The 144179-nt window shown below is 44.9% G+C and overlaps 1 protein-coding gene across 1 annotated transcript; it reads left to right on the top strand.

Annotated features, from left to right (window-relative positions):
- Positions 1–37898: 37898 nt before the first annotated feature.
- Positions 37899–116636, top strand: LOC143800632 (vomeronasal type-2 receptor 26-like). The gene is made up of 7 exons (XM_077281200.1): positions 37899–37921; positions 38027–38318; positions 75912–76727; positions 76833–76835; positions 79675–79815; positions 104154–104277; positions 115711–116636. Exons 1-7 carry the CDS (start codon positions 37899–37901, stop codon positions 116634–116636), a joined length of 2325 nt encoding a protein of 774 aa, XP_077137315.1.
- The last annotated feature ends 27543 nt before the right edge of the window (positions 116637–144179 follow it).

The following is a 144179-nucleotide window of genomic DNA, read 5'->3' as shown; positions in this document are numbered from 1 at the left end:
ATAATTGCAAATTATTTTTGTCTCTGAAATCTCGCTCTGCCGGAGACCCTGCACAGCAGGTCAGGATTGTGATTTCCTTGCTCCGGGGCGACCCTCAAGACTGGGCTTTTTCATTGACACCAGGGGATCCTGCCTTGCTCAATGTGGATGCGTTTTTTCTGGCCTTGGGGTTGCTTTATGACGAACCTCATTTGGAGCTTCAGGCAGAAAAAACTTTGATGTCCCTATCTCAGGGGCAAGATGAAGCGGAAATTTACTGCCAAAGATTCCGTAAATGGTCTGTGCTTACTCAGTGGAATGAGTGCGCCCTGGCGGCGACTTTCAGAGAGGGTCTCTCTGATGCCATTAAGGATGTTATGGTGGGGTTCCCTGTGCCTGCGGGTCTGAATGAGTCCATGACAATGGCTATTCAGATCGATAGGCGTTTGCGGGAGCGCAAACCAGTGCACCATCTGGCGGTGTCCACTGAGAAGTCGCCAGAGAGTATGCAGTGTGATAGAATTCTGTCCCGAAGCGAGCGGCAGAATTTTAGACGGAAAAATGGGTTGTGTTTCTATTGTGGTGATTCTACTCATGTTATATCAGCATGCTCTAAGCGCACTAAAAAGCTTGGTAAATCTGTTTCCATTTGCACCTTACCATCTAAATTTATTCTATCTGTGACCCTGATTTGCTCTTTGTCATCTATTACCACGGACGCCTATGTCGACTCTGGCGCCGCTTTGAGTCTTATGGATTGGTCCTTGGCCAAACGCTGTGGGTATGATTTAGAGCCTTTGGAGACTCCTATTCCTTTGAAGGGGATTGACTCCACCCCATTGGCTAATAATAAACCACAATACTGGACACAAGTAACTATGCGTATTAATCCGGATCACCAGGAGATTATTCGCTTTCTGGTGCTGTATAATCTACATGATGATTTGGTGCTAGGATTGCCTTGGCTGCAATCTCACAACCCAGTCCTCGACTGGAGAGCTATGTCTGTGTTGAGCTGGGGATGTAAGGGGGCTCATGGGGATGTACCTGTGGTTTCCATTTCATCATCCATTCCCTCTGAAATTCCTGAGTTCCTGTCTGACTATCGTGACGTCTTTGAAGAATCCAAGCTTGGTTCGTTACCTCCGCACCGAGAGTGCGATTGTGCCATAGATTTAATCCCGGGTAGTAAATACCCAAAGGGTCGTTTATTTAATCTGTCTGTGCCTGAACATGCTGCTATGCGAGAATATATAAAGGAGTCCTTGGAAAAGGGACATATTCGTCCATCGTCATCTCCCTTAGGAGCCGGTTTTTTCTTTGTGTCAAAAAAAGACGGCTCTTTGAGACCATGTATTGATTATCGGCTTTTGAATAAAATCACTGTTAAATATCAATACCCATTGCCGTTGCTGACTGATTTGTTTGCTCGCATAAAGGGGGCCAAGTGGTTCTCTAAGATTGACCTTCGTGGGGCGTATAATTTGGTGCGAATCAGGCAGGGGGATGAGTGGAAAACCGCATTTAATACGCCCGAGGGCCACTTTGAGTATTTAGTGATGCCTTTTGGTCTTTCTAATGCTCCGTCAGTTTTCCAGTCCTTTATGCATGATATTTTTCGCGATTATTTGGATAAATTTATGATTGTGTATCTGGATGATATTCTGATTTTTTCGGATGACTGGGACTCTCATGTCCAGCAAGTCAGGAGGGTTTTTCAGGTTTTGCGGTCTAATTCTTTGTGTGTGAAGGGTTCTAAGTGTGTTTTTGGGGTACAGAGGATTTCCTTTTTGGGATATATTTTTTCCCCCTCTTCCATTGAAATGGATCCTGTCAAGGTTCAAGCCATTTGTGATTGGACGCAGCCCTCTTCTCTTAAGAGTCTTCAGAAATTTTTGGGCTTTGCTAACTTTTATCGTCGATTTATTGCTGGTTTTTCGGATATTGCTAAGCCATTGACCGATTTGACTAAGAAGGGTGCTGATGTTGCTGATTGGTCCCCTGATGCTGTGGAGGCCTTTCGGGAGCTTAAGCGCCGTTTTTCCTCTGCCCCTGTGTTGCGTCAGCCTGATGTTGCTCTACCTTTTCAGGTTGAGGTCGACGCTTCTGAGATCGGAGCTGGGGCAGTGTTGTCGCAGAAAAGTTCTGACTGCTCCGTGATGAGGCCTTGTGCCTTCTTTTCCCGTAAATTTTCGCCCGCTGAGCGGAATTATGATGTTGGGAATCGGGAGCTTTTGGCCATGAAGTGGGCTTTTGAGGAGTGGCGCCATTGGCTTGAGGGGGCCAGACATCAGGTGGTGGTATTGACTGACCACAAAAATTTGATTTATCTTGAGACCGCCAGGCGCCTGAATCCTAGACAGGCGCGCTGGTCATTATTTTTCTCTCGGTTTAATTTTGTGGTGTCATACCTACCGGGTTCTAAGAATGTTAAGGCGGATGCCCTTTCTAGGAGTTTTGAGCCTGACTCGCCTGGTAACTCTGAGCCCACAGGTATCCTTAAGGATGGAGTGGTATTGTCAGCCGTTTCTCCAGACCTGCGGCGGGCCTTGCATGAGTTTCAGGCGGAGAGACCTGATCGTTGCCCACCTGATAAACTGTTTGTTCCTGATGATTGGACCAGTAGAGTCATCTCTGAGGTTCATTCTTCTGCGTTGGCAGGTCATCCTGGCATTTTTGGTACCAGGGATTTGGTGGCAAGGTCCTTCTGGTGGCCTTCCCTGTCACGAGATGTGCGAGGCTTTGTGCAGTCTTGTGACGTTTGTGCTCGGGCCAAGCCTTGTTGTTCTCGGGCTAGTGGATTATTGTTGCCCTTGCCTATTCCTAAGAGGCCTTGGACGCACATCTCGATGGATTTTATTTCAGATCTGCCTGTTTCTCAGAAGATGTCTGTCATCTGGGTGGTGTGTGACCGTTTTTCTAAGATGGTCCATTTGGTTCCTCTGCCCAAGTTACCTTCTTCTTCCGAGTTGGTTCCTCTGTTTTTTCAAAATGTTGTTCGTTTGCATGGTATTCCTGAGAATATCGTTTCTGACAGAGGGACCCAATTCGTGTCTAGATTTTGGCGGGCATTCTGTGCTAGGATGGGCATAGATTTATCTTTTTCGTCCGCTTTCCATCCTCAGACGAATGGCCAGACCGAGCGGATTAATCAGACCCTGGAGACATATCTGAGGTGTTTTGTGTCTGCTGACCAGGATGATTGGGTTGCTTTTTTGCCATTGGCGGAGTTCGCTCTCAATAATCGGGCCAGCTCTGCCACTTTGGTGTCCCCGTTTTTCTGTAATTCGGGGTTTCATCCTCGATTTTCCTCTGGTCAGGTGGAATCTTCGGATTGTCCTGGAGTGGATGCTGTGGTGGAGAGATTGCATCAGATCTGGGGGCAGGTGGTGGACAATTTGAGGTTGTCCCAGGAGAAGACTCAGCTTTTTGCCAACCGCCACCGTCGTGTTGGTCCTCGGCTTTCTGTTGGGGATTTGGTGTGGTTGTCTTCTCGTTTTGTCCCTATGAGGGTCTCTTCTCCTAAGTTTAAGCCTCGGTTTATCGGTCCGTATAAGATATTGGAGATTCTTAACCCTGTTTCCTTCCGTTTGGACCTCCCTGCATCCTTTTCTATTCATAACGTTTTTCATCGGTCATTATTGCGCAGGTATGAGGTACCGGTTGTGCCTTCCGTTGAGCCTCCTGCTCCGGTGTTGGTTGAGGGTGAGTTGGAGTACGTTGTGGAGAAAATCTTGGACTCTCGTGTTTCCAGACGGAGACTCCAGTATCTGGTCAAGTGGAAGGGATACGGCCAGGAGGATAATTCTTGGGTGAATGCATCTGATGTTCATGCCTCCGATCTGGTTCGTGCCTTTCATAGGGCCCATCCTGATCGCCCTGGTGGTTCTGGTGAGGGTTCGGTGCCCCCTCCTTGAGGGGGGGGTACTGTTGTGAATTTGGATTCTGGGCTCCCCCGGTGGCTACTGGTGGAATTGAACTGGTGTCTTCATCTTCTCTGTTCACCTGTTCCCATCAAGATGTGGGAGTCGCTATATAACCTTGCTGCTCTGTTAGTTGCTTGCCGGTCAACAATGTTATCAGAAGCCTCTCTGTGCTTGTTCCTGCTCCTAGACAACTACTAGATAAGTTGGACTCTTGTCCATGTTTGTTTTTGCATTTTGTTCCAGTTCACAGCTGTAGTTTCGTTACTGTGTCTGAAAAGCTCTTGTGAACGGGAATTGCCACTCTGGTGTTATGAGTTAATGCCAGAGTTTTAAAGTAATTTCTGGATGGTGTTTTTTGATAGGGTTTTCAGCTGACCATGAAAGTGTCCTTTCTGTCTTCTGCTATGTAGTAAGTGGACCTCAAATTTGCTAAACCTATTTTCATACTACGTTTGTTATTTCATCTCAACTCACCGCCAATACATGTGGGGGGCCTCTGTCTCCTTTCGGGGTATTTCTCTAGAGGTGAGCTAGGACTAATATTTTCCTCTGCTAGCTTTATTTAGTCCTCCGGCTGGGCTGGGCATCTAGAATCAACGTAGGCATGCTACCCGGCCACTGCTAGTTGTGCGTTAGGTTTAGTTCATGGTCAGCTCAGTTCCCATCTTCCAAGAGCTAGTTCCTATATATGCTTATGCTATGTTCTCTTGCCATTGAGATCATGACATAAAACCAATGTTCTCTCCATGTCATTAAATCCATTAGTAGCCTTCTCGTTGAGACAACAATTTGCGCTGAACTGGAACTGTACCAAGATTACCTATTTAGGTATCCTCTTAACAAAAAACATAAATAAAATTTCTCTAGTCAACGCGGACTGGCTTCTTGGCGATTTAGAGCAAAAAATGAAAAGAGCTACGACATTGGCACCCTCATGGCTTGGGAGAATTATACTCTATAAGATGTTGTACTTACCCAAGGTCTTATATTTCTACCGTTGCATCCCGGTCCCTCTTGCTCCTCACATCCTGACCAGATTCTCCCAACAGTTAAATCGATTTGTGTGGAATGGAAAGAGACCTAGGGTCAAAAAAAATACACTTGTAAAGGCAAGAGAAAAAGGTGGTGTGGCCCTTCCGGATCTGTCGGCTTACTACCACGCAACCCTTCTAGATCAAACTAAGAAATGGTTCAACATCAGTGATAGTCCAGACTGGGCAAAAATGGAGAGACAACAGATGCCGAATGGTGAACCTCTTTTGCTTTTAAGAAGCCTCCTCTCCAATCCGAGAGATTTAAGTCTTATTTCAGACCCCATTCTACAAGCTTCACTAAAAAGTTGGTTACACCTCTGTTCTAAAAAACACAGCTCTTTCCCCCACTCGATAGCAGAGCTGAAGACACCCTTCTTGCTTCCAGTGAGACCTTCTTTGAGACATTTATTTATAAACTGGTCGACTCAAAAAATAAAATACGTGGAGGATCTGTTTGAGAATAATAAATTGGCCCCATTTAATATAATTAGAGAAAGATTTAAACTACCACACTCAGATTTTATGCTTTTCCACCTTCTCAAGGAGGAATATAGGAAGATGGCTTGGACTTCGTCTAAACCAATACTAATAAATCAATCCATTTTGAATTTCCTCAATAATCCCTCTCCCAACAACAAAAGTTGCCTAGCCTCTTTTTATAATATGTTGACAAAAAAATTGATATTTAACGATACAGGTTGTTTCGAAAAGTGGGAGACTAGTTTAAATACCCTAATTACCCCATCCCAATGGGAGATAGCCCTCAGGCTCCCAAACAGATCCTCTAAATGTACCAACATCATTGAGTCTCATTTTAAACTGATACATAGGTATTATATGACACCCTCTAGGCTCAAACACTTCTACAAAGGAGAATCAGGCGTTTGCTGGAGGGATTGTAACCTACAAGCCAACATTCTACATGTTTTCTGGTCCTGTCCTAAGCTTTCACTCTTCTGGAGAGATATCTTTAAAATAATCTCACTAATCCATGATAATGCTGTTGCCCCTGACCCGTCCTTGGCGCTGCTCTTCCTCAATATGTCACAATTTAAAACTAACAAATTTTTGATATGCAATATCTTGATGTCTGCGGCTTTTCACATAGCGAAGGGTTGGAAGAGTAAGCTTGTTCCTGACATCAAGATCTTGATCATGTTTGTAGATAACCAACAAACGTATGAAAAAATTCATTACACCCTTCATTCAACAGAGGAGCGGTTCCAGGCAAGATGGGGTAAATGGTCTCTCATTAAGCCGACTTTGGATGATCTCTTTTTTAATTAAATCCTGCAAGTTTTAATTCACAGTTTCTAAAGTTTATGTTGTGTTGATATTATTTTGATTCTCGTTCTACCATTAATACACAGACATGTAATCCACTATATTCTTATTATATTTGATGTGGACTTTTCTCTGTATCTTCAACATGCAATCACATGTAATATTTGTTATAATCCAATAAAATCATTGTTTAAAAAAAACTTATTACAATATTTTAGTCAAATGTTTGTTGTCAAAATTTTGAAACTAAAAGCTTGCAGGTCATTAAAAAACAAGATAAAGGTGACTATTCATCAAGTAGATTTTGTACTTTTTATGGTGTAAAAATGTAGCAAAAGTTTTGTGCAAAAATTTTGGACGCAATGTTCTCGCCAGCAACACTTCTTTTGAAAAGTGGATGAAATGTTTAAATTAACAAAGTTTTTTACCTTGTTGTCTAAAAATTATCCATGTATTCAGGGAGCAGGAACAGATTCATTGCTTTCAAAGTAAAGACGTAATAGCTTGTCAACAAGTCATGAAAAATACTCCTACTTGCAAAGAAATGTCTGGCAGAGTAGGGTCAGTAATCACAGCCATAGCAGCAGAATCAAAGCACTTATAAACCTAGATGACTACCAGGAGATGTGAGGCTGGCATGGATGTGCAGTTCTAGGAGACACATATGAAAATGTGTTAGGGCATGCAGGAAATGTCTGTGAGTGTAGGGCCAGCAACAGAAATTCGCAGTAGCAGTACAGCATAATTTACATGTCCAGGTAAGCATGGGCCATCGACATTGACAGCAGCAGAACTGTGCCAAAGTCAGACAGGGAGGCAGGCAGATGGTATAAATAATAATTGACATGAGAAGCAGGTGAATGAAATTTGGCCTGAAACATATCTGGTTCATTTTGATAAATGTAAGATTTTCCACATTTGCAGAGCAGTATCTAGTCTGTTAGGGTTTTACAAAGCCACTGGCCATGCTGAATACCCTCTCTAACAGTATACTAGAGACTGGGCATGAGAGTACACCCGTAGCAAATTAAGTTAGATCTTGCCACTGGTCCAATGCATGTTCCCAATCACGAAACTTCAGCTCGCTAATAGAGATTTGACTAATCACCTGTAGTGCTTACTTGAGCATAACTTGAGGAAGTATGCAGATAATAGTTGAGTAATCATCATTAAAGATGAGCAAACCTTTTAAGAGTTGATTCAATTTGCCAAACATTTAGACATTCGCTGAGCAATTTGATGAATGTGCCAGAATGCCATTGAATTTAATGGGAGAAACAGGTAAAATTAGGTGCAGACACCATGAAAATGGCATTAATTGACCCACGGTAGGAATTTGCAACTGGCACAGCAGCAGTCAGCCAAGGGCCATGCATTAAGTATCAAGGTCTGGGCCAGCACTTACATGTTTGAATTGAAGTTTCAATGAGGACCTGGTTGTTAAGGGAGCAGTGTAAGCCTTTTCAGCAAGGAGCCATGATACATTATGCAACTCCTGAATTTTTTTTTCCAGCCACACTCAAGACAGCACAAACATCAGTTTCATACATTTCTAATGGGAGAAAAATGTAAGAAAAGTAGCATGTAGTTGAGTGAAAGTAAGTGCAGGTCTTCCTGATGAGGAAACCTACTTACTGGCAACCCACCAGATGGAGACCCAACTTGGATTCTCTACATTTCAAAAAATTATTGTCAAACATGACTAAAGTAGCATCAATTGACACAGAGTAAAATAGTATAATAAGTAGTGTTGAGCATTCCGATACCGCAAGTATCGGGTATCGGCCGATACTTGCGGTATCGGAATTCCGATACCGAGTTCCAATATTTTTGTGATATCGGAAATCGGAATCGGAAGTTCCCAGTGTATGGTTCCCAGGGTCTGGAGGAGAGGAGACTCTCCTTCAGGCCCTGGGATCCATATTCATGTAAAAAATAAAGAATTAAAATAAAAAATATGGATATACTCACCTCTCCGGCGGCCCCTGGACCTTACCGATGTAACCGGCAGCCTCCGTTCCTAAGAATGAGGAGTTTAGGACCTGCGATGACATCGTGGCTTGTGATTGGTCGCATGAGCAGTCACATGAGCGGTCACATGACCAATCACAAGCCGCGACGTCATCGCAGGTCCTAAACTCCTCATTCTTAGGAACGGAGGCTGCCGGTTACAGCGGTTACTACCAGGGCGCGTCAGTGGGTGGGTATATCTCTATTTTTTATTTTTATTCTTTATTTTACACATGAATATGGATCCCAGGGCCTGAAGGAGAGTTTCCTCTCCTTCAGACCCTGGGAACCATCCAGGATACCTTCCGATACTTGTGTCCCATTGACTTGCATTGGTATCGGGTATCGGTATCGGCGATATCCGATATTTTTCGGATATCAGCCGATACCATCCGATACCGACACCTTTGAGTATCGGAAGGTATCGCTCAACACTAATAATAAGCCTCTGACACACCTTCTACTACAGGCAACCCACCAGATAGAGACCCAACTTCAAGTCTCCACATTTCAAAAATTTTTTGCAGCATCAGCAGCACTAGCCACAACAAGTGCTGAAGCCACCACAAAGGTGTAACAGACTGCAATAATGCAAGATCAATGCATGACACTAAAAACGACTCCATGGTCCACTCTGCCCAGTCTGCAACTGGGGTGCGAAAGTCAGTGGAGATCCATGACTTGTTCATTCTGATGAAAGTTAGGCAGTTAACACTTTGAGGGGACAACCGGATGCCCTTATCCATCAGGACACCATCAGCAGCGCTGAAGACATGTTCTGAGAGAACACTGGCTGCTAGGCATGACACATCCTCCAGGGCGTGAGAGGCGAGCTTAGGCCACTCTTCAATTTTTGAAGACCAACATGCAAAATGGTCTGAATCTACCCTAATGGCATTGATGTTGAGCTCCTGTATCATCCTCTCTAGTCATTCACAATGTGTCAGACTTGTACCTTGTTTTGCTGGTGCATGGGCTGGTGCAAAAAATGTGTGAAACGGCTCAGAAATTGCTTATGTTACTTACACTGCTGCTGCTTCTGCTAATGTTTTTGTGAATACGACTTGACATTCCCGGAGTTGGACTTGTACAATATTGATGCACACTGTGTGCCTCACTGCTGTCTTGGGGAAAACCACTTTTAAGCTTGGCTACAAGCATATTTCAAGACTCCAACATGCAAATTCCTTTCTGAGGGGGGTATCTGGATAAATTTACTATTGTACCGTGGATCTAACAGAATGGCAACCCAGTAGTCATCACTATTTCTAACCCTAAGAACACGGGCATCATGTTGAAGTTAATGCAGCAAGAAGACACTGGCAGACGCTTCCATGAGGTATAGGTCCATGGTGTGTTGGTGGCATGGTAACACTCAAAATTTTCTTCCCCCGTCCCATCCTGACAACCACAGACAACAGAGAGGGTATCATTATCCTCTTCATCACCTGACTGTTGCGTGTCCATCACCTTTTCCTCCTCATCCTCCTCCGTTGGTTCATCGGCTCCTACACCTTCACTAACAGTTTGTATGGTACCATGAGCCCCCTTCTATCACTGAAAACCATCCTCCCATTGCCCCCACCTGTTTGACGACAGTCCGGAAAATTGAAATATTGTTATTCTTTATGCATCCTCATCTGCTTCCACCTCTTCCTCTGGGACCACCACCTCCTCACGCAGACAATTCAAGGTGTGCTCCAGCATGTAGGTGAACAGAATAGAGATGTTGATGATGGCATTGTCAACACTAACCATCTTAACAGCCATTTCAAAATTGCGCAGAAGACTGCAGAGGTCCTTCATCTATGCCCACTCAGCAAGAGTGATTTGCATCACTTCTGGATTGTGTTAGCCCAGGCTATGCAAAAAGACATTCTATACCAGGGATCATCGCTGCTGCCACAATTGCTGCAACATGTGCAGAGGGAAATTCCACTTTATTGGAACACTGTAATTTAAAAAGTTAACCAGCAGGCTGAAAGACTTCTGTAGCGATGCAAGTCAATGACCTATTGCTATTGTTTATTGTTATTTTTATTTATAGTTATTGTTATTGCACATGACCTTCCCTGCCTCCAGTTTTAATGGAGACAGCAATTGCTTTAACTCAGCCTGAATAGCTGTCTGCAACTCTTGAGCTGTGTGAGTGTGATCTCTAAAGCATGTAAATTTGAACAATGCCTGATTGCGGTGATCAATGGCTGAGCAGTTCGTAGGTCGGGGGATTCTATCTGCACTGTTGGAACACGTGCCTGATTAAGCGAGAGGTTGAGGGCTCAGGTGGAGGCCCTAGAGAAAGTGGAGGAGCCAGAAGCAGTGGAGGAAGTGTTAGGTACTGGCGGTTTTCCAGCAAACCTTGGAGAATCAAAGACTTGTGGAGCAGCCCCATGACCACCTATCCCCACAGCCAACAGAGTCTGCCCCTGCCCATGTTTGCTCATCCAGGAGTCAGTGGTGAACTGCACCCTTGCAGACATATATTTTTTCATGGAACGGGTGCTGTTGTCTGCGACATGGTAGGCTAGCGCAGTCACAGTTCTTAGAAAAGTAATGGTGACTGGGCAACTGATACTGGGGGACAGCAATTGCCATCAACTTTCAGAAACCATCTGCAGCCACCTGGTGGAAAGGCAGCATTTTCGTGGCCAACAGATTGAAGATGGTGGAGCTGGGACCGATGTCTCTGCTGAGCAGGCTCCACTGCGGCTGATGCAGAATGAGAGACCGCAGCAGACATGGCTCGAGATTCCCCCTGTGCAGCAGCAGGAACTCGACCCCTAACACCTACTACCAACCTTTAGAACACATTTTCTTCAAGTAGTGGTAAGGAAAAAAATGTATCTATCAAGAAAACCATGATTTTTATGGAGGACAATGCCCCAATATCATGCATTGAAGTCTCCACAGCTCGGCTGCCAGTAATGGCCTTAAACATGAAATAATAATCATATGGTTCCTTCCATACTAAACCTATACCCTTGTGAGAACTTGTCGGCTCTTCTTAAGTGGCAAAGTTATGGTGAAGGAGAACAGTCCCCTCTCTGATCAGTGTCTGGTAGGCTGTGGTTGGTGCTCTCAAGAAGATAATAATCAACAGAGTAAGAAACAAACTCCATGGATATATGGCTATTCAGTATTGGCCACTGATATTTATTATAGAAATGTCAGAGATGTATTTTTGTACATTTTGAGAGGTTTGATTATTTCTCTGCATACACAAATATTCTAAGGAAGACAAAACCTCATTAGAACTTTTTGAAATATGAAGGTTTACTAATCCTTTGGGTTGACCAACAGCACTGTAGATGTTGTAGAATAAAATGAATCATCAAAAATACATATTGCCTAATAACTTTGCACACTGTGTATAAAAGATAAATGCAATAAATGGTAAGATGATAAGCTCATGTGTACTTAATAATAACAAATACATTTGAAACCAGAAGTTTACATACACTATATAACAAGACACATCTGCATGTTTTACTGAATATCAGAAGCAAAATCAGAAAAAAAACCTTTCCCGTTTAAGCTTAATTAGGATTACCATAATTATTAATATTTGCCAAATTCCAGAATAAAGGGAGAGAATATTTTAAGGCATTTGTATTACTTACTGCAAAGTCTAAAGTTTATATGCACTAAGAATACTATGCTTTTAAACAATTTTGAACTGCCCATATTATGATATCATATGTTTGGAAGGGTTTTTTTGGCAACATTTGAGTTAATTAGAGACACACCTGTGGATATATTTTAATGCACACCTGAAACACAGTGCTTGTTTGTGTAGAATAATGGGGAAGTCTAAAGAAATCAGCCAAGATATCAAGAAGAGAATTGTGGACTTGCACAAGTCTGGCTCATCCTTGGGTACAATTTCAAAATACTTGAAGGTGCCTCGCTCATCTGTACAAACAATTATACGCAGGTACCAACAAGATGGTAATGTCCATTTATCATACTGCTCAGGAAGGTAACAGGTTCTGTGTCCCAGAGATTAATGTGCTTTGGTCCGACATGGGCTTATCATCCCAAGGACAAAAGGAAAAGACCATGGGAAGATGATGGCGCAAGCTGTAAGATTGCATCAATATCCACAGTGAAACGAGTACTGTATCAACATGGGCTGAAAAGCCATTCTGCCAGAAAGAAGCCATTGCTCCAAAAGAAATGTTTGCAAATGAACAAACACCTTAATTTTTTGAGATATGTCCTGTAGTCTCATGAAACAAAAAATTGAACTTTTTGGGCATAATGACCATCGTTACATTTGGAGGAAAAAGGGAGAAGCTTGAAAGCCTAAGGACACAATCCCAAATGTGAAATACGGGTGGCAGCATCATGCTGTGGGGTTGTTTTGCTGCAGGAGGGACTTGTGCACTTCACTAAATAGATGGTATCATGAGAAAAGAAGATTGTGTGGCAATAATGAAGCAACATCTCAAGACATCAGCCAGGATGCTAAAGCTTGTGTGGAAATCAGCCTTCCAAATGAACAATGACCCGAAGCATACTGCCAAAATGGTAACATAGCTTGGAATGGGCCCAAATTCCAACCAACTATTGTGAGAAATGGTGGGAGGTTATCAAAAACGTTTGACCAAATACTAATGAAATGTATGTAAACTTTTGACTTTGCAGTAAGTAATAAAAAGGAATTAAACATTCTCTCTCTCATTATTCTGGCATTTGACAAATATATATTATTATATTATAATGGAAATCCTAATGACCTAAAATGGGAAAGGTTTATTCTGATTTCACGTTAGATATTGAGAAAAACATGTATATGTGTCTTTTTTATAGTGTATGTAAACTTCTGGTTTCAACTTTTTGTATTCAAACAAAATAGTATTAGAATTTCGAACTACGGGTTCAAATGCTCAGCATTATTAGTGCACAATGGGGCTTTAGTGGTCATTGACATTCCATAAAAATCTGGAGCCAATTTCCTAAAAGCAGTCTTGGGACATGTATGTACTTTATACTTCCTATAAATGACGAGTAGGAACAAAGGAGAGACTGGTAAATCTCACTTATAGCTACTTTTCTAAATCCTGTAGATTCTCATTTCAAGGCTAATTTCCACGTGAACTAAGGCTGCTGGATATGCCCTAAGGCTGCTGGATATGCCTGCTTCTCCATCAATTATTATGGAAATTTCACAAGTGATTTCAGTAGAAAAATAAATTGAGTTAAAATAAGAGTTACAATTAAAAAGGGATAGATAAGTCAAAATGAGTCAAACCCCTGAGTCAATACTTTGTAGGACACCTATTGCTGAAAATAATGCTGCAAGTCTTATAGGGTTTGTCTCAGCGCAGTCACAGATGGAGATCACAGTGGTCATTTTCCTGAAGCCGGGATCTCAATCTGTGAACTTGGCTTCAGGAAAATGGCCCCCGTTCAGCTACAGCAACCAGCATTAGTCAGCGGCGAGCAGACACTCGTGGGAAGAAGTCCTGCTTTTCTCAAACTGAGGATGCCCGTTAAATGACCGCTCATTGGTGGTCAGAGGTCACATGCTCTGGTCCTCAAGCAGCTCTGATTGGGCCATCAGCAAGGTCCCGGAAGGCTGTGGCTATAAAAGGATTGCACAGCCACATGGTCGTGCACTAGTATATCCTATAATCGTGGTGTGTGTGCAAGCATGTCTAAGGTGAAAGCTCCTAATGATCCCCTTCCCTCTGGTTGTGTATGTGAACTGAGTGATTGGAGTCGGAGACAACGCCAAGTATTGGCTTTGCCTGTAGGCCACTGTGCATTCAGTCTGCACTCCACAGTAGTTAGCATCAGTTTGGCGTTCGCCTGTGCGACGTTGTGTGCACTCAGTGCGCCAAATCTCTTTATTTTGCGTTGTTAGTGGCATTTGCCAGTACGGCGTCGCACACACTCTGTGCGCTAAATATAATTAGCGGCTCTGTGAAGTAACAGTAGCTGCAGTACACACCAGGTGATGGTTGACCCGTGTGTGTTCGGTACTGTACCCCCATATAGTGTCTGCCATTACCGAGCAGCAGTTTACATCTCTGCACCGTGGACTCCGGGCTGCAACGCACCTTATTACTATCTTTATATTTATTTGGTGCATTCCCAGGCCTAACAACCTGCCTGTAAAACGTTCCCACTAGTTAACTGCTTCAGTGAACAGCGTGAAAAAAATACATAAAAAACAGTGCAAAAATTAATGCCTTTCATCATATTACCGAAATTACCGAAAGATGATTGTAAATAACAATAGTATCATTATAAATGTCATCTTGTCCTGCAAAAAACAGTCTGCTATACAGCTCTGTCAGAGGAAAAAAAAAAAAAGTTATAGCTCTCAGAATGGTGCGATGCAAAAATAATAATTTTTTCTGTGAAAAAGTTTTTATTGTGTATAAGTGCCAAAATATAAAAAAAATATATAGATGTTTTATCGCTGTAATCGTACTGACCTAAAGAATTAAGCTGCCTTATCAATTTTACCACACGCAGAATGGAATTAAAACAAAAATCCTGAATTGCTTGTTTTTCTATACTCTGCCTCCTAAAAATCAGAATAGAAATCGATAAAAAAAGTTATGTGACCAAAAGTGGTACCAATTAAAAGCATCAACTTGTCCCACAAAAAACAAGCTCTCACATGAATATGTTGGCAGAAATATGGAAAAATTATAGCACTTAAAATATGGCAATGTAAAGCCTTTTTTTAGTGTGTTACAGCAGCCAAGCATAAAAACCTGATATACAGCTGTTATGGAAAGTATTAAGACCCCTTTACATTTTTCACTCTTTGTTTAACTGCAGCTATTTGGTAAATTCAAAAAAGTTAATTTTTCACCCCATCTTGACTGAAAAACCCCCAGAAATGTAGTAATTTTTGAAAATGGAATAAAAAAGAAAAACTGAGGTATCACATGGTCTTACATATTCAGAACCTTTGCTCAGACACTCATATGTAAGTCCCATGCTGTCCATTTCCTTGTGATCCTCCTTGAGATGGTTCTACTCCTTCATTGGAGTCCAGCTGTGTTTACTTAAACTGATAGGACGTCATTTGGAAAGGCACACACCTGTCTATAAAACCTCACAGCTCACAGTGCATGTCAGACCAAATGAGAATCATGAGGTCAAAGGAACTGGCCAAGGAGCTCAGAGACAGAATTGTGGCAAGGCACAGATCTGGCCAAGATTACAACAGAATTTCTGCAGTACTCAAGGCTCCTAAGAGCACAGTGGCCTCCATAATCCTTAAATGGAAGAAGTTTGGGACCACCAGAAGTCTTCCTAGACCTGGCCATCCAGTCAAACTGAGCAATCATCAGAAGAGCCTTGGTGAGAGAGTTATAGAAGAACCCCAAGATCTTTGTGGCTGAGCTCCAGAGATGCAGTAGGGAGATGGGAGAAAGTTCCACAGAGTCAACTATCACTGCAGCTCTCCACCAGTCAGGCCTTTATGGCAGAGTGGCCCAACGGAAGACTCTCCTCAGTGCAAGACATATGAAAGCCACATAGATTTTGCTAAAAAACACATGAAGGACTCCCAGACTATGAGAAATAAGATTCTCTGGTCTGATGAGATGAAAATAGATATTTTTGGTGATAATTCTAAGTGGTATGGGTGGAGAAAACCAGGCACTGCTCATCACCTGCCCAATACAATCCCAACAGTGAAACATGGCTGTGGCAGCATCATGCTATGGGGGTGTTTTTCAGCTGCAGGGACAGGACGACTGGTTGTCATTGAAGGAAACATGAATGCGGCCAAGTACAGAGATATCCTCGATGAAAACCTCTTCCAGAGTGCTCTGGACCTCAGACTTGGCCGAAGGTTCACCTTCCATCAAAACAATGACCCTCAGCACACAGCTAAAATAATAAAGGAGTGGCTTCAAAACAACTCTGTGACCATTCACTGTCGATCCAGAGCCCTGACCTAAAACCCAATTGAGCACCTCTGCAGAGACCTGAAAATGGCTGTCCACCAAAGTTCACCATCCAACCTGATGGAACTGGAGAGGATCTGCAAGGAAGAATGGCAGAGGATCCCCAAATCCAGGTGTGAAAAACTTGTTGCATCATTCCCAAGAAGACGCACGGCTGTACTAGCTCAAAAGGTGCTTCTGCCTCTCAGTTTTTCTTTTTTATTAAATTTGCAAAAATTACTACATTTCTGTTTTTTTCAAGATGGGGTGCAGAGTGTACATTAATGAGAAAAAATGAACTTTTTTGAATTTGCCAAATAACTGTAATGAAACAGAGTGAAAAATTTAAAGGAGCATGAATACTTACTGAACCCACTGTAAATCTGGTATTCCTGTAATTGCACCAATCCATAAAAGAAAGTCATCAAATTACTTATACTACACAAGAAACTATATATAAAATAGATAAAATCAATTATTCACCTGCTATTGATTTTTTATTCTGTCTCTCAAAGATCAAAGTAAGACTCGGTGCACATTTATCCTTCTCTCTGCGCTGAGCGCTTGCACTAGGGTTTCCGTGTAAATCTCTGAAATACATGATTCAGATGGAACTAACTGCAAAAGATTCCCTATAATGAGGCACATGGAGTCACTGTGGACGCTGTCTGCCATGAGATCCACCTCTGTCCGTCTTTTTAGGCATGCATAAATGTGCCGTTGGCCACAGTTTTGTGCACTTCTGAAAAGAAGTAAACTGCTGAACAGAGGCCAGATGGATTCCAGAGTAACTCTGCTGCCTCCTTATAGTGAATGGATCCCTTATGGGTTGATTTTGAATCACATCACTCAGAGATTTAGATGGAAACCACAAAATAAGTGCTCAGCGTAGAACACTGGATAAATGTGATAACACATATTATGTAAAATGTTCACAATAAAAGCTTCAACTCAATCCACAAGAATAGCAAGTCTATACTCAGATATGTCACCTGTCAAAGGAAATATAAGGGCTTCCACATTACTGGTACTATCAAGATTTTACAAAAGCTCTATAGCTTCTCACACCTCAAAAGAAATCCAGCAAATTCTGCACTTCCAAATCCAAATGATCCTCTCACTTCTGAGCCTCAGTGTGCCTAAACCACATTTGGCATTCACATATTTGGCAATTCTGTAGTGATGAGAGACTGCCTAATTTATGGGTGCATGCCTCCAGAAGAATGAACTGGACATAAAATACTGGTCACTGCAACTTACTGGGCACTACAATGGCAGTTTTTAATTTACTTAGTAACATCCACTGCTACTTGTTTCTGGAATCCAAGAAGTATCATTTCTCCTTGCAGAGATCGACATGCTAAGCATGCCGAGATGAGGAGACTTAAAGCCACAATGCTCCTCTGGGTAATGTGCTAATTATGCAAATTGTCTCTTCAGAGAGGAAGCAAGCTAGAACTCTAGTGCCAACTATTGGAAGGTAGCAATCCTTCAAGTCAATATTGACCATTTAACGAGCCTTGTCACATGACTTAGGATAATAGCCAAACCAGAATCTCAAATTGCAGACACTGTGTTTCGGGTTACTGCCCCTCGTCAGTGCAAAGCGGAGATCTGGTTTGGCTGTGTGAGAGGCGTCAGACCGTTATCCAAGAAGTATCGTTTCTCCTTGCGGAGATCGACATGCTAAGCATGCCAAGATGACCAGGGGCAGTACCCCGGAACACAGTGTCTGCAAATTGAGATTGCAGTTGTTGACTACCAGTGTTGAGGAGAGCCATAAGATCAAATACTTAATTAACCTCAACACATAAGGTAATTGAGAGGAGCAACCCATAACATGTATTGTTTAACCTTACATAAGTTTTCCTCAGACAAAGTGAGACACTAAAGATGGCCGCCATTTCCTGTATCAGCATGCCGTGTGCTCTGGTATCCAAGATGACGCCCACCCTGATGACCTCATGGATCCACCCACAGTGACGCCCACCCTGATGACCTCACGGACCAACCCACCCTGATGACCTCATGGATCCGCCCATGGACTTGCTCATGCCCAACCCACTAACCAATGGAATATATCCGATCACTCCCATTTTAGAGCTAACCGAGCCCCCTTACAGGAGATATATAAACTTGTGTTTGACTAATAAACTTCCCTTCTTGGAGCTGAGCCACACATTGATCAAGGAGAGTTACAGCTGACTGTGTCTGGTGTATTTCTTTAGTGCACATGATCAATATCCATTAGGCCAGGAGTAGGCAACTAGAGAATTGAACATTTTATTACTTGTTCAACCCTAATACCAGCATCAACAAGGCTATCGGTATTCAGTTCAGACTCCACACATAAGACCTCAGGAGTGGACATGGATGTCAGACATTAAGTACCATTAACCAAAACTTTGAGGACTCCACCAAGATGGTGAGTGGTTATGATGCCGTAATAAGCATCACCATCCCACTTCTCTGTGGTTCTGAAATGCACTCTGCTCACAATCAAAGGGGATGCATTGCAGGAGGAGCACGATAAGATGGAGCTAGGAACCATACAGGGTGATTACACAAATCCCAGCCTCATCTCATCTCAACGTTGATTAGGTGACAATGAGGAGGAGGAGTAGGAGGAAGAACAGGAGCTAGTTTCATGCACAACTCTCATACCATCTGTTCAGCATGGATGACCTGAGAACAATGAGGAGGAGGAAGAGAGCATGGTCAGTCATCCTATTGGTGAGGACACAGATGTCTTGCCTGTTTGCAGTCTGCACCCATGGCTGAGTTTATGTTACGCTGCATTTTCCGCGACCCTTGCGTTTTCAAAATTTTGGGTTACAGTCATTATGTCAGGACTCTGAACATTTTTTATTACTTTTTTGTGCATTACTGCCCTTTTCCAAGATGGCGTCTTTGGTCTCATGTGCACTGGGTCTTCCTGCTATAAAACTCCACTCCAGCCTTCAGTCTGTGCTAGAGTATTCTGCCTTGCATCCAGCTCCTGACCTCTGGTGACTTCCTGGTTATATACCTGCTCCTGTGAACCTGTGGGGTTATCCTGCTACTCTGCTCTGAGTTCCTGCTGCATATACCAGTTCCAGTAATCCTCCTTCATCTGCTGCTCGTGTTTGCTTCCATCTGCATTTGCTGGACATGTAAGCTGTTGGTGCTCTGCAAGAACCTGAGACTATTACCCAGACCTCCCTGGTTGAGCTAAGATATTATTTGAAGTGCCTTATAGCACATCTATCTGTGATTTGGACAAAGCAAGGACTTATTTGTGTCAAGTATCCTCAAGAATAACTGTGCTTCATAGACTTTCTGCTTGATTGCATTTTCCTCTGAAGTTTCCTATATATTGCTAAGCTGCGTTTAATATTTACTCCAAGTGTTGTGGACTTGAGTTTCTCTCTGCACCTGTTTGAATCACCGTGTGATAATATAGACTTTACCACTTATAAAACTGTGTCCTGTAGTTGTCTTGTTCCATGCAAAGAGTCTCCTGAGTTATCCCCTATAATTATTACAGGATACTCTAGCCTAAAAAAAAAATGGAGACTGCTGGAACAATGACTGCAGAAAGCAGACTACAGCAGGTGTTTTCTATAATTAGATCACTGCAGAAAGATGTGGAAGGTCTGCAAAAGAAGTTTGGAAGCTTTGAACACAATCAACAAGTGTTTGGACAGACTTTGCAGGACTTAAGCACCCGCATGGCAGCCCAGGAAAACAAACTTGCTGACATAGAGTCCCAGTATGGACGGGCTTTTCAGGACATAAGCACGCAAATAGCTGCACAAGCGACTTTTGCCTCTGGGCAACCGCCACCAGCTGGCCCACCTAAGTTGCTCCATTCAGATTTAAATGTATGCTATATTTTTATGTGCATGCTGACCGTTTTCCTAATGATAGATCCAAATTATTGTGTGTAATAATGCTGCTGACCCCACGAGCGCTCGCCTGGGCGAATCCGATGATTGAGTCTCGTGACCCACGGTTAAATAACTTGGATGATTTCTTGGCCGCTATGGCATTAATTTTTGATGATCCGAATTGCCATGCAACCGCTGAGTCTGCTTTATTGTCTTTACACCAGGCAAAACGTTCTGTTATTGAGTATGCTACTGAATTCAGGAGATTAGCGGTAGATACCTATTGGGACAGTTATGCACAATTGCCTATTTTTAAAAGGGGTCTGTCTAGTATTGTAAAAGATGAACTAGCTCGCTCTGAGTCACCACAAGAGCTAGAGACATTCATACAGCATTGTGTGCACATTGACATTCGCCTTACTGAGCGTAGGCAGGAGAAGTTTGCTGCATATAATCGTATTTCTAACTTTTCCCTTCCTTCCAAAGAGCCTGCAGGTAAAACATCTCGGGAGGTGGAGGAGGTGCCCATGCAAATTGATTCCGTTCAGAAGGGCGAGATCAATGAAGCATCACCTTCGTGAAAGTCTATGTTTCTACTGCGGCCAGTCTGACCACTTCTTGATCAATTGTCCTAAGTGTCCTAGACGGTCTAAAAAGGTGCTAGCAGCAGTAGGAGAGTGTGACAACTTTGATTATGAATCTGACATCTCTGAATGTAGCCTGCCTTTAAACGCTGTATTCCATTCACTTTCTATGACTTCACCCCCAAGGAGATTAAGGAATAGAACTCTCACTGTTCTCTCCCTACTAAGATCCTGTGTTCAGGACAGTGGATTTCCAGTGCAGCTATGATTGACTCTGGTGCAGGTGGCAATTTCATGGATATCGCATTTGCCAAGGAACATGGTATTGAAATTCAGCAAAGAGCCTCTCCAATTACCATAGAAACAGTGGATGGGTCACCTTTAATCTCTGGGCCTGTAGATCAGGAGACCATACCCCTTGAAATTTTGTTGGAGCCTAATCATCAGGAGCAACTTTCTTTCTTGCTAATTTCTTCTCCTCATTACCCTGTGATTTTAGGCATTCCTTCGTTGCGTTCTCAGAACCAAATTATCAACTGGGAAATCAAGGAGATTATCTTTCCAACAAGGAGCAACTCAGCGTTAACAGAAGCTATCCCTGTGAACCTGTGGGGTTATCCAGCTACTCTGCTCTGAGTTCCTGCTGCATGCACCAGTTCCAGTAATCCTCTGTTAGGGCTAGCGGAACGCACCGAGAAAATATAGTTTTTCTTTGTTATTGATGCGTTCGCAGCCCAGGGACCACCGCGCAGGAAAACCTGCTGCTAGCAAATGGCAGCACTATATAGCGGTATTGGCTAGCTCTGTTAACTCACAGAGCAGCCATGAAAGCAAAGCTCTGCGAACTGTTAGACTTCACAGGAGCACAGGCTAACTGCCCAACAGAGAGCAGTCAGTGGTCATGCATGCACACAAAACTCCTCGCTGGAGGTGCCAGCATTCTAGGGGCTTATTTCAGCTAGGTCCCTGAATACACACACACACACAAACTCCTCACCGGAGGTGCCAGCATTCTAGGGGCTTATTTCAGCCGGGTCCCTGAACACAATCTTACATGACCACACTGGCGCAAAGCACATAACTTAGAAAGATACTAGCGCATGGCCGTGCAGCCATGCGAGCCTTTTATAGCTGCAGCCAGAACAAGACCTTCCTAGAAGGACCAATGAGAAGCTGCCACAAAGCCTGAGCACCTTCAGGACCTTCCTGGAGGACCAATGGGCTTTGCTGCAGTATCCAAGCATGTGACCCCGGATCTCCAATGAGAGATCTTACCCTGGGCATGCTCAGAAGGAGAAAAGCAGGACTTAGTCCCAAAAGCATCTGCTCCCCACTGCCCAGCACTGACTTCAATGGCAGAAGCTGGAAAAGCAGCAGTAATCCTCCTCACAGAGTCAGATTGAGCAAGACGCTGGGACCAACGTCTCCGCTGAGCAGCCTCCACTGTGGCAGGAGAAGAATGGGAGACCGCAGCGGAGATGGCCCAAGATTCCCCCTGTGCAGAGGTGGGAACTCGACCCCTAACATCCTCCTTCATCTGCTGCTCGTGTTTACTTCCATCTGCATTTGCTGGACATGTAAGCTGTTGGTGCTCTACAAGAGCCTGAGACTATTACCCAGACCTCCCTGGTTGAGCTAAGATATTATTTGAACTGCCTTATAGCATATCTGTCTGTGTTTTGGACTAAGCAAGGACTTATTCATGTCAAGTATCCTCAAGAATAATTGCGCTTCATAGACTTTCTGCGTGATTGCATTTTTCTCTGAAGTTTCCTATAGACTGCTGAGCTGCATTTGATATTTGCACCAAGTGTTGTGGACTTGAGTTTCTCTCTGCACCTGTTTGAATCACCGTGTGATAATATAGACTTTACCACTTATAAAACTGTGTCCTGTATTTGTCTTGTTCCACGCAAAGAGTCTCCTGAGTTATCCCCTATAATTATTACACCATTACTGGTTGGTGACACATCTAGACCCACGCTACAAGGAGAACTTTCCATCTTGTGTTCCCAAAACGGACAGGTCTACTAAAATGGGGCAATACCAGAGGCCTCTTTTTGTGGAATTATTAAAAAAATTCCCATCTGAAAACGCTGGCGGCAGAGGTCCCAGTTTGTTGGACAACCAAGGAGTACAGGCGAGAGAGACACAACTCCAATCCAACAGAGGCAGGGGAGCACTGTCAAAGTTCTCAGAGAGTTTTCTCAGACCCCAGGCCCTGAGGTATGGGGTACACTCACAAGGAGTGCAAAGTTTAGGAAGACACTGAGAGAGCACCTTGCTGACCGTACCAACATCCTCTGTGGTTCCTCTGTGCCTTATAATTATTCTGTATCTAAGCTGGACGCGTGACTTGTACTGGCTTTATATACCTTGGAGGTCCTGGCCTGCCCTGCACTTTGTCAGAATGGGTTTTTGTGCCGCTAGTGTAATTATAACTGATAAGTGCATCCGCCTGTCAACTGAAAATGCTGACAGGCTGACTCATAAAAATGAACAAGGGTTTGATTGGGCCAGACTTCTCAATACCACCGAAAGATAGCAGCAAAACATAAACTAATATAAAAGTACTAGATGGTGGCCCGATTCTAACGCATCGGATATTCTAGAATATGTATGTCCACGTAGTATATTGCCGAGCCACGTAGTATGTTTCCCAGTCACGTAGTATATTGCCCAGCCACGTAGTATATTGCCCAGCCATGTAGTATATTGCCCAGCCACGTACTATATTGCCCAGCCACATAGTATATTGCCCAGTCACGTAGTATATTGCTCAGCCACGTAGTATATTGCCCAGCCACATAGTATATTGCCCAGCCACGTAGTATATTGCCCAGTCACGTAGTATATTGCCCAGCCCACGTAGTATACAGCACAGAGCCACATAGTATATTGCCCAGCCACGTAGTATATTGCCCAGCCCACGTAGTATACAGCAAAGAGCCACGTAGTATATTGCCTAGTGACGTAGTATATTGCCCAGTTCCATTGTATATTGCCCAGTGACGTAGTATACAGCACAGAGCCACATAGTATATTGCCCAGTTATGTAGTATATTTGCCAGCCACGTAGTAAATTGCCCAGTCACGTAGTATATTGCCCAGCCCATGTAGTATACAGCACAGAGCCACATAGTATATTGCCCTGCCACGTAGTATATTGCCCAGCCCACGTAGTATACAGCACAGAGCCACGTAGTATATTGCCTAGTGACATAGTATATTGCCCAGTTCCATTGTATATTGCCCAGTGATGTAGTATACAGCACAGAGCCACGTAGTATATTGCCCAGTTACGTAGTATATTGGCCAGCCACATAGTATATTGCTCAGTGACGTAGTATAATGCCCAGTAATGTAGTATACAGCACAGAGCCACGTAGTATATTGCACAGCCCATGTAGTATATTGCACAGCTATGTAGTATATTGCCCAGCCACGTATGACACAGGTTAAAAAAATAAAAAATAAACATACTCACCTTCCGCTGTCGCGTTGTAGCTGTGTTGCCTGTGTCGGGTGCAGCCGGCAACTTCCGGTCCCAGGCTGTGATGACGTCGCGGTCACGTGATGGTGTCGCGCTCACATGACCATGACGTCACGGCAGGTCCTTTCAGCGCAGGCGTGCAGGACTTGTGATGACGTCGCGGTCACATGACCGTGACGTCATGGCAGGTCCTTCTGCCAGACTATCCGTGCAGCGGAACGTGCCGGTTGCATCGCGAGGAGCGGGAAAGGCGGCGTAGGTGAGTATATAATCATTTTTTATTTTTTTATTATTTTTAACTATTGGCGCTGCATAGGCTGCGTCAATAGTAAAAAAGTTGGTCACACAGGGTTAATAGCGGCGGTAATGGAGTGCGTTACCCGCGGAATAACGCGGACCGTTACCGCCGGCATTAACCCTGTGTGAGCGGTGAGCGGAGGGGTGTATGCGGGCGCCGGGCAGTGAGTGCGGGGAGTAAGGAGCGGCCATTTTCTTCTAGACTGTGCGCGTCACTGATTGGTCGCGGCAGCCATGACAGGCATCTGCTGAGACCAATCAGCGAACAAATAAACGTTACAGACAGACAGAAGGACAGACGGAAGTGACCCTTAGACAATTATATAGTAGATATGCTTCCTGATTTTGGCTATTTGCTGTCCTCTTCCTCCTTCTCCTCATCCTCATCCTTCACATCATATCACCAGGGTGACCGTGGTCCGTGATGCAACACTCACAAAAGTTTTTTAAAGGGTGCTTATGATACCCATAAAAAAAATTGGTATACAGTATGTTCATGTATACCCCCCAGGGGTAAATGTTTGTCAGCCCATATACTTTGTGCATGGGCATTACAAGTCTAGGAGACTCACTCCTTTCTATTAGGAACTTTTTTTTATGAGGCCCTCCTCTACGTCTCTTCCAAGGGGCATTGTAGTAGGTCCAAATTTTTGGCAGCCCTTGCATTCACTGCATAGGAAAACACTATGGGAGACCCACTTCCTAATAATGAGAACATTGTTTTCGGAAGGCCCTCTGACCTCTACGTCTCTTCCAAGGGGCATTGGAGTTTCTCCAAATTTTTGGCAACTATTGTTTCACTGCATAGGCAAACATTATGAGAGACCCACTTCCTAATAATGGGAACATTTTTTTCATGAGGCCCTCCTCTACATCTCTTCAAAGAAGCATTTTAGTCCCTCCAAATTTTTGGCAGCCTTTGCATTCACTGCATAGGAAAACACTATGAGAGACCCACTTCGTAATAATGGGAACATTGTTTTCAGGAGGCACTCTGACATCTACATCTCTTCCATGGGGCATTGGAGTTTCACCAAATATTTGGCAGCCGTTGCTTCAATGCATAGGCAAACACAATGGGAGACCCACTTCCTAATAATGGGAACACTGTTTTCATGAGGCCCTGCTGTATGTCTCTTCAAAGAGGTATTGGGGTGTGTCCAAATTTTGGGCAGCCCTGCCACTCAATGCATATGCAATAACAGTATAGGAGACCCACTGTTTAATAATGGGAACAACAAAGCATAGCCATCTGATGGCTCTCTAAGAATAGTGAGGGCCGACTGCTTGCCCTTTAACGATAGTAAAGGCTGCCTGATGGCCCTATAAAAATAGGCCTTGTGACTTTCAGAGTCCCTCCCTCATAAATGAAATAGGATGTGTCTGATGATGTGTCACACATCACATGGCCAGATAAGGTTGTAAAATGTTAAAATGAAATTTCCTAGTAAATTCATTTGTCTTGGTTGAAAGCAATGCTAAAGTTGAAAAACGCATACAAAATGCTATGTGTGGACATAGCCCAAGGGGTGGAGGAGCATTTTTGTTTTTGGTTATTTATTTTGCCTTACATACAAATCATTACCCTGGAAAGGATGTTCCTTATCATATTTCCCAGGAAAATCCATTTTGGTTTTGTTTTTGTATGTTTTATTGTGAGTCTGTGAAAGTGGAGTAAGACTCTGACAACATTGTTCACAGCAGTGACCTTGGAGTCAGAAAAGCTTCCAGAGGTCTTCCCCATGATTTTTCCATGTCATGTGAGCACAGTTCTCATCGATTTCCACAATTTCTAGTCTTTCTGCAGACTGCCGGGGGTGCCTTTGCAAAAATTCTCAAATTTCCCATAGACTTACATTGGGCTCATTGCTCGGTTCGAGCACCCAAGCATTCCAATTTGCTCATCACGAGCAACAAGCACCCAAGCTTTTTGATTCTCTCTGTTGTGAATTCCGCTCTTGGGCTCCCTCCGGTGGTTGTAAGTAGCACTTTTGTGAATTCTGCTCTTGGGCTCCCTCCTGTGGTTTTAAGTGGTATAGCTGCTTCTTGGATTTAGCATCAGCAGCTGCTTCCACTGATCGTCTTTATGCTCGGCTATTTTAGTCTGGCTTTATTCCTCAATCAATGCCAGTTGTCAATTATTCCTGCTTGGAGTCACGGCTCTTTTGGATTTCCCTGACACTCTGACCCTTTCAGCAAAGATAAGTCCTTGCTTGTCCTTTTGCAGTCCACTTGTTGTGGTCTTATTGTTCAGCACATTCTATGTTTTGTTCATTTGTCCAGCTTATCAGTATGGATCTATTCAGCTAAGCTGGAAGCTCTGGGCTGCAGATTTTGCCCTCCACACCTTTAGTCAGGTGTGGAGATTTTTGCATATCTCTGCGGTGGACTTTTTCTAGTTTTTATTACTGACCGCACAGTGTTCTTTCCTGTACTATCTATCTAGCTAGAAGTGGTCTCCTTTGCTAAATCTTGTTTCATACTATGTATGTAATTTCCTTCTCCTCTCACAGTCATTATTTGTGGGGGGCTGTCCTATCCTTTGGGGATTTTCTCTGAGGCAAGACAGCTTTCCTATTTCTACCTTTAGGGGTAGCTAGTTCTCCGGCTGTGACGAGGTGTCCATGGAGTGACAGGAACATCCCACGGCTACTTCTAGTGTTGTGTTAAGATCAGGAACTGCGGTCTGTATAGTTACCACCTGCTCAGAGCTAGTCGCATGTCGCTCCTAAATCACCAGTCCATAACAGCTCTCCCATCACTACTGGTCAACTATTAACCCTTCTACCTTCCTAACAAAAAAAAGTTATCATATGTTTCAAAAATGGTGCTGATGTAATGTAGACATGTGGAAAATGTTATTTATTAGCTATTTTGCATTACATAACTCTCTGATTTAAAAGCATAAAAATTAAAATTTTAAAATTGCTAAATTTTCAAATTTTTCGCCAAATTTCTGAGTAAACACAAGTCATATCTAAGAAATTACAATCAGAAATCATTCCAAAGTTATTAACTCATAAAGTTACACAGGCCAGAATTGTAAAATATGGCCTGGTCATCAAGTTGCAAACAGTCTTGGGAGGGTAAAGGGGTTAATGATGTAAACTCAGTTCCCAACAGCCGGCAGGAGGAGCCAAGGCTAAACACCAGCATTGGTGCATCTAATGGATGTGCCATTTCTGGGGCAGCTGCAGTCTGGTCATCATAGGCTGGGAAGGGGCCAATTTCCATTGCCAGTTCCAGCATAATAAGACCAGCTGCCAACTATCTGTTTTCATTTGGCTGGTTATTAAAAAACAGGGGGGGGACATCACATCATGTTTTCATTTATGTATTTATTAATCTTTTGTATTTATTTATTTATTTGTAATATATATATATATAAAAGAAAAAAAAACGATGTGAGGTTAACCCTATTTTTGATAACCAGCCAAGGAAGATTCATGAATATTTAGCCCTACCCAGCCTAAAAATAGCAGCCCCCATTGGCCCTAGAAAAGGAACATCCATTATATGGGCCCACTCTGACACTTTGCCTGGCTCTTTTTCACTTGCCGTGGTGCGTTGGCAAGCAGAGTAATTTTGGGGGGTTGCTGTCAGCTTTCTAATGACAGCTGACATCAAGCCTACAGGTTAGTAATGAAAAGGTATCTATAAGAAACCACCATTACTAACCTCACATGTTTAAAGCAAAGAACACACACAGAAAAAAATCTTTTATTTGCACAAAGCACTCCTCAACCCTCTTTTACCCATTTATTAACTTTAAAAAATGAAATAATCCAAAGTGGTCCACCATCAATGCATCCCAAAACGATCCCAAAATCTGCTACATCCAGATGCAGTGTTAAGAGGTGACACCAGTACTATGACCACTCAGCAAGACAGCCTGCAGACACTGATAATAGTGTGCGAAATCAGCTGCTGTGACAAGCGCTGATATCAGCAAGGTTATCGCAGTTCATAGCCAATGAACTGCAGTAACCTTACCGACATCAGCGCTTGCAGAGTGAAAAATTTCTAATGCTGCAAGAACTGACGTCAGTAACGTTATCACAGTTCAAAGCCGATGAACTGCATTAATCTTACCTACGTTACCTCTCACAGCAGGATGAATTTCTCACTCTGCAAGCGGTGATGTCAGTAAGATTATCACAGTTCATTGGCTATGAACTGCTATAATATTGCTGATGTCATCACTATTTGCAGTAGCCGGATTGCTTGGCTACTCTCAGTGTGTTCCGGCTGGCGTGTTGAGTGGTTTCATTACTCATCTCACCGCTCAGCACACTGTCTTGATATAGCAAAATTGTGTATCTTCGTGAGACAAGGAATGGATTCACTGTGGATTATTTGATTTTTTAAAAGGTAAGAAATGGGTAACAGAGGATCGGGGAGTGCTTTGTACAAATAAAGAACTTTTCATTGTGTGTTTGTTACTTTTCAGTAAGGGGTTAGTAATGCCTGATAGACACCTCTCCATTATTAACCCCTGGGCTCAATGTCAGTAGACATTACACCGCTGACATCAACCACAAATCCATTATCCCACTTGCCAGCACACCAAGCAAGTGGGAAGAGCCGAGGCTAAGTGCTAAATACTGGCTCACATGTTGTCCTCTGTGACAGCGTTTGAATCGCAATACCCAGCAGCTGATACCGGCAGTAAGGTTTCCTGTTGGTCAGAGTCAGTGTTTCCCATGCTGTCACACAGATGACAGCATGAGAACTATCGCATGGTCGGACCCCCATCTATTTGAATGGGGTCCGGGATCAAATTTGGGTACAATTTTGGTACCCAAACCAAACTTTTTTATAATGTTATGCCAAATCCACCAAACCCTAACATCCACGGGTCCACTCTTCTCTATTATCCTATCTAAATAAAATTATGTGGGGACTGGAGAGTCCTCGGATTGTAATATTAGGATCTTACCAGCTATTAAATTCTTGCTAAATTAATTCAGTAGAAATTGAATTTTCTGGAAAAATTTGAATGAATCTGTGTAATCGAATTTCATCAGATTTGCTTATTTCTAATGCTGAAACATTCCTGAATACCCTAAGGTGATTGATTCTGTTCTATTTGGATCTGGTACCAACCATAGCTACAGTACAGACCAAAAGTTTGGACACACCTTCTCATTTAAAGATTTTCCTGTATTTGCATGACTATGAAAATTGTAAATTCACACTGAAGGCATCAAAAATATGAATTAACACATGTGGAATTATATACTTAACAAAAAAAAGTGTGAAACAACTGAAAATATGTCTTATATTCTAGGTTCTTCAAAGTAGCCACCATTTGCTTTGATGACTGCTTTGCACACTCTTGGAATTCTCTTGATGAGCTTCAAGAGGTAGTCACCAGGAATGGTTCTCACTTCACAGGTGTGCCCTGTCAGGTTTAATAAGTGGGATTTCTTGCCTTATAAATGGGGTTGGAACCATCAGTTGTATTGAGCAGACATCTGGTGGATATACAGCTGATAGTCCTACTGGATAGACTGTTAGAATTTGTATTATGGCAAGAAAAAACGACTGGCTATCATTACTTTTAGAAATGAAGGTCAGTCAGTTGGAAAAATTGGGAAAACTTTGAAAGTGTCCAAAAGTGCAGTTGCAAAAACCATCAAGCTCTACAAAGAAACTGGCTCACATGAGGACCGCCCCAGGAAAGGAAGACCAAGAGTCACCTCTGCTTCTGAGGATAAGTTTATCTGAGTCACCAGCCTCAGAAATCGCAGGTTAACAGCAGCTCAGATTAGAGACCAGGTCAATGCCACACAGAGTTCTAGCAGCAGACACATCTCTACAACAACTGTTAAGAGGAGACTTTGTGCAGCAGGCCTTCATGGTAAAATAGCTGCTATGAAACCACTTCTAAGGACAGGCAACAAGCAGAAGAGACTTGTTTGGGCTAAAGAACACAAGGAATGGACATTAGAGCAGTGGAAATCTATGCTTTGGTCTGATGAGTCCAAATTTGAGATCTTTGGATCCAACCTCCGTGTCTTTGTGCGACGCAGAAAAGGTCAATGGATGGACTCTACATGCCTGGTTCCCACCGTGAACATGGAGGAGAAGGTGTGATGGCGTGGGGGTGCTTTGCTGGTGACACTGTTGGGGATTTATTCAAAATTGAAGGCATACTGAACCAGCATGGCTACCACAGCATCTTACAGCAGCATGCTATTCCATCTGGTTTGCGTTTAGTTGGACCATCATTTATTTTTCAAAAGGACAATGACCCCAAACACACCTCCAGGCTGTGTAAGGGCTATTTGACCAAGAAGGAGAGTGATGGGTATGCCAGATGACCTGGCCTCTACATTCACCAGACCTGAACCCAATCGGGATGGTTTGGGGTGAGCTGGACCGCAGAGTGAAGGAAAAAGGGACAACAAGTGCTAAGAATCTCTGAGATCTCCTTCTAAATTGTTGGATGACCATTTCCGGTGACTACCTCTTTAATCTCATCAAGAGAATGCTAAGAGTGTGCAAAGTAGTCATCCTCAAGCAAAAGGTGGCTACTTTGAAGAACCTAGAATATAAGACATATTTTCAGTTGTTTCACACTTTTTTGTTAAGTATATAATTCCACATGTGTTAATTCATAGTTTTGATGCCTTCAGTGTGAATGTACAATTTTCATAGTCATGAAAATACAGAAAAATCTTTAAATGAGAAGGTGTGTCCAAACTTTTGGTCTGTACTGTATATATATATTTATAATCAACATGTGCACTGGATAGAAGTAGTTTTATCAATATTAGTCATTCTGATGAATAATTACTTTAATATTGATATCAAAATTCAATTTACATCTTAACTGTGAAGATATTTGATTTACCTGAAATTAAAAAGTAAAGGGACTGAACCATCAGAAAACAGAATATGGAACGTTTATTATATTTTATATGCTTCTGAAACAATGATTATAGCAAAATATTGTAGCTTAGTATAACAGATTGTAATAAGAAATCATTTGTAAGTCTTTAGTACAATTCTGCTTTTTGCTTGATTCCCATGTGACTGTATAGAGCAGATGATTTTATATTAATATTGTACTAATAATATTCCCTCCCCATCTCTCACAAGCACCATCCACACTATATAAGACGGCTCGTTCAGGAACCTACTGCTGTACACGACATTCAGAAAGCTGCAGCACAGATGTATCTGTTATGATTAGATTATATTCCAGGGAATATTCCATGGATGAGCCTCCTACCTGCAGAGATGTCGGGGAAGTCGCTATTAGTAATAGTTATTATTTTCATCATCTTTATTGTAACACAGAGCCAAATGCTAAGCTCAGGACCAAACTGTTTTATTAGAAAAGACTATCCTCTGTTAAATACAAATTATTTCCAGGACGGAGATATGATCATTGGAGGAATATTCACTGTGCATTATTATTATGACTGTCGCCATAAAAAGCCAATTGAGCAAGTCTGTAAACTGTAAGTATATTGGAATATACCGTATATACTCGTGTATAAGCCGAGATCTTCAGCCCATTTTTTAGGCTGAAATTGCCCTTCTCGGCTCATACTGGAGTCATCCTCATAGGAATGGAGCGCATATTCATTACTTTAATGAGCGGTACCAGTGACCGCTGAACATAGGAACAAGCTGCCGGTGCCGAAGAGACCATCGCATCGGAGAAGCTGCCAGGGACTGCGTTGGGAGGGTGAGTATGATGGGGAGGATGAGCATTGCAATATTCACCTGTCCCGGTTCCACCGCTGCGTGCCGCTCTGTCTTCCACATCCTCTTGCTGTGACATTCAGGTCAGAGGGTGCGATGACGTGTTTAGTGCGCACCGCCCTCTGCCTGAACAGTCACTGCAGAAAGCCGGAAGATGGAGTGGGACATGGCGATGGAACGGGGACAGGTGAATATTGCATGTGCCGGTGTCCCCGCCTGCTCAGGACAAAAGGTGAGTATGTAATTTTTTTTTTAAATCGCAGCAGAAGCATATGGGGCATAATATTCTATGTAGCATCCTATGGGGCCATAATCAACCTTTACCGAGCATTGCATGGGGCAAATGTTTCTATAGAGCATCTTATGGGGCCATAATCAACCTTTGTGCAGCATTGTATGGGGAAAATATTTCTATAGAGCATCTTATGGGGCCATAACCAGCCTTTGTGCAGCATTGTATGGGGCAAATGTTTCTATGGAGCATCTTATGGGCCCATAATCAACCTTTATGCAGCATTATATGGGGTAAATGTTTCTATGGAGCATCTTATGGGGCCATAATCAACCTTTATGCAGCATTATATGGGGTAAATGTTTCTATGGAGCATTTTATGGGGCTAATACGCTATGGGGCTAATACGCTAATTTTGACCAAAAACAGTATTACTAAGAGCCCTGAGTTATTTAAATGCACTTTTTCTTTTTACTTATTTAGTTGCAGCAGGGTTTTTGCTCATTTTGTTTCTTGTAGGTTTTGTGCAATAGACTGCAATATGTCTACATTAAGCCCATCAGTGAGATACTGACAGGCAGCCTAGTGAGCTCAAATGTAGGGTCTGAAGAGTTCCCATCCATAGCAGACCTGGAATGTTTGTTAAGCCTCCAGCTGCCCAAGCAGCCCATTAGCACCAGATGACCACATTGCAGGGCTCCGGTGGGAGACAGTAGAAGCCCCTACCCAACAATTAACCATATAGACTCTGCACCTAACATTGACTACAGCATCTAAATTGTCAGGATCAAACATATCTCTGATCCTATGTGTTAGAAAGGATGTTTACGAGCATTACCTTGTATTTTGGAGCTTGTCTTATGTCTTATAGAGGAGACTGGCATGAACCAACAAGTGATGATGAGTACACGTGATTTGTCATGACTTTCTATAGGGAACCTGCACTCCCTATATCCAGAGTGAACAGCTGCTTAAATTAGCACAAGAAAACATTGCTTACACTGGTGTTTAGGTTTAAGGGTGTTTTTTGAGAGACAGAAGAAAAAAAAAAGTAAAAATCCTGAAAATAACACATATGTAAAGTCCCAAATGTTCCAAATTCAACACGGTGCTGTGTGGCTGCCATTTTTGTTGTGTTATGCCAGTGGAACGGTGTAGTCTGGCATCAGGGGTGATCTTGCAGCAATGGTATTGCGAGGTACTAGGTCATCAACCCTGCTGGTGCTCTATTGCTGCAGTGGTGGTTGGCACATGGAACCTCATCTTTAAGACTATGAAATGTCAGGTGAGAGGTTCACCATGATGTGGCAGGGGGCATCATACAGTCTGACCAGAATGTTAAACTAAGAACTTTATATTCAGTTTTGTAAAATTTTGTCTAGCGGCATTAGATCAGTGTGTGATCTTTGTGTGCGGTCTATGTCTTTCTCTACAGCTATGAAATGTTTCACTTTCAGCGGAACACATGGGTTCATTTCCTGTTGTTCCAATCTTAGCTGAGGGACAGATGGGAATAGACAAAGAGTGGTGTCTGAAAGATTTGTCCATGCCTAGGTATTAATGACCTATTCACAGGATGTCATCAATAGCAGATCATTAAGAGTACGATGCCGGGAACTTATATTTCAGCAGTCGGACGTAAACCCTTTGAATGGAGTTGCGAAACGTTGGTATTATTGGCTGCTGCATGGTACACGTGAAAAATCACTCTTTTATTTTTCCAAGATAAAAATCATCCAAACAAGTAAGACTGAGAGCTTGGAAGATTGGCCATGAGTTAGAATTGGAGTGTTTGATATGCATTGGCTGTCCTGTATGTTCCTCTTCATAATTTTTTAACATCAAGAGAGAAGGAACATGCATTTATAACTTAACAGAAGTTTATGTTTCATGTCCTAACTGCCACTATTGACATCACGACACACACACACACACACGCACACACACACACACACACACACACACACACATATATACAGTATACATGTATAATATATATATATATATATATATATATATATATATATATATATATATATATACAGTACAGACCAAAAGTTTGGACACACCATCTCATTTAAAGATTTTTCTGTATTTTCATGACTATGAAAATTGTACATTCACACTGAAGGCATCAAAACTATGAATTAACACATGTGGAATTATATACTTAACAAAAAAGTGAGAAAAAACTGAAAGTATGTCTTATATTCTAGGTTCTTCAAAGTAGCCACCTTTTGCTTTGAAGACTGCTTTGCACACTCTTAGCATTCTCTTGATGAGCTTCAAGAGGTAGTCACCGGAAATGGTCTTCCAACAATCTTGAAGGAGTTCCCAGAGATGCTTAGCACTTGTTGGCCTTTTTGTATTCACTCTGCGGTCCAGCTCACCCCAAACCATCCCGATTGGGTTCAGGTCTGGTGACTGTGGAGGCCAGGTCATCTTGCGTAGCACCCCATCACTCTCCTTCTTGGTCAAATAGCCCTTACACAGCCTGGAGGTGTGTTTGGGTCATTGTCCTTTTGAAAAATAAATGATGGTCCAACTAAACGCAAACCGAATGGAATAGTATGCTGCTGCAATATGCTGTGGTAGCCATGCCGCTCCAGTATGCAATTTTTTAATAAATCCCCAACAGTGTCACCAGCAAAGCACCCCCACACCATCACACCTCCTCCTCCATGCTTCACGGTGGGAACCAGGCATGTAGAGTCCATCCGTTCACCTTTTCTGCATCGCACAAAGACACGGTGGTTGGAATCAAAGATCTCAAATTTGGACTCATCAGACCAAAGCACAGATTTCCACTGATCTAATGTCCATTCCTTGTGTTTTTTAGCCCAAACAAGTCTCTTCTGCTTGTTGCCTGTCCTAAGCAGTGGTTTCCTAGTGCTATTTTACCATGAAGGCCTGCTGCACAAAGACTCCTCTTAACAGATGTTGTAGAGATGTGTCTGCTGCTAGAACTCTGTGTGGTATTGACCTGGTCTCTAATCTGAGCTGCTGTTAACCTGAGATTTCTGAGGTTTGTGACTCGGATAAACTTATCCTCAGAAGCAGAAGTGACTCTTGGTCTTCCTTTCCTGGGGCGGTCCTCATGTGAGGCAGTTTCTTTGTAGCGCTTGATGGTTTACTAAGCATCTCTGGGAACTCCTTTAAGATTGTTGGAAGACCATTCCCGGTGACTACCTCTTGAAACTCATCAAGAGAATGCCAAGAGTGTGCAAAGCAGTCATCAAAGCACAAGATGGCTACTTTGAGGAACCTAGAATATAAGACATAATTTCATTTGTTTCACACTTTTTTGTTAAGTATATAATTCCACATGTGTTAATTCATAGTTTTGTTGCCTTGAGTGTGAATGTACAATATTCAAATACAGAAAAATCTTTAAATGAGAAGGTGTGTCCAAACTTTTGGTTTGTACTGTATATATATATATATAATTGTCTAAGGGTTTTTCTGTCTGTCTGTCTGTCATGGAAATCCTGCGAGTCTGATTGGTCGAGGCCGCCAGGCTTCGACCAATCAGCGACGGGCACAGCATGGTGATGATGATGTCATAAAGGTTGCCTTGACCAATCAGCGACGGGCACAGTCTGCCACAAATTCTGGAATCATCATTGTCCATATACTACGGGGACATGCATATTCTAGAATACCCGATGCATTAGAATCGGGCCACAATCTAGTTTACTATATAATTGTCTAAGGGGTACTTCTGTCTTTCTGTCTGTGTGTCTGTCTGTCATGGATATTCATTGGTCGCAGCCTCTCTCTGTCATGGAATCCAAGTCGCTGATTGGTCTTGCCAGCTGCCTGTCATGGCTGCCGCGACCAATCAGCGACAGCCACAGTCCGATTAGTCCCTCCCTACTCCCCTGCAGTCAGTCCCCGGCGCCTGCTCCATACTCCCCGCAGTCACCGCTCACAAAGGGTTAATGCCAGCGGTAACGGACCGCGTTATGCCGCGGGTAATTCACTCCGTTACCGCTGCTATTAACCCTGTGTGACCAAATTTTTACTATTGATGCTGCCTACGCAGCGTCAATAGTAAAAACATCTAATGTTAAAGATAATTTAAAAAAATAAAAAATCATTACAAACTCACCTTCCGCCGCCTTTCCCGCTCCTCGTGACGCTCCGGTGACTGCTCCATGCAAGCGGCAGGTTCCGGTGGCAAGTATGGTATGCGAGAAGGACCTGCCATGATGTCATGGTCATGTGACCGAAACGTCATCACACCCTGGGACCGGAAGCTGCCGCCTGCACCGCACACATGCGACAGAACAACAAGGGGCCCTCGGAAGGTGAGTATATGTTTATTTTTTATTTTTTAACCTGTGACATACATGGCTGGGCAATATACTACGTGACTGGGCAATATACTACGTGGCTGGGCAATATACTATGTGGCTGGGCAATATACTACGTGACTGGGCAATATACTACGTGGCTGGGCAATATACTATGTGGCTGGGCAATATACTACGTAGCTGGGCAATATGCTACGTGGCTGGGCAATATACTACGTAGCTGGGCAATATGCTACGTGGCTGGGCAATATACTACGTGGCTGGGCAATATACTACATCACTGGGCAATATACCACGTGACTGGGCAATATACTACGTGACTGGGCAATATACTACGTGGCTGGGCAATATACTATGTGGCTGGGCAATATACTACGTAGCTGGGCAATATGCTACGTGACTGGGCAATATACTACGTGACTGGGCAATATATTACGTGGCTGGGCAATATACTACGTGGCTGGGCAATATACTACATCACTGGGCAATATACCACGTGACTGGGCAATATACTACGTGACTGGGCAATATACTACGTGGCTGGGCAATATACTATGTGGCTGGGCAATATACTACGTAGCTGGGCAATATGCTACGTGACTGGGCAATATACTACGTGACTGGGCAATATATTACGTGGCTGGGCAATATACTACGTGGCTGGGCAATATACTACATCACTGGGCAATATACCACGTGACTGGGCAATATACTACGTGACTGGGCAATATACTACGTGGCTGGGCAATATACTATGTGGCTGGGCAATATACTACGTAGCTGGGCAATATGCTACGTGACTGGGCAATATACTACGTGACTGGGCAATATATTACGTGGCTGGGCAATATACTACGTGGCTGGGCAATATACTACATCACTGGGCAATATACCACGTGACTGGGCAATATACTACGTGACTGGGCAATATACTATGTGGCTGGGCAATATTCTACGTGGCTGGGCAATATACTACGTGACTGGGCAATATACTACGTGGCTGGGCAATATACTACGTGGGCTGTGCAATATACTACGTGGACATGCATATTCTAGAATACCCGATGCGTTAGAATCGGGCCACCATCTAGTATATATATATATATATATTTATATTTATTATATATATATATATATATATATATATATATATATATATATATATATATATATATATATATATACATATAAAGTACAAACTTGTAAAATATGGATTTTCTCAAAGGTAAAAATAGGAATATGCATACAGAGAATCAAGGAAAGTAAGTGCTATCATGTATTTTAAAGAATGCTTTATTTTTTATTTATTATTCTATCTCAATCTAGTCTTAAGTAATGTTTGCATTCTCTTTGTTATCCAATTGCAGTCCTGTACCGTCCTTCTATAAGTATGTTCTGGCCTTTATGTTTGCCATAGATGAAATTAACAAGAATCCATATATTTTACCCAATGTGACTCTTGGATACCATGTGACTGATTCCTGCAACAATAAAAATAAAGCCATAGAGAACGTACTACAGATCTTATCTGGTCCAGGAGACATAGTCCCCAACTATTCTTGTCTCAGTAATGGCAAACTGGTGGGTGTAGTTGGCGATCAGTCATCGAAGACGTCATTACAGATTATAGAACATTTAAATATTTATGGTTTCACCCAGGTAAATATATTTTATTCATAGGAATCATAACAAAATCAGAAACAAAATATTGGTCATCAATAGTGATTAGTGATGAGCAAATATACTCGTTACTCGAGATTTCTCGAGCACGCTCGGGTGTCCTCTGAGTATTTTTTAGTGCTCGGAGATTTAGTTTTCATCGCCGCAGCTGAATGATTTACATCTGTTAGCCAGCATAAGTACATGTGGGGGTTGTCTGGTTGCTAGGGAATCCCCACATGTAATCAAGCAGTTTAGTAGCTGTAAATCATTCAGCTGAGGTGAGGAAAACTAAATCTCAGAGTACTTTCAAATACTCGGAGGACACACGAGCGTGCTAGGGAAATCTCGAGTCACGAGTATATTCGCTCATCACTAATATTGATGATTAAGCACTAAAATGCTCCAGTGCTCGTTACTCGAATCAAGCAGGTCGGATGCTTGGATGGCCACGACATGAGCAACAACAATTATGGATGTCACTGAGAAACTCAAGCATTTTTTCAGAAGTTCCAAAGGACAGGCCTGGGGGGCAGGGAAAACTCTGGAATGGGTGGTAACTAGTGATGGGCAAATATACTCGTTACTCAAGATTTCCCGAGCATGCTCAGGGGTCCTCCGAGTATTTTTTAGTGCTCAGAGATTTAGTTTTTTTCTCTGCAGCTGGATGATTTACAGCTACTAGCCAGTTTGATTTCATGTGGGGATTCCCTAGCAACCAGGCAACCCCCACATTTACTTATGCTGGCTAACAGATGTAAATCATTCAGGTAAGGCAATGAAAACTAAATCTCCGAGCACTAAAAAATACTCGCAGGACACCCGAGCATGCTGGAAAGATCTCGAGTAACGAATATATTTGCTCATCACTAGTGATAACTGCTCAAATGGAATGGAAGCAGCACGGAGAAGACACCTGGACGCATCCCTGACTTACAGGTCGCTGCTAGGAACAATGTTGTTACTCCACTATAAAGGCCTAACAATAACACATACAAAACCAAAGATAAAATGAATTTTACAGGAAAAATTTTAGGACAATTTTTTTCTGTACAATGTCTTGCATATAAGTCAAACTTAAAAAGAAAAAAAAAATGCCTCCTCCACACCACCTTGCATTAGATGCAGTTAATCCACAGTAAAAAAAAAAAAAAGCACATACTTTGTAAATGCGTTTACTCAGCAGCTTTTGGTCTGGTTCTAATAAATAAATGATTTTTAAAAATCATGTGGGGTTATGGCCAGCAAAGGTAAAACACACAACTGTGAGCTGATATTATCAGGCTGGGAAGCTCTCTGGTTATTTGGCTTATTCTAACAATTAGAGATGAGTGAATATTTCAATATTCGATTCGGATTATGTTCGCCGAATTTGCAATACTCGACGATTAATTTGTTGAATATTCGCCAAACATAACCGAACACCATTATAGTCAATGGGAAGCAAAAACAAGCGCATGCACAACACCTTAGAACGGCCCCAAATGCTGCCAAAACATATCACATGAGGGACAGACACTAGAAAAGTGGCCTCAATTCATCCACAGTACAAATTGTAGCATGGAACTGCAGCCATCAGCCAGGCATGAGGTATCGGGGTCTGGGGCAGCATTTACAGCTTTCCAGTTAATGTCACAGTCAGACGAGGTGGGTGAGGGATCAGTGTAGGGCCACTTTGCTGGGAGCCCTGATAACACATGCAACACCTCTACCTGCTTTCATGCTGAGCCACACTCAGGTGACACAAATATCAATTTTCTAGACTACTATTGTCAGAAAAATTTAAGGATAGTAACACAGGTAGTTAAGTGCAAGGAAGTGGAGTCCTGATGTTCTCAGAGGCCTACTGCTACAGGAGGCAACACACATGGAAGAGACCTAACCAGGAGTGTTCACATTTCCAAAAATTATTGTCAGCACCACCAAAGTGGCATCAATTTCACCACAGTAGAAATTGTAGAATAGGGACCGACAGGTCTTTCACTACACCAAAATCAGCAGATGGACATTCAACAAGGAGTAGTCACAGTTTCAAAACTATTGGCATACACCACCAAAGTGGCATCAATTTCACCACTGTAGAAATAGTCTACTAGGGACCAACAGGTCTTTCACTACACCCAATCCAACAGGTGAACACCTTACAAGGTATGTGCACATTTAACCCCTTTACCCCCAAGGGTGGTTTGCATGTTAATGACCAGGCCAATTTTTACAATACTGACTACTGTCCCTTTATGAGGATATAACTCTGGAACGCTTCAACGGATCCTGGTGATTCTGACTTTTTTTTTCTCAAGACATATTTTACTTCATGATAAAAGAAAAATAGTGAAAAACCAGCTCACCCATTAGGCATTTGTTGTGGGGAAGCCCAGATATCGTGCAGTCATCACGTAAAACAATGGGGCAAACAGGAAAAGAAATCCAGCTTCCAAAAATATCAAAATTTATTGAGGATAAAATCCAAAGTCCAAAGACATGGTTCACAGGAGAATGTGTAGCAGCAAGCTACGCGTTTCGAACAACAAGTTCTTTTTCAAAGCTTTGAAAAAGAACTTGTTGTTCGAAACGCGTAGCCTGCTGCTACACATTCTCCTGTGAACCATGTCATTGGACTTTGGATTTTATCCTCAATAAATTTTGATATTTTTGGAAGCTGGATTTCTTTTCCTGTTTGCCCCATGTACTTCATGATAGTGGTAACATTATTATTATTATTATTTATTTATATAGCACCATTAATTCCATGGTGCTGTACATGAGAAAGGGGTTACATACAGAGTTATAGATATCATTTATAGTAAACAGGTTTACAGTGACACACTGGTACAAAGGGGAAGGACCCTGTCCTTGCGGACTTACATTCTATGGGATAGTGTGGAAGAGACAGAAGGTAGTGGTGAGGCGGCGGCGGCGGCTCTGGCGGTGGTGAGGCGGCGGCTCGGTTATTGTAGGCTGTAGGCTTTCCTGAAGAGATGGGTTTTCAGGTTCCATCTGAAGGATCCGAGGGTGGTGGTTAATCGGACGTGTTGAGGCATGGAATTCCAGAGGATGGGGGATATTCGGGAGAAATCTTGGAGGCGATTGTGTGAGGAACGAATAAGTGTGGAGGAGAGTAGGAGGTCTTGGGATGAACGAAGATTACGTGAGGGAAGATAGTGGGAGATTAGTTCAGAGATATAGGGAGGGGACAGGTTGTGGATGGCTTTGTAGATCAGTGTTAGTAGTTTGAACTGGATTCGTTGGGGGATTGGGAGCCAGTGGAGGGATTTGCAGAGGGGAGAAGCAGGGGAGTAGCGAGGAGAGAGGTGGATTAGGCGGGCAGCAGAGTTGAGGACAGACTGGAGTGGTGCAAGAGAGTTAGTGGGGAGGCCACAGAGGAGGGTGTTGCAGTAATCGAGGTGGGAGATGATGAGAGCATGCACAAGAGTTTTGGTAGATTGTGGACTGAGGAAGGAATGGATTCTGGCAATATTTTTGAGTTGGAGGCGACAGGAGGTGGCAAGAGCTTGGACGTGAGGTTTGAAGGATGGGGCAGAGTCAAGAGTTACTCCAAGGCAGCGGATTTCAGGAGCGGAAGAGAGCGTGATGCCGTTCACCATAATAGATAGATTGGGTAGGGGGGATACGTGAAGTGGGGGAAAAATGATGAATTCGGCTTTGTCTACATTGAGTTTTAGGAAGCGAGAGGTGAAGAAGGAGGATATGGCTGACAGACACTTCGGGATTCTTTGAGTATTTCACATTTATTTGAGTATGATGATGCCCCATGTGTGGGGGGAACCACTGTTTGGGCGCCTGGCAGAGCTCTGAAAGGAAGGAGCACCGTTTGACTTTTTCAACGCATAATTGGCTAGAATTGAGTTCAGACACCATGTCGCGTTTGGAGAGCCCCTCATGTGCCTAAACAGTGGAAACCCCAACAAATGACCCCATTTTGGAAATTAGACCACCAAAGGAATGTATCTAGATGTGTGGTGAGCACTTTGAGCCTCCAATTGTTTCACAGAAGTATATAATGTAGAGCCATGAAAATAAAAAAAATATTTTTTTTTTACACAAAAATGATCTTTAGCTCGCAATTGTTTATTTTCCCAAGGGTATCCAGGGAAATTGGATCCCAAAAGTTGTTGAGCAATTTGTCCTGAGTATGCTGATCCCCCATATGTGGGGGGAACCATTGTTTGGGCACATGGAAGAGCTCGGAAGGGAAGGAGCGCTGTTTTGGAAAGCAGCCTGTGATGGAATTGTCTGCGGGCATCAAGTTGCGTTTGCCGAGCCCCTGATGTACCTAAACAGTTGAAACCCCCCACAGGTGACCCCATATTGGAAACTAGACCCCCCAAGGAACTTATCTAGATGTGTTATGAGAAATTTGAACCCCAAAGTGTTTCACTAAAGTTTATAGCAATGCCGTGAGAATAAAAAGATCATTTTTTTTCTGCAAAAATGATTTTATAGCCCCAGTTTTGTATTTTCACAAGGTTAACAGGGAAATTGGATTCCAAAAGTTGTGCAATTTGTCCTGAGTACGGTGATACTCCATATGTGGGAGAAAACTACTGTTTGGGCGCACGGCAGAGCTTGGAAGGGAAGTAGTGACATTTTGGAATGCAGACTTTGATGGAAAGGTCTGCGGGTGTCATGTTGCGTTTGCAGAGCCACTGATGTGCCTAAACAGTAGAAACGCCCCACAAGTGATATCATTTTGGAAACTAGACCCGCCATTGAACTTATCTAGATGTGTTGTGAGAACTTTAAGCCCCCAAGTGTTTCACTTAAGTTTATAAGGCAGAGCCGTGAAAATAAAAAATTATTTTTTCCCCACAAAATGATTTTTTAGCCCCCAAATTTTTACTTTCACAAGGGTAACAGGAGACATTGGACCACAAAAGTTGTTGTCCAATTTATCCTGAGTACGTTGATACCCCATATGTGGGGGAAAACCACTTTTTGGGTGCATGGCAGAGCTTGGAAGGGAAGGAGCACTGTTTGACTTTTTCAACACAGAATTGGCTGGAATTGAGATCGGATGCCATGTCACGTTTGGAGAGCCCCTGATGTGCCTAAAGAGTGGAAACTTCCCAATTCTAACTCCAACCCTAACCCCACCACACCCCTAACCCTAATCCCAAACCTAACCATAACCCTAACCACACCTTTAACCCAAACACACCCCTAACCCTAATCACACCCCTAGCCACAACTCTAAGCCCAGCACATGCCTAACCCCACAACACACACCAAACCATAATCCCAACCCTAACCATAACCCTATCCACATCTTTAACCCTGACACACCACTAACCCTAATCCCAACCCTTACCTTAATCCGAACCGTAAACGTTATCCCAACCCTAACTCTAATCTAAACCCTAACCCTAAATTTAGCCCCAACCCTAACCCTAACTTCAGCCCCTACCCTAAACCTAACTTTAGTCCCAACCCTGTTAGGGCTAGCAGAATGCACCGAGTAAATAGAGATGTTTTTATTGACATTTGTGTGTTCGCAGCCCGGGGTCCACCGTGCAGGAGTACCTGCTGCTAGCAAACAGCGGCACTATATGGCGGTATGGACTAACTTAGTTAATTCACCGAGTAGCCGTGAAAGCAAAGCACTGTGCCCTGTTAGACTTCACAGAGGCACAGGCTAACTGCCCAAACAGAGAGCCGTCAGTGGTCACGTATGCACACAAAACTCCTCACCGGAGGTGCCAGCATTCTAGGGCCTTATTTCAGCCAGGTCCCTGAATACATACAAACACAAACTCCTCGCCGGAGGTGCCAGCATTCTAGGGGCTTTTTTCACATTTCTGAACACACTCTGACGTGACCACACTGGCGCTAAGCACATAACAAAGAACAATACTAGCGCATGGCCGTGCGGCCAAGCGAGCCTTAAATAGTTGCAGCACGTACAGGACCTTCCTAGAAGGACCAATGAAAGGCTGCCACAGAGCGTGAGCACCTACAGGACCTTCCTGAAGGACCAATGGCCTTAGCTGCAGTATCTGATCATGTGACCCTCGATCTCCACTGAGAGATCTTACTCTGGGCATGCTCAGAACGAGAAAAGCAGGACTTAGTCCCAGAAGTGTCTGCTCGCCACTGCCCAGCACTGACTTCAGTGGCAGAAGCATGAAAGGCAGCAGTAACTATTTGTACAGAGTCAGACTGAGCGAGACGCTGGGACCGATGTCTCCGCTGAGCAGGCTCCACTGCGGCAGGAGAAGCATGGGAGACCGCAGCGGAGATGGCCTGAGATTCCCCCTGTGCAGAGGCGGGAACTCGACCCCTAACTTTAGCCCTAACCCTAATGGGAAAATGGAGATAAACACATTTTTGGGGGTGATAAAGGGTGGTTTAATTTACCATTTATAGCGGTTTTTATATTGGAATTTTATGTTTGGCAGATGTCACACGCTAAAAGACGCTTTTTCTTGCAAAAAATAGTTTTTGCATCACCACATTTTGAGACCTATTTTGGCCCACAGAGTCATATGAGGTCTTGTTTTTTGCGGGACGAGCTGTCGTTTTAATTGGTACCATTTTCAGGCTCATGAGGTTTTTATCGCTTTTTATTCCGATTTTTGTGAGGCAGAATGAACAAAAATTCATGAATTTCTTTTAGGTGGGGTATTTATACCAATCCACGTGTCGTAAAATTGATAAGGCAGTTTTATTCTTTGGGGCAGTACGATGACAGCGATTCCTCATTTATATCATTTTTTATGCTTGGTGCTTTTATACAATAAGAACTATTTTATATAAAAAATAATTGTTTTTGCATCGCTTTATTCTGAGAGCTATAACTTTTAATTTTTTTTGCTGATGATGCTGTATGGCTGCTCATTTTTTGCGACATGACATTTTCAGGGGTACCATGTTTATTTATATCCATCTTTTTGATCGCGTGTTATTCCACTTTTTGTTCGGCGGTATGATGATAAAGCATTGTTTTTTGCCTTGTTTTTTATTTATTTTTTATGGTGTTCACTGAAGGGGTTAACTAGTGGGTCAGTTTTTTAGGTTGAGTCGTTGAGTGGCAATACTAAATATTTGTACTTTTATTGTTTTCTTTATTTGCATAAATAAATGTATTTATTGCAACAATATTTATTTATTTTTTTCTTTATTTGGGAATTTAAAAAAATATATTTTTACACAGTATAATTTTTTTTTTACTTTTTTACATTGTCCCAGGGTGGGACATCACTGTATAAAGTCAGATCACTGATCTGACAGTTTGCACAGCATTTTGTCAGATCAGCGATCTGACAGGCATTGAAGGAAGCTTTTCAGGTCCCTGCTCTCAGCAGGCACTGAGAAGCCAGCTCCCTGCAGGACCCAAAAGGACCCTGTGGCCATCTTGGATCCGGGGGCCTTGAGGGAGGAGACCCTTGGAACAATGTGATCACGTCGCGTTGTTCTAAGGGTTTCAGGGAAGCACGCAGGGAGCCCCCTCCCTGTGCGATGCTTCTCTATGCCATGGAATGCTGTGATCCTGTTTGATGTCAGTGTCCCGGGGGTTAACATGCCAGGAGCGGTGCATGACTGCTCCCGGCAATTAGTGCCGGGTGTCAGCTGTGAGAATCAGCTGACACCCGGCCCCGATCGGCCGCACACCATCCGTGTGCGCGGCCGATCCGCTTCAACGTACTATCCCTTCCATGGTCATACGGGCCCAGCCCACATGGACGGGATGGTACTTTGGATATCAATGAGGGCCTTACACCACAGAAGTGGCTTCAATTTTACCACAGTAGAAATAGTCTAATAGGAATCAACAGGTCTTTCTCTACACCCAATCCAGCAGATGAACACTCAACCAGGAGTGTTCACATGTCCAAAAAGTATTGGCATACAGCACAAAAGTGGCATCAATTTCACCACAGCAGAAATAGTAGAATAGGGGCCGATAGATGCCTAACTTGGGCCTGACACCATTAAAGTGGAATAACTTTCACGAGAATAGAAATAGTATAATTGGGACAGACATGTCTTCCACTACAGCTAACACAGCAGATGTAGACCAACCGTGACTGTTTACATTTTCACAAATTTGAGTTAACATCAGCAGCTGCAGCAGCCAGAGAAGCAACACTAAAGATATCACAGAGTGCAGTTACGTGACATTAATGTATCATACTGAAAAATACAATATCACCTAGTCTGTACAGTCTGCAATTGTGCTGCAAAAGTCCTTAGAGATCCATTACTTGTTCCTCTTAATGAAAGTTAGACGGTAAACACTTCAGGGGACAAATGCATGCACTTATCCTGCAGGACACCACCAGCAACGCTGAAGACACATTCTGAGAGAACACTGGCTGTCGGGCAGGATAAAACCTCCAAGGCATGTGAGGTGAGCTCATGCCACTCCTCCATTTTGTAAGATCAAAATGTGAAAGGGTCCAAACCCTCCCTGATGGTATTGATATTTAGTTCTGGATACTCCTGCACCATCCTGTCCATTTGTTTACCACTTGTAAGACTTGGACTCTGTTGTGCTTGTGCACGAGTTGGTCTAAAAAAGTGTCAAAGAACTCACAGAAATTGCTTCTTCCACTTCCTTCACTGCTGCTGCTAATGTTTTGGCATTGACGAATTGACGGGCCAGAGCTGGAAGTCTACAGCTACGATGCGAACTGTGTGCTTCACTGCTCTTTGGGGAAAAGCTCTCTTAAGGTTGTATAAAAGCATGTTTCAATATTCCAGCATTCTCAAGTCCTATTCTAGGACGGGAATCGTCGGGTAAAATTTGGTTTTATAACATGAGTCTAATAAAGTGGAAACCCAGTAGTCAGAATTATTCCTAATCATTACTATATGGGGATCATGTTGCAGATAATGCAGCAAGAAGCACTCATATGTCGGGCTCTACCATGAGGTCCGAGCCCATACTATTTTGGTGGCTGGGTAACAATGAAATTTGATTCCTCTGTTCCCTCCCACCAACCCCAACAACAGAGAGGGATGGATTATCCTCTTCATCCAACAGTTGCTCGCCCATCACCTCTTCCTCTTCCATTTGTTCCTCGGATCCTGCACCTTCGATAACAGTTTGCCTCTTATCTTCACCAGACCCCCTCGATCGAGTACTCCACCCTCCCTTGGCACCTGCCTGTGTGATGACAGTCTTGAACTTCGAGACAATGTTATCCCTTCCGCAGCCTCCTCTGTTTCCTACTTTTCTACTGGGACCACCATCTCCTTCCACAGCCTATTCAAAGTCTGCTCAAGGATATGAATGACCGGAATAGTGATGCTTATGACGACATCGTCAGCGCTAACCATCTTAGTAGCCATCTCAAAACTGTGCAGAAGGGTGCAGAGGTCGTTAATCTGTGCCCACTCTGTAACGTGATATGTGCCACCTCCGTACTGCATTGGCACAGGCTATGCGACATAACTTACTGCATCAGAGCTCGTTGCTGCAACACGTAAAGAGTGGAATTCCACTGTGTCACTGAGAAAAAGAGGTAGGCCATACAGGAAGAATCACTACACAAAATAACAAAAATACAAAAATTATTAGTTACAAATCCACACAAAAAACTCTTTAAAAACTTTAAAAAGTCACACATGTGACATTACTACAGTACACATTAGCTTATAATAAAGCTACAGCCCATACCCTGTCCCGTGTGTTAGCCAGAGACCCATGTTCCAGCATATATGTAAACAGCATACCATCAAATACTATTCCAAGAGTATAATGGAGAAGGGGAAAAGGGTAAATGCATCAATTTAAATGTACCAGTTAAATGCAAATAGCAACCTTCCAAGATATTACTCTGCCAAAAGATGTCAAGAAATGGAATAAACAGCCTTCCCAGAATAAACGTCATCTGCTGGGTGGTGGAAGCTGTAGCTGACTTTCTAAAATGGACACACAGGCGGTGTACTTTGACAAGCAGATCTGGCAGCTCTGGGTAGGTTTAGAGAAACCGCTGAACCATGAGGTTAAGCACATTGGCCTGGCATGGTACATGTGTGAGCTCGCCTCAACTCAGCGCTGCCACCAGGTTCCGGACATTGTCACATACAACCATGCCTGGCTGTAGGTTCAGCGGTGTCAGCCACAGATCTGCCTGCTCTTTCAGACCTGTCCACAACTCTTCAGCATTGTGCGGTTTGTCACCTAAGCATATTAGCTTCAGCACAGCCTGTTGCTGCTTGGCTGAGGCAGTGCTGCAGTTCTTCCAGCTTGTGACTGATATGGTCATTTCAGAGATGGAGGGTGAAGAGGAGGAGGTGGAGGTTCAGGAGCTGTACACTGTAGGGGCAACCCATATTGATGTAGGGCAAGGATGTGTACCATCCCAAGGTCCAACTGGGTCCTGGCTTCCTCTAGGTTAACCCAGTGTGCCATCATTGAGATGTATCATCATTGCCCACAAGCACTTGTCCATATGTCCATGGTTAGGTGGACTTTCCCAGTAACTGCATTGTTGAGGGCACGGCTAATTTTGTGGGACACGTGTTTGTGTAATGCGAGGATGGCACACCGGGAGATTAAGTGGTGGCTGGGGACATAGCACTGAGGGACTGCCACTGCCATCAGGTAGCAGAAAGCTTCCATCTCCAGAAGCATAAAAGGCAACATTTTGAGCACAAGCAGTTATGAAATGTAGGAATTTAGTACTATGGCCTGTGATGTGTTGGCTGCGTATTTGCACTTCCCTTCCAAGGACTGGGGTATGGACAACTAAAAGCTGCACTGGGACAAGGATTTGAACGTGCTTGCTGATGGTGCTAGCTGAGTGTGTGAAATAACAGGTGCAGGGCAGGAGGCATCTTTGCATGCAGAATAAAAAGGGGATTGGCTAGCACGCACAAACAGCGGAAGAAGCAGTAGTGTCACCCGCACACACTGTTCCTGGAGCCTGGGGTTCGGACCACAAAGTTGGGTGCTTTGCTGACTTGTGCCTGATCATGCTGGTGGTGGTCAGGCTGGTAGTTTTGCTACCCCTGCTGATGCTGGCCTGGCAGGTGGTGCAAATGGCCTTTTTGGGGTTATTAGCAGACTCTTTAAAAAGCAACCAGACTCGGGAAGAGCTAACAGTTGAACTGGCAATGTCCGTTGTGTTTTTGTTACTGGGAATGGTTGCCCGCCTTCTGTCTGCGGCCACCACACTGCTTGTTCCTGCCTGTTTGGGTGGTTTGGCACCCCCCTCTGTGTGCTGCTGTCCTGGCTCTGCATGTCCTCCTGCCAGATTGGGTCAGTTACTATATTATTCACCACCTTGTCTTCCATTTCTGCACCCTGGTCCTCCTCCTGACTTTCTGGCAATTGTGTCTCACCATCATGCACATCTTGTGACACTTTCCCACATTGCCTTCGTGTGACCGTGGCTGCTCAAATATTTGGGCATCGCTACATGCAATCTTCTCTTGCCCTGCTTCAAGTGGACCTGTGGAGAGGTGTTGTGAATTCTGTTTGTGGGCTCCCTCTGGTGGCTACTGGTGGTACTGGCTGACTTCTGTCCCTTATTTCCAGTTCACCTGTTCCCATCAGGAAATGGGAGTTTCCTATATAGTCTGGCTTCTCAGTCATTCTAGTGCCGGCTATCAATGTTACCAGAGCTCCTCTGTTGCTTGCTACCTGCTCCTAAATCTGCTGATTCAGCTAAGTTGGATCTTTTGTATTTTTTGTATGTTTTGTCCAGCGTGCATTTATCTGAATCTTGCTGCTGGAAGCTCTAGAGAACTGAAATGACCACTCCGGTGTCATGAGTTGATATCGGAGTTAAGGTAATTTCAGGATGGTATTTTGTAGGGTTTTGAGTTGACCGCGAAGTCCTCTTTTGTATTTTCTGCTATCTAGTTAGTGGGCCTCTCTTTGCTAAACCTGTATTCATACTGCGTACGTGTTTTCCTCTCAACTAACCGTCATTATATGTTGGGGGCTGCTATCACTTTTGGGGTTTCCCTGGAGGCAAGCCAGGTCTGTGTTTTCCTCTATTAGGGGTAGCTAGATCTTCGGCTGGTGCGCGACATCTAGGGATAAAACGCAGGTATGTTCCCCGGCTATTGTTAGTTGAGCGTTAGGTTCAGCATTGCGGTCAGCTTAGATTCCATCATCCTAGAGCTAGTCCTGTTATTTATTACTTCCCTGCCATTGGGAATCATGACAGAGAGGCCCGAATCAATAAATGGAAAAATGAACAGCTCTTCGGAGTGTCCAAGCGTGGGATCCGTTGTCTCCGGGCACTCGGCATGGTGGTAGGAAGGAGGATCTGGGTGAGGAATATGCAGTCCAGACTCACAGCTACTCAGACTTGCCCATGTGGAAGACAGGGTAGTAGTGGTGGTTGCAGCAAAGTTACTAGAATCATCTGCTATCCAACCAACAACCTTTTGACACTGCTCTGGGTTCAATAGTGTTGTGCTGCGGTCCCCTAGTATTTGGGGCAGGAAGGTCAAGTGAGAAGATGTGGGAGCTTGCTGTGGCACAATTTCAGCTTGCCCATGGCCTCGGCCTCTGCATGCACCATCACCATCATGTCCAGTTCCCCGCCCCTTGCCATGCGCTTTGCCCATTTTAAATTGAAGACAAAATTTTCCATGTTCATTACAAATGGCTGAATTTGGAGCACACTTATATGTGATCCGTGTGACGGACAAACCACAGTTTTAAATAGCTGGCCTGTAGGTCACTATTTTTAACAGCAAACTGGTGTCAATAATCTCACTAACACCCTGCCGCAAAATTTAAATGGAGGCCAGAAATGGCAGAATTTTGAGCGCACTATGTGATCTGTGTGACGGACAAACCAGTTTTAAATAGATGAATTTTTAGCACTATAATACGGAGAGGATCTGGCTTTATTCTGCAGGGCCAACAAGCAAATGGAGCTAAAAAATGGTGTTCTCTGGATTGCTTTTTAAGCAAATAATCAGGTTTAAGATCCAAAGAAAAATTATTTCTGGCCCCTGATACCTAGGGCTATGTCTAGAAATATTTGTAAAAGCAGCAGCAGCAGACAGAACTGGAATGGACTCTGTTGATATACTGTATGTTCTGCAGTCTGCCACATACACTGCCTAGCACTGATATCTATGCAACTGGATTAGTCCTCAGAAGGACTGTTAGTTGATATGGCTGTGGCATTACTCGGGAAGCTCCAAGCATCTCGAGCAGTGAGATGCTTGGGTGAGTACCGAGTATTGGTGAGCATGCACGCACATCACTAGTAAGGATCATTGCTGAGCTAGCCATCATACTTATGGCCTCTTAAAGGAGGCATATTAGCTTATCTTTAATTTGGGTCTATTTCTCTGGAACATGATTCTCCTGTCCTTTCACTCTAATGATTAGTGTTGACTTGCAGACTTGTTACACCTGAGTCCTTTACAAATCTACCTGTCATTTAAACATTACTATTTCTACTTATGAAAGATATTTTGTTAAATGTTGACGTTTTATGTAGTAATAAAGAATATTTAGCATTCATTCTAAAGACAGACTTGTGAATCCATCTTTTTCTACTTTCATGCATATCTATCGGAGTGTCCTGTCGCTTTATGGTAGCATTGAGGTGGCCACTCGGCCCTGTAATATATTTCATATATTACCAGGGTGCATTGGTGGAAGACAAGGTGGTGGATGATGAAGTCACCAACCCAATCTGGGAAGCTGGCATGCAGAGCAAGGCCAGCAGTGCAGAGTGGGAGAGATCAGCAGCAACGATAAGGAAGTTGGGGGTGGCGGTGGCATGGGGGGTGGGGTTAGAACAGTTATTAATTTAAGAAAGAATAGAGGTACAGAGAGTAACATCAAGTGCATGTATACTAATGCCAGAAGCCTCGCCAACAAAATGGACGAATTAGAACTAATGTTGTTGGAGCATAATTATGACATGGTGGGGATATCTGAGACGTGGCTGGATGAGAGCCATGACTGGGCTGTTAACTTGCAGGGCTATAGCCTGTTCAGAAATGACCGTACAGATAAGCGAGGGGGAGGGGTGTGTCTATATGTAAAATCTTCCTTAAAACCCATCCTGCGTGATAATATAGGTGAATTTAATGAAAATGTGGAGTCCCTGTGGGTGGAGATAAGGGGAGGGGGAAAAAATAATAAATTACTGATAGGGGTTTGTTATAAATCTCCAAAAATAATGGAAGCAATGGAGAATTTCCTCGTAAAGCAAATAGATGAAGCTGCGACTCAAGGAGAAGTCATTATTATGGGGGACTTCAACTACCCTGAAATAGATTGGGGAACAGAAACCTGCAGTTCCAGCAAAGGTAATCGGTTTTTGACAACTATGAGAGACAATTACCTTTCACAGCTGGTTCAGGACCCAACAAGGAGGGGGGCACTGCTAGATCTAATATTAACCAACAGGCCAGACCGCATATCAAATATAAGGGTTGGGGGTCACTTGGGGAATAGTGATCATAAAATAATAAGTTTTCATGTAACCTTTAATAAGATGGGTAGTAGGGGGGTGACAAGGACACTAAACTTCAGGAGGGCAAATTTCCAACGGATGAGAGAGGATCTTGGTGCAATTAACTGGGACGATATCCTGAGACACAAAAATACACAAAGAAAATGGGAGACGTTTATTAGCATCCTGGATAGGACCTGTGCACAGTATATACCGTATGGGAATAAACATACTAGAAATAGGAGGAAACCAATATGGCTAAATAGAGCTGTTAGGGGCGCAATAAGGAACAAAAAGAAAGCATTTAGAGAATTAAAGGAAGTAGGTAGTGATGAGGCATTAAATAAATACAGAAAATTAAATAAATTCTGTAAAAAGCAAATCAAGGCAGCAAAGATTGAGACAGAGAGACTCATTGCTAGAGAGAGCAAAAATAACCCCAAAATATTCTTTAACTACATAAATAGTAAGAAACTAAAAAATGACAGTGTTGGCCCCCTTAAAAATAGTCTGGGTGAAATGGTGGATGAGGATGAGGAAAAAGCCAATCTACTAAATGACTTTTTTTCATCAGTATTTACAAAAGAAAATCCCATGGCAGCCAATATGACTAGTGATAAAAATTCCCCATTAAATGTCACCTGCTTAACCCAGCAGGAAGTACAGCGGCGTCTAAAAATCACTAAAATTGACAAATCTCCGGGCCCGGATGGGATACACCCCCGAGTACTGCAGGAACTAAGTACAGTCATTGATAGACCATTATTTTTAATCTTTAAAGAGTCCATAATAACAGGGTCTGTACCACAGGACTGGCGTATAGCAAATGTGGTGCCAATATTCAAAAAAGGGGCAAAAACTGAACTCGGTAATTATAGGCCAGTAAGTTTAACCTCTACTGTGGGTAAAATCCTGGAGGGCATTCTAAGGGATGCTATACTGGAGTATCTGAAGAGGAATAACCTCATGACCCAGTATCAGCACGGGTTTACTAGGGACCGCTCATGTCAGACTAATTTGATCAGCTTCTATGAAGAGGTAAGTTCCGGACTGGACCAAGGGAACCCAGTGGACGTAGTGTATATGGACTTTTCCAAAGCTTTTGATACGGTGCCACACAAAAGGTTGATACATAAAATGAGAGTAATGGGGATAGGGGAAAATATGTGTAAGTGGGTTGAGAGCTGGCTCAGGGATAGGAAACAAAGGGTGGTTATTAATGGAGCACACTCGGACTGGGTCGCGGTTAGCAGTGGGGTACCACAGGGGTCAGTATTGGGCCCTCTTCTTTTTAACATATTTATTAATGACCTTGTAGGGGGCATTCAGAGTAGAATTTCAACATTTGCAGATGACACTAAACTCTGTAGGGTAATCAATACAGGGGAGGACAATTTTATATTACAGGATGATTTATGTAAACTAGAAGCTTGGGCTGATAAATGGCAAATGAGCTTTAATGGGGATAAATGTAAGGTCATGCACTTGGGTAGAAGTAATAAGACGTATAACTATGTGCTTAATTCTAAAACTCTGGGCAAAACCATCAATGAAAAAGACCTGGGTGTATGGGTGGATGACAGACTCATATTCAGTGGCCAGTGTCAGGCAGCTGCTACAAAGGCAAATAAAATAATGGGATGTATTAAAAGAGGCATAGATGCTCATGAGGAGAACATAATTTTACCTCTATACAAGTCACTAGTTCGACCACACTTAGAATACTGTGCACAGTTCTGGTCTCCGGTGTATAAGAAAGACATAGCTGAACTAGAGCGGGTGCAGAGAAGAGCGACCAAGGTTATTAGAGGACTTGGGGGTCTGCAATACCAAGATAGGTTATTACACTTGGGGCTATTTAGTTTGGAAAAACGAAGACTAAGGGGTGATCTTATTTTAATGTATAAATATATGAGGGGACAGTACAAAGACCTTTCTGATGATCTTTTTAATCATAGACCTGAGACAGGGACAAGGGGGCATCCTCTACGTCTGGAGGAAAGAAGGTTTAAGCATAATAACAGATGCGGATTCTTTACTGTAAGAGCAGTGAGACTATGGAACTCTCTGCCGTATGATGTTGTAATGAGTGATTCATTAATTAAATTTAAGAGGGGACTGGATACCTTTCTGGAAAAGTATAATATTACAGGGTATATACACTAGATTCCTTGATAAGGCGTTGATCCAGGGAACTAGTCTGATTGCCGTATGTGGAGTCGGGAAGGAATTTTTTTCCCCATGGTGGAGTTACTCTTTGCCACATGGGGTTTTTTTGCCTTCCTCTGGATCAACATGTTAGGGCATGTTAGGTTAGGCTATGGGTTGAACTAGATGGACTTAAAGTCTTCCTTCAACCTCAATAACTATGTAACTATGTAACTATGAAACAAACAGGTTGAATCAGTGGGGTTATCAGAGGGAGAAGACGGGCAACTGTTCCGCAGAGCACCGACAGTCCAGAATTTCTCCATCAAAGACTTAGGTGTCCCCCAGTCTGAGATGGTTGTCAAGGGAGTTATGAAACAAACAAAATGTCAATTTGCAACCTGTATTATGCAAAGATCAACAGGGGCCTGAACTCCAAGAAGATAACTACCACCAGCATGATCAGGCACATGTCATCTAAGAACCGGACTCAGGGGCAGAACACCTGGGTACACAATTGGTGCCATCAGGCGACACCACTGCCTCTTCCCCTGTGCTAGGTGCTTGACAATCCCCTGTCCAAAACACTGGCACAGATGACTTATTCCCTTCCCCTTACCTTGCACATTCTGACTACCATCATCAGGCAAATCCTTGTCCCAGCCCAACGTTCAACTTTCCCTATGCCAGGTCTTGGAATGAAAAATGTATTCCCAGCCACCCACCTACAGGCCCAAATACTAAATGGGCACATTTCCAGGCTGCTTGCCATGGAAATTCTGCCATTTAGGCTGGTAGACACAGAGGCAGCAGCCACCACTTTTTCTTCCAGCGTGGAGTCCTCGCCTTGCACCAGCACTTGTCCAGGAACATCATCCATGCCTTTACCAATGCACCTACTAGCATTGTCCATTTAACAACCAACAAATATATATCTGATAGTTTTTGGCACAAAATACTAATTTTCCTAAATCAATGATTAAATTATCCTATCAAAAAAACTTGGAGAACTTCTTAATAAAATCAACAATTCTTTATTAAACACAATAATTAATAAAACACATAGATTGTAAGTAGTACATGATTAGACATTACATGATACCTTCAAGTAAGAAGTGGTAAAAATATTAGATAGTTCTTTAAAAAAATATGATTATTCTCACAAAAACACCATACCTCATTATATTGGACTGTGGAAGTATATTCACCATAACCTTCTCAAGAATTGCAGTCACAAATCTCCACAGTTTTATTCATACAAAATCAATACAGAAATTTTATATATATATATATATATATATATATATATATATATATATATATATATATATATATATATATATATATATATTACATATATATGATGATTTTTCATATTCTTTTATTATTACACTGCCCTCTACTGAGATAGACAGAGTTACATCCTATTGGTGATTTAAATCATATATCCGGCTGCAATCATTTCTATAGGTCCTTATATGCCTTTTTGCAAATTATCCCAAGCACCATCCAATACCCATATTTTTCTCTTTTAAATCTATTTCATAATCACTGCAAAAGTGTATAAACAAAGAGAAAAGTTAATTAAAGTGCAAAGTGCAATAAAACAGCATTATATTGGTGCAAGGCAATCCACATAGCAAAAAGATGCATATAACCCTTAGGGTGACATACCACTGAGTCAAACTGAAGGACCATGTGAGCGAACCCCCTAACGCATGTTTTGCTTTCTTGCTTCTTCCGAAGAGATGTCACCAAGCAAAAAGGCATATAAGGAACTATAATAATCATGTATTTTTAAAGAACTATCTAATATTTCTTACTTGAAGGTATCATGTAATGTCTAATCATGTACTACTTACAATCTATGTGTTTTATTAATTATTGTGTTTAATAACAAATTGTTGATTTTATTAAAAAGTTCTCCAAGCTTTTTTGATAGGATAATTTAACGACCAACAAGTAGAGAGATGCTTGTGGCAAGGGATGCTACATTTCCCTGACGACGCTGAATGAACATTGTGGAGGCTGGGGCCGAGTCACACCCTGGCAAGTCAGCATGTACTCTCTACACCAAAGATTGCTGGACCTACTGCTATAAGGGTTTCGCCCACCTCCTACAGCAGTTCCTGCACCCCCTCCTGCTCCATCTCTGATATGGTATTTCAGAGCATGTCATCCACATCAGCTGGAAGCTCTGCAGCACTGCCTCAGTGCAGTGGCAACAGGTCCTGCTGAAACCAATTTGTCTAGGAGACAAACTGCATTCAGCGGCAGAGTTACTTAAAGGAATACAAACCAGACAGATCTATGTTTTTTGCCACTGAACCTCCAACCAAGAATGGTCATGTTTGATAATGGTTATAACCTGGTGGCGACTGTGCCATGCTTGGCACATGTGCTCAACTTGATAGTTCAACGGTTTCTGAAAACATTCCCAGATTTGCCAGAGCTTCTGGTCAAGGTACGGCATGTTAATGCCCATTTCCGCAAGTCGACTACAGCTGCTGTTGCTCTGGTAGTGCTGCAGCAGCGCATGCAAGTGCCAGCTCACCGACTGGTGTGCAATATCACCAGGAGCAGGAACTCCACACTGCATATGCTTGCAAAGTTTTGTAAGCAGAAGAGGCTAGTGGTTGAGTACCAGCTCTAACACGCCTATCGGTATTCTGGTAAGCCTTCAGACATTTCAAATAAGGAGTGGGCATGGATGGCCGACATTTTTGGACTCCATAAAGATAGTGACTGGCAATGGTTCCATAGTCAGCAGAACCATTCTATTTCTATGACTACTAAAACAGTTGCTGCTCACAATTAAACATGAAGCTTTGCAAGCCGACCAGGTGCGGATGGAGGAAAACATAACACAAAGATTGTAGCGAGCAAAGCCTCATCTTATCTGCTCAATGTGGATTGGGTAACAATAAGGAGGTGGAAGCTAAGGAGGAGGATGAGCAAGAACAGGAGCTGGTGGATAGTATAACAGAGGCTAGTAGCCACACAACCTTGGTACCGTCTATGTGGATGGGCTGAAATTGGGAATGAGGAGACAGAGAGGAAGGAGGAAGAGAAGGATATAGAGAGATGTCATCATGGTGGAAACAGGGAAGTGTTGGTGGCATGAAGCTTGGCACATATTGCTGACTTTATATACCGCTACCTTTCTTGTGACCCTGGCTTTTCATCTTGCTAGACCCACGCTACAAGGAGAACTTTGCATCTCTTCTTTCTGAGGTGGAGAGGTCTTCTAAAATGTGCTATATCAGAAGGCCATTGTGAAAAATATGTAGAAAAAATTCCCATCAGACTCTAGAGGCAAGTTGCAAGCTTTCTTTCTCAACCAAGGAGAGGCCAGGGTGACACACTGCAGAGGCAGGGCTACACTATCATAGGCCTATTTGAAGACACCAGCCAAGCTCCCAGGTCCTGATGACGGGGTATTTTTGACAAGGAGAGAAAAGTTTTTAAAGACGTTCAAGCAATATCTGACTGACCAAACCAACGTACTCCATAATTCTGCTGTGGCTTTCAACTATTGGGTCCAGGGTAATTGTTAGCGGCAGGCAGACTAGGCATCTTCCTTGGGTGACCAGTGCCCCAGGGGCCCTTAGCCAGTTTTGTACTGCTAAAGCTGCAGACCACGAGGCCTCTATGGGGTCCGTGAGTTATTTTTTAAATCAGTGATTTTTTTGGACTATGTGACTGCGTTATATTAATACAGGGGCTGCATTGTACTCTATGGGACAGTTGCATTATATCCTTATGGGGCTGCATTATACTCCCATGTGGCTGTATTATACTTGTATTGGATATCCAAAGACGGTAGACCAATAAATTCATATGGTATACTTCCAAAATTACATAAACCAAAAAAGAAGGGAAGTGCAAACCCAAAAAGTAAAATTTAAGAAATTTTATTCATAATAAATTAAAAATAGAAATCATCATAGTTATGCAAAAAGGAAATTTAAACAAGGCAGAGTGAACTCAAGGCAATCCATAGCATAAGTGAGAGTATCAATCAAATATAAATCAAAATCAGATAATACAGTAGGTATAAAACAACGGTGCACCAGCAGGCTCTGGAATGTAACCGGAAAATTTCACAGAATATACACAGAACTGCCTATAAAATATAGATATATCAGCCACTGAAGTGCGTATGTATGGCCCCCGAAATATGCGTATTATAAGATATATAAATACTGTGCAATGCACTAGTTGTGATATTTGTCTAGTAAAGTAAAGGTAATAAGCCCTAATAAAGTGCAAGTGCATTAATTAGACTGAATATAGATACAGATATATTAGGGGACTCCTAAAGAAGAAACAAAATTAAAGAGGCAGCAGCACCATGTTGGTTACCAGCACAGCTATGGATCGCCGTAAGGAGGAATACCCCGACGCGCATTTCGCAATGTAGCTTCTTCCTGGGGGTCGTAGTACTATGTGTCCCGCAGGATGCGAACAGAAGAGTATTGAGGCCACAGGAGTGCATTGCAGTCACAGCTGTGATTGCAATGCAAAATAAAAGTAACTGTTGGTCTTGGGTAAGCTATTTCATAGAATCATAGAATGGTAGAGTTGGAAGGGACCTCCTGGGTCATCTGGTCCAACCCCCTGCTCAAAGCAGAATTCACTAAATCATCCCAGACAGATGTCTGTCCAGCCTCTGTTTGAAGACTTCCATGGAAAGAGAACTCACCACCTCTCGTTGTAGCCTGTTCCACTCATTGATCACCCTAACTGTCAAAAAGTATTTTCTAATATCCAACCTGTCTCCTCCCATTCAGTTTCTTCCCATTGCTTCTAGTCTTTCCTTGTGCAAATGAGAATAAAGATTTTCCTTCTACAATGCGAAAGCCCGTGATATATTTGTAGACAGCTATTAAGTCTTCTCTCAGTTTTCTTCTTTGCAAGCTAAACATTCCCAAATCCTGTAACCGTTCCTCATAGGACATGGTTTGCTGATCGGTCACCATTCTGGTCGCTCTTCTCTGAACTTGCTCGAGTTTATTGATGTCTTTTTTAAAATGTGGTGCCCAAAACTGGACACAGTATTCCAGATGAGGTCTGACCAAAGAGGAATAGAGGGCATTAATGACTTCACGTGATCTAGACTGTATGCTTCTGTTAATACATCCAAGAATTGTATTTGCCTTTTTTGCTGCTGCATCACACTGTTGACTCATGTTCAGTTTATGATCTATTAGTATACCCAAATCTTTTTCACATGTGCTGTTGCTTAGCCCTCTTCCTCCCATTCTGTATATACTTTTTTCATTTTTATTGCCCAGATGTAGTACTTTGCATTTTTCCCTGTTAAAAACCATTATGTTAGTAGCTGCCCACTGTTCCAGTTTATTTATCTTTTTGAATCCTCTCTCTCTTTCTTCTCTAATATTAGAGAATTAGAGTATTAGCTATCCCTCCTAGTTTTATGTCATCATTAATTTTAATCAGTGTATCCTCAATTCCTTCATCTAAATCATTAAGAAAGATGTTGAGGAATACAGGGCCCAGGACAGAGGCCTGTGGTACCCCACTTGAGACGTTCTTCCAACTAGATGTGCAGCCATTTACGACCACTCTTTGACAAAGAGGGTTTTGCCACAAAGTATTAAGTCTTGTTTGCCAGAGGGATTAACCACTTATTTCTCACTACAATATGCAAATAAATTTATATAATTTATACAATATGATTTTCTGGAATTTATTTTTGATATTCTATCTCTCAATGTTAAAATTAACCTACCCTTAAAATTATAGACTGTTCATGTCTTTGTCAATGTGCAAACTTACAATTTCAGCATGGTGTTAGATGTCAAGTTCCCACCGCTGAACAGGGGGATCTCGAACCATGTCCTCTGCGGTCTCCCATTCTTCCTCAGCCACAGAGGAGCCTGCTCAGCAGAGATGTCAGTCCAACGTCTTGCTCAGGCTGATATTGTGCATCTTGTTACTGCTGCAGTCCCAGGTCCAGCTATTGTAACCAGCATTAGTCAGCAGCAAGCAGACACTCCTGGGACTGTCCTGCTTTTTGTCTACTGGGCATGCCCGGGAGATGATCACTCATTGGTAGTCGGGAGTCACATGTCCAGGTCCTCAAGCAGCTCTGATTTGTTCACTGGCATGGTCCCAGAAGGCTGGGACTATAAAAGGTTTGCATGGCCGCTTGGCCATGCACTAATATAACCTGATATTGTGGTGTGTGGATGCGTGTATGTTACTGGTGAAAGCTCCTAATGATCCCCTTCCCAACCGTTGTTGTCTGAGTGTGGGTGATTGGAGCTGACATAGCGCCAGTTAGTGCAATCCATCACTGTGCACGATATACCAGCATCATATAGTGGCGTTCGCCAGTGCGATGCCATGCACAGTTAGTGAGCTTTCCTTCCCTTGTTAAGGCAGTTAGTGGCGTTTGCCAGCACGATGCTGCGCGCACTCTGAGCAGTAAATTTATTAGTTAGTTTCTTCTGGCATTGCAGGTACAACGACGTCGTTAGTGGGTCTAGAAGGACTCTTACCCCACCTCCTTAGGGCTGAGTCCTGTGACCATACACTAGCGCTCACTCTGCTGACTTCTGTGAGACTTGAATAGGCTGCGGAATTTACATTCCATGGTATTGCGGCTCTGTGAAGCAACAGAGTCAACCTCTGTACATACCGAGTGACATCAACTAGGGTTGAGCGAAACGGGTCGATCATTTTCAAAAGTCGCCGACTTTTGGCTAAGTCGGCGTCTCATGAAACCCGATCCGACCCCTGTGCTTGTCGGCCATGCGGTACGCGACTTTCGCGCCAAAGTCGCGTTTCAATGACGCGAAAAGCGCCATTTCTCAGCCAATGAAGGTGAACGCAGAGTGTGGGCAGCGTGATGACATAGATCCTGGTCCCCACCATCTTAGAGAAGGGCATTGCAGTGATTGGCTTGCTGTCTGCGGCGTCACAGGGGCTATAAAGGGGCGTTCCCGCCGACCGCCATCTTACTGCTGCTGATCTGAGCTTAGGGACAGGTTGCTGCCGCTTCGTCAGAAGCAGGGAGAGCGTTAGGCAGGGTCCACTAACCACCAAACCGCTTGTGCTGCAGCGATTTCCACTGTCCAACACCACCTTCGGTGTGCAGGGACTGTGGAAGCTATTTTTTATTTTTTTTTCCCTCAGCGCTGTAGCTCATTGGGCTACCCTAGAAGGCTCCGTGATAGCTGTATTGCTGTGTGTACGCCACTGTGCAAACCAACTGCTTTTTTCAAAGCACATATCCTCTTGTTCCTTCCTTTCTGCACAGCTATCTTTTTTGTTTGTCCACACTTTTTATTTAATTTGTGCATCAGTCCACTCCTATTGCTGCCTGCCATACCTGGCTTACATTACTGCAGGGAGATAGTAATTGTAGGACAGTCCCTGTTTTTTTTTTGTTCTTTTTGTGGGAGATTAAGATTGGCATTTCTGCTACAGTGCCATCCCTGTGTGTGCCATCTCTCACTGAGTGGGCCATAGAAAGCCTATTTATTTTTTCCGTGATTTGTGTTCTAAATTCTACCTCAACACAAAAACACTACATCAATCAGTGGGAGAAAAATATTGGCCTCAGTCAGGGCTTGTGTGTCACTGCTGTGTGTGCTATCTCTCATTCAGTGGGCTATAGCAAGCCTATTTATTTTTTTTTTTTTTTTAATATTATTTGGTTTCTAAAGTCTCCCTGAAAAAAAAAAAAAAAACATAAAAAAACAGTGGGAGAGTAATATTGCCCTTTCAGCTTGTGTGCCAGTCTTGACTCCTGGGTGTGCCACCTCTCTCCCTCTCATTCAGTGGGCCATAGAAAGCCTATTTATTTTTTTTTTTAAATATTATTGGGTTTCTAAAGTCTCCCTTAAAAAACAAAAAATACATAAAAAAACAGTGGGAGAGTAATATTGCCCTTTCAGCTTGTGTGCCAGTCTTGACTCCTGGGTGTGCCACCTCTCTCCCTCTCATTCAGTGGGCCATAGAAAGCCTATTTATTTTTTTTTTTAAATATTATTGGGTTTCTAAAGTCTCCCTTAAAAAACAAAAAATACATAAAAAAACAGTGGGAGAGTAATATTGCCCTTTCAGCTTGTGTGCCAGTCTTGACTCCTGGGTGTGCCACCTCTCTCTCTCTAATTGTGGGCCATAGAAAGCCTTTTTTTTTTTTTTTTTAATATTATTTGGTTTCTAAAGTCTCCCTGAAAAAAAAAAAAAAAACATAAAAAAACAGTGGGAGAGTAATATTGCCCTTTCAGCTTGTGTGCCAGTCTTGACTCCTGGGTGTGCCACCTCTCTCTCTCATTCAGTGGGCCATAGAAAGGCTATTTTTTTTTTTTGTTTTTTTAATATTATTTGGTTTCTAAAGTCTCCCTGAAAAAAAAAAAAAAAACATAAAAAAACAGTGGGAGAGTAATATTGCCCTTTCAGCTTGTGTGCCAGTCTTGACTCCTGGTTGTGCCACCTCTCTCCCTCTCATTCAGTGGGCCATAGAAAGCCTATTTATTTTTTTTTTTAAATATTATTGGGTTTCTAAAGTCTCCCTTAAAAAACAAAAAATACATAAAAAAACAGTGGGAGAGTAATATTGCCCTTTCAGCTTGTGTGCCAGTCTTGACTCCTGGGTGTGCCACCTCTCTCCCTCTCATTTAGTGGGCCATAGAAAGCCTATTTATTTTTTTTTTAAAATATTATTGGGTTTCTAAAGTCTCCCTTAAAAAACAAAAAATACATAAAAAAACAGTGGGAGAGTAATATTGCCCTTTCAGCTTGTGTGCCAGTCTTGACTCCTGGGTGTGCCACCTCTCTCCCTCTCATTCAGTGGGCCATAGAAAGCCTATTTATTTTTTTTTTTAAATATTATTGGGTTTCTAAAGTCTCCCTTAAAAAACAAAAAATACATAAAAAAACAGTGGGAGAGTAATATTGCCCTTTCAGCTTGTGTGCCAGTCTTGACTCCTGGGTGTGCCACCTCTCTCTCTCTAATTGTGGGCCATAGAAAGCCTTTTTTTTTTTTTTTTTTTTAATATTATTTGGTTTCTAAAGTCTCCCTGAGAAAAAAAAAAAAATAAATTAGGTGGGAGATTAATATTGACATTAGTGCTTGAGTGACAGTCCTGCGTGTGTGTCATCTCTGTGATTTTGTGCCACAGAAAACAGAGTGTGTAACATTGTGCCTGATTTTCCTTGTGGTCTCACCAACCTGTTAAGGGATATTGAAATCATACTGAAGTTATAGCTCACCGTGTAAGTTGTTTGACAGCAACAAATAAAGTTACTTTGGTTAAGATTTTAAAACAATGAGGAAGTCTGGTGCAAGAGGTCGTCGTGGGCGTTCATTGTCAGCTGGTAATGATGGTAGTGGTAGTGGAGCATCAGGTGGTCGTGGGGATAAAAATATTCCACCTAAGTCTGGAGCTGTGGAGCCAGTTTCGTCGTCAGGCTACACAAGGCCTCGAACGCTCTCTTTTCTGGGAGTAGGAAAACCGCTTTTAAAGGCGGAGCAGCAACAGCAAGTTTTGGCTTACATTGCAGACTCAGCCTCTAGCTCTTTTGCCTCCTCTTACGAAACTGGTAAATGTAAAAGCAGCGTGTCGCTTGTGGATGTTCACGGTCAGGGACAAGTCGCTTCCTTGTCCTCCTCAGCAAAAACTACAACAAGAGAGAAGGATGCAGCAGGCGACACAACGGGTCACTCCATGGAGCTCTTTACACATACCGTCCCTGGCTTAGAAAGTGAAACATTTAACAGGCCATGCCCATTACAAGTATATTCTGACATGGAGTGCACTGATGCACAGCCACAGCCAGAGTACTATGCTGCTCCTTTGACTCAGACCACCACATTGCCCTCTCAGGGTACAGATCCACAATCAGACCCTGATGAGACTATGTTGCCCCGCCACGAACGCTATACCACCGACCGACACAGTGACACAGACGAAGTTGCACACGAGCTCGAAGAGGAGGTAATAGATGACCCAGTTATTGACCCCGATTGGCAGCCATTGGGGGAACAGGGTGCAGGCGGCAGTAGTTCAGAAGCGGAGGTGGAGGAGGGGCCGCAGCAGGCATCAACATCGCAACAGGTTCCATCTGCCGGGCCCGTATCTGGCCCAAAACGCGTGTCAAAGCCAAAACCTGTTGGAGCACAGCGTTGCCATCCGGTTAAAGCTCAGTCTGCAATCCCTGAAAAGGGATCCGAGTCTAGGAAGAGTGCAGTCTGGCATTTTTTTAAACAACATCCAACAGATCAGCGCAAAGTCATTTGTCAAAAATGTTCAACTAGCTTAAGCAGAGGTCAGAATCTGAAAAGTCTAAATACTAGTTGCATGCATAGACACTTAACCACCATGCATTTTCAAGCCTGGACTAACTACCAAACGTCCCTCAAGGTTGTAGCACCCTTGGCCAATGAAGCTAGTCAGCAACGCAACATCCCTTCCGTCACTGTAAGGCCACCATTTTCTGCACCACCGGCAGTATCTGTGCAGGTTTCTTTGCCAGCCAAAAGCAGTCAGGGTCAGGGAACCACCAGTTTTGTAGGAGGAAATATTGCATCTAGGGCACCGGCGGAAACAATACCGTCTCCAACCGTCTCTCAGTCTGCCATGTACACCGGCACACCCGAAAGTTCCACGATCTCCAGCTCTCCAGTCCAGCTCACCCTACATGAGACTCTGGTTAGAAAAAGGAAGTACTTATCCTCGCATCCGCGTACACAGGGTTTTAACGCCCACATAGCTAGACTAATCTCGTTAGAGATGATGCCCTACCGGTTAGTTGAAAGCGAAGCTTTCAAAGCCCTGATGGAGTACGCTGAACCACGATACGAGCTACCCAGTCGACACTTTTTTTCCAGAAAAGCCATCCCAGCCCTGCACCAGCATGTTAAACAGCGCATCGTCCATGCACTCAGGCAATCTGTGAGTACAAAGGTGCACCTGACTACAGATGCATGGACCAGTAGGCATGGCCAGGGACGTTATGTGTCCATCACGGCACACTGGGTGAATGTGGTGGATGCAGGGTCCACAGGCGACATCAATTTAGGGACAGTTGTGCCTAGCCCACGGTCTAGGAAACAGTTGGCTGTAGGCGTTCGCACCCCCTCCTCCTCCTCCTCCTCGTCCTCCTGCAGAAGCTACAGCTCTTCCACAGAACGCAGTCTGCCAACCACTCCATCGGCAGATGACACTGTTGCACACCAGTTGTCCCATTATGGGCCAGCTACTGCCAAGCGTCAGCAGGCTGTATTGGCTATGAAGTGCTTGGGCGACAACAGACACACCGCGGAAGTTCTGTCCGAGTTCTTGCAACAAGAAACGCAGTCGTGGCTGGGCACAGTAGATCTTGAGGCAGGCAAAGTAGTGAGTGATAACGGAAGGAATTTCATGGCTGCCATCTCCCTTTCCCAACTGAAACACATTCCTTGCCTGGCTCACACCTTAAACCTGGTGGTGCAGTGCTTATTGAAAACTTATCCTGGGTTCTCCGACCTGCTCCTCAAAGTGCGTGCACTTTGCTCACATATCCGACGTTCGCCTGTACACGCCAGCCGTATGCAGACCTATCAGCGGTCTTTGAACCTTCCCCAGCATCGCCTAATCATAGACGTTGCAACAAGGTGGAACTCAACACTGCACATGCTTCAGAGACTGTGCGAACAGAGGCGTGCTGTTATTTATTTGTGGGAGGATACACGGGCAGGCAGTAGGATGGCAGACATGGAGTTGTCAGGTGTGCAGTGGTCGAAGATACAAGACATGTGTCAAGTCCTTCAGTGTTTTGAGGAATGCACACGGCTGGTTAGTGCAGACAACGCCGTAATAAGCATGAGCATCCCCCTAATGCGTCTGCTGATGCAAAGTTTGACGCACATAAAGGAGCAGGCGTCTGCACCAGAGGAAGAGGAAAGCCTTGATGACAGTCAGCCATTGTCTGGTCAGGGCAGTGTACAGGACGAGGTAGCGGGCGAAGAGGAGGTGGAGGACGAGGAGGATGATGGGGATGAGTATATTTTTAATGCCGAACCTTTCCCGGGGGCACAGGAAATTGGTTGCGTGTCACGGCCGGGTTCTGGTTTTTTGAGGGACACAAGTGACGTAGATTTGCCTGCAACTGCCCCTCAACCAATCACAACCGGAGATTTGACAACTGGAACTTTGGCCCACATGGCGGATTATGCCTTACGTATCCTAAAAAGGGACACACGCATTACGAAAATGATGAACGATGACGATTACTGGTTGGCCTGCCTCCTTGATCCACGCTATAAAGGCAAATTGCAAAATATTATGCCACATGAGAACTTGGAACTAATATTAGCAACCAAACAATCAACTCTTGTTGACCGTTTGCTTCAGGCATTCCCAGCACACAGCGCACGTGATCGTTCTCACACGAGCTCCAGGGGGCAGCAGACTAGGAGTGTTAGGGGTGCACACATCAGAAGTGGTGTTGGACAGAGGGGTTTTCTGACCAGGTTGTGGAGTGATTTTGCTATGACCGCAGACAGGACAGGTACTGCTGCATCAATTGAAAGTGACAGGAGACAACATTTGTCCAGTATGGTTACTAACTATTTTTCATCCCTTATCGATGTTCTCCCTCAACCGTCATTCCCATTTGATTACTGGGCCTTCAAATTAGACACCTGGCCAGAATTGGCAGAATATGCATTGCAGGAGCTTGCTTGCCCGGCAGCAAGTGTCCTATCAGAAAGAGTATTCAGTGCTGCAGGTTCAATATTAACCGAAAAAAGGACTCGTCTGGCTACCCAAAATGTTGACGATCTAACATTCATTAAAATGAACCACAACTGGATTTCGAAATCTTTTGCCCCACCTTGCCCGGCCGACACCTAGCTTTCCTATGAAAGGCTCTTGCCTGTGAATTACTTTTCTAATGTCTAATTTGCTGCAGCTGATTGTACAGCATACGACATGTTTACACCTCCCTAAATGGCCAAACTCCCCACACGGGGCCGTGGTATCGCGACTTGGCGCAAGCACCCGTGAGACTGCTGTTTGTCTGAAGAGGTGGGTGTGCTCGCTTTTGGTTGACGGCATTGCTACTGGGTCCCTCATAGTACAATGTAGTGTCTCTGGCGGTGGTGGTGCGCACCCAACGTCAGACACACCGTTGTAACATGAGGGGCCCTGGGGCGGTCCCGCCGGCCTCTAGAGAGTTCCCCCCTACCCCAGCTCAAAATGTGCTCTACCACATGCAAAATTATGTCGCACAGCTCCACCAATCTTTAGTCTATTCGCTGACATCATTCAATGTCTGGCACTGACAATACACATTTGTAGACATCTATGATGCAACTTAAAGTAGTCTGTGTCTGTGTCCTATATTGGCACCATTAAATAGTTACTGCCAAATTACTATGTCAGAAACTCAGCAGATGAGCCCACCCCTGTACCTAAGTATGCCACCTTTTTTTTTGTTTTGGTTGTTTTGCGAGACATTAACATCTATTTATATTTTGGGAGTACTGGGACAGACACTCCTTGCACTACTCCTCCACTCACCACCAAGCTGCCCGTGTATCCATGTAACCGCTGTAAAACTGCCATGAGCCTATTGTTTGTTATTTTAGGCCTTTGAAGCCTGTCTGCGGTCCCTCCTTCCACTAGTCCTCCACTGACCAGACCACTGCTGCCCGTGTACCCCTGGAACCAATTATAAAGTGCCTACAGCCAGCCCATTTTTTTATGTTAGGCCTTTGAAGCCTGTATGCGGTCCCTCCTTCCACTAGTCCTCCACTGGCCAGACCACTGCTGCCCGTGTACCACTGGAACCAATTATAAAGTGCCTACAGCCAGCCCATTTTTTTATGTTAGGCCTTTGAAGCCTGTCTGCGGTCCCTCCTTCCACTAGTCCTCCACTGGCCAGACCACTGCTGCCCGTGTACCCCTGGAACCAATTATAAAGTGCCTACAGCCAGCCCATTTTTTTATGTTAGGCCTTTGAAGCCTGTCTGCGGTCCCTCCTTCCACTAGTCCTCCACTGGCCAGACCACTGCTGCCCGTGTACCCCTGGAACCAATTATAAAGTGCCTACAGCCAGCCCATTTTTTTATGTTAGGCCTTTGAAGCCTGTCTGCGGTCCCTCCTTCCACTAGTCCTCCACTGGCCAGACCACTGCTGCCCGTGTACCCCTGGAACCAATTATAAAGTGCCTACAGCCAGCCCATTTTTTTATGTTAGGCCTTTGAAGCCTGTCTGCGGTCCCTCCTTCCACTAGTCCTCAACTGACCAGACCACTGCTGCCCGTGTACCCCTGGAACCAATTATAAAGTGCCTACAGCCAGCCCATTTTTTTATGTTAGGCCTTTGAAGCCTGTCTGCGGTCCCTCCTTCCACTAGTCCTCCACTGACCAGACCACTGCTGCCCGTGTACCCCTGGAACCAATTATAAAGTGCCTACAGCCAGCCCATTTTTTTATGTTAGGCCTTTGAAGCCTGTCTGCGGTCCCTCCTTCCACTAGTCCTCCACTGACCAGACCACTGCTGCCCGTGTACCCCTGGAACCAATTATAAAGTGCCTACAGCCAGCCCATTTTTTTATGTTAGGCCTTTGAAGCCTGTCTGCGGTCCCTCCTTCCACTACTCCTCCACTGGCCAGACCACTGCTGCCCGTGTACCCCTGGAACCAATTATAAAGTGCCTACAGCCAGCCCATTTTTTTATGTTAGGCCTTTGAAGCCTGTCTGCGGTCCCTCCTTCCACTAGTCCTCCACTGGCCAGACCACTGCTGCCCGTGTACCCCTGGAACCAATTATAAAGTGCCTACAGCCAGCCCATTTTTTTATGTTAGGCCTTTGAAGCCTGTCTGCGGTCCCTCCTTCCACTAGTCCTCCACTGGCCAGACCACTGCTGCCCGTGTACCCCTGGAACCAATTATAAAGTGCCTACAGCCAGCCCATTTTCTTATGTTAGGCCTTTGAAGCCTGTCTGCGGTCCCTCCTTCCACTAGTCCTCCACTGGCCAGACCACTGCTGCCCGTGTACCCCTGGAACCAATTATAAAGTGCCTACAGCCAGCCCATTTTTTTATGTTAGGCCTTTGAAGCCTGTCTGCGGTCCCTCCTTCCACTAGTCCTCCACTGGCCAGACCACTGCTGCCCATGTACCCCTGGAACCAATTATAAAGTGCCTACAGCCAGCCCATTTTTTTATGTTAGGCCTTTGAAGCCTGTCTGCGGTCCCTCCTTCCACTAGTCCTCCACTGGCCAGACCACTGCTGCCCGTGTACCCCTGGAACCAATTATAAAGTGCCTACAGCCAGCCCATTTTTTTATGTTAGGCCTTTGAAGCCTGTCTGCGGTCCCTCCTTCCACTTGTCCTCCACTGGCCAGACCACTGCTGCCCGTGTACCCCTGGAACCAATTATAAAGTGCCTACAGCCAGCCCATTTTTTTATGTTAGGCCTTTGAAGCCTGTCTGCGGTCCCTCCTTCCACTAGTCCTCCACTGGCCAGACCACTGCTGCCCGTGTACCCCTGGAACCAATTATAAAGTGCCTACAGCCAGCCCATTTTCTTATGTTAGGCCTTTGAAGCCTGTCTGCGGTCCCTCCTTCCACTAGTCCTCCATTGGCCAGACCACTGCTGCCCGTGTACCCCTGGAACCAATTATAAAGTGCCTACAGCCAGCCCATTTTTTTATGTTAGGCCTTTGAAGCCTGTCTGCGGTCCCTCCTTCCACTAGTCCTCCACTGACCAGACCACTGCTGCCCGTGTACCCCTGGAACCAATTATAAAGTGCCTACAGCCAGCCCATTTTTTTATGTTAGGCCTTTGAAGCCTGTCTGCGGTCCCTCCTTCCACTAGTCCTCCACTGACCAGACCACTGCTGCCCGTGTACCCCTGGAACCAATTATAAAGTGCCTACAGCCAGCCCATTTTTTTATGTTAGGCCTTTGAAGCCTGTCTGCGGTCCCTCCTTCCACTAGTCCTCCACTGGCCAGACCACTGCTGCCCGTGTACCCCTGGAACCAATTATAAAGTGCCTACAGCCAGCCCATTTTTTTATGTTAGGCCTTTGAAGCCTGTCTGCGGTCCCTCCTTCCACTAGTCCTCCACTGGCCAGACCACTGCTGCCCGTGTACCCCTGGAACCAATTATAAAGTGCCTACAGCCAGCCCATTTTTTTATGTTAGGCCTTTGAAGCCTGTCTGCGGTCCCTCCTTCCACTAGTCCTCCACTGGCCAGACCACTGCTGCCCGTGTACCCCTGGAACCAATTATAAAGTGCCTACAGCCAGCCCATTTTTTTATGTTAGGCCTTTGAAGCCTGTCTGCGGTCCCTCCTTCCACTAGTCCTCCACTGGCCAGACCACTGCTGCCCGTGTACCCCTGGAACCAATTATAAAGTGCCTACAGCCAGCCCATTTTTTTATGTTAGGCCTTTGAAGCCTGTCTGCGGTCCCTCCTTCCACTAGTCCTCCACTGGCCAGACCACTGCTGCCCGTGTACCCCTGGAACCAATTATAAAGTGCCTACAGCCAGCCCATTTTCTTATGTTAGGCCTTTGAAGCCTGTCTGCGGTCCCTACTTTAAATACTCCTCCACTCACCACCAAGCTGCCTGCCCGTCTATCCATGTAACCGCTGTAAAACTGCAATGAGCCTATTGTTTGTTATTTTAGGCCTTTGATAGCCTGTCTGCGGCCCCTACTTGCAATACTCCTCCACTGACCACAATGCTGCCTGGAGTGCCTGCCTGTGTATCCATGTAACCGATGTAAAACTGCCATGACTGCCTACTGTTTGTTATTTTAGGCCTTTGATAGCCTGTCTGCGGCCCCTACTTGCAATACTCCTCCACTGACCACAATGCTGCCTGGATTGCCTGCCTGTGTATCCATGTAACCGATGTAAAACTGCCATGACTGCCTACTGTTTGTTATTTTAGGCCTTTGATAGCCTGTCTGCGGCCCCTACTTGCAATACTCCTCCACTGACCACAATGCTGCCTGGAGTGCCTGCCTGTGTATCCATGTAACCGATGTAAAACTGCCATGAGTGCCTACTGTTTGGTATTTTAGGCCTTTGATAGCCTGTCTGCAGCCCCTACTTGCAATACTCCTCCACTGACCACACCAATGCTGCCCGTGTACCCCTGGAACCTATTTAAAAGTTCATAGAGCCTAGTTATATATTTTATTTACTATTAATAAGGCCATGATGGACTACGCTGTACCACGCTACAAGCTAACCAGTCGACACTTCTTTTGCGAGAAAAGCCATCCCAACCCTCCACCAGCATGTAGAAGACCGCATTGTCCATGCACTCTGGCAATCTGTGAGTACAAAGGTGCACCTGACAACAGACGCATGGACCTGTAGGCATGGCCACGGAAGATTACGTGTCCATTACGGCGCAATGGGTTAATGTGTTGGATGCATGGTCCACAGGGGACAGCCTACTAAGTCTGTCTGCAGTCCCTAATTCAAATTGTCCTCCACTGTCTAAATCGGAGCTTCCACCTTCTGGCTTTCGGCCTATAGTATCAGAAATTAAACTGCATTTGGCCTTCAACTTTGGTTAGGGCCTACTAACGGCTTCTGCCCCTCCCTGGTGTTGCCCTCAACTAAATAAAGCTGAGCTTCAACCTTCTGCTCCAAATTACCATTTTAAAAAATGCAATAGGCTTTTCCGGCCTACTAAAGGTGTCTGTCTGTGTGCCCCTGCCTGGTGTTGTCCTCAACTAAATAAAGCTGAGCTTCAACCTTCTGCTCCAAATTACCATTTTAAAAAATGCAATAGGCTTTTCCGGCCTACTAAAGGTGTCTGTCTGTGTGCCCCTGCCTGGTGTTGCCCTCAACTAAATAAAGCTGAGCTTCAACCTTCTGCTCCAAATTACCATTTTAAAAAATGCAATAGGCTTTTCCGGCCTACTAAAGGTGTCTGTCTGTGTGCCCCTGCCTGGTGTTGTCCTCAACTAAATAAAGCTGAGCTTCAACCTTCTGCTCCAAATTACCATTTTAAAAAATGCAATAGGCTTTTCCGGCCTACTAAAGGTGTCTGTCTGTGTGCCCCTGCCTGGTGTTGTCCTCAACTGAATAAAGCTGAGCTTCAACCTTCCGGCTCTCATTAAGTGGTTTTTAAAAAACAAAATGGTGGTTAGGGCCTACTAACGGCTTCTGCCCCTCCCTGGTGTTGCCCTCAACTAAATAAAGCTGAGCTTCAACCTTCTGCTCCAAATTACCATTTTAAAAAATGCAATAGGCTTTTCCGGCCTACTAAAGGTGTCTGTCTGTGTGCCCCTGCCTGGTGTTGTCCTCAACTGAATAAAGCTGAGCTTCAACCTTCCGGCTCTCATTAAGTGGTTTTTAAAAAACAAAATGGTGGTTAGGGCCTACTAACGGCTTCTGCCCCTCCCTGGTGTTGCCCTCAACTAAATAAAGCTGAGCTTCAACCTTCTGCTCCAAATTACCATTTTAAAAAATGCAATAGGCTTTTCCGGCCTACTAAAGGTGTCTGTCTGTGTGCCCCTGCCTGGTGTTGTCCTCAACTAAATAAAGCTGAGCTTCAACCTTCTGCTCCAAATTACCATTTTAAAAAATGCAATAGGCTTTTCCGGCCTACTAAAGGTGTCTGTCTGTGTACCCCTGCCTGGTGTTGTCCTCAACTGAATAAAGCTGAGCTTCAACCTTCCGGCTCTCATTAAGTGGTTTTTAAAAAACAAAATGGTGGTTAGGGCCTACTAACGGCTTCTGCCCCTCCCTGGTGTTGCCCTCAACTAAATAAAGCTGAGCTTCAACCTTCTGCTCCAAATTACCATTTTAAAAAATGCAATAGGCTTTTCCGGCCTACTAAAGGTGTCTCTCTGTGTGCCCCTGCCTGGTGTTGTCCTCAACTAAATAAAGCTGAGCTTCAACCTTCTGCTCCAAATTACCATTTTAAAAAATGCAATAGGCTTTTCCGGCCTACTAAAGGTGTCTGTCTGTGTGCCCCTGCCTGGTGTTGTCCTCAACTGAATAAAGCTGAGCTTCAACCTTCCGGCTCTCATTAAGTGGTTTTTAAAAAAACAAAATGGTGGTTAGGGCCTACTAACGGCTTCTGCCCCTCCCTGGTGTTGCCCTCAACTAAATAAAGCTGAGCTTCAACCTTCTGCTCCAAATTACCATTTTAAAAAATGCAATAGGCTTTTCCGGCCTACTAAAGGTGTCTGTCTGTGTGCCCCTGCCTGGTGTTGTCCTCAACTAAATAAAGCTGAGCTTCAACCTTCTGCTCCAAATTACCATTTTAAAAAATGCAATAGGCTTTTCCGGCCTACTAAAGGTGTCTGTCTGTGTGCCCCTCCCTGGTGTTGCCCTCAACTAAATAAAGCTGAGCTGCAACCTTCTGCTCCAAATTACCATTTTAAAAAATGCAATAGGCTTTTCCGGCCTACTAAAGGTGTCTGTCTGTGTGCCCCTGCCTGGTGTTGTCCTCAACTAAATAAAGCTGAGCTTCAACCTTCTGCTCCAAATTACCATTTTAAAAAATGCAATAGGCTTTTCCGGCCTACTAAAGGTGACTGTCTGTGTGCCCCTGCCTGGTGTTGTCCTCAACTAAATAAAGCTGAGCTTCAACCTTCTGCTCCAAATTACCATTTTAAAAAATGCAATAGGCTTTTCCGGCCTACTAAAGGTGTCTGTCTGTGTGCCCCTGCCTGGTGTTGTCCTCAACTAAATAAAGCTGAGCTTCAACCTTCTGCTCCAAATTACCATTTTAAAAAATGCAATAGGCTTTTCCGGCCTACTAAAGGTGTCTGCCCCTCCCTGGTGTTGTCCTCAACTGAACAAAGCTGAGCTTCCACATTCTGGCTTTCGCCCTATACTATCAGATATTAAACTGCATTTGGCCTACTAGTGTGGTTAGGCCCTTGAAACAGTGTCTGCTGCTCTTGGGTTTGCTACTCCACTGAACAAAGCAATCCCGCCTGTTTAGTCCTGTTACCAATTTTGAACTGCATTTAGCCTACTTTATTCTTTGGCCCTATATCTGTTTCCTCCTCATCCTGCCCATTGCCCAGCCACTGCTAAATGAGTCTGCTGGTACATTGACCTAGACCACTACATTCCCCTTGTACTCTACACAGCCAGAATCTGACCCTGCTGAAAGTAAGGTTCCCCTTCCCGCATGTTATACCACCTTACACAGGGACAAAGAGGAAGGTGCAGATGAAAGTGCAGGTTCCTTCATCAGGTGGGGGGGCATACTCGTTGGCGACGTCACTGGCACAGGGCCCCTCAGAGTACGCAAAAGTGTCGCTGCTGGTGGGAGGCGCCCCCGCCATGCAAACACACCGCCGTACTTTGAGGGGCCCTGTGCCAGTGCCAATGCGAATGAGTGGGCCCCCCCCTGCTTGCTCAGGATCACAGCACTTGCAACGTTTAAATACTTACCTTTCCCTGCAACACCGCCGTGACGTAGTCCGCATTTCCTGGGCCCACGAAAAACTTGAGCCAGCCCTACTCCCCCCACAACTTTCCCCCAATTCCCTATGCCCAACTATTATTATACAGTTAATTAAGATTGGCAAGCTTCAGAAACAAGAATGGATGTTTTTGGCATTAAAATGGGCACTGTAGGTGTTTTCCTGGCCTCCACTCACTGCCGACTATGCTTCCCCATTGACTTGCATTGGGTTTCGTGTTTCGGTCGATCCCCGACTTTTAGCGATAATCGGCCGACTGCACTCGACTCGACTCTGGACAAAATCGGGTTTCCCAAAACCCTACTCGATCTTAAAAAAATGAAAGTCGCTCAACCCTAACATCAACCCATTTGTGTTTATCTATTACACCGCCGTATAGTGTCCGCCATTACCAGGCAGCAGGCAACATCTCTTCATGGTGGACCTCGGGCTGCGAACGCACCTTATTACTACCTTTATATTAATTGGTATGTGATGCCAGCCCTAACAAGGGGATCAAATACTTATTTCCCCCACTGTTTATGTATAAGGGTTTTGTGTCTTTGTACATTTAATTTAACATTTACTTAAAATTTCTTATGCATAATTGCTATTTTTCTCAGATCAGCTATGGTGCCACCAATCCAGTTTTATCCAATAAGCAGATGTATCCATCCTACTTCCAAACTCTTCCCAGTGACCAAACTCAATATCTGGCAATAGTTAAACTTCTCAAACATTTTGATTGGACATGGATTGGCATTCTTGCCTCCGATGATGATGGAGGTTACACACAAAGTCAGGAATTAATGAAACAAGCAGAAGTTTATGATATTTGCATTGAGTTTATTCTAAAAATGAAAACTGATGATTTCACAAATGAAGAAAACAGCAATGAAAAGAACAGAAGGATGTTTCAAAAATCAACCTCAAACATTATTGTACTTTGTGGCACAATTTCATTTCTCACTGTGCAATTTATTGAGGAGCAAAGAATTTCAGGAAAGGTGAAGACTCTGATTATACCAGTGGGGTCAAATATTGAAATTCTTTCATCAGTTAAACATAAAGCATCATGGGATAGAAGCCTCATATTTTCATCATCAAGTATAAAGATCCCACAACTGAAAACATTTTTAGAAGATATTAGTCTTGAAAATCGTCCAAATGACCCTATACTTGAACATATTCTATTGGTATACCTGAGCTGTAAACCTTCAAACCCCATCCTAAAAATGTTAGCTGAAAATTATTATGGACACAAACTTAATAATTGCAACAGGACAATTAAATTACAAAATATTGGCAGCCATAATTACTACACTGAAACATTCAGCACCACCTATCACGTATATACCGCTGTCTATGCCATGGCTCACGCTCTACATGAAGGCCTTCTTCATATGCCAAGAAATTTTAATTGTAAATACATGTTACAGGTAATTTAGCATTTTTGCTTCCAGATGTATTGGACACTTTTCTTTTCTGGTAGTCAGAAAAATATAAAAGACTTAATAATTAACCCAATATCCATATTTTTCCAGAAAGTAAATACACAGGAACCTTAAATGGAATTTATCACAATAATATTATTTCCTAGTAGAAATGATAGAGTCAATTTGATGCAAATCAAATTTAGGCCATTTTTTTAGAATTACATTTAACCCAATGAATTTAAATATTTTGCAATTTGCCTCAAATAAATCACCAAAAATGGCCTTTTTAATTTTATACATTCATAAAGATTACGTCAGCCACAAAAGGTTCACATGACCTAAGGTGCAGCTAGGTGAGCTTCCCCATGATGCTTTACAGCGATCACATCACATGATATAACACACCCAATTCTGAGAAATTTCAATAGCATGTATAAAAGCAAATGCAGGGAATGCAGCAACCATTTTGTGATTAATATGGAGAGAGAAAGGACGTCACAACTCAATGCTTAGCTGTATGTGACGCTTAGGGTGAAAAAGTGGACCCTTTGGACCGTGACAACAAACCCCTCACTGGTGAGCTGACCAGATGGACCACCCCCTGTACAGGGAGAGTTAGGGGCAGGCCCGTGAGGGACTATCGCCACGGGAGCTGGTGGACCAGGACAGAAAAGAAGGGACGCTAGGCTGATGGCAGCGACAGTGGCTAGGGAAGAGGCAAGGTCCTAATAGGAAGCACAAGAGATGCAAGAACACAAAGACTGACAGGAGTACCGCAGAGACACAGGAGAAGACAGGAACACCGCAGGGACTCAGGACTCGGCAGGGTACTGCAGACGTAGAGGCTGGCAGGAACAAGGCAGGAACACAGGAATGGACGGGGTACAGGAGAGACGGAGGTACTGGAAGGAACAAGGCAGGAACACAGGAACGGATGGGGTACAGGAGAGACGGAGGGACTGGCAGGAACTACCAAAATTTACTTTTTTTTTGCAATTTGATGACATGAATCCAGCAAAAGGATGGTTGGCTAGCAAATAAGATACTCTTTAAATGTGCTAAGAAGGGTTTAAAAAATGAATAAAAAATGAATATACACATGGTTTATATCTGTTTCCTTCTGTGCAATCATGCTGCATCTTTGAAGTCTCCTGCTTTGACTAGGTCATAATAAGAGAAGAGCAAACCTTTCAAGGTTCGATTTGGTTTGGTATGGTCCTCCGTTTGCCAAACAGTTTAACCAACATGCCCGAACACCTTTAGATTCAATGGGAGGCAAAACCAAAAGCATAGACAACACCTTAAGGGGTAATAAAAAGCTTCTCAAATAGTTAAAATTAGGTCAGGGTCACATTTGCGAGTGTGATGTGAGTCTCTCGCATCACTACCTGGCACTGCTGCCAGCACTCGGGACCGAAGTATGCGGCTGCATAGAAATGCGACAGTGCCGGTTTTGATGCGAGTTTCTCACATCACACTTGCAAGTGTGACCCAGGCTTTAGGAGTAGACACCAGGAAAAGTGTCATCAATTGACCCACAGTAGAAATTTGCAAATGGCACAGCAGCAGTCAGCCATGGGCCATGCATGAGGTATCAGGCTCTAGCCCAGCAATTACAGCTTAGAATTTAACTTTTAATGAGGACCTGTTGGCAAGGGTAGCAGTGTAAGCCTTCTTAGCTGGGTGTCCTTACACCTCATGCAATACCTCCATTTTTTTTTATTCCAGCCACACTCAGATGGCACAAACATTAGTTTCATACAGTACTATTGGTAGAAAAATGTAAGAACAGTAACACAGGCAGTTAACTGGTCAATTGACCCACAGTAGAACCTGTTATAATGGCACAGCAGCAGTCAGCCATGGGCCATGTATGGGCTACCAGGGTGTGGCTCAGCATTTACAGCTTGGAATTTAAGTTTTAATAAGGACCTTGTGGTTAAGGGAGCAGTGTAAGCCTTATTAGCTGGGAGACCTCACACCTCATGCAACACTTCCTTTTTTTTATTCCAGCCAGACCCAAATGGAAAAAAAACATCAGTTTTGATAGACTACTATTGATAGAAAAATGTAGAGAAAGTAAAACAGGTAGTTGACTGAAAGTAAGTTCAGGCCTGCTTGTCTGGGAGACCTACTTACAAGGGAAACCCACCAGATGGAAGCCCAACTTGAAGTCTCCACATTTAAAAAAATAATTGTCACACAGCACTAAAGTGGCATCAATTTACACAGAGTAGAAAACTTATAATAGGCCTCTGACACAACTTCCACCACAGGCAACCCACCAGATGGAGACCCAACTTGGAGTCTCCACATTTCAAAAAATTGTTTGTAACATTAGCAGCAGTAGCAACAGCAGGCACAAAAAACAACACAAAGGTGGCACAGTCTGCAATAACGCAAGATCGATACAAGACACTAAAAACAACATCATCGCCTAGTCTGCCCAATTTGCGACTTGGATGCACAAGTTATCGGAGATCCATGACTTGTTCATTTTAATCAAAGTAAGGTGATCTTTGAGGGATAAGTCGAATGCGCTTATCTGTCAGGACACCACCAGAGGCGCTGAAGACCAAGGAGTGACAGGCGAGCTCAGGCAACTCATCCATTTTCAAAGATCAAAATGTAAAAGGGTCCAATCCCCCGATGGCTTTAATTTTAAGCTCCAGATAGTCCTGCCCCATCCTCTCTAATTCACAATGTGCCAGACTTGTACTCTGTTCTGCTGGTGCACGAGCTGGTCTAAAGAATGTGTTAAACGACTCACAGAAATTCCTTATGCCACTTACACTGCTGCTGCTAATGTTTTGGTGATGATGCCTTGATGTTTCAGGGGTTGGACGTATACAATGCACACTTTGAGCTTCACTGTTATCTTGGGGAAAACCACTCATAAATTGCCTACACGCATAGTTTGATACTCAAGCATGTGGGCATTCCTTTCCAGTGTGGAAGCATCTGGATAAATTTACTCTTGCACCATGTAGTCAGCACGTTTTCTAACTCTAAGAATATGGGCATCGTGTTGAAGATAGTGCAACAAGAAGGTGCTTATGTGCCGGGCGCTTCCATGAGTTCCAAGTCCATGGTGTGTTGGTGGCAGGGTAACACTCAAGGTTGCTTCCTCCATCACCTCCCTCCAACCACGGACAACAGAGAGCATATAATCATCCTCTTCATCTCTTGACTGATACAGTACCTCATCCTCCTCAATTTGTTCCTCGGCTCCTGCATTGTCACTAACAGTTTGTCTGGTAGCATTAGCCCCCTTGATTGCTTTAAGCAACCCTCCCATGGCACCCGACTGTACGACGGCAGTCCGCAAATTTGAGATATTGTTATTCCTTCCCTATCCTCCTCTGCTTCCAACTCTTCCTCACGGAGACTTTTCAAATAGTGCTCCAGCATGTAGATGACTGGAACAGTGATGCTGATTATGGCATTGTCAGAGCTAAATATCTTAGTAGCCATTTCAATACTGTGCAGAAGGGTGCAGAGGTCTTTCACATGTGCCCACTCACAAGCGTGATTTGCACCATGTCCAGACTGTGTTGGCCCAGGCTATTTAAAATGACATGCTGCACCAGGGCTTGTCACTGCTGCCACAGGTGCTGTGGCACGTGCAGAGTGGAATTCCACCATGTCGGAGCACTGCTAATCAAACAACCTGTAGACCAAAAGACCTCTGTAGCAATGCAAGTTGATGACCTGCATGGTGCCATAAGTGGAAGAGAGCATACAGCGATTGGGTTTCCTGCAGCAACACATCCAGGTCAGGATAGTGAACAAGAAATTGCTGTACCACCAGGTTGAGGATGTGAGCCATACAAGGCACATGTGTGAGGTTGCCTCAGCATAGGGCCGCCACCAGGTTTATACCATTATTGCACACAGCCTTCACTGGGTACAGGTTTAGTGGAGAAAGCCAATGCTCAAAAACCTGACCACATCTCTTGAGCTGTGTGACTGTGATCTCCAAGGCATATTAATTTATACACTGCCTGATTGCAATGAGCCATTGCTGTGCAGAACAGAGATGGGGGAGATTCTTTCTGCACTGCTGTAATGTGTGTCTGATTAAGGAAGAAGTTGAGGGCACAGGTGGAGGCTCTAAAGGAGGTGGAGGAGGCAGAAGCAGTGGAAGAACTGTTGGACATGGAGGTTTGTCCCTCAAGCTTTGGGGATTCAAGGACTTGTGGAGCAGCCCATTACCATCTGCCCCCACAGACACCAGAGTGACCCAGTGCCCAGTCAGCGATATGTCCATATTTGCTCATCCAATTGTCAGTGGTTAAATGCATCCTGGCAGACATAGATTTTTTCAGTGAACAGGTGATGTTGTCGGCGACATGCTAGTGTAGTGCGGGAACAGCTTTCTCAGAGAAGTTATGGCGCCTGGGCAACTGGTAATGGGAGATTGCGATGGCCATCAAGTTTTTTAAATCATCTGTATCCACGAGGTGGAAAGGCTGCATTTCCGTGGACAATAGAGGGCAGATGGTGGAGTTCAAGTCCTTAAGCTCTTAGCTTTGCCATGTGTAGTAGGAAACATTACTTTATATTTTATGTGACCACAACTGCAGAACCGAGAGCTGGCTGCTGTGCTGAGGGAGGACTACAGAAAACAGGACAAACTGCTGGACTGTGAGTGAGGTACAGGCAGACATGTTATGGTGGATTGAGAAAGATGTGTTGTGCTAGGTGACACAAAAGGAGCAGTCATGTTTACTTCCGTAACAGCTGACCATTTCTCTCACCCCAACTGTTGTGGGTAAACAATTGTAGTTTCTGTGGCTGGAGACCTGTGAGTGAACACTTGGAATGGTGATGGAGGAGAAAGTAGCAGCAGAAGGGGTTGATGGAATGGACGGTGGTTGGCGAGGCCCACTAGTCCGCATTTTAGCGCAGTAAGATTTCCACAATAAGGCATGCATGTACCCTAGTTGTTAAATTATTGCGATTTTTGCCACTACTGAGGGGTTTTTTTGTGCAAATTTGACAGATAACTTGTGTTTGTTCATCTTTTGCCATCTCCAAAAATGCACAGGCTAGAAAACCCTTGCTGCCCTTGCGAACTGCACACTCACAATCGAAGCTGGTCACAGGCATAGTTTGGGCTGAGGATGCAGTGCTTGCCGTGGTTGGTTCATTTTGTGTCTGTGTGGGAAAACGCAACGTAACCTCCTCATCTTCCTCATTCTCCACCTCCAATAATTTAAAACAAAGATAACAAGAGAAGACAATAAAGGCATATATAGCATTTAACCCCTTAACCCCCGGAGCGCTTTTTTGGTTTTGCGTTTTTGTGTTTCCTATTGGCTGAAGTTGCAGGTTTGTTAGGACATGGCAGCCATCCACCAAACATCCACTACTCCATCCATCTGGATCATCCAATGTTACATGGCATCATCAGTAGACAATACAGCTTTACAGTTAGTCTACATGTATGTCAGAGGCCATGCAACCATATCTGTTTGTGAACAGGGTGGCTTTTAGTTTTATTACACAACTGCAAACAACTGGAGGATCCTACACATTGAGGTATTCCAGAGGCACCCGCAGCTTCAAATACCTATTTGCTGCTTTGTAATTGTATTTAGAAGCTACTCTCTTAATCCGATGAATTTGTCTGGTGGAAACCTTCATTATGATGCCTTTATCTGCACAAACCCATCTGTGCTGTGTATAAGCCACAAATCTCTTCACAGTATGATCATCATACAGAAGTTTTAACAAAATACATATTTTCATACTTTGCTCTAGGCATTGCACTATTTGACATTTTTTGACAGCAGATACATCCTTTTTATCTCCCATATTACTTTAAAATTGTGAACTGCTTAATAATGTGGAACCTTCTTAAGTAGTTTTCCTTTAATTGGACACCTGGCAATGTATTTGTCACAGGGGTTTGAGATTGACTTCAGTGATACAAAGACCCCCGAAACACAAACCATTCATGAGACTATGGGGGGAAAAATTACATCTTTATGACACATAAATCCATGGTGCATAATGATTTAGTGTAGTCTAGTCCTGGTCATGTGACTACATATGGGTATATCTGTTGGCTTTTCATGATGAAGTATGTCACGAATCCCACCGGCTATGTCAGGGATTCCACCAATATGTCAAGATTCACGGGGAAGATACCTTTATCATCAACACCACTAACGCCAATTTGTCACGAACCAGGGTTGTTTTGGTTGCCCCTGGTTCCTTCCGAAGGGGATTTATCTACAGTATATCCCACTTCCCAGTTCCGGTTAGGAACTTTCAGCTCTCTGGCATCTCCTTACCCTCAGTTCAATCAGGGTACTGCACCTAGGGTAATTAGTCACCAGAAAGGATGCCTGCTATGCACTGGCTATTGGGATCACTGCAGCGAGGGTGATTTAACTACTCCCACTCAGGCGGGAACAATAATTATCAATGCAGCCATCGCTACAAAGCCTCCCAAACACACAGAACAAAGTATGCTGCCACCAGCTCTGATTTTCAAAGGATTAGCGGGTCTGTAGCCAACCCAAATCAGTAGCGTAATTCACTTCAGAGGATGCAAAAGTTAATTTATAGAGCAGGGGAGACAAGCTAGTAAATTATATATTTTACTCCAAAAAAAGGTAGACAGTGTTTACAAGGTATAAAAAGATGTTATAAAGAAAACAAAATATATGTACAATGCAATTACAAATAAAATGGGATTAAAATTGAAAAGGACTATTACATTTCTCTCACCATGTCAGATCATGGCAAACCAAGTGGCTCGGGGGAGGGGCGACATCAAAATGCATTACAGAGCATCTCTCAGCTAGCTTCCTGGTTAAAGGCTAGTAAAAACTGAGCTCTCATGGTCTTATACCATTAGGCCGTGACATGACTGAGTAGGTTGAGTAATGACATGCAAGTTCAAAGAAGAAAAGAATATGCGGCACTCACCCCAAGGTAGCAGTGAAGTTCGTGGACTTTATTGGAGAGAATATATGACATACATCCGTCAGGACATCAGAAGTGCAGGTATACAGGAGGGTGCGGTATTGGAGTACACACATTACACACTTGTCTGTGAGTAATGACATGCACTCTTCTTTCTACTATTTACATTTTGGAGTCACCAAACAAAGACATTCCTGAGGTAGGGTCAATGAGTGTCTTGAATTTCACTGTGCTGCTGGAAGAGAAGAGAAGGTGGGTCGAATGTCCCGCAGCATGTGTCATGTAAAGTTAGGTAGATACTCCAACATGGCATATTCACATTATCATGACAAAGTAGTAATAATTACATGAAGATTTGATATTTTGTGGAGGAAGTGACTTTTTAAACATTTTTTATTTAAGTTTTTATAACATGGTTGAAATACATAATTTTTTTAAATAATTTGTCAACCAAGAGGTCATAAAATAAAGGTATAGTAGAATAATCAGTGATGAGGCAGAACTGCATGTGACTCGAGCCTAAGGCAGAAAAGGCCAATAGTATAGCAAAATTCCCAGCAATATAGCAAAGCTTTTTAAAAAAAAAAAAAAAAAATAGGGAACTCCAGAAATTATGAAGCTATGAAGCAATGCCACAGTAGTGACATGCTATTGCAAAGAAAAAAGGGAGATAAAAAGGCCCAATAGGGACTTATCTACGTTACCAGAATAGATACACCAAGAAAATTGCTCACCTGGTGAAGATGAGATACAAGCATGTAGGAATGGCGGCTGCTGCAGATCCACAGGTCGATCCACGACCTGATACAGTCATATGTTCAGTAGGAATTGGTGGAGTAACTCTGCGCTGCCATAAGGATAAATTCCGGGAAAATGCCAAGGATTCAAAGTGGTTTATTCAACGCGTTTTGGGGTTCCTATGTCCCCTTCATCAGGAAATACCACAAATCATATTGGCATTTTCCTGGAATTTATCTTTATGACAGCGAAGAGTTACTCCACTAATTCCTACTGAAAATATGACAGTAGTGACATGGACACTTACTGCATAAACACTCAAGCATTGAACAATTGACTTAAAAATCTAGGCTCATAATATTTGCACAATGGGTTGCAATTGTTACCCACTATGCCGTGGAATACAAAAAGTCAGAGGAAGGAGGAGGATGAGGCATTGGAGGCAACACTAAAACAGTACACCCAGCTCATCTCACTGTTTTCAGCCTCTTCTGTTTCAAATCTCAAAATATATCCAATATGTTCTTTTATATGCTAAGTTTATTTTCCCTATTCTTAGTTGTGTTTCATTTATTTCAGTATTTTTTAAGAAAACCTAATTTCCAAGATTTGAAGGGAAAAGAAATTTACTTTAATGACAAGGGAGAAATGACCTCGTACTATCACATTAATAATTTTAAAATATTGTTTCAATCTCAGTTAATTTTAAAATATGTTGGAAGATTTAATCTATCTGTGCAAGAAGAAGATCAGCTCTTCATGCAGACTGATGAAATATTATGGAAAAATGAGAAGGTCGGCATTATAATCACTGTTCATGTGTGATCACATTAATATATTTGGCTGAACATTTAATAAGTTATATGTTATATGTTGTCTAGATGATTCTTTTCTGAAATGTCAAAAAGCTAAGCATCTTCAAATTTGTATATTTTACTAAAAGGCTGATTTCAGATGTGCAAAAGTCAGATTTTAGAAGCTAACTTAATAAATACACAAACAATAATACTGAAGATAGTCTTCACCAAATGTAATCCTTAAATGACATGTAATGTATTACGTGCATCATCTGCCATCTCCCTGTCTCACATGTCAAGCTCGTATCCTTTCTCGGCAGATGATGGCTGAATTATTCAGCCATCATCTGCCTATAACAGCCACTGGTGGAGCAGAGCTCCGCCCATGGTTGTAATTCTGTGAAATGCCGCTTTCAATCTGCTATAGCGGTGTTTACAGCACGTCATCAGGGGGGTGAGCTGTTCTAACCAATCATCTACTATGAAAGACTGTGTTCATAGGAGACCATGATGTTTACTATATACAGCAATACTATGGCATTGCTGTATATAGCACAAGTAATTAGACAATTGCAGATTCAGGGTTCCTAAGGGCAATATCAAATACGTTGAAAAGTAACAAATAAATGTTTTAAAAAATAGGAACAAATTAAGAAAATAAAAAGTTTAAAACACGCCCATTTCCCCTGTTAATAATTAAGAAATAAAAGCAATTAAAAAAGTACACATATTTGATATCATTGCTTTTGTAAAAGTCTGATCTCTGAAAATATGAAAAAAATTAAATCATAGAATGTAAACAAAGCGCTGGAGAGTTATGAAATGGGAGGAATGAGTCCAAATCGAAATTCCATTGAGATCACCCATGGAGAGATCTTAAAATTGTTGTTGGGAGACTTCGCCTTCACATATGAGACCTGGAGCAGTTTGTAAGAAGAGTGGTGCAAAATTCCAGTTGAGAGACGTAAGAAGCTCGTGGATGGTTATAGGAAGCCATTAATTGCAGTTCTTTATTCCCAAGGGTGCAACCAAATATTAAGGTGACATTGCCAACAATATGTCCTGCCCATTTTTGGAGTTCTGTGTGAAATTCTGTCCAATTTGCATTTTTTTCTCAGTTTTTTTTTTTTAATTGTTCCAATAAACACAAAAGCAATAAACATCGGTATAACAAAACGTGGGTAACTGCAATAATTTTCTGGGAGAAATACTTCCTTTTCCAGAACAGTTTCAAGGGATCCAACACTTTTGGCCATGACTGTATTACATGTACTGTGCAGTGCTGCTGATTGGTGGGGATTTGGGTCCTGAGACTCTCACCAATCTGTGAAAATACACACGAGGTACAAGAGTCCAATTCAATGTTAAATCTGTGGGTCCATAATTTACTGTCATAGAACTATATACCTATACATAAACTTTCTATTTAGAGTCTGGACCACCACCGATTAGCAGCACTGTGCCACACATGTCAGATATGAAGACTTTTAAATAGTAATAGTTAAACTTTAACGTATGTTGTTATATTTCTTTATGTTCATGGTTTTACAATAATTCCTGGTATATGTCCAAAATACTACAAAGTGTAGTCACAATTCGTGTTGAGCATTCCGATACCGCAAGTATCGGGTATCGGCCGATACTAGCGGTATCGGAATTCCGATACCGGGATTCCGATACTTGGCGCGTATCGGATACCGGAATCGGAAGTTCAATGATTCAAAATTCAGAAATTCAGCCAATGAGAAAGATTCCAAGTGTGGGCACATCCTGTTTAGCATGGAGGGCATGAAACTACTGGCAAGGCTGTGATTGGCTGCTGAAATGATGTCATGATGCAGTTTAAAAGTCGCTGGAGCCATTTTGCGATCACTCTGCTGTGAATTCAGTTAGTGACAGGACGCTGTTTGCTGACTGAGGGACAGTTTAGAGATAGCGATTTGCTTCTTTGTGCTTTCCAAAGGCTAATTTAGCAACCGCTGTGTTCACCTACTATTCACCTTCCTTTTGCCTTGTAGCGCTGTTTTCACAGCGATCTGCAAGGTCTCTCTGTGTGTGTGTGTGAGTGCAGCCCACTCTCTAGTCTGAGTGCAGCCACATAGGCCATCCATAGCTGGTTGTATTCAGTTCAGGGAGGGTGGTTCATTGCCTCATACTGTCCTTTTTTTTTTTTTTTTTGAAGTAGTGCAGGCTGCTGCACATTTTTTCCAAAAATTCCTATTAGTGTCTTTCCACCCGTCTCCAGCTAATTTGTGGAAAAACACTACATAGGATAAAGTAGAGGAGGGTTTTTGGGCCTTGCAGCGCCGTTTACGGCTGTCTGCACGGTCTCCGTGTGACTGCAGCTCGCCCTGTAATCTGTGAGCAGCTATAGCCTGGTTGTCTCCAGCTCAGGGTTTTTCACTGCGTCATACCGCCAAATCAATTTTCTTTTTTTTCAAAGTAGTGTAGTCTGCTGCTAATTTATTTTAAAAAATCCTATTAGTGTCTGTCCACCCGTCTCCAGCTAATTTGTGGAAAAACACTACATAGGATAAAGTAGAGGAGGGTTTTTGGGCCTTGCAGCGCCGTTTACGGCTGTCTGCACGGTCTCCGTGTGACTGCAGCTCGCCCTGTAGTCTGTGAGCAGCCGTAGCCTGGTTGTCTGCAGCTCAGGGTTTTTCACTGCGTCATACCGCCAAATCAATTTTCTTTTTTTTCAAAGTAGTGTAGTCTGCTGCTAATTTATTTTAAAAAATCCTATTAGTGTCTTTCCACCCGTCTCCAGCTAATTTGTGGAAAAACACTACATAGGATAAAGTAGAGGAGGGTTTTTGGGCCTTGCAGCGCCGTTTACGGCTGTCTGCACGGTCTCCGTGTGATTGCAGCTCTATCCGTTGTCAGTTCAGCCCCCAAAAAATAAATAAATAATAAAGTTCACCAAACACACCAGTTACACCACTTTACATTTGTGTAGGCCACATTAGCTCATATTCAAGTCTAGTCCACACTTTAGAAAATTAGTGTGTCTTATACCTGTTAGGAGGAGTTGCTCAGGAATAAGCACACAAAGCCGTTAGTACTTTTCTGCTTATCTTTATCAGTCAACCAAGATGAAGAAGGCAGTGAGTAAGGCACGTGGGCGTGGGCGTGGGCGCGGAGCAGGGAGGGGACGTGGGGATTCTGTGCCTGCTGCGGGCACCGGTGAGTCATCAGCACCCACTTTCACAAGGGAACAGTCGTTCATGCGCAGCTTTGTCGCCGAGCGCCGTACACCGCTGCTGCGTGAAGACCAAATTGAAGCCGTTGTGGGATGGATGGCAGCTAATGCATCAACTTCCATTAGTGCCACATCCTCTCAGACACAGAGCACTGGAGAGCAGCCATCTGTCTCTTCACCACCTGCAAAATTGCCCAGGCAGACAGAGATCCCAGGACAGGAGCAGTCTCTACTTCTGTTCTCTGAATCATCTCTTGGCTTGGAAACAGGGGGCCAGCCAAGCAGCATTGGAGAAATGGAAGAAGAGGCAGGGTGCAGTGATGCCCAACAGCTTTTTCTGTCTTCCTCTGAAGAGGCGGGTGGGCCAGTGGCTCCGGTCACCACCTCGCAGGCCGCATCAGCTGATGATGACACTCAGGTGCCACTTACTGGTGCGTGCTCTGCTGCTGAGACTACCCAGGAGGAGCAGTTGGGGGCAGAGGGTAGTGTAGATGATGAGGTCCTTGACCCATCTTGGCGTCAGGGACAGGAAGGTGGTGGGAGCAGCTCTGAGGAAGAGATTCCCCGTACGGCCCAAAGAGGGAGAGGGAGGGGGAAGACTGCGGATCCTGCAGCCTCCGCTTTGGCACCCGTAAGGAGCATGTCTCTTCCAAAAGTCAAAAGGGGGGCTCCCAAGACTTGCAGTGCCTGGTCCTTTTTTGACACAGTTGCAGATGACATTTGCTATGTCAGATGCAAGGTGTGTCATCAAAAAATCAAAAGAGGTCAAAAAGTCGCCAACCTCAATACCTCCAACATGTGGAAACATGTGCGCAACAGGCACCCGGCGGAGTTAGACAAACACACTGAAGAGCTAGGCCAACCAACAGCGGCAGCTACCACCTCTTCAGCTCGTGTTGCCTCTTCCTCTAGCTCACACGCAGCTGGTTCGGCTTCCTCCCAGGATCGCCGTGGAAGAACCTCTGGCCCTGTTGTCCAGAGACCCGCTGTCATTCCACCCGCAGCACCACTTTCCCAGTCAACCACACACTCCCAGCCCAGTCTACAGCCATCGGTAGTACAGGCATGGGAGAAAAGGCGGCCTTTCTCGTCAAACCACCCACGAGCACAGGCTCTGACTGCAGGCATTGCCAAACTTCTGTCACTGGAAATGCTGTCATTCAGGCTGGTGGAGACTGACAGCTTCCGTGACTTGATGTCATTGGCAGTCCCACAGTACAGTGTGCCCAGCCGCTTTTACTTCAGCAGGCAAGCCGTCCCTGCCCTGCACAAGCATGTGGAGGGACACATAAAACACGCGCTACTGAACGCCGTCAGTAGCAAGGTCCACCTCACCACCGATGCGTGGACCAGTCAACATGGACAGGGGCGATACCTTTCCCTCACTGCCCATTGGGTTAATGTAGTTGAGCCGGGTACAGACCGTGCGAGTGGCGCAGGACGTGTCCTGCCCACTCCAAGGATTGCAGGAATCCATTCTGTACGCATTGACTCCTCCTCTTACACCAGTTCCTCAGAATCATCGCTGCAGGAGCCGTCACAGTCCACCTCCACATGGACCCGTGATGAACGTGTACCTGTTACGACCGACATGAGCACAGCCGTGGCCAAACATCAACAGGCCGTCTTGAAATTAATTTTTTTGGGGAATCGTAGCCACACAGCGCAGGAGCTCTGGAATGCCATCAAGCAGGAGAGCGATGTGTGGTTTGAGCCAGCGAATCTCCAGCCAGGCATGGTAGTGTGTGATAATGGCCGAAATCTGGTGGCAGCCCTGGGCCTCGGCAACCTCACTCACATCCCATGTCTGGCACATGTGCTCAATTTGGTCGTGCAGAGTTTTTTGAGGGACTATCCGGATCTTGATGCACTGCTGCACAAGGTCCGCCTAGAGTGTGCTCACTTGCGGCGTTCCAGCACGGCAAAAGCGCGCATTGCGGCTCTGCAGCGCCGACACCGCCTGCCGGAACATCGCATCATATGTGACCTACCTACCAGGTGGAATTCCACGTTACATATGTTGGAGCGGTTGTGTGAGCAGCAGCAAGCTGTAATGGAGTACCAGCTGTATCAGGCGCAAAAAAGTCGCAGTCAGCGCCGTACAGACTTCACAACCACAGAGTGGGCCACTATGAAGGATGTCTGCCAGGTTTTGCGTCCCTTTGATTATTCCACGCGGATGGCGAGTGCAGATGATGCACTAGTCAGCATGACTGTCCCCCTTATCTGCCTGCTTGAAAAATCACTGCAAGCGCTAAGGGATGATGTTGTGGAAGAGGTGGAGGATGAGGATTCACCACTTCCATCATCTTCTGGACAGTCAGCGCCACGTGGTTCCTCACAAACGCGTAGGCAGGGGACAGTTTGTGAGGAGGATGAGGAGGAGTCAATGGAGGAGGAAGACATCCGTCCAGAGGAGGGAGTTCCCGAATTGTCCAGTACTCAGTGTGTACAGCGAGGGTGGGGTGATGACGAGCGGGCAGAGATCACGCCTCCAGCTGGGGACAGCGTTTCTTGGGCAGTTGGCAGTCTGCAGCACATGGTGGATTACATGCTGCAGTGCCTGAGAAACGACCGCCGCATCGACCACATTCTCAACATGTCTGATTATTGGGTGTTCACCCTCCTCGATCCTCGCTACCGGGACAACGTAGAAAGCCTCATCACACCGTTGAACCGGGAGCGAAAAATGCGGGAGTACCAAGACACACTGGTCAGTTCCATCATCTTCTCCATTCCAACTGAGAGAAGTGCTGCTAGTGCATTCCAAAGCAGCTCAGTGCGTCCAGGCAGTGGTGGAGGCTCTGCACAAAGAGGGAGCAGAAGCAGTGCCTCTGCCCAAGGCAAGACCAGTATGGCCCAACTGTGGCACAGTTTTCTGTGCCCGCCACAAAAGTCTACACCATCACAGACGGCTCCAGTCAGCAGGAGGCAACGGTTCCGTCAGATGGTGACAGACTACATGTCTTGCCCTCTTGCTGTACTCCCAGACGGCTCTTCCCCTTTCAAGTTTTGGGTCTCAAAGCTGGATACATGGCCAGAGCTAAGCCAGTATGCATTGGAGGTGCTGTCTTGCCCTGCGGCCAGTGTATTATCGGAACGTGTCTTTAGTGCTGCAGGTGGTGTACTAACTGACCGTCGCATGCGACTATCCTCCGATAACGTTGACCGGCTTACTTTCCTGAAAATGAACAAGGCCTGGATCTCGCAGGAATTTGCCACTCCTCCTCCTGATTAAATAATTAGGTCACTGTATACGTTATCCAGGTCTCCTGTTGTGTTCATCTTTCTACCACCTGAACTTAAATTCCTGGGCTCCAACACCGCCAGTTGAGGCTCAGATGTGCCGTCTGCACAGTCAAAACATACGACCCAGTGTTATTGGGTTTCAGTAACGTCAGCTGATCCCCAGCTGTGTAGCCGGCAATGTGTCATGCGACCGCCACGCTGACACAACAACTGAAATGTAAGGGAATCTGTCCCCCCCCCCCCAAGGCGTTTGTTACTGAAAGAGCCACCTTGTGCAGCAGTAATGCTGCACAAGGAAAAAGGTAGCTATTTTGGTTTTGCTCCTTGCACACGCAAAACTTAACACTTATAAAATGTGTCCACTGATACCGTAAAACCGTCCCGGAGGTGGGACTTTCCTTCGTAATATGACGCAGCACAGCCGTCATTCCTACCCCCCCGGCGCAGTGTCTTCTGATTTAATCCCACTGGGGGCCTGGGATCTATGGACATGCGCAGTGCATATCTGAACCTCCACCTCTCACTCATCTCCCTATGGCTTCTTCAGACTGTTCGGTGTCAGCTGGTCCCTAATAGCATGCCACGGCCGTGACACCGCACAGTCTGAAAAAGAAGCCATAGGGAGGGGAGTGAGAGGCGAGGATATGCACTGCGCATGGCCATGGATCCCAGGCCCCCAGTGGGATTACATCAGAAGACACTGCGAGGCGGGCTCTCGGCCAGCGCGGCCGAACAGGCGCAGCCAGCCTGACACCAAATGATGTCAGAAGACGGGCAGCGCTAAGTGTGCCTGGCCACGGGATAACATAACAGCGCAGGCTCCGGGACGGAATCAAACAACGCTGAGGAGCCGGGGCACGGCGGCGGGGGGGTAGTAATGATGGCTGTGCTGCGTCATATTACGAAGGAAAGTCCCACCTCCGGGACGGTTTCACGGCTTCAGGGGACACATTTTAAAAGTGTTTAGTTCTGTGTTTGCAAGGAGCATGATGAAAAGAGCCACCTTTTCCTTTTGCATCTTTTGTGCTGCACAAGCTGGCTCTTTCAGCTACAAACGCCTTGGGGGGGGGTTAAAGGTTCCCTTTCGACTTTCTCAGGCTTCGGCCTACATTGTGTTCCTCTGCTTTTCCACCTGTCCCTGGGCTCCAACACCGCCAGTTGCCGTCCAGAAGTGCTGTACGCACAGTCAACAGTCCCTCCTCTGTTATTGGGGTTCAGTAACGTCAGCTGTTCCCCTGCTGTGTGTGTGGCAATCCCTCCTACCTCCTCCAACCTCCTCCAACCTCCTCCTCCTCCACCTGTCCCTGGGCTCCAACACCGCCAGTTGCCGTCCAGAAGTGCTGTACGCACAGTCAACAGTCCCTCCTCTGTTATTGGGGTTCAGTAACGTCAGCTGTTCCCCTGCTGTGTGTGTGGCAATCCCTCCTACCTCCTCCAACCTCCTCCAACCTCCTCCTCCTCCACCTGTCCCTGGGCTCCAACACCGCCAGTTGCCGTCCAGAAGTGCTGTACGCACAGTCAACAGTCCCTCCTCTGTTATTGGGGTTCAGTAACGTCAGCTGTTCCCCTGCTGTGTGTGTGGCAATCCCTCCTACCTCCTCCAACCTCCTCCAACCTCCTCCTCCTCCACCTGTCCCTGGGCTCCAACACCGCCAGTTGCCGTCCAGAAGTGCTGTACGCACAGTCAACAGTCCCTCCTCTGTTATTGGGGTTCAGTAACGTCAGCTGTTCCCCTGCTGTGTGTGTGGCAATCCCTCCTACCTCCTCCAACCTCCTCCTCCTCCACCTGCCCCTGGGCGCCAACACCGCCAGTTGCCGTCCAGAAGTGCTGTACGCACAGTCAACAGTCCCTCCTCTGTTATTGGGGTTTAGTAACGTCAGCTGTTCCCCTGCTGTGTGTGTGGCAATCCCTCCAACCTCCTCCAACCTCCTCCTCCACCTGTCCCTGGGCTCCAACACCGCTAGTTGCCGTCCAGAAGTGCTGTACGCACAGAGCCAAACACCTCGCCAATGTGTTAGTGGGGTTCAGTAACGTCAGCTGTTCCCCTGCTGTGTGTGTGGCAATCCCTCCTACCTCCTCCAACCTCCTCCAACCTCCTCCTCCTCCACCTGTCCCTGGGCTCCAACACCGCCAGTTGCCGTCCAGAAGTGCTGTACGCACAGTCAACAGTCCCTCCTCTGTTATTGGGGTTCAGTAACGTCAGCTGTTCCCCTGCTGTGTGTGTGGCAATCCCTCCTACCTCCTCCAACCTCCTCCTCCTCCACCTGTCCCTGGGCTCCAACACCGCCAGTTGCCGTCCAGAAGTGCTGTACGCACAGTCAACAGTCCCTCCTCTGTTATTGGGGTTCAGTAACGTCAGCTGTTCCCCTGCTGTGTGTGTGGCAATCCCTCCTACCTCCTCCAACCTCCTCCTCCTCCACCTGTCCCTGGGCTCCAACACCGCCAGTTGCCGTCCAGAAGTGCTGTACGCACAGTCAACAGTCCCTCCTCTGTTATTGGGGTTCAGTAACGTCAGCTGTTCCCCTGCTGTGTGTGTGGCAATCCCTCCTACCTCCTCCTACCTCTTCCTCCTCCACCTGTCCCTGGGCTCCAACACCGCCAGTTGCCGTCCAGAAGTGCTGTACGCACAGTCAACAGTCCCTCCTCTGTTATTGGGGTTCAGTAACGTCAGCTGTTCCCCTGCTGTGTGTGTGGCAATCCCTCCTACCTCCTCCAACCTCCTCCAACCTCCTCCTCCTCCACCTGTCCCTGGGCTCCAACACCGCCAGTTGCCGTCCAGAAGTGCTGTACGCACAGTCAACAGTCCCTCCTCTGTTATTGGGGTTCAGTAACGTCAGCTGTTCCCCTGCTGTGTGTGTGGCAATCCCTCCTACCTCCTCCAACCTCCTCCAACCTCCTCCTCCTCCACCTGTCCCTGGGCTCCAACACCGCCAGTTGCCGTCCAGAAGTGCTGTACGCACAGTCAACAGTCCCTCCTCTGTTATTGGGGTTCAGTAACGTCAGCTGTTCCCCTGCTGTGTGTGTGGCAATCCCTCCTACCTCCTCCTACCTCCTCCTCCTCCACCTGTCCCTGGGCTCCAACACCGCCAGTTGCCATCCAGAAGTGCTGTACGCACAGTCAACAGTCCCTCCTCTGTTATTGGGGTTCAGTAACGTCAGCTGTTCCCCTGCTGTGTGTGTGGCAATCCCTCCTACCTCCTCCAACCTCCTCCAACCTCCTCCTCCTCCACCTGTCCCTGGGCTCCAACACCGCCAGTTGCCGTCCAGAAGTGCTGTACGCACAGTCAACAGTCCCTCCTCTGTTATTGGGGTTCAGTAACATCAGCTGTTCCCCTGCTGTGTGTGTGGCAATCCCTCCTACCTCCTCCTACCTCCTCCTCCTCCACCTGTCCCTGGGCTCCAACACCGCCAGTTGCCGTCCAGAAGTGCTGTACGCACAGTCAACAGTCCCTCCTCTGTTATTGGGGTTCAGTAACGTCAGCTGTTCCCCTGCTGTGTGTGTGGCAATCCCTCCTACCTCCTCCAACCTCCTCCAACCTCCTCCTCCTCCACCTGTCCCTGGGCTCCAACACCGCCAGTTGCCGTCCAGAAGTTCTGTACGCACAGTCAACAGTCCCTCCTCTGTTATTGGGGTTCAGTAACGTCAGCTGTTCCCCTGCTGTGTGTGTGGCAATCCCTCCTACCTCCTCCAACCTCCTCCAACCTCCTCCTCCTCCACCTGTCCCTGGGCTCCAACACCGCCAGTTGCCGTCCAGAAGTGCTGTACGCACAGTCAACAGTCCCTCCTCTGTTATTGGGGTTCAGTAACGTCAGCTGTTCCCCTGCTGTGTGTGTGGCAATCCCTCCTACCTCCTCCAACCTCCTCCAACCTCCTCCTCCTCCACCTGTCCCTGGGCTCCAACACCGCCAGTTGCCGTCCAGAAGTGCTGTACGCACAGTCAACAGTCCCTCCTCTGTTATTGGGGTTTAGTAACGTCAGCTGTTCCCCTGCTGTGTGTGTGGCAATCCCTCCAACCTCCTCCAACCTCCTCCTCCTCCACCTGTCCCTGGGCTCCAACACCGCTAGTTGCCGTCCAGAAGTGCTGTACGCACAGAGCCAAACACCTCGCCAATGTGTTAGTGGGGTTCAGCACCGCCAGCTGTTCCCCTGCTGTGTATACGGCAACGTGTACTGCGACCGCCACGCAGGCACAACAAGTTAAATGTAAGGGAACCTGACCCCCCCCCCCCAGGCGTTTGTTACTGAAGGAGCCACCTTGTGCAGCAGTAATGATGCAAAGGGAAAAAGTGCCTCTTTTCGTGATGCTCCTTGCACATGCTGAACCAAACACTTATGAAATGTGTCCCCACACAGCGTTAAACCGTCCGGTAGGTGGAACTTTCCTTTGTCGTGTGACGCAGCACAGCCATCATTTTTACCCCCTTGGCGCCGTGCGCCCCCTCCTCAGCGTTGTTTGAATCTGTCCCGGAGCCTGCGCTGTTAGGTTAGCCCTTGGCCATGCACACATGTTGCGCTGCCCGTCTTCTGACCTCATTTGGTGTCAGGCTGGCTGCGCCTGTGCGGGTGCGCTGGCCGAGATCCCGCCTCGCAGTGTCGTCTAATGTAATCCCACCACGGGCCTGTGATCCGTGCCCGTGCGCAGTGCATATCCTCTCCTCTCACTCCCCTCCCTACGGCTTCTTCAGACTGTGCGATGTCAGCTGGTCCCTAATAGCATGCCACGGCCGTGACACCGCACAGTCACAGACAGATTCAAACAACGCTGAGGAGGCGGCGCACGGCGCCAAGGGGGTAAAAATGATGGCTGTGCTGCGTCACACGACAAAGGAAAGTTCCACCTACCGGACGGTTTAACGCTGTGAGGAGACACATTTCACATTTCATAAATGTTAGGTTCCGCACGTACAAGGACCATAATTAAAAGAGCTAAGTTTACCTTTTCCAGCATTAGTGCTGTACACAATGGCTCTTTCAGCTACAAACGCCTGGGGGGGGGGGGGGGGGTTAAAGGTTTCCTTTTAACTTGCTCGAGTGCAGGCTTCGGCCTACACTCCGCTCCCCCTGCTCCTCCTGCTGACCCTGGGCTCTAACACCGCCAGTTGGGGCCCAGATGTGCTAGCTGCACAGAGAAAAACACCAGCCAATGTGTCAGTGGGGTTCAGCACCGCCAGCTGTTCCCCTGCTGTGTAGCCGGCAACGTGTCCTGCGACCGCCACGCAGACACAAGAACTGAAATTGAAGGGAACCTGTCCCCCCTCCCCCAGGTGTTTCTATGTTTTACAGCTACCTTGAACAGCAGTAATGCTGCATGTGTTCAAGGTGGCTCAGAAACTTATTCTCCTTGCCCATGTTGAAGTGAACACGTCTAAAATGTGTCCTCTGTGACCATTAAAACGTCCCTCAGGTGTGATTTGACTTTGTATTGACACACGCAACAAGCTCCTTGGTAACGCTGCCCGTCTTCTGGCATCATTGTTTGGCTGGCTGCGCCTCTGCGGCCGCCCTGACCCACACAACAGCCCTCGGTGTCTTATTTATTGGGACTGCGAGGGTGTGATTGATGGGCAGGATCAGTGCATCAGTTCGCCTGTCCCTCCTCTCCTTCCGCCTTCTTCGGACTGTGCGGCTTCATGGCCGTGGCATGCGATAAGGGATCAGATGACGCCGCACAGTCTGAAGCGGGTGTAAGGACCCGAGTGTGAGAGGCGAACATATGTGCTGCGCCAGGCCCTGAATCCCAGCCCCGCAGTGTTTTAACAATGTTAAGACACTGCGGGGCTGGGATTCATGGTCATCGCGAACCGCACCGGCCGACATTACATGATGCCAGAAGATGGGCAGCGCTAACGGCGCTAGGCCAGGGGATAACACGACAGCGCAGACTCCTGTACAGCAAATAACAACGCTCGGGAGGCTGCACCCAGCACCAAGGTGGGATTCTTGACACCTGTGCTGCGTCTCATTACAAAGGGAACTCTCGCCTCCATTACACAGTTTGACTGTATAAAGGGCTAAATGTTATACGTGTTCCATTCAGCGTGTGCAAGGAGAAAAATTACAAGAGCAACCTTTGACTTGCGCAGCACTGCTGCTGCATAAGCTGTGGCTCTTCTACTTTGTAACCCCTGAGGGGGGGTTAAAGGTGACTTTTGAAATCGGTTCAATTAGGCTTCGGCCTACACTCTGCTCCACCTGCAGAGCCCGGGCTCCAACAACGCTAGTTGCTGTCCGGAAGTGCTGGCTGCACAGAGCCAAACACCTCGCCAATGTGTCAGTGGGGTCCAGCACCGCCAGCTGTTCCCCTGCTGTGTAGCCGGCAACGTGTCCTGCAAAAGCCACGCAGACACAACACACCCAAAGCTGCCGCCAGTGCAGGCTTCGGCCTACACTCCCCTCCCCCTGCTCCTCCTCCTCCTGCTCCTCCTCCTGCTGTCCCTGGGCTCTAACACACCGCCAGTTGGGGCCCAGATGTGCTAGCTGCACAGAGAAAAACACCAGCCAATGTGTCAGTGGGGTCCAGCACCGCCAGCTGTTCCCCTGCTGTGCAGCCGGCAACGTGTCCTGCAAAAGCCACGCAGACACAAGAACTGAAATTGAAGGGAACCTGTCCCCCCTCCCCCAGGCGTTTTTACGTTATCCAGCCACCTTGTACAGCGGTAATGCTGCATGTGTGCAAGGTGGCTCAGAAACGTATTCTCCTCGCACATGTGGAACTGAAAACACGTCTGAAATGTGTCCTCTGTGTGACCATTTAACCGTCCCGGTGGTGTGACTTTCCTTTGTAATGACACGCTGCAACCCCCTTGGTAGCGCTGCCCGTCTTCTGGCATCATTGTTTGGCTGGCTGCGCCTCTGCGGCCGCCCTGACCCACACAACGCCCCTCGGTGTCTTATTTATTGGGACTGCGAGGGTGTGATTGATGGGCAGGATCAGTGCATCAGTTCGCCTGTCCCTCCTCTCCTTCCGCCTTCTTCGGACTGTGCGGCTTCATGGCCGTGGCATGCGATAAGGGATCAGATGACGCCGCACAGTCTGAAGCGGGTGTAAGGACCCGAGTGTGAGAGGCGAACATATGTGCTGCGCCAGGCCCTGAATCCCAGCCCCGCAGTGTTTTAACAATGTTAAGACACTGCGGGGCTGGGATTCATGGTCATCGCGAACCGCACCGGCCGACATTACATGATGCCAGAAGATGGGCAGCGCTAACGGCGCTAGGCCAGGGGATAACACGACAGCGCAGACTCCTGTACAGCAAATAACAACGCTCGGGAGGCTGCACCCAGCACCAAGGTGGGATTCTTGACACCTGTGCTGCGTCTCATTACAAAGGGAACTCTCGCCTCCATTACACAGTTTGACTGTATGAAGGGCTAAATGTTATACGTGTTCCATTCAGCGTGTGCAAGGAGAAAAATTACAAGAGCAACCTTTGACTTGCGCAGCACTGCTGCTGCATAAGCTGTGGCTCTTCTACTTTGTAACCCCTGAGGGGGGGTTAAAGGTGACTTTTGAAATCGGTTCAATTAGGCTTCGGCCTACACTCTGCTCCACCTGCAGAGCCCGGGCTCCAACAACGCTAGTTGCTGTCCGGAAGTGCTGGCTGCACAGAGCCAAACACCTCGCCAATGTGTCAGTGGGGTCCAGCACCGCCAGCTGTTCCCCTGCTGTGTAGCCGGCAACGTGTCCTGCAAAAGCCACGCAGACACAACACACCCAAAGCTGCCGCCAGTGCAGGCTTCGGCCTACACTCCCCTCCCCCTGCTCCTCCTCCTGCTGTCCCTGGGCTCTAACACACCGCCAGTTGGGGCCCTAGGAAGACAAGCTTGAATAGGTCCCCATCCGGGTTCCAGTACCGTCAGCTGGTTCTCGGCAGTGTCTTTTGCTCTTGTACCTTCTGCTCCCCATCCTGGTTCCAGTACCGTCAGCTGGTTCCGGGCAGAGCCTTTGGCTTAGGTGCCTCCCTCTGGGTATCCGAGTTCCACCAACGTCAGGTGGTCCTTGGTAGTGCTTTCAGGCACGGGTACCTCCTGCTTAGTAACCGGGTTCCAGTAACGTCAGCTGGTCCTCGGTAGTTCCATTGGCTCTTGGACCTTCGGCTACCCATCCGGGTTCCAGTACCGTCAGCTGGTTCTCGGCAGTGTCTTTTGCTCTTGTACCTTCTGCTCCCCATCCTGGTTCCAGTACCGTCAGCTGGTTCCGGGCAGAGCCTTTGGCTTAGGTGCCTCCCTCTGGGTATCCGAGTTCCACCAACGTCAGGTGGTCCTTGGTAGTGCTTTCAGGCACGGGTACCTCCTGCTTAGTAACCGGGTTCCAGTAACGTCAGCTGGTCCTCGGTAGTTCCATTGGCTCTTGGACCTTCGGGTAGCCATCCGAGTTCCAGTTCCATCAGCTGTTTCTCGGCATTTTCTCAGCCTTCTTGTACCTTCTGCTACATTTCCAAGTTCAAGACCCGAAAGACGATGACCCGGAAGACCACCCCTAAGATGATGACGACACCAGAGACGACAACCACCGAGATGACGACGACCCTGGAGACGATGACCCTGAAGACGACCCCGATGACGACGACCCCGATGACGACGACCCCGATGACGACGACCCTGGAGATGACGACCCTGGAGATGACGACGACAACCTGGAAGACCGAGAAGCAGAAGAACAAGAGGCTGCAGAACAAAGAGCAGAAGAACATTAAGCATAAGACTAAATATCAGAGCAAAAGATATTATCTAAATTATAAGCAGAAGAAGACTAAGCAGTGTATGGGGGTGAGTCCGTTCCTCCTCGTGGTGCCCCTGGATAAAGCCTGATGCTGCAGGCCAAACTGAACGCGGACAAATGTAACTGTTTTGTGACAGGCAGAACGGAAGGTGTAATCTTCAAACTTTTATAGATAACAACTACGGGAATGCCTGTCACAAATAAGAATATGATGAAGAAGTTGAATATAAAAAAGATAATAGTTAAATAAAAAGAATATGAACAATGTAAAAAAAAAAATATATATATACGTAGAAAAGAAGAAGATGAATAAGGTGAAGAAGTTGATGTCACAGAAGCTGATGATGAGGATAATGAAGAAGAAAGTGTGGGAGAAGTAAAAAATAGGGTGAAGGGCGTGGAAGTAGTGAAACATCAATATCTGACAAAATAAATAAAAAATTAACATAGTCAAATTCTTTCTAACGCCGAACGTCATAAAAAAATTAAAAATACTGCTATTCTATTTGATTGGGATAAACCCCTGTGCCTTTAATGTCTCCGCCACCTCCCCCAATACATCCTACATTATTCTTAGTTGTTTTCCTTCATGTAGAATTAACCTACAAGGAAAGAAAGGGTTTATTTTAATTCCGATATTTTCGTCCCATTGACTTGCATTGGGATCGGGTATCGGTATCGGATTGGATTCCGATACTGTGACGGTATCGGCCGATACTTTCCGATACCGATACTTTCCGATATCGGAAAGTATCGCTCAACACTAGTCACAATCCATTCTCCCTCAGATGACAGGTAACTAGTGTTGTGCATTCCGATACCGCAAGTATCGGGTATCGGCCGATATTTGATGTATCGGAATTCCGATACCGAGTTCCAATATTTTTGTGATATCGGAAATCGGAATTAGAAGTTCCCAGTGTATGGTTCCCAGGGTCTGGAGGAGAGGAGACTCTACTTCAGGCCCTGGGATCCATATTCATGCAAAAAATAAAGAATTAAAATAAAAAATATGGATATACTCACCCCTCCAGCGGACCCTGGACCTTAGCGATGTAACCGGCAGCCTCCGTTCCTAAGAATGCAGTGAGTTTAGGACCTGCGATGACGTCGTGGCTTGTGATTGGTCACATGAGCGGTCACGCGACCAATCACAAGCCGCGACATCATCGAAGGTCCTTAACTCTGCATTCTTAAGAACGGAGGCACCGCTAAGAGCAGGGGCCGCCGGAGGGGTGAGTATATCAATATTTTTTATTTTTATTCTTTATTGTATACATGAATATGGATCCCAGGGCCTGAAGGAGAGTTTCCTCTCCTTCAGACCCTGGGAACCATTCCGATATTTTGTATCCCATTGATATGCATTGGTATCGGGTATCCGTATCGGCGAGATCCGATATTTTGCCGGTATCGGCCGATCCAATCCGATACTGATACCTTTGCATATCGGAAGGTATCGCTCAACACTACAGGTAACAAAAACAAAGCCCATGTGTCCCAACAGCAACAGTTCCAGTTAAGAAAGTTCCTGAAATCCAGATGACAGATCCCTTACCAGTAGCAGGTGAGTCCAGCCCAGCTGGCAACCGATCTCCAAAACTCCATAGGCCATCCATCCATTTGCTTCAGAATGTCATCCTCGATCCTCTCCCTTTGAAGTCACTTTCCCAACTGACTAAACTTGGCTTCTTTTCCTTCCTCCCCCTAAAACTTTTGCTTTTAGCTTAAAGAATGAAGCATATTCCATAAAGGTACCTTCACACATAACGATTTCGTTAACAATATCGTTGAAATGTCACGCTTTTTGTAACGTAGCAACGATCCCGCTAACAATCTCGTTATTGTCACGGGGAGCCTAGGTAGGCAAAATCTAATAACCCAGGCCCCTGTGATTTCCCTCAACTCTGGGAAACCCTGACTGACCCTCTCCCAGAGTTTACCCTGATGGTGTGCATGTCTGGGCCTCCACCCTCACCCTGTCTCCTGTTTCAACCCTAGGCTGAAACCTCCACCCACCACCCAGTGAAGAGACCACTAATCAATACCCACAGTTAGCACAGACAAGGATAACGGAAAATATACACCACGCCGCAGTCACTCAGGAATACACAATAAATGCACAGGGCAAAACAAATACAAATATAAGAAGGAGGAAAATATGACAAAGGGAAATATACACCACCAGATACAAAACTCCTTTTCCTAGACCACCACTCCAGACCGAGATAACCAAGAACAAGACAGAAGCTATAATCGCCGACGCCCAATGTTCAGAAGAACAATTTAATGGCAGTGGGCGTGACCCAGCTTCCAATCCTAGCACCAGCTAAATTAACCCCGGACCAGCTAAACAAAATCTAGCCGACGCCACTGAGTGCATAGTGGACAAAAGCAGAATTACCACTGTCTGTCGAACGCCCTAGTATGAACAGCGTCCGACATGACAGTTATAGTGTGACAGCGACCAACGATCATGCCCCTGCTGGGAGATCGTTGGTCGTAGGTAATGATCAGGACCTTTATTTGGTCGCTGTTCACCCGCTGTCATCACTGGATCGGTGTGTGTGACACCGATCCAGCGATGTGTTCACTTGTAACCAGGGTAAACATCGGGTTACTAATTGCAGGGCCGCACTTAGTAACCCGATATTTACCCTGGTACCATTGTAAAAGTTTAAAAAAAACACTACATACTCACATTCCGATGTCTGTCACGTCCCCCGCCGTCAGCTTCCCGCACTGACTGTGTGAGCGCCGGCCGTAAAGCAGAGCACAGCGGTGACGTCACCGCTGTGCTCTGCTTTACGGCCAGCGCTGACACAGTCAGTGCGGGAAGCTGACGGCGGGGGACGTGACAGACATCGGAATGTGAGTATGTGGTGTTTTTTTTTTTTACTTTTACAATGGTAACCAGGGTAAATATCGGGTTACTAAGCGCGGCCCTGCACTTAGTAACCCGATGTTTACCCTGGTTACCCGGGTGCTGCAGGGGGACTTCGGCATCGTTGAAGACAGTTTCAACGATGCCGAAGTCGTTCCCCTGATCGTTGGTCACTGGAGAGAGCTGTCTGTGTGACAGCTCCCCAGCGACCACACAACGACTTACCAACGATCACGGCCAGGTCGTATCGCTGGTCGTGATCGTTGGTAAGTCGTTTAGAGTAACGGTACCTTAAGCCCATCACCTGGAACTACATATGACACCCCCTGTAGTGACGGCTCCCCTGGGTCTACCATCCCCATCCACACCATGGGACTGTTGGCTGGAAGAACAATGGATAGGGTTCCTTCATTACTAATCATGGGTTTGGCCTTATGTGTACATAAGGTCTAGCCTGCATGTCTTCCTCTGCTTACCCTCACTGAATGTAAACATTGATTCCTGAGACTAAACTGATGAGCAAGCAAATCACTAATATACTGTAACACAACAAGCAGATCTCTAATATAAGAATAACAATAATATTGATGCAACTGGTGCACCGTGCTGGAAAAAGTCGGCAACCCATAGAGCTGTGGACTCCACTTTACAGAAATGTCCAATAATCTTTAGTCCATGGTCAGCGCCTCACAGTAATCAGTGGGGGATCTAACACCTGACAACCCCCACTGAACTGCTAATAGCTGCTCTGGCAGCAGCCAAATGTAAGCAATCAATTTTTTATAATAGCAAAATGCATTAAAAAATGTTTCAGATATTTAATATTTTATTGTTTTTTAGCTTCCACATGTTTGAGAACACGTGTATTGTATTTAAAAATGTGATCATTTATGCTTTAGATTCCAGTCTCTAAGTGCACTGAGGACTGTCCACCAGGTTATCGAAGGATCCTAATGAACGGAAGCCATAAGTGCTGCTTCGAATGTCTGAAGTGTTCTGATGGGGATATATCTAATGAGACAGGTATTTATTAGTTTTCATTCCAGAATAATTTGCTGATATTACATTTACAGACATCAGTAAATTTTACACAGACAGTTTTTTCATTTTATAAGCTTTTTTTATACTCTCTGAATAAGTACTTTTATTTGACAATCATCCTTTTGTGTACAACTGATTATTTTACATTTGTAGTTGTGCTGTTGGCATGAAATGGGTAGACGGCTGTCAGAAGAAAATTGGTAGGTAATGATGTCATCAGGGAGATTCAGGGAGATGTTTGCCATTAGAATGGGACCTGGAGGCCCACCAACTCCAGTGGAGTTTTCCACTGAACATGAATCCTAAGATGCACATTCATTTGAAATGTACAGCCGCACATAAAGCATTCTCCACTGTAATAACCTAGTGTTCCGTCACAGATCCCAAACACAGACTTCTCTATGAAGTCCGTGTTACTGTTCGGCAACCCGAACATCTGGTGTTTCCAACAACTGTCATTGCATAACAGCACGAGAAACATCGGTGGCTCTGATCAGCGGTAAGATTACTACTGCTGATCAAAGAGCTGCAGATCCCATGCTGTCAGGTGATAATGTAAGCCAGCAGCTGTGACCGGCGGTAAAAAGTTTACCGTCGGTCACAGGCGTCGGCTGATGAGACCATCAGCCTATGGGTGCTGTCACTGATAACAGCTGGCACCTGTGCTATAAATACATCTAAAAATAAATGATGTGGGTCTCTTCTATTTTTGAAAACCAAAGCAGGAAAAACTGACATCTGCGGGTTGAAACTCTCAGCTGTCAACTTTATTATTGCTGATTAACAAGAATAGAGTTGTCCCAATGCCATTTTTTAAAATGATTTAAATAAATAATTTAAAAAAAGGGTGTGGGGTCCCTCTCAATTTTGACAACCAGTCAAGCTAAAGCAGTCAGCTGGGGCCTGGTATTCTCAGGTTGGTAAGGGACCATGGATATTGGCCCCCGTAGCCTAAAAATAGCATCTCACAGCTGCCCCAGAAAATTCTGGCACTTTGTCCGGCTCTTCCCAACTTGCCCTGTTGTGATAGAAAGTGGGGTAACATTTGTGAGGTTTATTTGAGCTGTTTTATGGCTGCTGACATCAAGCCCACAGGATAGTAATGGAGAGACGTCTGTAAAATGCCTCCACATTACTAACCCCATAGTTAGATTGTAAAAAAGAGTCAGGAAAAAATCCTTCATTTAAAAGAAAGACACTGACTCATCCGAATGGGGTCCAAGTTTGGGTTTGGGTTCACGTACCATTTTGGTACCCGAGCCAAACTTTTTTAGATGTTCATCCCCGAACATCCACAGGTTCACCCAACTAGTAAGGAAATATTTTTTTTAAATGTTAGAGAAGAGTAGCAGGACAATGGAAAATATAAAAAAATTGATCAGGATAGGGGATATTTTTAGAGGACATTATTTTAGAATTTGGTCAAGATTGGGGGACATTATTACAGGATAGAGTACAGGATGGGGGACATTATTACAGGATAGAGTACAGGATTAGAGACATTTAATTTTTATAGGATAGAGTACTGGAGGAGAGACATTTTTACTGGTTAGGAGCCAGGACAGAAGACATTATTACAGAATGAGCGACTTTATTACAGTATGGGGGCCAGCATGGGGCACAGCATTACAAGGTAGAAGACACGATTGCAAACTGTCTTAAAGAATGTAGGCCAAGATGTGACATGTAATTACAGAACAGAGGCCAGGATTCGGAACATTTTTAGTAATGATGACATTATTACAGAATAGGGGTTGCTAGTTTAGGATGGCAGATGTTATTGCAGGATGAAGGATGGGGACAAGTGCAAAGAATATTGTGAGATGATGGGAGCAAGGATGGAGTACATTGTTAGAGCATGGGGGCCATGAGAGGGTACACTATTATAGAATTAGGGCCAGGATAGAGGACATTATTGGCAGATAGGAGCCAGGACAGAGGACATTATTATAGGACAGTGAATATTATTACAGGTTGGTGTCCAGAATGGTGCACATTATTACAAGATGGGTTACATTATTTCAGGATAAGGGCCAGAGTGGGAGATATTATTACAAGATAAGGGCCAGGATGGAGTACATTATTACAGAATGGGGGAAAGGTTGGAGGAGATTATTAGTATGGCGGACAATATTACATGAGGAGGGACCTTATTGCAAGATGGTTACCAAGATATGGGACATTATTACAAGCTAAAGGCAATGAAGGGAATTATAGGGGACATTATGTCATTATGCCTTGGGACAATATTACAAGATTTAGTCCAGAAGGTGTGATATTATTATAGCATGGGGGACTTTATTACAGGTTGAGGTCTAGGATGTGAGACATTACTTCTGAATATGGGCCAGGATGGTGGGTATTATAACAGAACAAAGAACATTATTACAGGATGAGGAATGTTATTACAGGATTGGAGCCAGGATAGAAAACATAATTACGAGATGGGGAGAATATTACAAAATAAAGGCCTGGACAGGGGCTTTATTACAGGATGGAGGCCAGAATGAGGAATTTTCTTTATTAAATTATGGTAGAAAGTAAGAGACTTTATTACTGTCAGCCTATTGGGGGATATTGTTGCTGTATGGGGGACACTGTGACTTGGCTAGAACTTAATGGATGCTGCTGTGGACAGAGAAGATTTTGTTAACCCAGCTTCCAAAAAATATGTTAGTGTGCATAGCAACCAATCATAGCACAGAGTTCATTTTTCCTCAGTGGTTTAAGAACTGAAAGCTGCACTGTGATTGGTTATTATTGGGAGCAAAGGCAGATTTTCTTTTAGATAAAGTTCATAAGTCTGAGGTGCTGTGCGTACCTCGTTTCCTTTCAGTATTTAGTGCTTGTAATGGCTACAATGGGGGTGTTGTAATCCCCCAACAACTTTTGCTACATTTGCCATTGTTTTGTAATGAAGAAACATTATAGGAATAGTTCAGGCTTCAGTAGAAAAGTGTATTATGCGTACTTTGGTGTAAAACTAGGTGATTAGGACAAGTCGTGGGCTCCACATGTAGTGTTTTCTGTTTGTGTAGAAGAACTACGACAGTGGTCTAAAGGGAAGAAAGAGCGCTTTAGTTATGGCATCTCTATGATCTGGAAGGAAACACAAAATCATAGTGATGACGACTACTTTTATGTTTGCAATGTGGAGGGATTCAACTTTAAAATAAGAAGGAAATTATATTCTCAGACCTACCGTCAGTGATTCGCCTTGTGCCTCACAGTCCCTTCACCTCCAGAGAAACTTGAAGATATGCCTCATTCAGAAGATTCAGAACAAGAAGTGCAGGATTAATATGGCTGCTCGCTCATACCGCCCATCGGCAATGTAACATGACCACGGTTCGCCGATAGGTTGGCATGACAACCCGTGGTCAGCAGGAGTCCCCTGTGATTGTCATTGTTAGAAAGATATGAACACCACCCTGCTATGTGTAGCACAGGCGGTTGGATGATCACAGCTTCTAGTCTCCTATGGAGAATATTGAAGCATATGAAAAATAAAAAAAAATGGTTTTAGAAATATTAAAAAAATGTAAATATAAGTTTTCGCCCCATTCAAAATAAAAAATAAATAAATATCAAATAAACATCAGTGATGAGCGAGCACTAAAATACTCGGGTGCTCGTTGCTCGGGTCAAGCAAATTGGAATGCTTGGGTGCTTGACCCGTGCAATGAGCCCAATGTAAGTCTATGAGAAAGCCGAGCATTTTAGATGCTGTAGGGGGTCACAAAGACTGGTACACACCCCTACCCCTTTAAGTACATCCTGCTTACTGCACTATGCAAATGTAATTTTATTCTGCCATGTATATAGTGTCTTCCATCTGTTTGCTGCTATATGAATGTTATGTATTATTGTGTATAATTTTCTATTGTTGTCTAGGGACAATTTAGTACCTCATTTGGGCAACTAGACGGGTACATTACAACTTAGTCTTTTAAATAGTTAATCATAGGAGGAGTTAACTGGTGTAAGGCAGGAACAGTTTCCTGGTTAGAGTCAGAGGAGCTAGGGATCCCGAACAGCTTGGGTGGGTCGTAGAACCCGAGTTAGTCAGTAGCTCCGTAACATTACAAGCTAAAAGACCAGCCATCCAGGGCCCAGTGGGTCCGAAGTACAGCTTGAGCAGCAGTGCGACAGCAGTGGTGGAGCAGAGCCTACAGCGGAGGTCAGAATAGTATGGGGACTCAGATGGCTCTATAATGTGGCAGCTCACTGCATGTAGAGAAAATAATGGTATGCACTCTGATCAAAAACAATGCGAGGTGCTGGTAAGACAGACCCGAGGGTCCAAAGGGTCATGTAGCCAGAAAATTACCGCACACTCTGATTGGGTATGATGCAAAAAAAAGTGTTCAATACGTTTATTACAGAAAAAAAGATTGCCATGAAGTGAACAGAAACACAATGAATTCAGATTCGACCAAACCCTTTGTTTTTGTTTTGTTTGGTCGAATCTGAATTCATTGTGTTTCTGTTCACTTCATGGCAATCTTTTTTTCTGTAATAAACGTATTGAACACTTTTTTTTGCATCATACCCAATCAGAGTGTGCGGTAATTTTCTGGCTACATGCAGCTCACTGCATGGGCAGATGCCCTCAGATCCATTGTGAAACGGACAAGGGAACGCCTGAGCATAGTGAGTCTGAACAAGGAGGACGCTGCATTACCGCAGGAGACGGTATGACCTGGGCATGTACTGAAGACTGTAGGAAGAGGTGCAGGGAAAGTGAAGAATGAGGATTGTATGAAACCCTATGCTATTGTTATATCGAATAAGGATGTGCTGCGAAGAGAAACAAGTAAAGTTTTACATTTTAAGTTGCAACTGAACTGTGTCTCTGTTTGTGCGCATATATGGAGAAGATCTCCAGCAACCCAGAGGAGAAATTGAAGTGGTGGAGAACAGAGAGACAAGTACACTGACTAAAGGACGGTCATTTTATGTGAAAGGAGACCAGAGCACGCATGATCTCATATGCTCAGCCACGATTACTGTTCTGGCGCTCCCTCACACTGCAACCCCCTGGAGGTCTTTTTAGGGTCTAAAAACGTCTGAAATCGGTAGGAACAGTGCTCAAATGGCATGGGAACATCATGGAGAATACCCCCGGAAGCATTTCTGACTTTTAGGTCACTTCTGTAAAGAATGTTGTCAGAGTCTTACACCACTTTTACAGGCGCACAATAAAACATACAAAAACTAAGCCAAAATGGATTTTCCTGGGAAATATGTTAACGAACATATTTTCCAGGGTAATAATGTTTATGTAGGGCAAAATAAACAACCCCTCAAAAAAATGTTCCTCCACCACTTGGGCTATGTTTGCGCGTAATGTTTTTGATGTGTTTTTCAACTTTAGCATTCCATTCAACCAAGACAAATTTATTCACTGGGAAATGTGATTTTAACATGTTACAACCCTTTTTGGCCATGTGGTCTGTGACACATCATCAGACACATCCTGAATCATTTATGAAGGAGAGACTTTGAAAGTCACAAATTCTATTTCTATAGGGCCAGCAGTTGGCCCTCATTATTCTTAGAGAGCCATCAGCTGGCTATGCTTTGTTGTTCCCATTATTAAACAGTGGGTCCCTTATACTGTTATTGCATATGCAGTGAGTAGCAGGGCTGCCTAAAATTTGGACGGACCCCAACAACCCAATGAACAGATGTCATAGATGACCACATGCAACCAAAGTTCCCAGCATTAATTTGTACTATCATGCTGCTTGCTTATGCATTGAATGCAAAGCCTGCCCTGCACCAAGGTTACATGCACCCCAATAAGCCTTTGAACACATGTACTGGATGGCCACAGGAAAGCCAAGTTCACATTATTCATTTGGTACTCCCATACTGTTTGCTTATGCATTGAATGCAAGGTCTGCCCTGCCCCAAAGTTACACACACCCCAATAAGCCTTTGAACCCACGTACTGGATGGCCACAGTAAAGCCAAGTTCACATTATTCATTTGGCACTCCCATACTGCTTGCTTATGCATTAAATGCATAGCCTGCCCTGCCAAAAAGTTAAGCATACCCCAATAAGCCTTTGAACCCACGTACTGGATGGCCACAGGAAAGCCAAGTTCACATTATCCATTTGGTACTCCCATACTGTTTGATTATGAATAGAATGCAAGTCCTGCCATGCCCCAAAGTTACCTGCACCTCAAAAAGCCTTTGAACCCATGTACTGGATGGTCACAGGAAAACCAAGTTTATATTATTCATTTACTTCTCTCATACTATTTGCTTATGCATTTAATGCAAGGTCTGCCCTGCTTCAAAGTTACACGCACACCCATAAGCGTTTGACTAGTGTTGAGCATTCCGATACCGCAAGTATCGGGTATCGGCCGATACTTGCGGTATCGGAATTCCGATACCGAGATCCGATACTTTTGTGGTATCGGGAATCAGTATCGGAACCATATTAATGTGTAAAATAAAGAATTAAAATAAAAAATATTGATACACTCACCTCTTCGACGCAGCCTGGACCTTACCGCTGTGAACCGGCAGCCTTCTTTGCTTAAAATGAGCGCGTTTAGGGCCTTCCATGACGTCACGGCTTGTGATTGGTCGCGTTCCGCTCATGTGACCGCCACGCGACCAATCACAAGCCGCGACGTCATCCCTCAGGTCCTAAATTCCCTTCTAGGAATTTCTAGGAGTTTCCTCTCCTTCAGACCCTGGGAACCATAAGGGATACCTTCCGATACTTGAGTCCCATTGACTTGTATTGGTATCGGGTATCGGTATCGGCGAGATCCGATACTTTGCCGGTATCGGCCGATACTTTCCGATACCGATACTTTCAAGTATCGGACGGTATCGCTCAACACTACGTTTGACCCCACGTCCTGGATGTCCACATGAAACCAAAGTTCCCATTATTCATTTGTTCTTCCTATACTGTTTGCCTATGTATTGAATGCAAGTCCTGCCCAGGACGAACGTTACACACACCCCAATAAACCTTTGAACCGACGTCTTGAATGGCCACATGAAAAGTTCCCATTATTAGTCATTAGGTACTCCCATAAAGTTTGCCCATGAAGTAAATGCAAGGCCTGCCCCAAATTTGCAAGCATCCCAATCCCCCTGGTCTCCTATAATTGTAATGCCCATGCAGTAAGTGTGTGGGCTGACAAACATTTCTCCCGGGGGTTAAAATTCAACATACTGTGTAAATATATTTTCTTTACAGACATCATAAACTGCCTTGAAAAAAATAACTTGGCTGTTGCATCATGGAACACATTCACCCGGGTGAGCTAGTGGTGGTGTCTGAAGAGAGGTGGAGGATGTCCTCCTAAAAATTATTTTTCCAATTTAAAGGAGAGGGTCTCCAATATTTGTAGTGCCCATACACTAAGTGCATGGGATGACAAACATTTGCCCCTGGGGGGTACACATGAACATAGTGTGTAAACATTTTATTACTGGCATCATAAACACCCTTTAGCAAAATAACTTGGCTGTTGCATCATGGAACATATTCACCCTGGTGATCTAGTGGTGGTGTTGGGAGAAAAGTGGAGGATGGCCTCCTAAAAATGTTTTCCCATTTTAAAGGAGTGGGTCTCCTATACATGTAAAGCACATAAACTAAGTGTGTGGGCTGACAAACATTTCCCCCTGGTGGGTACACATCAACATAATGTGTAAACATTTTTTTTTCGAGCATCAAAAACACCTTTTAACTAGTGTTGAGCATTCCGACACCACAAGTATCGGGTATCGGCCGATACTTGCGGTATCGGAATTCCGATACCGAGATCCGATACTTTTGTGGTATCGGGAATCGGAATCGAAGTTCCCAGTGTATGGTTCCCAGGGTCTGAAGGAGAGGAAACTCTCCTTCAGGCCCTGGGATCCATATCCATGTAAAAAATAAAGAATTAAAATAAAAAATATTGATATACTCACCTCTCCGGAGGCCCCTGTACATCACCGCTGGTAACCGGCAGCCTGCTTTGCTTAAAATGAGCGTGTTCAGCACCTTCCATGACGTCACGGCTTCTGATTGGTCGCGTGCCGCTCATGTGACCGCCACGCGACCAATCACAAGCCGTGACGTAATTCTTAGGTCCTAAATTCCTAGAATTCAGAATTTAGGACCTGAGAATTACGTCACGGCTTGTGATTGGTCGCGTGGCGGTCACATGAGCGGCACGCAACCAATCAGAAGCCGTGACGTCATGGAAGGCCCTAAACGCGCTCATTTTAAGCAAAGAAGGCTGCCGGTTACCAGCGGTGATGTCCAGGGGCCTCCGGAGAGGTGAGTATATCAATATTTTTTATTTTAATTCTTTATTTTACACAGTAATATGGATCCCAGGGCCTGAAGGAGAGTTTCCTCTCCTTCAGACCCTGGGAACCATCAGGATACCTTCCGATACTTGGTGTCCCATTGACTTGTATTGGTATCGAGTATCGGTATCGGCGATATCCGATACTTTTCAGGTATCGGCCGATACTATCCGATACCGATACTTTCAAGTATCGGACGGTATCGCTCAACACTACTTTTAACACAATAATTTGGCTGTTGCATTATGGACCACAGTACCATGGTGATCCAGTAGGAGTGGCTGATGAGGAGAAGGAGAAGGATAACAGCAAAAAGGCAAAATCAGGAAGTGTATACCCATGTATGGGTGTGAAGAGGTGCATGGGAATAGACCTCCTAAAAATGACATTGGATTTGAGGATATGTTTCGCTGTTATCATTCGGTGGTGTAGAGAAGTCTAGCCCAATCAAGCCCTTGTTCATTTTTATAAGAGTCAGCCTGTCAGCATTTTCAGGTGACAGGCGGATGGACTTATCAGTTATAATTCTACCAGCGGCACTAAAAACCCGCACTGACAGAACGCTAGCAGCAGGGCAGGACAGGACCTTCAAGGCGTAGAGAGCCAGTTCATGCTACGTGTCCAGCTTGGATACCCAATAATTAATAGGCACAGAGGAATCACGGAGGATGTTGGTATGGTCAGTACGGTCCTCCCTCAGCATCATCTAAAACTTTGCACTCCTTGTGAGAGGACCCCACGCCTCAGGGCCAGTGCGATGGGAAGGTCTGAGAAAACTCTCCCAGAACTTGGCCAGTGTTCCCATGCCTCTGCTGGACTGGAGTTGTTTCTCTCTCTCCTGTACTCCTTGGCTGTCCAACAAACTGTGTCCTCTGCCACCAGCATTTTCAGGTGGGAATTTTTTTAACAATTCCGCAACAATGGCCTTCTGGTACTGCACTGTTTTAGTACAGCTGACTGCCTCTGAAAGAAGAGCTTGAAATTTCTCCTTGTAGCATGGGCCTGGAAATGTCACCAACCAGTAATGACTGTCACCAAAAATTTGGAGAATACGAGGGTCATGAGAAAGGCAGAACAACATTAAGTCAGCCATGCGTGCCTGACTGCTAACAGCAAAAACTTTTGTGTCCTCACAAATAGGATGACTGACCATGCTCTCCTCCTCCTCCTCCCTGTCCTCAGGTCATCCACGCTGAACAGACAGTATGGCAGTTGTGCTTGTAGGACCGTCTATAGCACATTATTGTAGTTCTTGTTCTTCCTCCTCCTCCTCCTCTTCCTCATTGTCAACCAATCCACATTGGGATGACATGAGGCTGGGCTGCGTGTAATTATGTGTATGGTTCCTTGCTCCATCTCATCGTGCTCTGCCTGCAATGCTTCTTTTTCCACTATTAACAGAGAGCTTTTCAGAATACAGAGAAGTGGGATGGTGATGCTAATTATGGCGTCATCACCGCACACCATCTTGGTGGACTCCTCAAAGTTTGGTAGGATGGTACATATGTCTGACATCCATGTCCACTCTTGAGGTCTTATGTGTGGAGTCTAAACGGAATACCGATGACCATGTGGATTCTGGTAGTCGACAACTGCATTCTTTTGCTTACAAATCCTTTCCAACATCTGTAGTGTAGAGTTTCAATGGATAGGGCCATCACACACCAGTCAGTGAGCCAGAAGCTGCAAACACTGTTGAAGCACGGCAAGGGTGGCAGAAGTTGTAGCTGACTTTATAAAATGGGCACACAGACGGCGTACTTTCAAAAGCAGATCCGGCAGCTCTGGGTAGCTTTTGAGAAACCATTAAACAAAGAGGTTAAGCACCTAAGCCAGGCATGGTACGTGTGTGAGCTCACCTTGCCTCAGAGCCACCACCAGGTTCCAGTCATTGTCACACATGACCATGCCTGGCTGTAGGTTCAGCAGTGTCAGCCACAATGTGCCTGCTCTTTCAGAGCTGTCCACAACTCGTCAGCATTGTGTGGTATGTTACCTAAGCATATTAGCTTCAGCACAGCCTATTGCCGCTTGGCTTCCAGCTTGTGACTGACATGGTCATTTCGGAATTGGAGGCTGAAGAGGAGGAGGAGATGGAGGAGCTGTGGACTGTGGGGGCAACCCTGATTTAAGTAGGGCCAACAATCCTCGGCATGGGAAGGATGTGTTCCATCCCAAGATCTGACTGGGTCCCGGCTTCCACTATGTTAACCCAGTGTGCCATCAGTGATATCTACCGTCCCTGCCCACAAGCACTTGTCCAAATGTCCGTGCTTAGGTGGACTTTTCCAGTAACAGCATTGTTGAGGGCACGGCTAATATTGTGGAACACTTGTTTGTGTAATGCCGGGATGACACACTGGGAGAAATAATGGCGGCTGAGGACCGAGTACCTTGGGACAGACGCCACCATCAGGTTGCGGAAAGCGTCCGTCTCCATGAGCCTAGCAGTCTGACTACTATTTAAAAGTACTACTTAGAAAATGATCTTATTGTTATGTTTTCTATGAGATTCATATATTTTAAATCTTATGAATAGTAAATGGATAAGTGATCACATATGTTTGTATAGGATCAAAAACACTAGAGGGGCATGTACATTTGATGAACATAATGGAGTGGGCTCATGACTAAATTTCCCACCAGAGCCTGTCAGACTCTAGATACACTACTGCATGTCATTCGTTCTACAGTTGAATGAATGTACTGGACTGGTTGTCAGACTAGGGATCGCATTACCCAACTTCTTATATTATAGAGGACTGTAAATGTAACTGTAAATGTCAGACTCATTTATTTACTATATCAGTTAGCACTTGTAGTCTACTAACAACAGACCCTGATGGCATATCAAGTCACATCTTACATCTATTTAATCCATTTATTTAATTTGAAAGGCTTATCTTCCAGCAGAAGTTACAAATATCTACATTGTCACATCCTCTGGTTATCAGAAATAACATTAGCTAAGGATCTCTAGATTTGCACAGTGCCAAAACTGAAATCTATAAAAAAAAAAACTCACTGCACTTTTATATATTCTTTAATTTTATATTTTTTATATCCTTCTTTAGACAAGCGATCGTGCATCAGGTGTCCTAGAGACCAGTGGCCAAATGACAACAATCAATGTGCACCAAAGGAGACAGAATTTTTATCATATATCGACGACACAATAACTCTTATAATTACTGTCATTGTTATTTTTCTTTTCCTCAAAACTTCATTTATCTTGGGAATCTTCACTTTATTTAGAGATACACCAGTCGTAAAAGCATCTAACCAAACCTTATGCTTCCTCCTACTTGTCTCTATTATGTTAAGCTTCCTCTGCATATTTTTGTTCCTTGGTTGTCCTACAAGACTCACGTGTATGCTTCGTCAGACTTTATTTGGGATCATCTTCTCAGTAGCCATGTCGTCTATTCTGGCTAAGACAATTATGGTCTACTCGGCCTTCAAAGCCACCAAACCTGGAAGCAATTGTCGAAAATTTATTGGAGTAAAAATCACCAACTGTTTAGTGTTTGTTTGTTCATTTACCCAAGTTGTACTTTGCATTATCTGGTTATCTACTGCTCCGCCATTTCCAGACAACAACTTTGACTTGTATGAGAACAAAATTATTCTTCAGTGTAATGAAGGCTCAATAGTAGCATTTTCCTTAAATCTGGGTTACATTGGTATTCTTGCTGTAGTAAGTTTCTTGGTCGCTTTTCTGGCAAGAAATTTGCCCGATAGCTTTAATGAAGCTAAATACATCACTTTCAGCATGCTGGTTGTCTGCAGTGTCTGGGTGGCTTTTATTCCGGCCTATTTAAGTGTAACAGGAAAAAGTTCAGTTCTTGTAGAGATATTTGCTATATTGTCTTCAAGTGTTGGCATTTTGGCCTGTATATTTTACCCTAAATGTTATATTATTATCCTGAGACCAGACTTAAATTCAAAGGACAATTTGTTAAAAAAGCCTAAATATGGAGGAGAAAATCTAACCACATAAATCATGTCTAGCAATGTAATGTACTCAGATATTTCCATTGTGTAGTTTCTATATTCCCATAATGGCCAATTATACATTTTCAATGTTAGGTCTTTGCTAGAATTCTGTTATGTGTAATCAGTGGTTCAGAATTCAGTAACAGTGAAAACCTTTAAAATATTACATAAAATGCATTAAATTGATCTTTTAGACAACTAATGAACTTATTACAATATTTTAGTCAAATGTTTGTTGTCAAAATTTTGAAAAGAAAAGCTTGCAGGTCATTAAAAAACAAGATAAAGGTGACTATTCATCAAGTAGATTTTGTACTTTTTATGGTGTAAAAACGTAGCAAAAGTTTTGTGCAAAAATTTTGGAAGCATTGTTCTCGCCAGCAACACTTCTTTTCAAAAGTGGATGAAATGTTTAAATTGACAAAGTTTTTTACCTTGTTGTCTAAAAATTATCCATGTATTCAGGGAGCAGGAACAGATTCATTGTTTTCAAAGTAAAGAAGTAATAGCTTGTCAACAAGTCATGAAAAATACTCCTACTTGCCAAGAAATGTCTGGCAGAGTAGGGTCAGTAACCTCAGCCATAGCAGCAGAATCAAAGCACTTATAAACCTAGATGACTACCAGGAGATGTGAGGCTGGCATGGATGTGCAGTTCTAGGAGACACATTATATGAAAATGTGATAGGGCATGCAGGAAATGTCTGTCAGTGTAGGGCCAGCAACAGAATTTCGCAGTAGCAGTACAGCATCATTTCCATGTCCAGGTAAGCATGGGCCATCGACATTGAAAGGAGCAGAACTGTGCCAAAGTCAGACAGGGAGGCAGGAAGATGGTATAAATAATAATTGACATGAGCAGCAGGTGAATGAAATTTGGCCTGAAACATATCTGGTTCATTTTGATAAATGTAAGATTTCCCACATTAGCAGAGCAGTATCTAGTCTGCTAGGGTTTTACAAAGCCACTGGCCTTGCTGAATACCCTCTCTTACAGTATACTAGAGACTGGGCATGACAGTACACCCGTAGCAAATTAAGTTAGATCTTGCCACTGGTCCAATGCATGTTCCCAATCACGAAACTTCAGCTCGCTAATAGAGATTTGTCTAATCACCTGTAGTGCTTACTTGAGCATAACTTGAGAAAATATGCAGATAATAGTTGAGTAATCATCATTAAAGATGAGCGAACCTTTTAAAGTTTGGTTCAATTTGCCAAACATTTAGACATTCGCCTAGCAATTTGACGAATGTACCAGAATGCCATTGAATTTAATGGGAGAAACAGATAAAATGAGGCGCAGACACCATGAAAAATGGCATATATTGACCCACAGTAGGAATTTGCAACTGGCACAGCAGCAGTCAGCCAAGGGCCATGCATTAAGTATCAAGGTCTGGGCCAGCATTTACATGTTTGAATTGAAGTTTCAATGAGGACATAGTTGTTAAGGGAGCAGTGTAAGCCTTTTCAAACAGACCTTTTGGTCTGTCCCGTCATCAGGGCACCTACATCATTGACCTCCGGTTCATTGCATCCGTTATTGCCCCCTGAGGAACCGTATGACGGGGAAACGCGTCGGGGCGTCTTACTGACAGCTAAGTGTTTTGTCTTTGGGGAGTAATTCCCCCTTTCCTTGGCTGTTTTCTATATCATCTATGTCTATGGTCCGCTGTACTGTGCGTCAGGTGTAGACATTGATCACCTGTCATTATTGTCTATTGGCACCTATATTTTGCTGTGTTTGGCTGCAGGTGCTTATGATATATTCTTGTATGCAGTCATCATAACTAATGTGTAATATCTGCCAGATGGTGTGGGCATGCACAGTCTATCATCTGGACTGAACCAGGTCATTTATATCGTATGTCCTTCCTCCTGTCAAAAAGAATTGTCCTTTTTCTCCCACTAATTATGCATAAAGTTATTTGCCGTTTTTTTGTAACTGTACTGAGGACAACTACATCAATATTTTACTAGCCAAATTGGCTATATGTCCCTAGTACATTGTTTTTAGTGGGATTTTAAGAATGGAGGTTGACAGTGTTCTTATTTAGTGTGCACCTTAGTTTTTCTACTCCTGCTTTCTTCATATCTTTAAATTGCTCATTGTTTTCTCACCTATAGCTGGCTAGTTATTCAACAGGGCTAGCAGGTTACAGCCGCCGCGGAGTGGGGGTGCCAAATACTCTATCAGGGTGCCAACCTCCACTGCCAGGCAGGGATAGCAGTATAGCAGAGGGTCATCTATCAGGTTAGGTGCACCTAGCATTTTTTGTAGTCCATATCAATATATATTTTTTCTGTTCTCACTGGGAAGTGGTATTTTTAAGGTATTCTATTAAAGATTTAATATTTTAAGGGGAATTTATGTCACATACCTTTTCAAAAAGGAGCCATGATACATTATGCAACGCTTTAATTTTTTTTTCCAGCCACACTCAAGACGGCACAAACATCAGTTTCATACATTACTAATGGGAGAAAAATGTAAGAAAAGTAACATGTAGTTGAGTGAAAGTAAGCGCAGGTCTGTCTTCCTGATGAGGAAACCTACTTACTGGCAACCCACCAGATGGAGACCCAACTTGGATTCTCGACATTTCAAAAAATTATTGTCAAACATGACTAAAGTGGCATCAATTGACACAGAGTAAAATAGTATAATAAGCCTCTGACACATCTTCTACTACAGGCAACCAACCAGATAGAGACCCAACTTCAAGTCACCACATTTCAAAAAATTTTTGCAGCATCAGCAGCACTAGCCACAACAAGCGCAGAAGCCACCACAAAGGTGTAACAGACTGCAATAATGCAAGATCAATGCATGACACTAAAAATTACTCCATCGCCTACTCTGCCCAGTCTGCAACTGGGGTGCGAAAGTCATTGGAGATCCATGACTTGTTCATTTTGATGAAAGTTAGGATAAATTCACATTGCGCTAGGTGAGTCGGTCTAACGGACACGTTTTTAAGTAGTGAAAACGCAATGTAACGGACATTGTAATGCACCCATAGACTTGCATTGTCTGACGCATCGTGATGCATGCCAAAATTGGCATGCGTTTGTCACATTACGTTTTTTTATGACGGACCTTGGAACGCGGCTTGCAGCGTTTTCGGGTCTGGTCAAGCTAACGCAAGACTAACCGAAGCGTTAATTCTGCCATTGAAGGCTATTGCAAACTCAGCCAGACGCAAATCAGGCAAAATTCCCAAATAAAACCATACGCTTGAATTGCGTTTGAAGGTGGTCCATGTGGTCATGTGACAGGAAATATGATTTCAGCCATTTTTAGGAGGAGTGACACTACTACCCAGTTTCCACAGCCCTGCAGCACATTGTGAGAGTGTATTGCAAGAGATCAGAGGCAATGTAAGTACAATTCTATGTATTATTATATTATATCTCTGTATACATCATGGGAGTGTGTAGTGCCAGTCGGATGTGTGTTTGTTAACAATGTATTGTTTTGTTTGCACACAGATGTCGGAGTGTGAGTCAAGCAGCAGCAGCAGGGTGTCTGCCGTGTTTTCTTCACAAATGGTAGGCTTGCACTTTAACCCCTTCACCCCCAAGGGTGGTTTGCACGTTAATGACCAGGCCAATTTTTACAATTCTGACTACTGTCCCTTTATGAGATTATAACTCTGGAACGCTTCAACGGATCCTGGTGGTTTTGACAATGTTTTCTCGTGACATATTGTACTTCATGATAGTGGTAAAATTTCTTTGATGTTACCTGTGTTTATTTGTGAAAAAAATGGAAATTTGGCAAAAAATTAGAAAATTTCACAATTTTCCAACTTTGAATTTTTATGCAATTAAATCACAGAGATATGTGCAGCGCCCCAGAGTCCTGGTCGTTGCAGTACTGTTGCTCCGCCACTAAGGGAAGTGATGGTATGTCCGATGGCACCTAAGGAGTTCACCTGACCAGGTATCACAGACACCAATACACTTCACAGTCTGGCCTCCAGGGGGAGCAAAGGGTACTATGTATTAGGCCACTCCTCACAATCTGGTAAAACTGGGGGTTGGATAGGAAGTTAGAGAGAAGCTGACTGGGTTGGAACCAGGCAACATCCTGTGGCAGAGGGTGTTGCGGGGAAAGATCCAGGGGGGTCCCTGTCAGGGGTGGGATCCTGACAGAGGCCTAGCGAACAAGACAGAGTGTTAAGGAACCGCGCCTGCACTACATTGCGGCGGTATCTCAAGAAAGGACAAGAAGCGAGGTTTATTGTGAAGAGTGAGATACGAGATCACAGCAAAAAGGAGATAATACCAGTAGGAGTCGTGCCGTAAGATCGAGGCAACATCCTACTGAGGTGCGTAGCCGGTGGCCGGAACGCCGAGGAAGTATTGGGCTCCAAGCATTACTTCAAACCAACGGCAGGACAGTTAACTATAGGTTGGCTGTCTCACCTAAATCCCCTAAGCAGACATAGGGGACAACTGTGGGAGAGGGGCATCACTAGGGTGCCGGGAGAACTCCAGGCCTACCCGTCATACGGGTGCGTCCTAGCCATATCATCTGGGGGATGGAGAAGAACATCAGAACAGATACAAGTTGTGAGAAAGAACATCAGAAACAGACACAACAGTTGTGAGGACTATCCCGTGTTGCTCAGCAGGGAAGTACTACAACACACAGGCACTAGAAGGTAGGCACTGATTTCCACCTGCAAAGTGAGCTCTGGATGTGCCTTCGGACCGGCTGGTCTCAGCCAGCCCTGTTAGCAGTACTCTGGATTGAGGATCCTGAACCCTTCAGTAAAGAGGTAAAGAGACTGCAACCCTGTGTCCTCGTTATTCATCGTGACCTACACCACACACCACCTTCACACCTTTCATTGGATGCCCCTTAGCAGGGTCACGGACCGGGTCTAGCCACCGTGACAACCCCAAGACCGAGACAGAGAGGCCCAGTACCGAGTACCCCGCGGCCCTGCGTCTGGGGGCGCTCCATATGTCACACAAAATACTTAATAAGTAACATTTCCCACATGTCTATTTTACATCAGCACAATTTTGAAGACAAAATTGTTTTTTGATAGGGAGTTATAAGGGTTAAAAGTTGACCAGCAATTTCTCATTTTTACAACACAATTTTTTTTTTGGACCACATCTCATTTGAAGTCATTTTGAGGGGTCTATATGATAGAAAATACCCAAGTGTGACACCATTCTAAAAACTGCACCACTCAAGGTGCTCAAAACCACATTCAAAAGTTTATTAACTCTTCAGGTGTTTCACAGGAATTTTTGGAATGTTTAAATAAAAATGAACATTTAACTTTTTTACACAAAAAATTTACTTCAGCTCCAATATGTTTTATTTTACTAAGGTTTACAAGAGAAAATGGACCACAAAAGATGTTGTACAATTTGTCCTGCTGATACCCCATATGTGGGGGTAAACCACTGTTTGGGCGCATGGGAGAGCTCGAAAGAGAAGGAGCGCCATTTGACTTTTCAATGCAAAATTGACAGGAATTGAGATGGGACGCCACGTTGCGTTTGGAGAGCCACTGTAATACTAAATGTAAGTGGTGCACCCCTGCATAAATCAGGAGGGAGTAGGGTGCAAAACCTGGCCAGTAAATGAATAATAGAAACAAAGAAAGAAGCAGACTGGGCCAATAATGGTATGCACACCCACAAATATTTATATCAAACAATTTTATTAAACCTCAGAACAAGACATGTACAAATAAAACCAATTAAAAAGGTCTAAATACATGACCACATACCCTCACCCATAAATATATGGCATAAATAAGCCTGACGTATGAAAAAATGTAAATACATAAATACAAAATGTATAAACATATATATGCAAAGCCTCCTGTACACAGAATATTCCCTCAAATGACAACAAAGTATATGCAATAACATATGCTCAATGGGAGCAAATAAGTCAATCCCAACACACCAAATGACCGATGGTCATACCAATAATGCCTCCCCAGTGGTAATATCAAAATGAATAGTGATGAATACCATTCATGCATCAAAATGGTGATACCATATGCACAAAGGTTCAAGAAAGACAGGTGGGGATTACTTTCCCTGGGGTATTGGAGATAGGCACCCAAAGGTCATGTCCCAGCGGTATACCTATCCGGTCAGTCGTCAGTGGTCAGCAGAAGTCTGTCATAGAGAGCAATGCCCGGGTAAGACAGGAGACAAAATGTAGGGGTGAGGTAACAAGCCCAAAGGCTTGTTACCTCACCCCTACATTTTGTCTCCTGTCTTACCCGGGCATTGCTCTCTATGACAGACTTCTGCTGACCACTGACGACTGACCGGATAGGTATACCGCTGGGACATGACCTTTGGGTGCCTATCTCCAATACCCCAGGGAAAGTAATCCCCACCTGTCTTTCTTGAACCTTTGTGCATATGGTATCACCATTTTGATGCATGAATGGTATTCATCACTATTCATTTTGATATTACCACTGGGGAGGCATTATTGGTATGACCATCGGTCATTTGGTGTGTTGGGATTGACTTATTTGCTCCCATTGAGCATATGTTATTGCATATACTTTGTTGTCATTTGAGGGAATATTCTGTGTACAGGAGGCTTTGCATATACATGTTTATACATTTTGTATTTATGTATTTACATTTTTTCATACGTCAGGCTTATTTATGCCATATATTTATGGGTGAGGGTATGTGGTCATGTATTTAGACCTTTTTAATTGGTTTTATTCGTACATGTCTTGTTCTGAGGTTTAATAAAATTGTTTGATATAAATATTTGTGGGTGTGCATACCATTATTGGCCCAGTCTGCTTCTTTCTGCGTTTGGAGAGCCACTGATGTGCCTAAACATTGAAACCCCCACAATTGACACCATTTTTGAAAGTAGACCCTGTAAGGAACTTATCTAGAGGTGTGGTGAGCACTTTGATCCACCAAGTGCTTCACAGAAGTTTGTAATGCAGAACCGTAAAAATAAAAAATCATATTTTTTCACAAAAATTATATATTCGTCCCCAATTTTTTATTTTCCCAAGGGTAAGAGAAGAAATTGGACAACAAAAGTTGTTGTACAATTTGTCCTGAGTACGCTGATACTCCACATGTGGGGGTAAACCACTGCTTGGGCACATGGGAGAGCTCGGAAGGGAAGGAGCGCCGTTTGACTTTTCAATGCAAAATTGACAGGAATTAAGATCGGACACCATGTTGTGTTTGGAGAGCCCCTGATGTGCCTAAACATTGAAACCCCCCACAATTGACACCATTTTGGATATTACACCCCTTAAGGAACTTATCTAGAGGTGTGGTGAGCACTTTGACCCATCAAGTGCTTCACAGAAGTTTATAATGCAGAACCGTAAAAATAAAAAATCATATTTTTTCACAAAAATGATATTTTCGCCCCCAATTTTTTATTTTCCCAAGGGTAAGAGAAGAAATTGGACTGCAAAAGATGTTGTACAATTTGTCCTGAGTACGCTGATACCCCATATGTCGGGGTAAACCACTGTTTGGGCGCATGGGAGAGCTCGGAAGGGAAGGAGCGCCGTTTGACTTTTCAATGCAAAATTGACAGGAAATGAGATGGGACGCCATGTTGCGTTTGGAGAACCACTGATGTGTCTAAACATTGAAACCCCCCACAATTAACACCATTTTGGAAAGTAGACCCCCGAAGGAACTTATCTAGAGGTGTGGTGAGCACTTTGACCCACCAAGGGCTTCACAGAAGTTTATAATGCAGAGCCGTAAATATAAAACAAACATTTTTTCCCACAAAAATTATTTTTTAGCCCCAAGTTTTGTATTTTCCCGAGGGTAACAGGAGAAATTGGACCCCAAATGTTGTTGTTCAATTTATCGTGAGCACGCTGATACCCCATATGTGGGGGGGGAACCACCGTTTGGGCACATGGGAGGGCTCGGAAGGGATGGAGTGCCATTTGGAATGCAGACTTAGATGGAATGGTCTGCAGGCGTCACATTGCGTTTGCAGAGCCCCTAATGTACCTAAACAGTAGAAACCCCCACAAGTGACACCATTTTGGAACGTAGACCCTCTAAGGAACTCATCTAGATATGTTGTGAGAGCTTTGAACCCCCAAGTGTTTCACTACAGTTTATAACGCAGAGCCATGAAAATAAAAAATATTTTTTTCCACAAAAATTATTTTTTAGCCCCCAGTTTTGTATTTTTCCAAGGGTAACAGGAGAAATTGGACCCCAAATATTGTGGTCCTATTTGTCCTGAGTACGATGATACCCCATATGTGGGGAGAACCACCGTTTGAGCGCATGGCAGAGCTCGGAAGGGAAGGAGCATCATTTGGAATGCAGACTTAGATGGATTGGTCTGCAGGCGTCACATTGCGTTTGCAGAGCCCCTAATGTACCAAAACAGTAGAAACCCCCCACAAGTGACCCAATATTGGAAACTAGACCCCCCAAGGAACTTATCTAGTTGTGTTGTGAGAACTTTGAACCCCCAAGTGTTTCACTACAGTTTAGAACGCAGAGCCGTGAAAATATAAAAACAAAAAATTACCCCCCAAAATTATTTTTTAGCCCGCAGTTTTGTATTTTCCCAAGGGTAACAGGAGAAATTGGACCCCAAAAGTTGTTGTCAATTTGTCTTAAGTACGCTGATACCCCATATGTGGGGGGGAACCACCGTTTGGGCGCATGGAAGGGCTCGGAAGGGAAGGAGCGCCATTTGGAATGCAGTCTTAGATGGAATGGTCTGCAGGCGTCACATTGTGTTTGCAGAGCCCCTAATGTACCTAAACAGCAGAAAGCCCCACAAGTGACACCATTTTGGAAATTAGACCCCCTAAGGAATTCATCTAGATGTGCTGTGAGAGCTTTGAACCCCCAAGTGTTTCACTACAGTTAATAACGCAGAGCCGTGAAAATAAAAAAAAAAATGTTTCCACAAAAATTCTTTTTAGCCCCCAGTTTTGTATTTTCCCAAGGGTAACAGGAGAAATTGGACCCCAAAAGATGTTCTGCAATGTGTCCTGAGTACACTGATACCCCATATGTTGGGGTAAACCCCTGTTTGTGCGCACGGGAGAGCTCGGAAGGGAAGCATGTTGTGAATTCTGTATCTTTGGAGTGCAGAAGGTTTCTTTTTTGGGCTTCATTTTTTCTCCCTCATCTATAGAGATGGATCCGGTTAAGGTACAGGCCATTCATGATTGGATTCAGCCCACTTCCATGAAGAGCCTTCATAAATTTTTGGGCTTTGCTAATTTTTATCGCCGTTTCATTGCTAACTTCTCCAGTGTGGTTAAACCCCTGACCGATTTGACAAAGAAAGGCGCTGATGTGACGAATTGGTCCTCTGCGGCTGTCTCTGCCTTTCAGGAGCTTAAACGCTGATTTACTTCGGCCCCGGTGTTACGTCAGCTGGATGTTTCTCTTCCGTTTCAGGTTGAGGTTGACGCTTCTGAGATTGGCACAGGGGCCGTTTTGTCTCAGAGGAATTCTGATGGTTCCTTGATGAAACCTTGTGCCTTCTTTTCCCGTAAGTTTTCGCCTGCTGAACGCAATTATGATGTCGGCAATCGGGAGTTATTGGCTATGAAGTGGGCGTTTGAGGAATGGCGACATTGGCTTGGGGGAGCCAAGCACCGTATTGTGATCTTGACCGATCATAAAAATCTGATTTACCTCGAGTCTGCCAAACGGCTGAATCCTAGACAGGCTCGATGGTCCCTGTTTTTCTCCCGTTTTGATTTTGTGGTCTCGTATCTTCCTGGTTCTAAGAATATTAAAGCTGATGCCCTCTCTAGGAGTTTTTTGCCTGATTCTTCTGAGGTCCTTGAACCAGTCGGCATTCTGAAGGAAGGGGTGGTCCTTTCTGCCATTTCCCCTGATTTACGACGGGTTCTTCAGGAATTTCAGGCTGACAAACCTGACCGCTGTCCACTGGGGAAACTATTTGTTCCTGATAGATGGACTAGTAGAGTGATTTCTGAGGTTCATTGTTCTGTGTTGGCTGGCCATCCTGGTATTTTTGGTACCAGAGATTTGGTTGGTAGGTCCTTTTGGTGGCCTTCTTTGTCACGTGATGTGCATTCTTTTGTGCAGTCCTGTGGGACTTGTGCACGGGCCAAGCCTTGTTGTTCCCATGCTAGTGGGTTGCTTTTGCCTTTGCCGGTCCCTGAGAGGCCCTGAACGCATATTTCTATGGATTTTATTTCAGATCTTCCGGTTTCCCAGAGGATGTCGGTTATCTGGGTGGTTTGTGACCGGTTCTCCAAGATGGTTCATTTGGTGCCTTTGCCTAAATTGCCTTCCTCTTCTGATTTGGTTCCATTGTTTTTTCAGCATGTGGTTCGTTTGCATGGTATTCCGGAGAATATTGTGTCCGACAGAGGTTCCCAGTTTGTTTCTAGGTTTTGGCGGGCCTTTTGTGCTAGGCTGGGCATTGATTTGTCTTTTTCTTCCGCGTTTCATCCTCAGACAAATGGCCAAACCGAGCGAACTAGTCAGCCTTTGGAAACTTATTTGAGATGCTTTGTGTCTGCTGATCAGGAGGATTGGGTGGCTTTCTTGCCATTGGCCGAGTTTGCCCTTAATAATCGGGCTAGTTCGGCTACCTTGGTTTCGCCCTTCTTTTGTAATTTTGGTTTTCATCCTCGTTTTTCTTCAGGGCAGGTTGAGCCTTCTGATTGTCCTGGTGTCGATTCTGTCGTTGACAGGTTGCAGCAGATATGGGCTCATGTGGTGGACAATTTGGTGTTGTCTCAGGAGGAGGCTCAACGTTTTGCTAACCGTCGTCGGCGTGTTGGTTCCCGGCTTCAGATTGGGGATTTGGTCTGGCTGTCTTCCCGTCATGTTCCTATGAAGGTTTCTTCCCCTAAGTTTAACCCTCGGTTTATTGGTCCTTATAGGATTTCTGAGATTATCAATCCGGTGACTTTTCGTTTGGCCCTTCCGGCCTCTTTTGCCATCCATAATGTTTTCCATAGATCTTTATTGCGGAAATATGTGGTGCCCGTTGTTCCCTTTGTTGATCCTCCTGCCCCTGTGTTGGTTGATGGGGAGTTGGAGTATGTGGTTGAGAAGATTTTGGATTCTCGTTTTTCGAGGCGGAAGCTTCAGTATCTGGTCAAATGGAAGGGTTATGGCCAGGAGGATAATTCTTGGGTTTTTGCCTCTGATGTCCATGCTGCTGATTTGGTCCGAGCCTTTCATCTGGCTCGTCCTGATCGGCCTGGGGGCTCTGGTGAGGGTTCGTGACCCCTTTTCAAGGGGAGGTACTGTTGTGAATTCTGCTCTTGGGCTCCCTCCGGTGGTTCTTGGTGGTAGTGCAGTTGTCTCTGGGTTGTAATCCAGGGCAGGTGTTTCTGCTGATTGCAGCTCTGCTAGGTATTTAGGTGTGCAGGATGCATGATTCCCTGCCAGTTGTCCATTGTACTTGGAGGGATTGCATCTCTGTCTGGCTCCTCATGCCCTGCTGTCAATTCAGCTAAGATAAGTGTCTGTTTTCTTTGTCTCTGTAGCACACTTGCAGTGTGCTTTACATCTCAATGCAATTCATTGTGTTTTTGTCCAGCTTAGACTTTAATTGGATTTTTCAGTCATGCTGGATTCTCTGGAGAGGCAGATATACATTCTATGTCTTTAGTTAGATGTAGAATATTTAGTATTTTCTTCTGTGGATATTTTTAGGGTTTTAATACTGACCGCTTAGAATTCTGTCCTATCCTTTTCTATTTAGCTAGAAGTGCCTCTTTTGCTAAATCCTGTTTTCTGCCTGCGTATGTCCTTCCTCTTATACTCACAGTCAATATTTGTGGGGGGCTGCCTATCCTTTGGGGTTCTGCTCTGAGGCAAGATAGAATTCTCTTTTCCATCTATAGGGGTATTTAGTCCTCCGGCTGTGTCGAGGTGTCTAGGATGTGTTAGGTACATCCCACGGCTACTTCTAGTTGCGGTGTCAGTTCAGGGATTGCGGTCAGTACAGGTTCCACCTACTCCAGAGAACGTCTCATGCGGCTCCAGGGTCACCGGATCATAACAGTACAACTGGCCCGCAATGAGTTAAATGCATCTCAGAAGAAGGGAAGAAAGGTGTTGAGCCATTTTTTTTCTCTAGCCTGTTTTGTCTTTCCTTCCCTCTTTTCCTCTGGGTGACTGAGGAGTAGTGTTGAGCATTCGGCCGATACTTGCGGTATCGGAATTCCGATACTGAGATCCGATACTTGCCGCATATCGGATACCGGAATCGGAAGTTCCCAGGATTCAAACTGCACGAATTCAGCCAATGAGGAATGATTCTGAGTGTGGGCACATCCTGTTCAGCATGGTGGGCATGTAACTACTGGCAAGGCTGTGATTGGCTGCTGAAATGATGTCATGCTGCAGTTTAAAAGTCGCTGGCGCAATTTTGCGCTCACTCTGCTGTGAACTCAGTTAGTGACAGGACGCTGTGTGCTGACTGAGGGCCAGTTGAGATAGCGATTTGCTTCATTGTTCTTTTCCAAGGCTAATTTAGCAACCGCTGTGTTCACCTACTAATCACCTTGCTTTTGCCTTGCAGCGCTGTTTTCACAGCGATCTGCAAGGTCTCTGTGTGTGTGTGTGCAGCCCACTCTCTAGTCTGTGTGCAGCCATAGGCCATAGCTGGTTGTATTCAGTCCAGGGAGGGTGGTTCACTGCCTCATACTGTTCTATTTTCTTTTTTTTTTTTTTTCAAGTAGTGCAGGCTGCTGCACATTTTTTCAAAAAATTCCTATTAGTGTCTTTCCACCCGTATCCAGCTAAATTGTGGAAAAACACTACATAGGATAACGTAGAAGAGTGTTTTTGGGCCTTGCAGCGCCGTTTACGGCTGTCTGCACGGTCTCCGTGTGACTGCAGCTCGCCCTGTAGTCTGTGTGCAGCCACAGCTGGTTGTATCCTGCTCAGGGTGCGTCACTGCGTCATACCGTAAAATCCATTTTCCTTTTCTTTAAGTAGTGCAGGCTGCTGCACATTTTTTCAAAAAATTCCTATTAGTGTCTTTCCACCCGTATCCAGCTAAATTGTGGAAAAACACTACATAGGATAACGTAGAGGAGTGTTTTTGGGCCTTGCAGCGCCGTTTACGGCTGTCTGCACGGTCTCCGTGTGACTGCAGCTCGCCCTGTAGTCTGTGTGCAGCCATAGCCGGTTGTATCCAGCTCAGGGTGCGTCACTGCGTCATACCGTAAAATCCTTTCCTATCTCCCGTGCACTACCTAGGGATAAGATAGGGATTTTTAGTTTGGGACAGCCGTCGTTGAGTGGGGGCGCCGTTTCTCTGCGTTTTTTCTCCTAGGGTGCCAACCTCCGCTGACAGGCAGGGTACAGTTTACAGTAGGGCCTCCCTTCTATAGGGTTTACAGGGACCTCTGCACCCCCCTTCCTCATCTCTTTCTTTTTCCATATCACGTTGTAGGCCATTGTGGTGTCGCGTTTATGTTAAAGGAATTCATAGCCCTTAAAATTCAAAAATCTAAAATTCAAAACTCATTAAATGGAGCCAGTTACAACATAATATTTTTTGTAGAATATCTCTCTGACATATCTGGCCTCAGTACCTGTTGTTTTGGGTGTCTTTTTAATAATGGTATAGGTTAACCCTGAATCATGCCATTTCTTGGGTATAGGACGGCATCAATATGCCAAAAAGAAAGCCGTCCTATTAGTGTACCCTGTTGTATATTACGGATGGGTCCATGTATATATTTGAGACCCCCGTTTTACCTGGGGCTTTTCAATGTGCCGGTTATACCGCTCTGGTTAACATGTTGCATATTTATAATACGAGGATTGGGGCCCTGGAGAGCTGTAAGAGTGCCGCATGCGCAGTGGGTGAAAACCTTGCGTTCCACCTGCTTGAGCGGCTTGCGCTCCATTGCTACAGACGAGCGTCCCATCCCATACCGGAAGTTCATCATATGACCTAAGACGCGTCACACGCTGGGGGCGGAGTTCTTTCCCCCACGCGCTACAGGTCGGTACCTTGAAATAGTACAGGAACGAGGGAGATCGGTAAGGCAGCCTTGTTAGACCCTGCTACTCCCCTGATGATTCTGATAGGATGAAACGCGTCGGGATACCCTGTCCATCGTCACGGCTTCTTTTTTGGATCTCTTCCGACTGAGGGTCTATATTTATGGCAAAGTAAACTCTCCAGATGCGGGTGAGATCGATCCACAGCAGTGGCTCTATTCTTTATGACACACTTTACATTGATTAGTGTGCCTTTGAAGCACTTTATGTATATGCTATGTGTCATCAAGATAAAGGTGATATGACCACGGTTACTGCAGCAGTGGGTTATTTTTGCTTGGCACAGCTCATATTGGTTATTGTGCCCTAGGAGCACTTGGTGGATGTGCTTCTAAGAAAAAAGTGATATTGCCTTGGTACACTGGATCACATTTGTGAACGCTTATCTAATATTGATGAGGAAGCAGGAGTTCCTTTAGATGTGACCCAGTCCTTTAGGCATCTTTATGCCTTATGAAGCCTACAGTGACATGCTGCTAATTTTTCATTTGACTGACACTATTTAACTGGTCTGATAGATGTGTGTGGCTTTTGTTTGGCCAATAAAATAAAGGCAACCATTGCCTATGTACATTATTGATTTATAACATATAAGGATATGTGGACTCCAATAAAGTAGGGAGCACCTCATTGTTTGCACCTCTTTGAGAGTGTTGAATATATATTTAAAAAAAATCAGGACTAGTGACAGCCTTCTGGTCCACTGGTAATCAAAATAATAGTGCAGTCAATGTTTTAAAACTTTATATGTTTTGTATATTGGTCTTTTTTCGTCCTGTGTTTGGGTTTAGGGCACTATTAACTCACTAATATTTTATTGTGCGTATTTGTATTTTATGCTATTTATTAAAGGCTAAGTTTTAATATATCCAATTGCTATAGCTTCTATATTTCTTTTTTGGATTAATTACCCAGCTGATTTACTAGTATATGTGGCATGGCAGGATTCCTTACCACTGGTATTGACACCAATGTTTGGTTCACTGAGGCCAAAGATGTGTTTTCAGAGAGAGCCTATACACAAAAGAAATATGTCCCATCTTTTAACGCAGCTTTCAAAGAGCTGACTAAGACATATAAAGACCAAATAGCTTCCTGGTGGGAAGTACAGACATTGGACAATTATATTAAATCAGGTATTGTTCCTAGACACCTCCGAATCACTTTAGCACCGGGGTATCGCTATAAAAATCCAGGGTTATTAGCAAAGTGGGAGAAGGAGGCTACTGATAGCTCACTGAGACTGATGAGACTTCTGCTAGAGGAAGAAAAACTAAATCTGAATGCTCTGAATGATTCTTTAAAAGAACAAGTAGAGATTACAAAAAATTTTTCATCAGAACCACATTTCTCCAAGAAGGAGTTACAATTACAGAACTCAGTGGAGAGATTCCAGTATCATCTGAAGGATAAAAAACATAAATTCTTTATAAGAGACCTTCAAGAATTTAAAGACAACAAAGCATACTCCTTCTCTACTAGTAAATTTCCACGTAGAACAGAGACCGACGTCTCTTCCTCTGAAGCAGAAGTGTCAGACAGTGAGGCCAGACCAAGTGGGCAAAGGGGTAGAGGAAGGGGCAAAGGAAGAGGTAACAATTGGGGGCGAGGCAATAGTAGAAGATCCCCGCCCAAAAACAGTTTTTTAGACCTAAGTTACCCTCTCCGAAGCCGATCGAACCCGCCCACTTAAATACACAGGTTATAAATTTGTCCTCCAGACCACTAAGTAAGGAGGAATACAATCTCCTGGGCAGGGGCCTGTCCTTTGTCCCAACCTCAGACATGGACACATTTGAGATAATAAAAGATTTAAATTTGTTTGTCAGACGCCTGAAATGGAAAAAAATTTTTCTCAGAGAGGATCAAAAACAATGTGCCGATTTAGGCATTCCGGACGATCTTCTCAGAGATGTCCACCTTTTGTTCCATCTCGGTGATCCGGATCCCAACCTAGATGGGTTGGGTCCCTTTACTGTCCTCAAGAATAAGAGCTCTAAAATGCCCCCTCCAACAGGAGATCTAAGTGCCATTGACATCTTTTTAAATTTGGTAACTGAGGATGTTATGAAACTATCTAACAGGCAACAAAAAAATCCACATAATCTGTCCAGGGGTGAAATGGCTTGTCTATGTAATCTGGAGAAAGACCACAGTATCACCATAAAACCCTCAGATAAAGGGGGCAATGTAGTCATTATGAATACCACCGATTACCGTGACATGTGTCTTTCCCTGCTGGACAGAAAAGAGGAATATAGGATTCTGACAAATAATCCTTTGGATTTGTTCGGGGAGGAACTAAAATCTATTGTTAGGAGAGGGTACGAGGAGGGTGTTCTAGGCAAGGATGAGAGGGATTTTCTCATGCCAAAAAACCCAGTGGTACCCACTTTCTACTGTCTTCCGAAAGTGCACAAGGGTACAAATCCCCTGAAGGGAAGACCTATTGTCTCCGGTAACAACAGTCTCACTGAAAGACTAGGTGTATACATAGACAATATTTTAAAACCATTTGTTGGCTCATTGAATTCCTTTGTACGCGACACCACAGACTTACTAAGTAAACTAGATGGTATTTATCTAGATCCTGATATGATACTGGGGAGCATTGATGTAGAGGCACTATATTCCTCCATCCCACATGACAAAGGCCTGATGGCTGTGAACCACTATCTGAGTACAAGAGGGATACAATATGAAAAACATAATAAATTCATTTTGGAGGCCTTGGAATTTTGCTTGACCAAAAATGTATTTCTATTCGATCGCAAGTACTTCCACCAGCTCAGGGGCACTGCAATGGGCAGCCCCTGTGCGCCCTCGTATGCAAATCTGCTCCTGGGCTGGTGGGAGGAAACGGAGGTCTTTGGGAACCCTACCATGGCCCCGGACGAGAGAATAGTACTTTGGCTACGATATATGGACGATGTCCTTGTAATTTGGAAAGGCAGCGCTATGGAATTTGGGATCTTTGTTAAGAGCCTCAACATCAATAATTTAGGACTTCGCTTCACCTACGAGGTCAATTCAACGAACCTAGCGTTCCTAGATATCTGCATTGAAAGGAAACCTAATGGGGAGATAGGCACTAAGACACATCGAAAAGAAACAGCCACCAACTCTCTCCTTAGATGGGAAAGTAACCATCCCATCCCATTGAAAAAAGGCATACCGAAAGGTCAATACCTGAGAATCCGCAGAAATTGCTCGAGTGTTGATACCTTTCGGGAACAAGCGGATGACCTCAGAAATAGATTTTTGGAGAGGGGTTACCCAGAAGGGATCCTCAATAGGGCCTATAAGGACACGTTAAAAAAAGAAAGAAAACAACTATTGATCCCAAAACCCAAAACCGATGAGGATAATGTTATCCGTTTTATTACGAGGTTCTCAAATGGAGCAAAGGATGTGAAGAATGTACTAATGAAGCACTGGTCCATCTTACAGATGGACAGTGATATATGCAAATACATCACTAAGGGGCCTCAGATTACCTATAAAAAGGGTAGATCCCTCTCGGATAGACTGGTTCACAGCCATTATCAACCAGAAAATAGAATAACATGGTTGAATCAAACAAAGGGTTGCCACAGATGTGGTTCCTGTAAGGCATGTGCCTCCATTATGCCTACAAAAACTTTCCAGAGTAATGTAACCGGTACCTCCTACTCCATCCGGCACTTCATCAACTGCCGTACTAAAGGGGTAGTATATAAAGCCACTTGTGAATGCGGGTTGGAATATGTGGGAAAGACGAAGAGGGAATTCCGAAAAAGGGTGGGGGAGCATCTTCGGGATATGGTCCATAAAAGAGAAACCCCTGTAGCCACCCATATGAACCACTTCCATCAGGGCAACCCCAAGAAAATCCACTTTATTGGTATTGACAAAATATCTCCACCTATAAGAGGAGGAGATTGGGACAAAATTATTCTTCAAAGGGAGAGTAGGTGGATATTTACGCTTCAAACAGTGCAACCGAAGGGTTTGAACGAACTGCAATCCTACAGTTGCTTTTTATAAGCCGTCCCCTGTATATGTCCCTTAGGGTTGCTCTAGAAAAGGGATAGCCGTCGTTTGAGTGGGGGCGTCTTTTGGCGCAGGATCTTCTAGTGCGCCAACCCCCACGTTAGGCAGGCTTCAGTCTTTAGGGTGAGCTTGAAAAATAATCTCACAAAGGAATCAGAATAATAAAAAACTGAATGCAAAAATAAATTAGGTATCTTTAAGGTTGTCTACTTTCCTATCTCCCGTGCACTACCTAGGGATAAGATAGGGATTTTTAGTTTGGGACAGCCGTCGTTGAGTGGGGGCGCCGTTTCTCTGCGTTTTTTCTCCTAGGGTGCCAACCTCCGCTGACAGGCAGGGTACAGTTTACAGTAGGGCCTCCCTTCTATAGGGTTTACAGGGACCTCTGCACCCCCCTTCCTCATCTCTTTCTTTTTCCATATCACGTTGTAGGCCATTGTGGTGTCGCATTTATGTTAAAGGAATTCATAGCCCTTAAAATTCAAAAATCTAAAATTCAAAACTCATTAAATGGAGCCAGTTACAACATAATATTTTTTGTAGAATATCTCTCTGACATATCTGGCCTCAGTACCTGTTGTTTTGGGTGTCTTTTTAATAATGGTATAGTTTAACCCTGAATCATGCCATTTCTTGGGTATAGGACGGCATCAATATGCCAAAAAGAAAGCCGTCCTATTAGTGTACCCTGTTGTATATTACGGATGGGTCCATGTATATATTTGAGACCCCCGTTTTACCTGGGGCTTTTCAATGTGCCGGTTATACCGCTCTGGTTAACATGTTGCATATTTATAATACGAGGATTGGGGCCCTGGAGAGCTGTAAGAGTGCCGCATGCGCAGTGGGTGAAAACCTTGCGTTCCACCTGCTTGAGCGGCTTGCGCTCCATTGCTACAGACGAGCGTCCCATCCCATACCGGAAGTTCATCATATGACCTAAGACGCGTCACACGCTGGGGGCGGAGTTCTTTCCCCCACGCGCTACAGGTCGGTACCTTGAAATAGTACAGGAACGAGGGAGATCGGTAAGGCAGCCTTGTTAGACCCTGCTACTCCCCTGATGATTCTGATAGGATGAAACGCGTCGGGATACCCTGTCCATCGTCACGGCTTCTTTTTTGGATCTCTTCCGACTGAGGGTCTATATTTATGGCAAAGTAAACTCTCCAGATGCGGGTGAGATCGATCCACAGCAGTGGCTCTATTCTTTATGACACACTTTACATTGATTAGTGTGCCTTTGAAGCACTTTATGTATATGCTATGTGTCATCAAGATAAAGGTGATATGACCACGGTTACTGCAGCAGTGGGTTATTTTTGCTTGGCACAGCTCATATTGGTTATTGTGCCCTAGGAGCACTTGGTGGATGTGCTTCTAAGAAAAAAGTGATATTGCCTTGGTACACTGGATCACATTTGTGAACGCTTATCTAATATTGATGAGGAAGCAGGAGTTCCTTTAGATGTGACCCAGTCCTTTAGGCATCTTTATGCCTTATGAAGCCTACAGTGACATGCTGCTAATTTTTCATTTGACTGACACTATTTAACTGGTCTGATAGATGTGTGTGGCTTTTGTTTGGCCAATAAAATAAAGGCAACCATTGCCTATGTACATTATTGATTTATAACATATAAGGATATGTGGACTCCAATAAAGTAGGGAGCACCTCATTGTTTGCACCTCTTTGAGAGTGTTGAATATATATTTAAAAAAAATCAGGACTAGTGACAGCCTTCTGGTCCACTGGTAATCAAAATAATAGTGCAGTCAATGTTTTAAAACTTTATATGTTTTGTATATTGGTCTTTTTTCGTCCTGTGTTTGGGTTTAGGGCACTATTAACTCACTAATATTTTATTGTGCGTATTTGTATTTTATGCTATTTATTAAAGGCTAAGTTTTAATATATCCAATTGCTATAGCTTCTATATTTCTTTTTTGGATTAATTACCCAGCTGATTTACTATTAGTGTCTTTCCACCCGTATCCAGCTAAATTGTGGAAAAACACTACATAGGATAACGTAGAAGAGTGTTTTTGGGCCTTGCAGCGCCGTTTACGGCTGTCTGCACGGTCTCCGTGTGACTGCAGCTCGCCCTGTAGTCTGTGTGCAGCCACAGCTGGTTGTATCCTGCTCAGGGTGCGTCACTGCGTCATACCGTAAAATCCATTTTCCTTTTCTTTAAGTAGTGCAGGCTGCTGCACATTTTTTCAAAAAATTCCTATTAGTGTCTTTCCACCCGTATCCAGCTAAATTGTGGAAAAACACTACATAGGATAACGTAGAGGAGTGTTTTTGGGCCTTGCAGCGCCGTTTACGGCTGTCTGCACGGTCTCCGTGTGACTGCAGCTCGCCCTGTAGTCTGTGTGCAGCCATAGCCGGTTGTATCCAGCTCAGGGTGCGTCACTGCGTCATACCGTAAAATCCATTTTCCTTTTCTTTAAGTAGTGCAGGCTGCTGCACATTTTTTCAAAAAATTCCTATTAGTGTCTTTCCACCCGTATCCAGCTAAATTGTGGAAAAACACTACATAGGATAACGTAGAGGAGTGTTTTTGGGCCTTGCAGTGCCGTTTACGGCTGTCTGCACGGTCTCCGTGTGACTGCAGCTCGCCCTGTAGTCTGTGTGCAGCCATAGCCGGTTGTATCCAGCTCAGGGTGCGTCACTGCGTCATACCGTAAAATCCATTTTCCTTTTCTTTAAGTAGTGCAGGCTGCTGCACATTTTTTCAAAAAATTCCTATTAGTGTCTTTCCACCCGTATCCAGCTAAATTGTGGAAAAACACTACATAGGATAACGTAGAGGAGTGTTTTTGGGCCTTGCAGCGCCATTTACGGCTGTCTGCACGGTCTCCGTGTGACTGCAGCTCTCCCTGTTGTAAGTTCAGCCCCCAAAAAATAAATAAATAATAAAGTTCACCAAACACACCACTTTACAGTTGCCACATTAGCTCATATTAAAGTCTAGTCCACACTTTAGAAAATTAGTGTTTCTTATACCTGTTAGGAGCTGTTCAGGAATAAGCACACAAAGCCGTTAGTACTTTTCTGCTTATCTATATCAGTCAACCAAGATGAAGAAGGCAGGGAGTAAGGCACGTGGGCGCGGAGCAGGGAGAGGACGTGGGGATTCTGTGCCTGCTGTGGGCACCGGTGACTCATCATCACCCAGTTTCAGCAGGGAACAGTCCTTCATGCACAGCTTTGTTGGAGAGCGCCGTACACCGCTGCTGCGTGAAGACCAAATTGAAGCCATTGTCGGATGGATGGCAGCTAACGCATCGACTTCAATTAGTGCCACATCCTCTCAGACACAGAGCACTGGAGAGCACCCATCTGTCTCTTCACCACCTGCCAAATTGCCCAGGCAGACAGAGGGCCCAAGACAGGAGCCGTCTCTACTTCTGTTCTCTGAATCTCTTGGCTTGGAAACAGGGGGCCAGCCAAGAAGCATTGGAGAAATGGAAGAGGAGGCAGTGTGCAGTGATGCCCAACAGCTTTTTCTCTCTGAGTCTGAAGAGGCGGGTTGGCCAGTGCCTCCGGTCACCACATCGCAGGACGCATCCGCTGATGACACTCAGGTGCCACTTTCTGGTGCGTGCTCTGCTGCTGAGACTACCCAGGAGGAGCAGTTGGTGGCAGAGGGTAGTGTAGATGACGAGGTCCTTGACCCTTCTTGGCGTGAGGGACAGGAAGGTGGTGGGAGCAGCTCTGAGGAAGAGATTCCCCGAACGGGCCAAAGAGGGAGAGGGAGGGGGAAGAATGCGGATCCTGTAGCCTCCACTTTGGCACCAGTTATGAGCCTGTCTCTTCCAAGAGCCAAAAAGGGCGCTCCCAAGACTTGCAGTGCCTGGTCCTTTTTTGACACAGTTGCAGATGACATTTGCTATGTCAAATGCAAGGTGTGTCATCACGAAGTCAAAAGAGGGAGAAATGTCAGCAACCTCAATACCTCCAACAGGTGGAAACATGTGCGGACAAGGCACGCGGCGGAGTTACAAAAACACACTGAAGAGCTAGGCCAACCAACAGCGGCAGCTACCACCTCTTCAGCTCGTGTTGCCTCTTCCTCCAGCTCACACGCAGCTGGTTCGGCTTCCTCCCAGGATCGCCGTGGAAGAACCTCTGGCACTGTTGTCCAGAGACCCACTGTAATTCCACCCGCAGCACCACGTTCCCAGTTATCCTCACACTCCCAGGCCAGTCTACAGCCATCGGTAGTACAGGCATGGGAGAAAAGGCGGCCTTTCTCGGCAAACCACCCACGAGCACAGGCTCTGACTGCAGGCATTGCCAAACTTCTGTCACTGGAAATGCTGTCATTCAGGCTGGTGGAGACTGACAGCTTCCGTGACTTGATGTCATTGGCAGTCCCACAGTACAATGTGCCCAGCCGCTTTTATTTCAGCAGGCAAGCCGTCCCTGCCCTGCACAAGCATGTGGAGGGACACATAAAACACGTGCTACTGAACGCTGTCAGTAGCAAGGTCCACCTCACCACCGATGCATGGACCAGTCAACATGGACAGGGGCGATACCTTTCCCTCACTGCCCATTGGGTTAATGTTGTTGAGCCGGGTACAGATCGTGCGAGTGGCGCAGGACGTGTCCTGCCCACTCCCAGGATTGCAGGAATCCAGTCTGTACGCATTGACTCCTCCTCTTACACAAGTTCCTCAGAATCGTCGCTGCAGGAGCCGTCACAGTCCACCTCCACATGGACCCGTGAACGTTTACCTGTTACGACCTACATGAGCACAGCCGTGGCCAAACATCAACAGGCCGTCTTGAAATTAATTTCTTTGGGGAATCGAAGCCACACAGCGCAGGAGCTCTGGAATGCCATCAATCAGAAGAGCGATGTGTGGTTTGTGCCAGCGAATCTCCAGCCAGGCATGGTAGTGTGTGATAATGGCCGAAATCTGGTGGCAGCTCTGGGCCTCGGCAACCTCACTCACATCCCATGTCTGGCACATGTGCTCAATTTGGTCGTGCAGAGTTTTTTGAGGGACTATCCGGATCTTGATGCACTGCTGCACAAGGCCCGCCTAGAGTGTGCTCACTTGCGGCGTTCCAGCACGGCAAAATTGCGCATTGCAGCTCTGCAGCGCCGATTCTGCCTTCCCGGAACATCGCATCATATGTGACCTACCTACCAGGTGGAATTCCACGTTACATATGTTGGAGCGGTTGTGTGAGCAGCAGCAAGCAGTAATGGAGTACCAGCTGCATCAGGCGCAAAGAAGTCGCACTCCGCGCCGTTCAGACTTCACAACCACAGAGTGGGCCACTATGAAGGACGTCTGCCAGGTTTTGCGTCCCTTCGATTATTCCACACAGATGGCGAGTGCAGATGATGCACTAGTCAGCATGACTGTCCCCCTTATCTGCCTGCTTGAAAAATCACTGCAAGCGCTAAGGGATGATGTTGTGGAAGAGGTGGAGGATGAGGATTCACCATTTCCATCATCTTCTGGACAGTCAGCGCCACGTGGTTCCTCACAAAGGCGTAGGCAGGGGACACTTTGTGAGGAGGAGGATGAGGAGGAGTCAATGGAGGAGGAAGACATCCATCCAGAGGAGGGAGTTACACAATTGTCCAGTAGTCAGTGTGTACAGCGAGGGTGGGGTGATGACGAGCGGGCAGAGATCACGCCTCAAGCAGGGGACAGCGTTTCTTGGCCAGTTGGCAGTCTGCAGCACATGGTGGATTACATGCTGCAGTGCCTGAGAAACGACCGCCGCATCGCCCACATTCTCAACATGTCTGATTATTGGGTGTTCACCCTCCTCGATCCTCGCTACCGGGACAATGTAGAAAGCCTCATCACACCATTGAACCGGGAGCGAAAAATGCGGGAGTACCAAGACACACTGGTGAATTCCATCATCTTCTCCAGTCCAACTGAGAGAAGTGCTGCTAGTGCATTACAAAGCAGCTCAGTGCGTCCAGGCAGTGGAGGAGGCTCTGCACAAAGAGGGAGCAGAAGCAGTGCCTCTGCCCAAGGCAAGACCAGTATGGCCCAACTGTGGCACAGTTTTGTGTGCCCGCCACAAAAGTCTACACCATCACAGACAGCTCCAGTCAGCAGGAGGCAACGGTTCCGTCAGATGGTGACAGACTACATGTCTTGCCCTCTTGCTGTACTCCCAGACGGCTCTTCCCCTTTCAAGTTTTGGGTCTCAAAGCTGGATACATGGCCAGAGCTAAGCAAGTATGCATTGGAGGTGCTGGCTTGCCCTGTGGCTAGTGTATTATCGGAACGCGTCTTGAGTGCTGCAGGTGGTGTACTAACTGACCATTGCATGCGACTATCCTCATATAACGTTGACCGGCTTACTTTCCTGAAAATGAACCAAGCCTGGATCTCGCAGGAATTTGCCACTCCTCTTCCTGATTAAATAATTAGGTGACTGTCTACAGTATCCAGGTCTCCTGTTGTGTTCATCTTTCTACCACCTGAACTTTAATTCCTGGGCTCCAACACCGCCAGTTGAGGCTCAGAAGTGCCGTCTGCACAGTCAAAACATATGACCCAGTGTTATTGGGTGTCAGTAAGGTCAGCTGATCCCCAGCTGTGTAGCCGGCAATGTGTCCTGCGACCGCCACGCTGACACAACAACTGAAATGTAAGGGAACCTGTCCCCCCCAGGCGTTTGTTACTGAAAGAGCCACCTTGGGCAGCAGTAATGCTGCACAAGGAAAAGGTAGCTATTTTTGTTTAGCTCCTTGCACACGCAGAACTTAACACTTATAAAATGTGTCCACTGATACCGTAAAACCGTCCCGTAGGTGGGACTTTCCTTCGTAATGTGACGCAGCACAGCCGTCATTCTTACCCCCTTTGCGCCGTGCGCCGCCTCCTCAGCGTTGTTTGATTCTGTCCCGAAGCCTGCACTGTTATGTTATCCCTTGGCCAGGCACACTTAGCGCTGCCCCTCTTCTGACATCATTTGGTGTCAACCTGACTGCGCCTGTGCGTCCGCGCTGGCCGAGATCCCGCCTTGCAGTGTCTTCTGATTTAATCACACTGCGGGCCTGGGATCCATGGGCATGCGCAGTGCATATCTTCACCTCCGCCTCTCACTCATCTCCCTTCACCTTCTTCAGACTGTGCGCCGTCAGCTGATCCCTAATAGCATGCCACGGCCGTGACACCGCACAGTCTGAAGAAGCCGGAGGGAGGGGAGTGAGAAGCGAGGATATGCACTGCGCATGGCCACGGATCCCAGGCCCGCGGTGGGATTACATTAGACGTCACTGCGAGGTGGGATCTCGGCCAGCGCGGACGCACAGGCGCAGCCAGACTGACACCAAATGATGTCAGAAGATGGGCAGCGCTAAGTGTGCCTGGCCAAGGGATAACATAACAGCGCAGGCTTCGGGACGGAATCAAACAACGATGAGGAGGCGGCGCACGGCGCCAAGGGGGTAAGAATGACGGCTGTGCTGCGTCACATTACGATGGAAAGTCCCACCTCCGGGACGGTCTCACGGTATCAGGGGACACATTTTATAAGTGTTTAGTTCTGTGTTTGCAAGGAGCAAAATGAAAAGATCCACCTTTTCCTTTTGAATCCTTTGTGCTGCACAAGCTGGCTCTTTCAGCTACAAAAGCCTTGGGGGGGTTAAAGGTTCCCTTTCGACTTTCTCCAATCAGGCTTCAGCCTACACTGTGTTCCTCTGGTCCTCCTGCTGTCCCTGGGCTCCAACACCGCTAGTTGGTGCCTGAAAGTGCTGTCCGCACAGTCAACACTTGCTGCCGTGTTATTGGGGTTCAGTAACGTCAGCTGTTCCCCAGCTGTGTGTGTGGCAATCCCTACTCTCTCCTCCACCTCCTCCTCCTTCTGTCCCTGGGCTCCAACACCGCTAGTTGTTGCCTGGAAGTGCTGTCCGCACAGTCAACAGTTGCTCCTCTGTTATTGGGGTTCAGTAACGTCAGCTGTTCCCCAGCTGTGTGTGTGGCAATCCCTTCTCTCTCCTCCACCTCCTCCTCCTTCTGTCCCTGGGCTCCATGTTATGATCCCAGTGGCTTAGGATCACAAATCTAACCAGCTAAGTGAGAGATAATAGGACGAGCTCTGGGGATGTGGTAACTGGACTGACCGCAAAACCTGATCCTAACCAAACACACTAAAGGTAGCCGTGGAACGTATCCTGAAATCCTAGACGTCTCGTCACGGCCTGAGAAACTGACTACCCCTAAAGAGAAAGTACAGACCTCACTTGCCTCAGAGAAATAACCCCAAAGATATAGAAGCCCCCACAAATAATAACGGTGAGTTAAGAGGAAAAGACAAACGCAGAGATGAAACAGATTAAGCAAATGAGGCCCACTAACGCTAGATAGCAGAAAATAGCAAGGGATCTGAGCGGTCAGTAAAAAAACCCTATGCAAAAATATCCACGCAGAGAATGCGAGAACCCCCACACCAATTAACGATGTGGGGGGAGCAACTCAGCACCCCAGAGCACCAGCAAGCAGGGAAATCACATATTAGCAAGCTGGACTAAACACATCATATACTAGGACACATCTTGAACACAGATGAGCAAAAATAAGCAAACGAAACTTAGCTTCTCTTGGAGAGACTGATTACGGATGTAGACAGGAGCAATCAGAATAGCACTGAATACAACGACAGCAGGCATAAACTGAGAGTCCAAGTGAGCTTAAATAGAAAACCAGACCACAGATAACGAGACAGCTGATGCCAGTCACAAACCTGCAGAAAGACAGCACTCACACAGTACCACTTGTGACCACAAGAGGGAGCCCAGAAATAGAGTTCACAACAGTACCCCCCCCTTGAGGAGGGGTCACCGAACCCTCATCAAGACCCCCAGGGCGATCAGGATGAGCCGCATGGAAGGCACGGACCAAATCGGCCACATGAACATCAGAGGCGACAACCCAGGAATTTTCCTCCTGACCATAGCCCTTCCACTTAACTAAATACTGAAGCCTACGTCTGGAAACACGAGAATCCAAGATCTTCTCCACCACGTACTACAATTCGCCCTCAACCAGCACCGGAGCAGGAGGCTCAACAGAAGGAACCACAGGCACCACATACCTCCGCAACAAAGACCTATGGAACACATTATGAATGGCAAACGATGCTGGGAGGTCCAAACGAAAAGACACCGGGTTAAGGATTTCCAAAATCTTATAAGGACCGATGAAGCGAGGCTTGAATTTAGGAGAGGAAACCTTCATAGGAACATACCGAGAAGACAGCCATACCAAATCCCCAACACGAAGTCGGGGACCAACCCCGCGACGGCGGTTGGCAAAGCGCTGAGCCTTCTCCTGTGACAATTTCAAATTGTCCACCACATGGTTCCAAATCTGCTGCAACCTATCCACCACAGAATCCACCCCCGGACAGTCAGAAGGCTCAACCTGACCCGAGGAAAAACGAGGATGAAAACCAGAATTGCAGAAAAAA

This window comes from Ranitomeya variabilis, chromosome 1 (assembly GCF_051348905.1).
Source record: "Ranitomeya variabilis isolate aRanVar5 chromosome 1, aRanVar5.hap1, whole genome shotgun sequence".
In the NCBI taxonomy this organism is placed as follows: Eukaryota; Metazoa; Chordata; class Amphibia; order Anura; family Dendrobatidae; genus Ranitomeya; species Ranitomeya variabilis.
The sequence above is the reverse complement of the archived record's forward strand: the minus strand, read 5'-3'. Positions and strand labels throughout refer to the sequence as shown.

Coding starts and splice junctions, on each gene's coding strand:
- LOC143800632 (XM_077281200.1), top strand. CDS start 37,899: ATGCATACAGAGAATCAAGGAAA. Junction 79,816..104,153: donor CCATGAGTTCCAAGTCCATG/GTGTGTTGGTGG, acceptor TTTATGCTTTAG/ATTCCAGTCTCTAAGTGCAC. Junction 104,278..115,710: donor GGATATATCTAATGAGACAG/GTATTTATTAGT, acceptor ATCCTTCTTTAG/ACAAGCGATCGTGCATCAGG.